Source organism: Leptodactylus fuscus, chromosome 5 (assembly GCF_031893055.1).
Source record: "Leptodactylus fuscus isolate aLepFus1 chromosome 5, aLepFus1.hap2, whole genome shotgun sequence".
NCBI lineage: Eukaryota > Metazoa > Chordata > Amphibia > Anura > Leptodactylidae > Leptodactylus > Leptodactylus fuscus.
The window spans coordinates 74,260,861-74,405,039 of NC_134269.1; the positions used below are offsets into that span (position 1 = coordinate 74,260,861).

The 144,179-nt window shown below is 42.9% G+C and overlaps 2 protein-coding genes across 2 annotated transcripts in view; one reads left to right on the plus strand and one right to left on the minus strand.

Annotated features, from left to right (window-relative positions):
- The window catches only part of MYEF2 (myelin expression factor 2), a 15,637-nt gene extending 2,283 nt beyond the window's left edge, over nt 1-13,354 (plus strand). Inside the window, exons 2-18 of the mRNA XM_075273428.1 lie at nt 2,729-2,928; nt 3,904-3,956; nt 4,790-4,797; nt 4,885-4,978; nt 5,780-5,971; nt 6,487-6,640; nt 7,343-7,392; nt 7,490-7,550; nt 8,400-8,501; nt 8,582-8,627; nt 8,728-8,792; nt 9,731-9,838; nt 9,915-10,013; nt 10,880-10,948; nt 12,529-12,725; nt 12,806-12,857; nt 12,964-13,354. Coding sequence (XP_075129529.1) covers nt 2,729-2,928; nt 3,904-3,956; nt 4,790-4,797; nt 4,885-4,978; nt 5,780-5,971; nt 6,487-6,640; nt 7,343-7,392; nt 7,490-7,550; nt 8,400-8,501; nt 8,582-8,627; nt 8,728-8,792; nt 9,731-9,838; nt 9,915-10,013; nt 10,880-10,948; nt 12,529-12,725; nt 12,806-12,857; nt 12,964-13,127 — 1,714 coding nt within the window. The 3' untranslated portion in view covers nt 13,128-13,354. The remainder of the gene's footprint in view (nt 1-2,728; nt 2,929-3,903; nt 3,957-4,789; nt 4,798-4,884; nt 4,979-5,779; nt 5,972-6,486; nt 6,641-7,342; nt 7,393-7,489; nt 7,551-8,399; nt 8,502-8,581; nt 8,628-8,727; nt 8,793-9,730; nt 9,839-9,914; nt 10,014-10,879; nt 10,949-12,528; nt 12,726-12,805; nt 12,858-12,963) is intronic.
- Nucleotides 13,355-20,496: 7,142 nt separating this feature from the next.
- SLC24A5 (solute carrier family 24 member 5) lies at nt 20,497-106,698 on the minus strand. The gene is made up of 12 exons (XM_075273334.1): nt 106,026-106,698; nt 105,151-105,213; nt 105,053-105,066; nt 48,075-48,270; nt 37,263-37,442; nt 35,299-35,382; nt 32,319-32,422; nt 29,740-29,840; nt 28,864-29,141; nt 27,520-27,726; nt 25,191-25,292; nt 20,497-20,819 (listed from the first exon to the last, which is right to left on the minus strand). Exons 1-12 carry the CDS (start codon nt 106,696-106,698, stop codon nt 20,497-20,499), a joined length of 2,325 nt encoding a protein of 774 aa, XP_075129435.1.
- Between the last annotated feature and the right edge of the window lie 37,481 nt (nt 106,699-144,179).

Genomic DNA, 144,179 nt, shown 5'->3' on the forward strand with positions numbered 1-144,179 from the left:
ACTATGTACTTGGATGCTGCATCCAGTCCCTGGCCGCCAGTACCTTCACTTTTCTGTAAGCAAACCACTGACTAATTTCGCCCACATTTAATTCCTGGTGGTGCGGTAACAGCAAAACCACAGCCAGGAATTAATGGTTGTCACACTTACCTCCAAAGTGACAGACTAGCGACTAGATTTGGCTGTAGCCGCATCTCTGTACACAGTGTGTCACCACCCAAAAAGAAACACCCTAAAGTTGGGGCCACATGTTGTGGAAATATAGCTTTTGTTGCATTTTTCTGAGCCAAAGCTAGGAGTGGATTGAGGAGAAGAGAGAGACTAACTTCCTTTATCTTTTCCATTCCTTTAGTAGCAATTCTTGACTTTGGCTCAAAAAACCGCAACAAAATGTGCAACAAAATCGCTGCGTTTCTGCAGTGTTGGACCTCAGAGTTAGCCCTCTAGCACACAAATGGCATGGATATAGATTTCACTGACCTATACATTAATGGGGCTCTATCAGCAAAAGTATGCTGATAGAGCCACATATATGCGTGAATAGCCTTTAAAAAGGGTATTCAGGCACGGCTAATCTAACTTTAAACCCCCCGCCCGTTTTAAAATAAAACTTTAAAAACATATATGTAAATGATACCTGAACGTGCACGCTGGGCGGTCGTGCATGATCCAACGTCATCTACGGTCCCTCCTTCCTCTCCTTTCTTCTTCCAGCGACGTCCTCCTGTCTTGGCTCCTCTCCGCCTTCATCTTCTTTTCTTCCGGATATGAAGACGTTCGCGAGCATTCTGCGCATGCTTGCGTAGTTCTAAGGATACTTAGAACTACAACAAAAATGGTGGCGGCACTCACAGCCGGACACTTTTCAAACCCATTCAAATGAATGGGTTTGAAAGATGCCGGCTGGTTTCAGTCTCCTGTCCAGTTTTGTGCAGGAAACGGAAACCTGCAGAACGGAGTACGGGCGCAGATGTGAATGAGCCCTGAGACGTATAGGTCCGTACTTTTATCCACAATTGCAGCTAAAAAGCACAGCCATATGTCTCATATTAATAGCCGTTAACCCTATCATTTCCCTCATATTAACACCTTTGTTGTGAGGGGCATGAAGGTAATAATTAAGTAAATATCTTCATTATTGAGGTCCTTTATTACCTCCCTATATATGTTTCACATAACCCCTGTGTGAAGCATACAGGGGTTAATGTGAGGGACACGATGGGGTGAAATTCTATTAATGTGAGGCACATGGAGTTACTAAAACGAAATTAATAACTCCAAATACCTAACATTAAAAGGAATAGTAACCTCAGTATGTACTTTGCTGGCAGGAGCTCTCCTCCTCAGGGAGCCTTTACAGAGATGCAGAGGGCAGGATCTCATCACTGTAGCAGGCAGGGTCCTTGTCCTGTGCAGTGATGAGCTCCGCCTCCTGTACTTTCCTCACCACTCTCAATGGTGTGCAGATGCAGGCAAGTACTTACTCCATTCTAGCATGTAGGAAAAGGGCAATCTGAGCACAGACAGAAAAGCTGCTTGCTGCCTGTGATTAATATTTCATTTGAAATAATACACGCAACCAGAAATAGTGTACAAATAATAGAAGTACATGGGAAAACTTTTCTTAGAATGTGAGTTGTGTAAATCTTCAGTCCTTTGCAATGGGTAAAAGTTTGCAGAGGTGTGAGGAAAATCAACCCATCCCATGTGCATTCATTGTGTGAAGGTACCAGTCCCCTCCCCCCTTCTTTTAATTGTGTTCCATCTTGTATCTATGGAAATGAAGGTAGTTACTAACCGGGAGTGAACTGTAAACTGGGTAGGAGGGAGACAACTAGTGGCAGGAACTTTAGGCTAAGGTCCCACATTGCAGAACGCAGTGGAAACGCACTATGTTTTTTTCCTGCAGTGGTGTCCTTTGCATTTTTGTTGCATTTTTTTTGTCCCTTATTAAATCTATAGGGAAAACAATAGTTTCCACAGGTAAAATTAACAACCTACGTTTTTGAAAGTGCTTCATTTCCACAGGGTGGTGTTGTTGTGTTTTTTTTTTTTTTTTTTTTTTTTGCAATGTGTGTATGGGATTAACCAGAAACTCATTCACTTTGCTGGTACTGTAAAATGCAGCATTTCACAGCAGGAAAAATTTTCCACAATGTTGGGTCTTAGAGGTTTTCAGGTAGGATTTTGTCGGATTTAGATTTGCATGCTAGCAGCATTCCTGAGCCAGACATGTAGAAGTAAAAATATTTTAAAAAAAAAAATTTATGGTATAAAAACCAAGAAAACTCCTTTCATTTAGGGGACGTTCACACTAGCGTCTGTGTCCGACAGCTAGTGTCCGATGCTAATGTCCACGGAAGATTTTAGCATTGGACACTAGCTGTGTCCGTTACAATTTGCATGATTTTAAATGGGACATCATGTAGTGTCCTTAAGTGTCCGTTTACAAAGATGTCTGATTTTTTCAAGCGGATTCCTAAATCCTACATGTACGGGTTTACATAGGACTGTATGGTGAGGTGTTTTTAGGAGGAGAAATTTGAGTCAGTTTCCTGACCAAAAAAACTGTGTGAATGCAGCCTAAGGCTTAGTTCACACAGCGTTTTTTGGTCATGGTTTTGAGGCCGTAAACGCCTCAAAACCCTGACCAAATATGACAGCTCCCTTTGAAATCAATAGTTGTTTAAGTTGACAATTTGTTACTGTGCTTGTCTTTCATAACTAGGGAAAATGAGGATTCCAATAAAGAAGATAAACCACTAAAGGAAAAATCTGGTAACCGAAAGGGGAACAGATTCCATCCATATGGGAAAGATAAATCGAGCTCTGGTGACAAGAAGGGTCAGAGTCGGAATAGGGTGTTCATCAGCAATATTCCTTATGACATGAAGTGGCAAGCCATCAAGGACCTCATGAGGGAGAAAGGTAAAAGTTGGCGCTGTAGTAAATGCGCATTCCCAGGCATAAATGTATTTTTCTTAACTGTTCCCAAAATCTTGATTCAGCAGGTAACCAGGTAACGTACTTTAATTTTATACAGTAATCCAAATGCCGGCTACCTGAAAAGTATTGGCTTAATCTGTGGCATTTACGTGAGAGAACAGGCCAATAATGTAACTGTAAAAGCAGAGATTGCTTGTTTGTCATGTAGTGACATATTGTAAGGGGCAATTTTGGTGATATTGTTTCTAACGCAAAAGACTGTCGTTGTGCAGTTCTTGTTTAGTGCCTGTTGCAGTTGTGAAATTGGCTTAATTCTTACCAAATTTGGGTTGGGTGGGATTTATTTGCCATACAAGATTTCTAGTGGAAATGGCTAAACACCCAAATGTAAAGCTCGGTGTCCTGGTAGCTTGTTCAACATTGTAATATTTGTAATTGTCTTTGGTGTCTCTGTTGTAAGGTGACATGACTATTTGATTGGTTTTATTCACTGTATCTCTTTGCTTGTAGCTTGCTGTGAAACGCATTGATTTTGTTAATTTGGATCTTAAGACAATCTTTACCATTTGAAGACATTCAGGTAGAAAGTCACCTTAAAACAGTTGTTGTGAGTTGGAAGAAAAACCTTACTTTAACGTTCTAATGTTTATCTTTAACAAGTTGCTTAGGGCCTATTTTCACATCTGAATTTGTTCACCAACTATATCATACCAAATAACTACATCTAGTAATGAGGTGTAAAATCTGGTAGATTGTATTGCTCTCGACAATGTGGCTGCTTTGCAATCTTGACAAGTAGCTAAATGAAAATAGCCATTGGTATGTTGGTTCTGTGTCTGAGTGTTGGTGAATATTAGGTCATCTGTTCTGTAGAGCTGTGCACAGGGCGCAGTTACGAAAGTTACTGGTGTTAAATGCTTTGTTTCTTGGTATTTTCCCTTTGTATGTCTTATGTAGTTGGTGAGGTTACATACGTGGAGCTCTTTAAGGATGCTGAAGGAAAATCAAGGGTAAGTGCCGTGGGCAACAAGCTGTTTGAGGTGTAAAGTCCCTCATCAGTTTTCACTGTACAAGTTTTTATTTGGAAAGTAAGTTTCATTTTCCTATACTGTATTGCAGTCTGAATGTTCCAAGGCTTTACAGCCTGTTTCTCTCCATCCAAATTACACGAGGTTGCATTTCCATTGTTTCCAAGCCTTTTCTTGAACAATTCTTGTTTGCTGCTAAAAGCTCAATGCAGACGTATGTAAAGTTCTGTGTGCTGGTCCTTTTAACTTGTTCTTTGCTAAAATTCACTGGCAAATCTGACAGTTCTTGGGATTGGACTGAATTTGTCTAGAATCTATTTTTGACATGCCTGTTGTGGCTTTGCGAGGCTGCGCAACTGTCAGTGCTGGAAACGTTGCTCGAGTCATTGAGCTAGACTCTCAAACTGAAACTGAATAAACTGGTTAAGGCTTCCATTTTTCTGATGAGACAAGTGAGTCATTGGGTATGGTTTAGGAGACTAATCTGTATCCTCGGATCATTTTTATTTTTGGAACTTAAAAAATTTCATACACTTATTAATGTTAAGTTGTACTTTTTCTATTCTGGAATTTGAATTTTGATGCTACAGTTGTATACAGCCGAAATAAATCTAGGATCCAATGTCTAATATATTGCAAATGGCAAAAAGCCCATTTTAAATATTTACACCCCATATATGCAGCAAGTTCATCCCTAGTGAAATGTAACTGTTCATTATTTGATATATATCAGTGTAACAGGGACTATTGATGTACTAATTCATCTTCTTTTGCTTTTTTTATTTTGATTCTTTCATGTGACGGTTTGGATTTAGGGTTGTGGGTAAGTCTTCATTTATTCATGTTACTTTGTACAGATAGCTTGTGTGTGTTGTGTATATATCTAACCTTTCTTTTTTAATTTTTGCAGTGTGGTGGAGTTTAAAGATATGGAATTTGTGACAAAGGCCATTGATGTAATGAATAAACATGATTTAAATGGACGACCCCTTAACATCAAAGCAGTAAGGATCTTTTTCGTCATTAGAGTGCGAACGTTAAGTAAATAATGATTATTATATATGTGATGATGTACTGCATACAGTAATGTATTATTGGAATTTGGTTCCCATGCCATAATTTTTTTGTTGAAAGACAGTTACATTGCAGGTCCGTTATGGACCTAGTGTCCTGTTTAACACTGAATGGCATGGAACTTTCCCCACTTCCCTTAACTCCAGGTCCTTTAATAGGCTGTGTTCCACTGCAGTTGTGCACTTTTTTTTTTAGCTCCCACCTTTCCTGAGCAATCAATGCAGTTAAATTTGGTGCCTGATATGCTAATTAGGCTCTGCACTGTCAAGTGGGTAACCTCGGGCAGTAGAAGACAAGGGGAGTATTGTTTTATGATCTGATTTAAAGCTTTCTGACACTGATCAGTCAGAGACAGACATAGTTTAGTCTTTCCTCTGGCACCATAAACTCCACTTGGACAATGCATAGCCTAATTAATATATTAAATGCCAAGGGCCTGTAGTTGAGGAAAACTGTGTATGCTCCTCTTTAAAGTGAAGGTCAGCTATCCTGTTTTAGAGCAGGATTTGATGGAGGGAGAGAAGCTGAGCTCCATGATGCATAGGCTTATATAATTTGAGGCAGAATTTCTGCATAAATCTTGGTAGGATTACCGTGATTGCTAGCCTTCTGTATACAGTCTGGTACAGGAAAGGCTGCTAGTCTGTGAGGGTAAAATTGGCGGCAATTATGCTTCTTATTTGGACATAAAGTATTTGTGTATTAATCATTGGTAAACCTTCTTTTTGTAGGATCCAGATGGAGAACATGCACGCAGAGTTCTGCAGCGTGGTGGAGGGCCGTTTCCTGGGGGTCATAATGCAGACATGGGTCCTGGCCTAATGAACCTCCCTCCTTCAATTGTTAACAATCCAAACATCCCGCCAGAAATAATCAGTGCATTAAGAGCTGGAAGACTTGGGACAACTGTTTTTGTTGCAAATGTATGTGGTGAATGGCTGGTTTTCTTCATCTTTGGCGCAAGTGTTGTGTTAGAAGTAGAACATAGATACTGAGGCATATTTTCCATCCATATTAAAAAGTATTGATGCAATCTATTTATATAGGTGCATTTAGTAATCTGGAAAATGGCTGCCCATGTTGCTACATACAAAGCAATAAAAAGTAGAAACCTTGCACTCGCTGTTACTGATGGCATTTTCATTATGCAATTTTTGCATTCATATGTCTAGGTATTCTGTTTTTTCAGATTAAACTGAAGAGGAAAATATAGTCTGAAAACAGCCTAACATATGCCTGTAAATATCTTTGCAGATGTTAAAATAGGTGTGGTATACAATTTAGCTTGTGGCTGCATTTAATAGTGTAGCCCTTTGGGCAGTTTCATGCACCACAAAGTCTGTGCCTAAAGGATGCCACGTGAATGGAGGCTTTTTTTCTATTTTTTTTTTTTTTTTTTTTTTTTTATTAATTTTTCTTTTCTCTTGCCCCTCTTCAGCTTGATTTTAAAGTTGGTTGGAAGAAACTGAAAGAAGTATTCAGTATTGCTGGAAATGTGAAGAGGGCAGATATAAAGGAGGACAAAGATGGGAAAAGCAGAGGAATGGGAACAGTCACCTTTGAACAAGCAATAGAAGCAGTGCAAGCTATCTGTATCCTTTGTTTAAATATTTGGAAAATTGAGAGTGATGTGTGAGATCTCATTATTTTTGGCAAGCAGTGTTTTAGAATATTAACTGACTTTGAAATACGTTGGTGTTATCTATATCCATTATATTTAAGATTTTCTAGAGGACATGAGACCTTTTTTGCATTCTTCAGTAGGTGCTGCTTTGTTGATTCTGGTGCAGTTGAATTTTTCTTCTGTAGACTCTCCTTTTCTGAGCAATGATTTGTTAGTTTCTGCACATTTATGCTTTTCGGGTGGGTGGTCCCTGTCATTGCATATTGCATTAATTGCATATTGAAGGATGCAATTAATTACTAGAGGTGATAAAAGCTCCTGTAAGTATTTCATGGTTATATTTGTTTGTTGGGTCATGTACAGGTTTACAACTAGAATAATTTCATAAATGTCCCAGTGGGTGCTAGGCAAGTATGTGAATACATTATCATTACTCTTAAGTGATTTAATAAAAGTGTGTTTTACCTGATTTAGGAGTGAATCAATTTGTGGAACAATCACTTTGTTAACTTATTAAAGGGGTTTAATCTGGGATCTGCTTCTTAATGTGCAAAACAGCAAATTTCTTTGCTATGCACATGGACTTTGTAAATCAGCTAGCTTTTAGAAGGGAAAATGGACCACCAGTCTCTTTAGATCTTCTTTTTTTTCCTTAACTGACTTTTCACAGCTATGTTCAATGGACAGTTTTTGTTTGATCGTCCCATGCACGTAAAAATGGTATGTTTTTTTTTTTAAGCCAAAAACAATATAAACATTTCTCTGCTTTAACCTAAACAAGTGGCTTAAGTTTTCAAAATGCTTTGTTTTTGATTAGGACGACAAATCTCTCCCTCCGGATGACTTTCATGCTATGGAAAAGGCACCTCAGTTACCACGTATGTGAAGTCTTTAAAAAAAAAAAAAAAAAAAAAAAAAACTGTTCAAGCTTAAGGCTAGATTCACACTTGCGCTGTGTGGCTGATCCGGGGTGCCGTCCCCATTTCACCTGAAAAATGCATATGGGAAGAATATGCAAATCTGTCTTGTATGATGTAATTAGGAAGTCAGTGCCTCAGTCATGCAGCCCAATAGAGGGCGCTCCCTGAGGATTTGCAAATGTGTCTTCCATGATGTAATTAGGAAGACAGAGCCTAAGAGATGCAGTAACATCGAAACAGCTGTCCTCGGCTGAGTCTGTACTTGGTAAAACCCCACATTGTTGCAACAAAGGCCTCTGGGAAGGTTTGGCATGATGTTAAAGGGAGCGCACTCTATTGGACAGCATGACTGAGGGACTGACTTCCTAATTACATCATGGAAGACAGATTTGCATATTCTTCCCATGTTCCTTTGCACAGTGGAGCACAAAATGGCTTAACAAGACTCCACACCTAAATGGTGATCTCTCCCTTTGGAGTGACAATATCCCCCTAACCCTGAAAAATGCAGAGAGAAAAGTCCTGCAAGCATATTTTATGGGCAGAAACCTGTCCAACCCCATTATAAGTCCATGGGGACTGTGGGTAATCAATTTTTAATAGGATTTTTGCTATTTTCTGGGTCCCTAAGTGAACCCGAGGAATGGGAACCTGAGCGCACGTGTGAACCTAGCGGTAATGATTATGAAATGTGACTGGAAGGTCCTTCTCCAGTCACTTGAACTTGTTTTACAGTTTTTGCCATTTTATTAGGCTAATAGTTTTATTGTCCATATTTATATTGTATGTATTTTTTCTTCCCTTCAGGTGGCCTAGGAGGTATAGGTATGGGACTTGGACCCGGTGGACAGCCAATTAGTGCAACACAGATTGGAATGGGTGGTGGAATGGGCAGCATGGGGCCATCAGGCAAGTATATAGCATTATTACTACAGACCCTAAAGTTACAATTGAGGGAAAAAATATTCACACTGTTATTTTCCTATAAGGTATGGACGGCCCTGGCTTTGGTGGAATGAGTAGAATGGGAGGTATGTGTTCCCATCTGTTACTTGAAATTGTTCAGTCTCTTCCAACATCAGTAACAATGTATAGTTACACACTTTCTCTTTTACTTTCTACTTCCAGCTGCTAGTGGATTTGGTGGCATGGATGGAATAAGTAACATGTCAGGATTTAGTGGCATGAGCCGAATGACAGGTATGTTGTCTACTATATAACTTTTTCCCTCCAGTTAACTGAAAATATAAAGTAACAGAAATATATTTATGTACTCCCTCACCACACCCCTTTTTGGGTAAAGTGGTAAGGATGCCCTGAATTGAGATGACTAAGGTTGAGTCACCAAATTATAAACTTCAGAGAAAGACCCTCAGATTGCAAGCTGTAGCCGAAAAAACATGGAGGAAACGCAACACATATATTTCCATAGGGTGGGCAGACCTTACAACCTAGTGTCATCGCTGCGCTGTAAGGAACGCTGACCCCGCCCCCTCCCCTGATTGTATTCTGACATAGCTTCATACTGTCACAGGGGTTAGCGGTCTGTTCTTGATTCTGCAGTGGGTGTGATTTTTGATCTCCAATCAGGCAGCCAGTTTCAAAGATCAGAATCGCACCCCTTGTCTGCTGCTTCTTGATATCGCCTGACAGTACAGAGCCTAAATATCATATCACACCCCCAAACTAACAGGGGTAGAGGCTAGAGAAAATTTCATGTGTGCCAGAATAGCCAGAGCCTATATATTGATTTTAAGAGCTAGACATAACGAAGGTGGTGAAACGTCCTCTTTAAGTTTTTTACATGGATTAAGGCTGGTTTAACATGTTGGAAAGAGAAGTGGAATCTGGCCTATGGTTTTTGTGGCTTTACTTGCTAATTAGCCCCAACCACAATGTAGCTAATAGCTGCCTCTCCTGGCGGGGTCTCTAGTTGGTTTAGCCATTTCTTGAAGAAAAAATGCCCAGCACTACCTCTCTTTGAAAACAATAAGAGGCAAGGGTCTTCCTGAAATTTGAAGCTTATTTATGAGACTGAATCCATTCGTGTTTGTCCACACTTTATAAATATTTGTATAATATAAATACACCTTCACTAACTACCTCATGTTTGCACATTGTTTTTTGTGTTTATATAGGAATGGGTGGTGTTGATGACTTCAGAGGCAGTATAGGGTCTGGAATGAGTGGAAGCATGTCAAGCAGCATGGCAGGCATGGGAAGCATGGCAAGCACCATGGGAGGCGGTAAGGTGCTAAGATATATAGAGAACTATTTGGATGTGCAAACAATGTTCCATCTAATGCATATTGTTTAATCTAGACATGTATAGAGGAGGCATGGGAAGCAGCATGGACAGAGACTTCAGTCGGAGTGACATTGGTTTAAGCCGTGGTTTTGGAGATTCATTTGGTGGAATGAGTAAGTGGACTCTAAACCTACCTTTTCTCTTATTTGTAGCATATGTAGGATTCATTTCTACCCTCTTATTACTTGTACTCTTATTACTTAGTACCCTGTTACTCTAAAAATAAGAAACATAAACTTCAGCTGTGCAGGAACCATTGGAGAAACACCTTTCAAATGATTGACAGCTGGACTTAGCGGATGTTTTGAAAGGTCCCCTTCATAAATCATTGGGCCCCCCACAGATTCTGAGCGCTCCTATCCCCTGCTAAAACTGCATCTGGGCTCATTTAATTAAATGGATTTATGCCACTACTGCCAGCAGCCCTGCCCACCTGACATTAGTAGCATATTGGATATGAAAGCTACCTGCACTGATCACTGTGGAATGGTAGAGGCTAACAGAAAATTTCATTAGACTTGCCCTAGGTTCACAGTTGTGCTCAGGTTTTAATTCTTCAGTTCTACTTTTGGTTTTCCAGTTTTTGTGTCCCCATCTGCTTATAATGGGGTCCGTTTGGTTTTTGCCTGAAAAAGCAGGACTTTTCTCTGCATTTTTTTCAAGCAGATTTGTGGTTGGAATCCATGAACGTAGAGCGAGCGCTGGTGTCTAGCCTTATTCTGAGGAAGAGAATCAGAAACACACACATAACTTTCTAGAGTTGACACTGTAAGAGCTTTCTAGAGGTTTATTCACATCATTATCGCTCAGTCCCTTTTAACTAAGGCTTTTTCCAGTTTAAGTTGCAGCCAACTGTCATATGGTATCTTTGCCCTGTAGTCCTATATGTGCATCCTGCTATTTGATGCAGCAAGACTGTTAGTCTGAAGCATTGTAAGTAAAGAAAATATAACCTATATATTTTTTTTTTTTTGTATAGGTAGTGCTATGGTTGGAAGCTTTGGTGGGATGGGCTCTTCTTCGCTTGGTCCTCTAGGATCTGGCATGAGTAAGTTCTTTGTCTCACATTTGTATTTTTGTCTTGCTGCAGCATAATGTGTTCTGGCTTCCAAGTAATTTGATATTTAGGACTTTGAATACTGATATCAGTATTATGTAATATAATTTATGTGTGTTTCCACCCATGTCCAAGAGAATAGTGTAGGATCGTTCCAGCGCACTAATTGGGAGTGGTTACGGAGTTCATGCACTATCTTGTGAACGCCGTAGGGACACTTACATCTGATAAGTAGCCTCAGAAGCCGTGGGATTCCCCGACTCTTTACCATGCAATCGGTGGGGTCTAGATATACTGCTATGGGCGAGCTATCCTATCACCTATTTACAATAGGACTGTAGGGATTATTAGTAGGTTTATCTAAGGGCTCGTTCACATCAGCGTTGTGAACTCCGTTATGCAGGTTTCCGTTTCCTGCCTAAAACAGAGGCAGGAGACGGAAACCTGCAGGAGTCTCTCTCACCCATTCATTTGAATGGGTGAGAGAGATGTCCGGCCGTGAGTGGCGGTGAGCGTTTTATGCTCTCCGCCGCGAAACCGGGTTTTTTTTAAATCTGGACACAGAGTCGGACATGCAGTACTCTGTGTCCGGATAAAAAAAATCCGTTTTTCGCCGTTCACGGCCGGACCCGCTCTGTGCTTTCCGTCTTCTGGCATGCAGAAGACTGAAAGCGCAGAACGGAAAGAAGGCAGGTGTGGACCTAGCGTAAGCCAGAAAGCAGGCTGACAATTGTGGAAGTAGTGAGGAGATCTAGCTCGAAGTAGTTTGAGCATATGAGACAATATATATCCATCCAATAAAATATAGTGACCTCCCCCGAATTCTCACCATGTCTGGTGATTATCAACGAAATTGGTGGGGTACATATATACGGTTACCGGCTGGTTGTCTCACCCACTCCCCACCACCTACTACGCTGACTGTCCCACCCGCTCCCTATTACCTACTAACATCCAAGAATATATGGATGACTAGTAGTATTGTCCAAACCAAAACATAGGTGGACAAACTTTGGGAACTTATACTGTGGGTAACTGCATCAGAAGGGACCTTTTTGGTCATCAATTTAAGCCCTTTACCAGTGAGGTTTTCCCCCAGTTTTTTTTTTTTTTTTTTTAACATTTTTGAGTTTTCATAGGGGTATTTTAAGAAAGCAAAATAAAAGTTTTATGTTTTATAAATAAATATCTTTACTCCTGCAGTGACATGTCCAAGACATGATTGAAATGCTGCGTGAAGGATTTATTAAGACTGGCATTAAGTACACTGGTCTTGATGACCCCTGTTCCTCTAGAGGAGGGGCCTTGTTTGTGTAAATTGCAAGCAACCTCTGGTATGGCGTTCCACTGAACCAATATCTGCTCTGGCTCATAGAAAACTATGTGCTTAATATGTGCTCACTTATCAAACCCGACTTCAAGGGTTGTGCCTTTTAAAGACTTATCTCTTAGCCACAGAATAGGTGATAAGTGTGAGATCGCTGGGGATATGGGAAAAGTGTCCTTAATGACACAATTCCTTTTAACAGGCACAGTTTAGATATCAATGTAACCAGTTACTTTCATTTTAGGCTCAGGAATGAGTGCTGTAAATAGCATGAGCATGGGGCTCGGCATGGACAGAATGAGCACGAGCTTCGATCGTATTGGAGGAGGCTTGGACAGACCCATGGACATGGACCGAGGATTTGGAGGATTCGGCTCCACTCCAATAGGAAGTGGCTTAAGAGAGCGAGGAAACAAAGGCTGTCAGATATTTGTTAGAAACGTAAGGAGTTTCAGATAGTTTTGTTTAAATTGTTAGTTCTCTTAATCCTACGATTCTTACTCATCTGCTTCTAATTTTAGCTCCCCTTTGACTTGACCTGGCAAAAACTGAAAGAGAAGTTCAGCCAGTGTGGTAAGTTAAAACTGTGGTTGATTTCTATCTATCTATCTATAATTTTATTAAATATATATATATGTTCATTTTATTTTTACACTTTTTTTTTTTTTTATTTCTTTAGGTCGGGTTATGTTTGCAGAGATAAAAATGGAAAATGGCAAATCTAAAGGCTGTGGAACTGTAAGATATGATTCTCCAGAAACTGCAGAGAAAGCATGCAGACTAATGAATGGAATAAAAATCAATGGTAGAGAAATTGATGTCCGCATAGACCGCAATGCATAATTCCTTTTCTTGTTCAGTGGCATTCCCACATTTGTTCGTCCTTTTTGGTAAATACATTTTAGTAAACGTTGTTAGAGCAGGTAAAGCTAGCCATAAGATGCAAGCCTATGCTAGTGTGGTGTTTAATGTCTTTTTTTGTTATATATTTTGATTTTAAAACACCATGTCTCTGGTCATTCAGTTTGTATGAATTGACTGTTTTTAATAAAGCCAATTTCTCACAGCTAGTTTGAAAAGTCTACATTGCGGGGTTTTAATGCTGTATCTTGTTTTTGACCTCTGACAGTCCAAATCCCCCATAATGACAAAATAAAATGTTTCAGTGGTTGAGTGAAATGGTAAATGTTGGTCTACTTAGTGTGGTTTTTTTCAACCTCTTATAAAAGTTAATTTGTGGCTATATGTGATTTGAATGTGGTGCATGTGTTTTTTTTCTTTTTTTTTTTGAAATATAAACTGAGTAATCCTAAGTTTATCAATCTATTATTGTATTCCAATCCACTCATTCCCCTAATTTGGTCACTCTTTCATGTACGCTCTAGTTCGATTATGTTCTTGTATACTGGGATACAAAATTACGCATCAGAGAAAGAGCTGAGTTGCGTTATATTGCATGTAATCCTGTAGTTCATCATCTCCTTTTTTGAGCTCCTGACTGGAGTCACTAATTCACCCCCCCCCCCTCCAATAGGCAAGTTAATATGTGAAAATTGTTTTTACTGGTAGGTCTCATAAGACAATAGAAGCGCATGTCTGGATTTGTACTAAAACATTTCTTATGAAGGAAATTCAGATCTGTAATATGAGTCTTGGCAGCTGAGGCAAATGCTTAGATTCATTTTATTACCCACGATACTTGATAAATGCCAAACCAATAAAACTAATGGCAACAAGAATTTTCCTTTCATGTCACTGTTGGCAAATAACTGCATGGTGTGGGAGAGACCAAACACTCTAGGGGAAAAGAAAAAAACTTTGGTCACCTTTCCATTAAAGGAATTTAACCAGAAGTTGTTTAGGTTACTTTTCTCCTCTCCTGCCACTTTGTTAGTTTAAAAAAAAAAAAAATGGCTGATCTTATTTAATACTTTTTTTTTCTGTTTTATAAAAGCCATGAATTTTCTGATCAGAACTGTATGAGGCCTTATTTTTTTTCAGGATAATGTACTTAATTGTACCACTTAATAGTTGTAGTAGGAGACTATACCTACCATATTTTCCGGACTATAAGGCGCACATAAAATACTAGAATTTTCTCAGAAATTGCAAGTGCGCCTTATAGTCCGGTGCGCCTTATATATGGATCTGTCCTACCTCTAATGGAAGTTGCAGAAACTCAATTTGAAGCTGTCTCTTCCCCAATACAACTGGTGGGGTCCCGGTTGTGCTGTCGCTGGTCTCTCTGCCGCGCCGAAGTGACCGCTCAGTGACTGCTGCACTCTGTGGTGCGATGTTAGGACAGCGTCCGGCCATGCCCCCTCACTGCCTTACGTGTTCTTCACAGCAGTCTGTTGTGTGGGCAGGGCCTGGGCCGCAGCCTCGCCTAGTTTCTGTGTCACGCTGGGAGCGCATCATCCCCCGGAGCTGCTGCTGCTGCTTCTGTCCCCTGTGTCTCACACAGAACAGAAGCAGCAGCAGCTCTGGGGATGATGCCCTCCCCGCTCTCCAGGTAGCCGTGGGCAGTCCGTTGTGTGGGTGGGGCCTTGGCCGCAGCCCCGCCTAGTTTGTGTCACACTGGAGAGCTGGGAGCGCATCATCCCCCCGGAGCTGTTGATGCTTCTGTCCCCCTGTGCCTTATAGTCCGGTGCGCCTTATATATGAACCAGATGCCTTAGCAGGCATTTTTTGCAGGTGCGCCTTATAGTCCGAAAAATACGGTATATTGTACTGATCATTTACATAGTTACGTAATAGATGAGGTTGGATGAAGACTCCAGTCCATAATGTCTAACCTTTAACCCTATGTAGTACCCTACAGTGATCCAGAGGAAGGCAAAAAAATATCCCATGAGGCTTATGCTAGTTAACCCATTTGAAGGGCAGTCATTAGTTTCCAATCCCAGTCTGGCAATCTGTATAAAACCCTGGCTCAACTTATCCTTACCAAGTCTAAAACCCACAATAATTTTCTGTGTAAGGCCCCATGGGTCGTATCGTTGTGTGAACGTCAATCTAGGATGTCCACATTCATTTTAACCAAATAGCATAACTTATTTAAAATGTTTGGTCCAATTGTGTAAATCTTCAAGGGGGTGGTTCAGCCATAGCAGGTTACTCCCTGACCAAGGGGGAAAAAAAACCGATTCTCTTGACTGATTTGTCTAACCAGTTCTATCAAGACAAAAAAGAAAAATATTCACCACTAATATCCATTCTCAGAAATGTGAGCAAAGATCAAGGTATGCCTTGGTCCAACAAATATACTAAATCTAGTGTGAGTTATATCTGTTATGTATATAGACTTCAGTTCTGGGACACGGTAATTAAGGAGGAGAAACTGTCAGGAAATATTTCATTTAAAAGAGAAGTTGGAACAAACTTCCAGCAAATGTGGGTGAAAAGTTTTTTGAGAATAAAAGAGCATTTCTCTAAATAAATAGTGCATAGGGGTAGAGTAAATGGGCTGTGTGGTCTTTTTCTACCATCAAATCTTATGTTTCTTAGGCTGCATTCACACCTGCACTTGCATTATGTTCAGGGAGTCCAGGACTTTTCTCTGTGTTTTTTGAGCGGAAACCCATTGGACCCTATTATATAGTCTATGGGTCTGTGCGTAACCTTTCTTTCTCAAATGCACTCCATGACAGTATATCTTCACCCACTATTACAGGGACAGGAAAAAGTACACAAGAGGTTAAATAGCCCCACCCTATTCGGTGGTTTTTCCTGTCCCTATTAGTGGCAGCCAATGAGGTTCTTCTTACTTACCTGGGATGGGGTCCAGTGCACCGCAGTTCCTGCAGTTCTGTGCGATTTTCTCTCTGGCGTGTCGGCTGGTTTCTGTCTCTTCCTGCCGAATCTTGGGAACAGTGGAGACCAGTATATGAGCCTTGGGTCCTCTGTAGAGGCTCCCTAGCCTGTAGTGTCTGCTTGCCTACGCTACAGCCGGCTCAGCATCCTGTGTTCCACGGTGGAACGCATACCAGTAATGTCACTTCCAGTCCTGGGAGGACATGCTAATGAAGGGAGAATTTGAAATCTTTGGCGTCCTGAGCAGTGCAGGTTGACCACAAGAATTCCTACTTGTGAAAATGGAGTACGCAGGTCAACGGTGGCTAGTTAAAATCTCAGACCAAGAGGCTGTTTTCTCAGGTAGGACCTTCTGTGTCTGTGTGTTACAATGCCTGGAGAAGTCTTCTAGAGTGGTGTATGAGCCTGGTGTACCCCCAGCTCCAGTAAATAGTCTGATAACAGGCTTTATATTGTATGTTTTTGGGAGTTCTCATATCCCTTTTATTACATGTATTAACCTAGAAAAACGTTGTCTTCTAAACCTAAGAAAACTGCTGTATTTAAAAAGTGTGCCATCTGTGAGAAAAAAAAAACAAACTTTATTCCCTATGTCAGTCTTCACTGAGAATATAATTAAAGAAGAACAGCCGTCATTAATGGAGGAAATTAAAGGGATGGTTCGGCATGAGATCAGTCCTCCCTAACTTTTTCCTCATACGTTTGCCTCTGCTGAGCCACAACCTAGGGGCCAAAAAGAGGAAGTTAATGATAGAGCCAGATTCGGATAGTAGTGACACCTATTTTTCCATCTCTGTCTGAAGATTTCATGGAAGGGGAATTACCTGGTCATGGATATGCAGGATAGAAGAGATTACTTCTCATCCGCATTTACTCAGGAACTTCTTTCTGCAGTTAGAAGCACCATGAACATAGATGATGATCAGAAATAGCAAAGTGTTCATGGTGAGATTTTGCAGGGCTTAGACCAAAGAAAGTTTTTCCCATTCATGAAAATTTCAAGTGTCTTATTCACGATGAATTGGTACATCCAGAAAAGAGGCTTTGTGTATCTCAGGAAATTAAAGATGGATTTCCTTTTGTTGAAACTAAAATCAAAAGGTTGGGCAGAAGTGCCGAAAATTGATATTCAGGTGGGGAATAAAAATCCTCCATTTTCAGTTTTGAGCCCTCCCCATTGGAATATCATCAGCCCAAAGGCTATTTATGAAGGTGATGGTGGAAGTAGTAGCTTTCCTAAGGAAACCAAATTTGATAGTGGTCCTCTACGTAGATGACTTCTTGGTAGCAGCTCAGTCTTTTTCTCTTCTTCAACATCAGGTTCAAATAGTGTTTCAGACTTTACAAAAAATAGGATGGGTCATAAATTTGGGAGAAGTCCAAACTAGTCCCCAGGTATTGCAAGGTTTTTCTGGGTATACTGCTCGATTCCCATCTGCAGATGTCATTTTTTTTCCCTTAGACAAGATCACTGTCTTTCAAAGGAAAACAAGAATATCTTTGAGAGGCAATGTCTGTACTGGGCTTAGGCTCATTCAAAAACTCTTCAGTCCCTGATCTTATCAAATTGGGATAAGAGTCAGTTGTCATTAGCTAAGATAATCTGTGTTCCCCACAGTGTGAAAGCCTCCCTTCAATGACAGAGGAAGCAATCTCCGGTGATTCAGATCACTATGAATGTAAGCATATTGGATTGGGGAGCGGTCCTTTCTCGGAGGTCATTCCGGGGGGTATGGCCTGCAGCTCTCCACAGCCATTCCTCGAACTTTCTGCAGCTAAAGGCAGTTTGGGAAGCCCTGAAAGCAGCCAGACCATTGATAAACTTGTATGCCAGAATATTGTCAGACAACATGATGACAGTAGCATTTCTTTGCTATCAGGGAGGTACTCATTGGCAGACCTGCAGGCTCTCTCAGCTCAGATATTCGCCTGGGGAGAAACACATCTAAACTCCATTTCTGCTCTCCATCTCAAAGGTTGTTTAAACTGTCAAGTGGATTTTCTGAAAAGGAAACCTCTAAATCCAGGAAATTGGAGTCTAGAGCTCTTCTAGCCAGTTCTGGAGAACTTCATAGGTGGACTTGTTTTCCGACCATCAAAACAAAAGTTCTTCACTTCTTCTCACTCATCCCAAGAGAACCTTGTCTAGAGGTAGATGCCCTTTCCCACAACTGGGAGTTCATCCTGGCATATGCTTTTCCTCCGCTTCCCTTACTTCCAAGGATTCTGCAAAAGATCACCAAGGAGAATCTGAACTTAATTCTGATAGCTCCAGTATGGCCTTAAAGAGCGTGGTTTAACCTTCTAACCAATCTCAAGATTGCGGACCCTCTGGTACTTTTGTTAGTTCCAGACCTTCTACATTAGGGTCCAGTATTCCATCCAGACCCTCAGAAACTCCGGTTGGCAGCCTAGCTTCTGAAATCTCCATCTTGAAGGCAAGAGGACAGTCTGAATCAGTTATTCAAACCATCCAGACAGGAAGAGTTACCCATGCTATTTACAATAAGGTGTGGAAGAAATTCCTTTCCTGGTGTGGCAGTAGGGTTTCTGATATTAACCGCTGAAATATAGCAAAAACCTTAAATTTTTTGCAGGCGGGGCTGGATACGAAAAACTAAATTTAGGTAGGAAACTATCTAGGGACGTCTAAAACGATAAATCTTTATTAATAAACAAAAGCGTATTACAACAAACAAAACACACATGGACGCTCCTCTAGCCTTAATCAGTGAGAATTTTGTTATGCACAATATCCTGTTTTGTTTGGGAGACACTGATAGCAGTAGGAGACCAGTAAATACAGGGGCATACTACCTGCCTATAATATCCACAAGGGCAGTGAGCCACTAAACAATTCCCCCAAGTCCACAAAATTAAAGCTAAAAGTCCATATCTTGGCTTGATAGCCCTAGAAAGCAGAAACCAGCAGCACACCAGCAGCCTGTTATAAGGGTGTTGGTGGATCACTGGTCAAAACCCCGCATCTCTCAGGCTAAAATGACCTAGTCGTTGCCTGATTACGCTATCTGCTCTCAGGCTAAAACTAAGAGGGTATATTGCCTATTTAAACTGGCTGACGCGTGTTGTTCGGGCACTTTATTCGTCCTCTTGCAAGGGTATGCCTGATTCCTATGTTTCCATTTCCCAATGGACCCGGTCTGCGATCTGGAGGTGTATTGGCTTAAGGGAAAGGCTCTACCCTTCCAGTTGGAGCCTCCTGGCCTGTTTGGCTTCTGCTGCCCAGCTATGCAGCCACACTTTCTCTAAGTTTACCAGATCCATTCTGTGGCTTCTGCCAATGCCAGTTTGGGTCATAAGCTTCTGCAAGTGGCTGTGATCTTCCCCTTAAGTTTGTGTTCTTTTTTGTTTTTGTTTTGTTTTTACAACTTTTATGATGTAGGCTAAAACAACAAATTTGTATAGTACACACTTAATATTTTAAAACATTTGTCCCATTTTGGGACTTCACTGTACAATCAAACATTTCACTTGGAAGGGTTGAGGGCTGAGGCGTTATTCTGTCACAGAATCTGCTCCACTTGCCTTGTGTATCCCACGATGGAAAGCCAAAGCAGATCTTTGGCTTTCCATGTGGGTTTAGTTTCTGATTAGCTTTAAAAAACAATGGGGGTAACGACCTGTATTCTCATGCTGTGGGTCCTGCAGCTGAATTGGGGACAAGATGGAGCAGAACTCCTCTTTTTTCAGGTTCTAGGGGAAAAAAAAAAAGTGTTCATCACTAACCTTGTATGGAAAACAATGGAAGGCTGGGGCCCAACGTAGCATAAGCGATGGGGTTTTTACAGGCAGTGCAAAGTGGATAGGATTCTAGCACATCCTATCCACACATCGTGGAAAAATATGTGCAGCAGACAGGCTGTGATTTAGGGCTAGTTCACACAGTGGAAAAATGTTCCGTCATGTTTTTTTTTTTGTGCGGCTAGCCGTGACGGGATGGCGGTGCAGTGCATCGGCATTCCGTGGTGGCACTCCTGATTAGGTCTAAACAAGAGTGTGTCTCGAGCTGCGGCGGACTCAGCTGCAGAACCCACGGCAAGATAGGGTATGTCGCTTCTTTTTTCCGCTACTAGCTAGCGGAAAAAACAAAAAAAAAGCGAGCACTCGCATTGAAGTCAATGGGAGCCTTTTTTGCAGGTGGATTTTGAGGCAAATTCCACATGAAAATCTGCCTGCAAAAAACTCCGTGTGAACATACCCTTACAAAACCATGAAGGTTTTGGCTATCGCAGCATGTAAATCATACCTACGGAAACAGGTATAGGTTTTTATAAGCTGCGCTTTTTTGCTGCGTGGGGCCTTACCCTAAAATACCTCCTTAAAAGTTGATCAGTTTTTATTCCCTAAATTGAGGAAATAAGGATCAAACTGACATTTATTAGTCTCCACAGGTATGTACAGTCATAGTTCCTAGAATTCCTAGTTCATACAAAATGGAGAATGTGACAAAGACAAGGTACATAATTATACAGATGACACCCAACTTGATATCGAGTTTCCATCCATTTACATGTACTGCCACAAATACAAAGATGATTGAGAACAGTAGAGAGATAGAAGTATAAGTTAGTCCAGTGCTGGTCACTTCCACTGGTGCTGACCGGTCTATGAAAACAGTCTTAATAAACCAAGGAACTCCCAAGCAAAGCAAGTCAAATACATTTGATCCCACAATGTTTGACATTGCCATGTCACCTTTTCCTGTAAAAACAAAACGTCATACTTAACTACATTTCAAGTTGCCATGAATTTTAGGTGACTTTTTTTTTTTTTTTTTTTTTTTTTATAGTATTGAATTAAAATGTATTAATCCCCAAAGAAAAAAAATAAAGTGTTGTCATTGCACAATGCAAAAATGCAAAAACAAATACATTGTCACAACTTTAAAGTTTGCGGGGGGATTTTAGTGTATTTTTAACACACATCCCTTCATTCTCTCCGACATTAATAGTAACAACGGATCTAATGTGCAAAGGATGTACAAACATTTTCTAGACAGCTCAGGCGTAGTACAAAATGACCACTAAACATACTTACCAGGGTTACACACAATGGACACAAATTTGCCCAAAATTCCTCTCAACAGTTATCGCAAAGCTATCCAATAGAGAGCAAGTTACTGAACCAGTTTTAATTTTTTTCAATTTATGACAGTTACACTAATCCTATTCTTCCATACAACTGCAAAAACATAATATTGGCTATGATTTTAAAAAAATAAATAAAACCCCACAATTTAAAATGTGTTACTATCCACTTGCCTCCATCAAATTTATAATCCTTTTTAATACCCAAATATCTAAAGTGCTCTACCATCTCTAAGACTGGATCTTCTACAGTCAACAACTCAATTTCTATTCTCTTAAAATTCACAATAATTTATTTTGTTTTACCATACATATAAATAAGACTAATTACTAAAGACAAATCAATTCATACTGTGAAGGAGTCCACGTGACTACACCGCAGATGGGAACTTAGTCTTTTTTTTTTTTTATAGGAAAATTACACTGCTCAAAAAAATAAAGGAACAAATAAAACATCCTAGATCTAAATGAATGAAATATTCTGTGCTTGAGTACTTTGTTCAGTACAAAGTTGAGTGTGATGACAACAAAATCATCATTGGAAATCCAATTTGTTAACCAATGGAGGCCTGGATTTGGAGTCACCCCCAAAATTAAAGTGCAAAAACACACTACAGGCTGATCCAACTTTGATGTAATGTCCTTAAAACATTTCAAAATGAGGCTCAGTAGTGTGTGTGGCCTCCATGTGCCTGTATGAACTCCTTACAATGCCTGGGCATGCTCCTGATGAGGTTGCGGATGGTCTCCTGAGGGATCTCCTCCCAGACCTGGAATAATCATCTGCCAACTCCTGGACAGTCTGTGGTGCAAAATGACGTTGGTGGATGGAACGAGACAAGATGTCCCAGATGTGCTCAATCGGATTCAGGTCTGGGGAAAGGGCGGGCCAGTCCATAGCTTCAATGCCTTCATCTTGCAGGAACTTCTGACACAGTCCAGTCACATGAGGTCTGGCATTGTCCTGCATTAGGAGGAATCCAGGGCCAACAGCACCAGCATATGGTCTCACAAGGGGTCTGAGGTTTTCATCTCGGTACCTAATGGCAGTTGGGCTACCTCTGGCAAGCACATGGAGGGCTGTGCAGTCCTCTACAGAAATACTACCCCACACCATTACTGATCTACTGCCAAACTGGTCAAACTGAAGGATGTTGCAGGCAGCAGATCGCTCTCCACAGCGTCTCAAGACTCTGTCACATCTGTCACGTACTCAGTGTGAACCTGCTTTTATCTGTGAAGAGCACAGGGAGACAGTGGCGAAGTTGCCAATCCTGGAGTCCTGTGGCAAATGGCAATGTGCTGCATGGTGTTGGGCTGTGAAAACAACCCCCATCTGTGGACTTCGGAGCCTCATACCATCCTCATGGAGTCGGTTTCTGTTTGTGCAGATATGCACATTTGTGGCCTGCTGGAGGTCATTTTGCAGGGCTCTGGCAGTGCTCCTCCTGTTCCTCCTTGCACAAAGGCGGAGGTAGAGGTCCTGCTGCTGGGTTGTTGCCCTCCTACGGCCCCCTCCACGTCTCCTGGTGTCCTGGCCTGTCTCCTGGTAGCACCTCCAGCCTCTGGACACTACACTGACAGACACAGCAAACCTTCTTGCCACAACTTTCATTGATGTTCCATCCTGGATGAGCTGCACTACCTGAGCCACTTGTGTGGGTTGTAGAGTCCATCTCATACTACCACGAGAGTGAAAGCACAACCAACATTCAAAAGTGACCAAACCATCAGCCAGAAAGCATTGGTACTGAGATGTGGTCTGTGGTCCCCACCTGCAGAGCCACTCCTTTATTGAGTGTGTCTAGATAGTTGCCAAGAATTTCCATCTGTTGTCTATTCCATTTGCACAACAGCATGTCAAATTGATTGTCAATCAGTGTTGCTTGGAGTTACATTGTGTTGCTTAAGTGTTCCCTTTATTTTTTTGGGCAGTGTATATAAAAGTTACAGTGTAAGTAAAGCTACATAAACTGTAGTGTTTGAGAAAATGTTGAGAATGCATGGCATAAAAAAAAAAAAAAAAAAAAAAAAAAAAAAAAAAGGAAGAAGAATATGCGCCCCACAATTTCATATACACAACCTGTGGAAAACTGCTGTTTGGGCACACAGCAGAGCACAGAAGGTGAAGACCGTATTAAGCAGAATCATGCATCATGACACATGAAAATTTGCAGAGCCCCTAAGGTGCCCGTGCCCGTGAAGAGTATCAAGGGGTATAGTTATTGAGTAGTGTAGTTTCCAAAATGAGGTAATTTCTTTGTAATGTTTTGTTTTGATCCCAGAATTTATTTCCAAAAACAAATGCACAGTGGATGCAGCAAAGTGAAAATTTAAATTTCGACAGACATGTTCTGTCATGGCCAGTTTTATGGCACTATGAAAAGTCAGCTCTCCACTTATTAAGTTCAGTTTCCTGATTTTTCAAACACCCTGCATGTGGCCCTAATTTTTTTTGTCAAAAAATAAGACAGAGCTCAGAACTGAAAGTGCACCATTCACCTTTGAGGTCTAATTTGGTCATTTACATGACGATGGCAAGCAATTGTAGAGGTTTCACAAACACTCTTTAAAATTTGACATGTTACAAACTGCACCCCCCCCCCCAAGTTTTATTTATAGATGTAAGCTGCCGTTAGGGCTCACAAAGGAAGAAGGTGTTAGTGAAAGCGCTAGAATCCCATCCACTTTGCAGTGACTGTAAAATACTACAGTTTTTGCCGCCTTGTTTGAACTGCAGCCAGACCGCGATATTTACGCCACATGGGGCACTGGCCAAAAGTGAAATTCCTCAAGACATCATTCCAATTTGTAAACTAGACCCCTTGAAGGCATTTAATCCAGGAGCGTATCAAGCATTTTTAACCTTTGATTGCTGAATTAACTTTGTTTCAAGAAGTGAATGTACAACTAATAGTTAAAAGTTAATATTGCTATTTTTCCCAGAGATACATTTCAGTCTCCAAAATGTTGTACCCAACTTGTGTCAGCAGAGACACCCACTCCAAAAACTGCTGAGCCGGATATTCTGGACCCAACAGCTTTTTTGAGTATTTGTCTCTGCCACAAGCTGTGCACAACATATTGTACACTGAAATTATGTAATTCTGCAAAAATTTTAATTTTCACCATCAGCTGCGCATTCATTTCTTGAAAATAAATCAATCCAACACTTGGGAAAGAGGAGACTGGTAAAAAAAAATACTCACTAAATCCATTCCTTGAGGACAAATGTCAGGGAATTCCACTGTATTGACATTTCAGGAGCTCTGCCAAAGTGACATAGAGTCCAAAAATAAGGGTTTGGGGAAAGGGGGGGGGGTAGTCAGTCCTTCTCTTGTAAACTCTAAAATGGTGATGTACCCTTAAATACACTTGCACAGTTTATACATTTCCCTTCATACCACAGCCAGTGTCACTATAAAGAAGTTTGTTTGTTTTTCCAATAACAATGCTCAGTCTATAAATTTTTCTTGCAAAATGTAGCAGAATTCTGATGCCATTTGTGCCCAAAACTGTCTAACATGCCTTGCACCACATATGTAGAGTGTTTAGACACTTTTAGGACTTCAACAGAAAAGGGGGCATGGCTCTATCAGAAGAAGATAACATAGCCAAGACATGGGTGTAAAGTTATACTAGACAGTCTAATAATGTGACACTTATCAACCAGCATCAGATACTGGAAAAGTTCAAGACTGTCCAGTCTAAGTTTGCACAGTCTAACTTATGGATAGTCTTAGTAAATTGTTTTCAATTGCTGCTATTTAGTGTGTGAGAGAAAGGAAAGAAGAATCTGCAGTCAGAGGTCGGCAAGTTGTCAGCTAAGCTGCAGTATATAACGTGCACAATGTTAAAGGACATGAAGGTCCTTTTGTAAGTAAATTTTATTGATCTAAAATTGGTTGAGAGGAATCATTAAACCATTATCTTCTTATATACTTTACGTTTACTTAGGGTGGCCGTATATAACGGGGATACGTACCTTCTCTTGCCACAAGCACACTTGCAACAGTGTTTGGTATACTTGTTCCTGCAGCAAGTAGAGTAAGGCCCATAACAGTGTCTGGAATACTCAGCGTTTCACCTGCAAGTAGTAATGTTATGAGAGGATTGTATAAGTATAACAAGCGCCCAGGGCAAGATAGTATCTGTACAGATTATAGGGATAAGATAATGGGTGTCATTGGTACATCCACAGGTCTTGTGTAAGTTTAATGATAATACACAGTCCAGTCACATTAATGTGACCACCTGGCAAATCCAGAATAACCACCTTTCGCAGAGCAGACTGCTGAGAGACGTGCAGGAAGAGAGGGGATGTTGTGATGATGTTCACTGGGATGTTGAGCCATGCCGACTCCATTGCCATGCCCAGCTGCGCTAGGTTACGTGGTTGAGCATCCATTGTGCGAAAAATCCAATCGAGGTGGTCCCACAGATTCTTGATAGGGTTCAAGTCTGGGGAATTTGCTGGCCAAGGGAGTACGGTAAACTCATCCTGTTGCTCCGCGAACCACGCACATACACTGCGATCCTTATGACATGTCTCATTGTCCTGCTGGTAGATGCCATCATCCTGAAGAAAAACAATTCGCATGTAGGGGTGAACATGGTCTGCAAGGATAGATGCGTACTTGTGTTGAATCAACGTGCCTTCCACAATGATGAGTGCACCCAGATGGCTGATGACACGTGTCTTCTACGATTGGTTATTTAACGTTGACGTCAAAAGTAGGCGCTGGTCACATTAATATGACTGGACTGTGTAGTATGATGGATAGGAGAGCGTCTGTTTTCTGTAGCAGCCAATGCTGTATAATATAGCTTTGGAGAACACTGCATTTGAATACCCTCTGAGAGCAAGATCCTCAAGTAAAATATTCAGCGCTATAAAACTTCAACCTTTTAGATGCTTTTGAGAAATAGTTTAAGACTATGTGTTCCCAGTTCCTTGATCTAAACCTGCTTACAGTCTTGGTCCTTCAGTATCTCCCCTAGCCTACTTCCTTCCAATCATTAAAAATAGAATGCAATTTCCTGTATATCTTTCAGTGCCGGGGGAAAATATTATTCCTAAAAACAAACATAAACCTTCCTTGTATGTACCTTATCTCAAAGCAGAATAAAAATCTTGTTATAACCTTACACAGTCTATCCATACAAACATCAAGTCATGTGACTTTTTTTCTCTTTAAAAATTGTGTTGTTTTTTTTTAAATTAAGGGTTGTGACAGTAATCCTTGGGCTACAAATAAGCACAGGGGCCTCTCGAAGAATTTCAACTATGCGTTTTTTGGCAAATCATTAGTTTAATTGTGATATTTGTCCACACAAAAGCCGGAGGAAACATAACCAGACTTAAGCCGTCAGCAGTGAAAGGATGGAACACAAGTTTAAATTAAGACTTCTATGTTTCAAATGTTCCCTGAACCATTGATATGCCTCATGTGTCTTACCGGGACCCTCAAACAGACTGCGCTATACTCTGATGTATGTCTACTGTGATATCAGTCTTAAATAAGAATCACGATCTAGTCTGACAGAATATGCTCTGCTGCTTCTCAGTCCTCTATTCCACTGGGAAGGTAGAGGTCATATTTGTCACCTGTACATGCCACAGGCATGCTGATTTTCACAGAAACCGTAGTCATGCTGTACATCAAGGAGAAAGAAATAAAGACTCAGCTTCTCGTAGCCATGTAGCAAAATGATAACAGAGCAGTTTGCTGCTAGAATATGGCCACATAACTGCCCATAGCTACTAAAAGGTTACGGAGCAGAGAACACAACTGAAAACTGAACATCAGGTCACATAAATCTTCAATAGCTATCAGCTAAACAGTCATTCCTCTTGACCTGACCATGCACAAGCTTGCTCCGTTCAGTGAAGAGTGCAAGTTCTATCAAATGAGAGAGGGAGGGAAATGCAGGTATCTACCCTCAAAACAAAAGGGATCAGCATTAAGATCAAACAGGTCCACTTCTTCTCTCCCTTGAAAACTGCCATTGATGGAGAGTCTTGAGACATAGTTGACCAATCCAATCAAAATCAGAGGTTTTGTCTAAATCTTCTTTCGAGTATATGGAATTCTCTAGATATTTTTCAGCTAAATATTTCTGCATATCAGTGAAGTCGCCAACACTAGGTGGACTTCTGAGGCCAGATGTTGATTTTCTTGTTTTTTAGTACCCTTAGCATAAAAATAAAGGAGAATGGAAAATTATTTCTCTACCTGACCTAGGTTGGAGATTTGAAGCATGATCCCAAAATTTATATATCTCACAAATAATTGTATGGTGAAATAACTTACCTATTATTACTACCATCCAAAGCAAAATATAGGTTACTCCAGAAATCCAAACTACTGACATAAGAAAGGTCAAAATGAACCAATTCTTCCACGCCCTTCTTCTGCAGTCAGGTACAGTCAGGTAGATCAGTGCATTGATGGGCAGTGATAAAACCCAGAGAATTCTTTTGTAGTCGTCCTCTGGCATTATGAACACACGTGAAGGGTCTGATATAAAAGAAATCGGGTAGAAAAAAAAGGCAAAGAACGCATATAAACTGATAGTACAAAGCATAGTAACAAGTGTCAAAAGAAATTCTACTAGGATAGTATGTTTTTCTATATCTTAATAGACCTCTACTCCTAATCTGGGAACACTGCCTTGTCATAGGACTATTTCCATAGTTCTCTTGCTGTCTCATGTAGGACAAATGTTGAAGTACTTCTGACACAGCTCAGAGACATCCCTGAGTATGACAATATGCTAAACAAGGGACCGTTCAACTCTTTGTCTCTTGTCAAATTTCTACTGACTACAACAGCAATTGGTTGTGGCCCTTCGCGTCAATTTAGTCTTCTGACTGGCATCTATGACAGGAAATAGATTTTGGATTACCGTATATACTCGAGTATAAGCCGACCCGAATATAAGCCAAGGCCCCTAATTTTACCACAAAAAACTGGGAAAACTTATTGACTCGAGTATAAGCCGAGGGGGGAAATGCAGCAGCTACTGGAAAATGTAAAAAATTAAAATGGTTGGAGTTTTTGGGTGCAGTAGTTGCTGGGTGCTGGGGAAGGGGAGGGGGTGTTTTGTCTGTCTGCCCCTTCCCTGAGCTTGAGGACTGAGTTTTTTTCCCCCACTTGGAATTCAGTCTGGCTGAATGTAGGGTATCTGCAGTGCTCCTATTAACCCCTTCCCGACGGAACAGGAGCACTGCAGAGCCTATATTCAGTAGACCGGACACTTTCAGACACAGGGATACTTAATGTGTGTGTGTTTCACAGTCCTTTTCTACTTCTATATGTATTCTAGGGAAAGGAGGGATTTAGAACTTTTATTTACTTTTTTTTATTATATATTTTTTTTAAAGCTTCTTCTTTTTTTTTTCACTATTTTATGGGAGATTCTATACATTACTATTGCGGCTGGTCATAGACCCCCCCATCCCTCCCCAAAAAAATAAATACTTTTTTTTTTTGTCTTGACTCGAGTATAAGCCGAGGGGGGCTTTTTCAACACAAAAACTGTGCTGAAAAATTCGGCTTATACTCTAGTATATACGGTAATTTCCATTTTAAGTGTCCCCACTGTCACTTATAGGGAACAAGGTAACATGTGATATACTTTAAGTCATTACTCACCATCTGGAATTTCATTCTGCTCTTGGAAGCTTATTGATAGTTGGGAAAACTCTTCCTGAAAGATGCCAAGATCAGATCTGGAGCGCTGCTGGACAATCCGGCGGTTCTCTTCATTACATCCTATTAAGGGCTGTTGTTCACTGTTTTCATCCAGAATGTCAGCAAAACATGTACAGCAAGGACTACATTTCCTAACCATGTACTTATTAATTCTAATGTCAAAGCATAGAATTACAATGTACAGCCCATATATCAAGAGCAGTGATGCAGATTCATACCTGCAATGAAAGAGGAGTGTTGAAAAGAAAACTATTAGATACATTATAATGTGTCAGATCTATCACTGTGGCTGATGCCAGATGATAAATCTGGCGTATCTTTAGACTTTCTAGCTCAGGTTTAGATGGCTATTTTAAGCCATAATTTCTGTACTTTTTTGCTATATTTTCCCTTTTTTTTTTTTGAACAGCCACCATGACATCTAAAAAGTTGAAAAACTTTTATCCCAAACTAGATGCACCAAAGATGCCGGTGTTTAGTCGTAACCACAGCAATAAATATGGGCCATTATTACCAAGATCGAAAGCAAATCTGTATGAACAAATAGCTCTGAAATTATAATACATTAAACAGTTTTTAAAAGAGATAAAAGAAATAAAGTCAAAACAAGACTGCAAAATATATATATATATATATATATATATATATATATATATATATATATATATATATATATATATTAACAGGATTTAACCTGATCTTCTCCTGATGATGCATCATAAAACCAATATCTATAGGTATAAGAAATTGCCTTTTAATTGCTAGTAAAATGTAGATTACAGGGCAGGACACAATGCACACAGTGAAGTTACTTACCAGTAAATGTTATTGTCAGATGTTATATCAATTACTACAGCTACACTGACAGCATATGCAACACAGTCACGAAATAAGGGCCAACAAGTCAACCTGCATTTCTGTACAGGAAAAAAGTGTAAGTAGGTCTTTCAGGTAAGAATGGAGCCCAATTCACAAACCACAGCTTGTCCTTGCCACTTCGTGCATATGCCACTGCCTAAATTACTTATCAAGAAAGCTATGTCTATAGGCCTTCCAAGCCAATAATATGGATTATCCAAAAAATCTAAAGTAACATCTCTAATACATATTTAATAAATGCATATTTAAATAAATTAAAATTTATTAAATATGCATTAGAAACTGGTGGTACCACCAATGTAAATCCCATACACAAGAGTCAATTTATATCTCCACGGCAAAAATAAATTTCTCCGGCAACTCTCCGATGATAAAATATAACTTTTAATCAGAAAACATCATAAAATGACAAAACATTTGATGTCGATCACAAAATAAAGAAAAAAAATGTATATATATAAACCCCCTAAAAAACGCAGATGCGTTGCGGAACCATCGTTCCTTCCTCAGTGAGCTGAACCTTTTTGTACCTTTTTTTTCTCAATTTATATCTGGTTAGGAATTGTTAGTCTTATTTATCTTATACACCTCCAATGGGACACATATCTCAGTAACCATTGTAGACATCTGATACCATCATGAACAAAGATAGCTTCAGAACATATGCATCATGTAAAAATGCTGCTGGGACAATGCCCACAAAAATGTAACCTGAGCTAGTGAACATGTAATAAATACAGTTCTTACCACTTCCATGTCGGGTGTGCACTCTGAGGATAGCAGGAGCATCAGTAGCCACTTGCCCTAAATGTCCTATAGCCTGTCCTCTACGCCCCAATCAGCTCCTACAGGGGCAATCCCAAGCTAACCCTAGAACACAGCTTCACAAGTCTCTATACGTAGTTCATCCTTCAGGCTAACAAAATTCTTCAGGGCACCAAATGGCTAACTATACTTCTATGCAGCTGGAGGGGCCCTGTAAGTTACTCTTTCAAAGTCACATGAAGTATCTAGAGACTGTTGTGTCCTGTTGGGTGTATATATGTGTATAAGATAAAACAAGACTAACATTTCCTAATCTGATATAAATTTACTCTTGTGCATGGGATTTACATTGGTAGTGGTACCACCAGTTTTTAATGCATATTCAATAAAGGTTAATTTGTAATATGGTTTATCCTTGCTGAATTGTTATGTCAATATCTATAAAGAGCAGATGTGCTGATATAACCCAATTTCAGGGTATGGTTGTAGGCACTAGACAGACTAGACTGAAGAGGAATACCAAGTTCTCATACATTGCTATGGGAGTTAGTGGTTGCTAAACCACCAAACATACCAAACATACCACCAAAAATACCAAACACCGATTTAACCATTTGGTATTTAAAAAAAAAAATAAAAATTATTCCACAACAGTTTTTCCCTGGTACTTAAAAAAAAGTTTTAGCAGGACTGCAGTGGATAACAAAATATTGTAATATGTGTATAAGAATTTAATAATCTACCAAATTAACCATTTCTAACCTAGCTAAAGGCTGAAAAAGTTTTTGATGCAGTTTCAGCTAAGGGTTCGTTCACATCTGCGTTCTCCTCTCCGTACTGCAGGTTTCCGTTTCCTGCACAAAACAGAGCAGGAGACGGAAACCTGCAGGAGTGAGAAAGCTGTCCGGCCGTGAGCGTTTTATGCTCTCCGCCGCAAAACCGGGTTTTATAATCCGGACACAGAGTCGGACATGCAGTACTCTGTGTCCGGATTAAAAAAAAACGGTTTCGCGGCGGAGAGCATAAAACGCTCACCGCCGCTCACGGCCGGACCCGGTCTGTGGTTTCCGTCTTCTGGCATGCAGAAGACGGAAACCACAGAACAGAAACCCTGAACGCAGGTGTGAACCTAGCGTAAGAGTAGATCCCGGAAAATGGAAAAATATAACTCCTTTCTTTATATTTCTCATTACTTTATGAATACATCCCTGGTTTAGGCTAAAAAAAAATTAACTAAATTAAAAACTAGATGTACCATTCCAGCTGAAATGATCTAAGGGCTTGTTCACATCTGCGTTGTGCACTCCGTAGTTCAGGTTTCCGCTTCCTGCCTAAAACAGAGGCAGGAGACGGAAACCTGCAGGAGGCTTTCTCACCCATTCATTTGAATGGGTGAGAGAGATGTCCGGCCGTGCGCGGCGGTGAGCGTTTTAGGCTCTCCACCGCGAAACCGGGTTTTATAATCCGGACACAGAGTCATGGCATGCAGAAGACGGAAAGCACAGAACGGACAGATGAACGCAGGTGTGAACCTAGCGTAAGTGAATCCCAGAACTGCAGATTTATTCTAAAACCAGACTTTGCTCATCCACACAATTGAATAACCGAGAGCAATTCGGATATCACTAAGTAATTAGATTTGTTATGTTTCTATTTGTCCTGATAGACAATTTTTATGTACTTTTCTATGCATTAAATATTCTATAAAATATCCAAGAAGCTGAAGTGTAAGGCTGTGGAGAGTATCATACCGCAGAGGAGAACAGGCAACAAGCAGAACATATCCCAAGGAGATTATATACAGCAGAGCCAACAACAGCGCTCACTCCAATATTCCCCTTGGTGACAAACACACCTGCCAAGGAAAAGAAAGAAAAAGAGATTACAAAGTAACTGACCATATGTATAGAAAGTACATATAGAATTTACAATTCTCATGGCTGCAGATCTGAAATCAGTATAGGTGACACTCAATTGTCTCAGATGTCTTAAAAGAGTTGCCCAATTTCTAAAATCAGTTTTCCTATTGTCCTATTAAGGCATTATGATTTTTGTAAATAGGGCAGACTGTTTAGTATACTCATGTCTTGGCTACAGTTGGCAGAAGAAAAAAAAAAAAAAAAGAAAAAAAGAGCTTCTTTGGGTGACTAATAGAGATGAGCGAACACCGTTCGATAGAATAGGTATTCAATCGAATATCAGGCCGTTCGAGGTATTCGTTCCCAATCGAATACCACGCGGCATACTCATTAAAAATTTGTATCCCCTCCCACCTTCCCTGGCGCGTTTTTTGCACCAATAACTGTGCAGGGGAGGTGGGACAGGAACTATGACAACGGAGGCATCGAAAAAAAAAAATTGAAAAAAACCATTGGCTGCCGAAAACATGTGACCTTCCATTCTTAAGAACGGCCAGCCGACATATTCATGTCATTTCGCGGTGAGAGATAGGGAGAGAAACATATCTGCTGAGGGCTAGATAGGCAATCCACAGCAGTTACTTCTTGCTATATACGTGAAAAACAGCTTTTCTTAGGGGTGTCCCCACCATAAAATAGCAGGAATACAGAGCAGTTAGTTCTTGCTATATATACACACACGTGCAAACCAGCTTTTCAGGCAGTGTGTAACCCCAAAACAGGGATACAGAGCAATTAGGTCCGGCTATGTACGCTCAATCCAGATATCCAGAGTGTGCATCCCCAAAACCTAGGTGGGAGACACAGAAATTCAGTCAGGCTATGTACGCTCAATCCAGATATCCAGGGTGTGTACCCCCAAAACCTAGGTGGGAGACACCGAAATTCAGTCAGGCTATGTATGCTCAATCCAGATATCCAGGGTGTGTACCCCCAAAACCTAGGAGGGAGACACTGAAATTCATTTAGGCTACATTGTTGGCCAAAAGTATTGGCACCCCTGCAATTCTGTCAGATAATACTTATTTTCTTCCAGAAAATGATTGCAATCACAAACTCTTTGGTATTATTATCTTCATTTAATTTGTCTTCAATGGAAAAACCACAAAAAGAATTGTCAAAAAGGCAATTGGATATAATTCCACACCAAACATAAAAACAGCACCTGTTACTTACCTGAGGCACCTAACAGGTGGTGGCAATAACTAAATCAGACTTGCAGCCAGTTGAAATGGATTAAAGGGATTATACCATTAAGAACTAATTTGCATACCAGTAAAAACCGGTATTTTTAAGGAACGGCGCGGCGGCGATCACATCTAAAGATAAGAGACGAATAGCCTTTCTAAAGGCTATTCCGACATCTTATCCACACACAAAAAAAAGAGGTTTTAATGGTAGAATCCCTTTAAAGTTGACTCAACCTCTGTCCTGTGTCCTTGTGTGTACCACATTGAGCATGGAGAAAAGAAAGAAGACCAAAGAACTGTCTGAGGACTTGAGAAGCAAAATTGTTAGGAAGCATTTTGAGGAAGCTACAAGTCCATCTCCAAAGACCTGAATGTTCCTGTGTCTACCGTGCACAGTGTCATCAAGAAGTTTAAAGCCCATGGCACTGTGGCTAACCTCCCTAGATGTGGATGGAAAAGAAAAATTGACGAGAGATTTCAACGCAAGATTGTGCAGATGGTGGATAAAGAACCTCGACTAACATCCAAACAAGTTCAAGCTGCCCTGCAGTCTGAGGGTACAACAGTGTCAACCCGTACTATCCGTTGGCGTCTGAATGAAAAGGGACTGTATGGTAGGATACCCAGGAAGACCCCACTTCTTACCCAGAGACATAAAAAAGCCAGGCTGGAGTTTGCCAAAACTTACCTGAGAAAGCCAAAAACGTTTTGGAAGAATGTTCTCTGGTCAGATGAGACAAAAGTAGAGCTTTTTGGGAAAAGGCATCAACATAGAGTTTACAGGGAAAAAAAGAGGCCTTCAAAGAAAAGAACACAGTCCCTACAGTCAAACATGGCGGAGGTTCCCTGATGTTTTGGGGTTGCTTTGCTGCCTCTGGCACTGGACTGCTTGACCGTGTGCATGGCATTATGAAGTCTGAAGACTACCAACAAATTTTGCAGCATAATGTAGGGCCCAGTGTGAGAAAGCTGGGTCTCCCTCAGAGGTCATGGGTCTTCCAGCAGGACAATGACCCAAAACACACTTCAAAAAGCAGTAGAAAATGGTTTAAGAGAAAGCACTGGAGACTTCTAAAGTGGCAGCAATGAGTCCAGACCTGAATCCCATAGAACACCTGTGGAGAGATCTCAAAATGGCAGTTTGGAGAAGGCCCCCTTCACATCTCAGGGACCTGGAGCAGTTTGCCAAAGAAGAATGGTCTAAAATTCCAGCAGAGCATTGTAAGAAACTCATTGATGGTTACCGTAAGCGGTTGTTCGCAGATATTTTGTCTAAAGGTTGTGCTACCAAGTATTAGGCTGAGGGTGCCAATACTTTTGTCCGGCCCATTTTTGGAGTTGTGTGTAAAATGATCAATGATTTGACTTTTTTTTTCATTCTCTTTTGTGTTTTTTCATTGCAAGCAAAATAAATGAAGATATTAATACCAAAGAGTTTGTGCTTGCAATCATTTTCTGGAAGAAAGAGTATTATCTGACAGAATTGCAGGGGTGCCAATACTTTTGGCCAACACTGTACTTCTGTATGGTTTACCAACATATTGCAGGAGGACTATCATCAAGTGACCAAATTGGAAAATCCCATTTAATTAAAAAGTTGGTAATGTATATACACCACGTACCTAAAAATGCTGTGACAAGTTCTGGTGCAGAAATCCCTACGGACATGAAGGTAGCTCCTGCGACATCCTGGGATAGGCCAAGACCTTGTAATTACACAGAAACAAGACAGAAAACAGTGAAATTCTGGTCACAAACCCATAGGAGATATACTATCTACTGTATCAATTATTTCTGGAGATGCCTCGAAGGAAAGCGTGCAGTCTAGCAAGAAGAAATATGTCACATTGGGGATTGATCCAGGGATTAATTCAGATTTCTATACATAGACTCAGGAGGATCAGCATAGAATGAAAAGATATTGATGACTTTGATATGTAATCCTGCGATATAGTTGTATTAAATTATATGGCTCAACTACATTGTATCATAGTTATAAAACAGGTTACTAGTGGAAAAGCGGAATCCCTCCTCAAAGATATGCACGGTTTAGTTAAAAAGTGCATTAAATAGTTTTTCCCATCTCCCTGTTTCAGCAGCTTTGCCTGCTGTCTCTTCTTCTTAATTCCTGTATTCCTTGTCAAACAGTCAGAGCCACCTCTCCACCGCAGCTGCTGAACAGGACACTATGAAGTATCACAATACTTATTATGGTTTCTAGATTTCTAATATAAATGTTGATCAAATAATATGCACATTCTTGTAGAGAACAGACTCCGGCTAAGTTCACATCTGCATTCAAGTTTCTGTTTGGGACCCACAAGAACTTAATCCGCATAAAAAAGCAGTAACCTTAGGAAACCTGCGAACCCCATAAACTATAATGTGGTCCATTTGGTTTCCGCCCGAAAAGGACGAAAAATGCGGAGAGAGGAACGGAACCCTCGAATGTTGAACAAGTGCTGGTGTGAACCCAGGGTCGGTGTTATCTGTGTGTTTACATAGATATAACAGCAAAGGTTTTATCAGCAAACTGCAATAAGCTGAAGGACAGAGCTGTACATAACAGTGAGTGACGTCACTTGTCCTGTCTTATCACACAGGTCCAGTTCTATGGAAACGCTGCGTAAACAATGGGAGGAATAATATGACATAGCAGGAAATCAAAGCAGCATTGCTAAAGCAATATATTTAGGAAAACTCTTCAATTTACATATGCTAACAGTATAGATAGGATCCATGACATGAAAATAGATCTTTAGGTGTAATCAGATTTTATTGAATTTTTATAACAGAACAAAATAAGCGCACAACACAGAATGTAAACAGTGATGGAAACAACGTAATAAATAATACAAATGGACGCACAGGTCAAAAATGGATAAGGAATGAGCAGAACAGAAGCAAGAGAAAGAGAAGAGAGAGAAGGGGGGCGGCAACAGAAGGAAACCAAGGAACACACAGACACCAAAGGGAAAAACAAGAGGGTGGGGGGGGGGGGGGGAGGGGTAGGTAAGCAGGGAGAGTCATGAAAACAGGTTTGAAAATCCAGATGACTCCCAAAACACCATAACACCATGGCAGCCAGAAGGTTTCAAACTTGGAGAAGGAATTAGGGGAATCCTCTGAAAATAGCTCTTTAGGCTAAGGCCCCATGTTGCAGAAACTCAGCTTATGTTGTTGCAGATTTTGCTGTGGTTATTTGAGCCAAAGCCAGGAATGGATTAAGCAGAAAGTAAACGTATAGGAGCTTCCTATATATTCCCCGTTCCTTTTTTTTAGCTACTTTTGACTTTGGTTCAAAAAACCGCAGCAAAACCTGTAACAAAAATTTCTGCAACGTGGGGCCTAAGCCTCAAAGTGTGCGTCTATATGTTACAAAGCCCAAGTTAGGACTTTCCATTGTATATCTTACATCTACTGGGTGCCTTTACCTCAATTTTTGCTTGTTTTTTGCTTGTTATGAAAAAGTTCAATAACCTAAGAATTGAAATCTATAAAACCACACTAAGTCCATTGTTCACTGCAGTTATGAAATGCTACAGTCCATCTAGATGCTTCCATGACTTAGTCACTTAGTACTTACCCTCACTGATGACTTCTAGGGAAGGGATGAAATACTCTTCACAGATAGTGGCCACAGCTAGGAACATGTACAGAACGACTAGGAAATGAATGAGGATTCCTCCATCTTTTCTTTCTTGTTCTGCGAACAGTCCTTTAGGAAACTCAGACGATGGTGAAAAGACACACAGGGTTGCATTCTCTGAAACAGACAAGCAGGACTTATTGAGGAACCCAGTGCAGTGGTTGTATGGCAGATAGATCACGTTATAAGTTTACCCTTAGGCAGAGCCAGTTCCAGGTTTTGGCAGGCCCTTGGTTGGCAGTCACATTGGGCCTCTTGTCAGCCATGGAAAGAGGCAGAGTCAATTAACCCTTTAAGTACGCAGGATAGTTAATGCTTGGCAACTTTTTTTCCATATTTTCCTTCCCTGCCTTCTAAAATTCATAACTTTTATTTTTCTATCAACATCAGTATGTGAGGGCTTATTCTTTGCGTGACAAGTTGTACTTTTATTTTGCACCCACGTAATTCTTAGCATTTTGTTTTTCCAGTGTTCACTCTACATTAAAAATAACATAGCAACGTTGGGCAGTGGCTTTTTACAATTAGGACAATAACATATTCCATATTGCTTTTATCATGTTTTACCGCTTATGCAAATAAAACGTCGATTTTTGGAACTGAATAATTTTCCTGAGCTCACCCTGTTCTCACTCCTAGAACGTTTTTACTGTTTTGTTGATAGAGATATGTAAGGGCTTTTTATTTGCAAGATGTCGTTTTTTTTGTTGTTTTTTTTATTGGGAGCTATTTTTCTATGACTTGTTATTTTTATGGGAAAGTGATGTGATAATACGTTAACATGTGCATTTTTTAAATTTATACAGCGTTGACTGTACGGGTCAAATATTACTATTACTATTTGACCCTTTACCCAACACATTCCATTACAATGTAGTTTGTTCAGTTTAATAATTTCATCCTTTTACATTGGACATTTGTTGTAAAGATTTTCATTACACGTACAGATATATACACTGATGGCTATATATCAAGACTAGGTGTCCCAGGGTAGGAAAAGTGCACAATGGATCCATGTATAAACGTTTGCAAATTAGATTAAAACTTTCAAAGGTCAGTTACAGAAGTACTATATATCACTTGGAGAAGACAGGGCTGACAAGGGGTTGTGGACAGAAGTTTTTTTTTTTAATCATGTAAAATATGCTTGCAGATTGTTAAAGTAATCAGTCTGCTAAAGTAAAAAGGGATTCCTTAAATCCTTGAACTAGAGTCCTTATCACAAAACCGAAGGCAACATGTGCATGACTGAGTGTGCATGCCAAGAAGGGACCGATTTCATAGTGGAGTACACTTGGATGACATCGGTGCGTCATCCCAGGGACTTCCTTCCTCCATTAACTTCAATTTCAGGGAACAGAATAGGACCTGCTCTTTAATCATAGGAATGGAACATCAGACCCCCCCCTTCCCCACACACACACACACACACACACACACACTGGAAAGGGCCTTGACCTGCACATTCAGTCATGTACATGAGGTCTAAAAGTTAGTAATTTAATCACCTATTGCAAATATAGACTACACTGTAAATTTTGGAAGTGGCAATTATGACACAGAAAGAAGTCTTTTTTTAACTGGTACCAAAGGAAAAAAAATAGAATTGCCAAGTCCAAATTGTTCCAAACTGTAGGGTTGGATATTAATGGATAACAACATCTGTTTCACTTACATGAAGAGTCTTAGTTTTGTGGTTGAATATAGATGATAGTAAATGATTTGTAATGTTATAGTAGGCTGAAAACAATAAAATAGAATAAGCATCTGTATGAATTTTTGTACTCAAAGTCATTTTACGCTGCCAGTTCTGATATATAACCCTCTGTGAGAACATTTCTTAACCAAATACTGTCTTCTGAGGAAGAATTAATAAATCTGCTTTGCTTGTTAGAAGGAAAAAGTCTCCAAGAAATTGTAGAGCCTGCAAGGCCGAATATTATAAGATGCTGTTGTGTTTTTTAACCAATAATGATAGACTAGTCTAGAAGGATTGGATCATTCACCGGTAAGCCAAGTCCTAAAACAATCATGGCCAGCACAGAAGGTATGACATAGCACTTATGGTCTGGGGACGGCAAAGGTTTAAAGCTGATCTATTAGGGGTTGGGGTGGCTGTTGGCAAAAGAAACCTATATCCTGGACAATCCCTTTAATGATGTGGAGAGAGAGAGAAGAGAGAGGAGAGAGATCCCAACAGGCATCAATTCTCTCCAAGATCAAACAGGAATTCTGTCATCATTATTAGTTGGCCATTAAAAAGGTACCAAATACTGAAGATGATCAAGTTGTTGTTTTTTTTATATTTCCTACCCACTGGCTAACACGGTACGAGAATAAACATTTTCCTTATGCAGTCTGATGTTGTAATAGTGAAAAGTAACACACTTTGATATATGTATAGTCTATGCAATATAAAAACCTTAGGTTCACGTTTTGCAACATAAAGAATAGCTCTGGCAAGTTTTAAGGGGAATGCATTGTACTGAAGATGAATAAATAATTGCTTCAAAGTAATAAATATGAAATATTCATAAATTCTCATAGACATATTTCTTCTTAGTAATTTAGAGCAGAGGAAGTATTTCTTTGTGCCCAAATACTGGGGGTCCATATTCCTAAAATCTGGTCCCCTACAAACAATGCTTTCTGCAAATTTCCATAAAAGATCAAACGGTTTATATACCCAGCCTATAATCTGCAGAACCTTTCCTAACAAGTATAGACAATACATCACAAGGCAGTCCTCTGCTCTTTTATATCTGGGAGTAATGGCATTATAATAGTGGAATTTGTAATATAATCAAGTGTAACAGGAGCTCAATGTACAATTTCCAGTGCGGTTATTCTTCTTTACAGTTTAAGTATTAGCTAGTAGATAAATGATCATAAAATGCAATTGTGCATTAATAAGACCTCAATAAAACGCTGCACTAATTCCTATGACATGTGTGCAGATAATCTGCTGTTATCTGAATGTTACTGCTGATAAATAGAAGAATACCAATATGGAGTCATTGATGTGGAGTACAGAATGTACCAGAATATTACACCGACAATTTAACATGCAAAATATTGCAACAGGACCAGGTAGCACCACTTGGCACAATCTGAGGGGCGCCATTTTTTTTTGTTTGTTTATTCCAACAGGTAGCCCCTGATGTTATACTCACTAATCCCTGATCCTCTCCAGTCTGGCCTGCACTTCTTCCTCCAGAGGGTGCTGCGGCATTCTTCAGTGTCCACACCCTAGAGTCCGAAGTGGAGTCCAGATATGAGAGGAGAGAGGAACGGCGAGTAAAAGAACGACTGATATCTGTTGGAATAATCAAATAGGTAGCAGCCAAACTTGTGTAACAGCAGGGTAGACGAATAAAAATGTCTGACGTCATGTGCCCCAGGGTCACCACTGGGCACTGGCCCCTAAGCAAGTGATGTGGGGTCCACGTAACTGTGCAGAGGCCTAACCACCGGCCTTAGCGGTGACTCCTGCTGCATGCAATGTCAGACAGAGACCTGAAGAGGTCAAAGTATTTTTCCCCTCCCCTAAGCCTTGACTTGACTCTAGGGTTTGAGAAGACCCCAAAATATAATGGTGATGCATTTTTGGCACACATTGGCACGTTTAAGCTTCTATCCCACTCGCTGTTTTTTTTTTCTTTTTTCGTTGACAATGGGTGAAGCAGGGCAGGGGTACTCCTGTTTACCAAGAAATAGCATGAATTACATTGTAAATCTACACCAGTCAGGAACTAGTGTAGATTTCTAATGAGAGTTACTAAGAGTCTTGAGCCCTCTGGGCAGTCGTGCACCTGTCATGGAAGCCATTAGGACTGGCATAAGAATCACTATTCTTAATAAATCCCACCCAGAGATTTTCCTCTCTGTTTATTGTGCTAGAATAGGAGCCTGGAGCATTGTACTCAACTATCTTTGCCAGTTCCATAGACATTGAATAAAGCAGCAGAGAGCTTGTGTGACCACCACTTGATTCCAATGACTCGTTGTAATTATTGGTGGGGACCAGTGGTCATACGCCCATCGGTTATACATATGTTAACTATGCTGATACCAGGTAATAAACGGTTGTTGTTGGATAATCTCTTTAAGAAAAATTCTGCATGCAACAGGCAGTCTGTTTTCCAAAAGCAAATCTATGATCACCAAACCTCTCCTGCCATGACTTCACTCATCATGTAGTTACTTTGCCAAATAGATTGTCCCGTCTAACACTGTAGTGATGGAGGAGAGGTTGGTAGATTGTGACACTTTAATGGAGAATGTACATGCTGCAGATTTTCCTCATGGATTTCTATGTGAAAACTTCACAGTGTAATTCAGTATTCAGGAATGGCCATATGTGTATATGTTAAAAACTAGAGATGAGTGAACAGTAAAATATTCAATATGTGTTATTCGTTTCGAATAGCCGCTCAATATTCGACTATTCGATCAAATATCGAACCCCATTATAGTCTATGAGGAAAAATGCTTTGTTTCAGGGGAACCCACCATTCGACTCAGGAGGGTCACCAAGTCCACTATGACACCTCAGCAAATGATGACAACACCTCTGGAATGCAACGGGGATAGCAAGGGAAGCATGCCTGGGGGCATCTAACAAACCTAAGTCACAGTTTTACCCCACCATCACAGCCTATCAACTACACACTTTCCACACTCAAATAAAACCTCCATCAAAGTGGGAAAATACCTGGAAACCTTCTTTCTTCCCCAAACGGATGGACAGAAACCCAAATTTAAGCTCAAGAAACATTAACAAGCACCCCTTTAAATCACGTTGACCATGACCACCACAGATAGAATAGGCAATGGGAAATCCAAAAGCCCCCACCCTTAACTGTCATTGTTTATGTGTTCGGGGGATATTGTCACTCCTTAGGGAGAGACCACCATATAGGTGTGTGGAGACTTGTTAAGCCTTCAGCACTCCACTTTGCAAGGAACTATGGGAAGAATATGCAAATCTGCCTTCCATGATGTAATTAGAAAGACAGTTGCTGCCTCATTGTCCAATAGAGGGCGCTCACTGGAATGTGCAAGCCTGTCTTAAGACAGGATTCCAGTGAAATAACCCAATAATGGCTGCTCCCTTTAGCCTCATGCCCGACCTTCCAAGAGGCCTTTGTTTAGCAATGATGCTGGGATTAATACCAGGTATAGTCTCTCAATCGAGGACAGCTGTTTCGATCTGGTTGGATCTCTTCAGCCCGATGTAGAGAGGACTATAACCTGGTAGAGGTGAGAGGCTTAGGCAGGGTTCGGGGGATATTGTCACTCCTTAGGGAGAGACCACCATATAGGTGTGTGGAGACTTGTTAAGCCTTGCAACAATGAGGCAGCAACTGTCTTCCTAATTACATCATGGAAGGCAGATTTGCATATTCTTCCCATAGTTCCTTGCAAAGTGGAGTGCTAAAGGCTTAACAAGTCTCCACACACCTATATGGTGGTCTCTCCCTAAGGAGTGACAATATTCACCGAACCCTGTCTAAGCCTCTCACCTCTACCAAGTTATAGTCCTCTCTACATCGGGCTGAAGAGATCCAACCAGATCGAAAGAGCTGTCCTCGATTGAGAGACTATACCTTGTATTAATCCCAGCATCATTGCTAAACAAAGGCCTCTTGGAAGGTCGGGCATGAGGCTAAAGGGAGCAGCCATTATTGGGTTATTTCACTGGAATCCTGTCTTAAGACAGGCTTGCACATTCCAGTGAGCGCCCTCTATTGGTTTGCAACAATGAGGCAGCAACTGTCTTTCTAATTACATCATGGAAGGCAGATTTGCATATTCTTCCCATTGTTTATGTGTGTGTGATTTGGTGAGATCTTCAAAAATTCACTTTTCTGGCCCTTAACGTGAGCCCTTCCAAATTAAGTTAGAGACTCTTAAGCTGAGCTACCAGCAGAGATTGAGGCCCTTTAGGTGACTTCAGCCTCTTACCAGCAGAGTTTTTTGCCCATTGGGTGAGTTGAGCCTTGCACCTGCAGAGTTTTTTGCCCATTGGGTGAGTTGAGCCTTGTACCATCAGAGTGTTAGCCCCTTTAAAATTGTTAGCCCCTAAAACAGTGGTTCCAGAACCATCACTCTCATTATGTTGGATTGATGCGGTGGATTGGACTGAGGACCCAGACATTGACCTTGATTTTGATTGGGAAATTGATAACATTTTGGCATCAAGTCCTGGGGGTAACTATTATTTAGAGGACTACAAAGGTGGAGAATTGGCTGCAACCACTACTAGTGGTAATGGTCCTTTAATATCAGACTCTACATTACCTCTATAGGGTTCTGATCAGATGTTAATACCGTGTTTCCCCAAAAATAAGACAGTGTCTTATATTAAATTGTCACTCTAAATATAGGACCTGTCTTATTTTCGGGGGGGGGGGACGTCTTATTACAACCGGCAGTCATGCCGGCACTTCCTTAGTGGAGCGTCAGTATGACTGCCGGTTGTAGGTAGTGTAGTGTAGGGGAGGGGGGAAGGTATCATACTTACCTTTCCCTTCTTCCTAGCAGCGCTGGTGCTGCTGTTCGTCCCGGAAGTGGTGGGTGTGGCTTAGCGAGGCTTGAGGGGGGCTTAGCGGAGGTTTCGTGGGCGGGGCTTAACGAGCTCCACTTCACTGACACAGCAGCCGTGCTCTGTGCTCTGTGTGTACAGGAAAGCTGGCTGCTGTCTCTTCTGTATGGCAGCTGCTGTCTGTGCCTCTGGGATGAGCTGGGAGAGCTCATCCTACAATAGCAGAGGCAGCAGCCAGCTTTGCTGTGCACACAGAGCACGGCTGCTGTGTCAGTGAAGTGGAGCTCGCTAAGCCCCGCCCCCTGAAACCCCGCACACCACTGCCAGGCATGCCTTATTTTGGGGGGATGCCTTATATTAGGCAATTTAACAGAAACCCCCCGCATGCCTTACTTTCAGGGGGTGTCCTACTTTCGGGGAAACACGGTAGTCCAAACAACACGCTCCAGTACTTTAGATGTAGATCAGAAACCACTTTCCCTTCCGACACCAGATTTAACCAAGCTTCGCCATCATTATCCTGCTGAGATGGAGCCACTAAAGGAAACCTTGCCTTCAAAGGCATGTTATGGAGCTGCGACTGAGCCAAATCTAAACACAGAATCCTTTGGGACGGAACAAAATTCACCAGCAGTGTTTTTTGGCCCTTAGGGTGAGTTGAGCCTTGCACCAGCACGTGTCTCCTAACATCAGGCGGGCCCTAAGTTCTGCGCTAAGTTGCACAAAGTTCCACTGGACCACTGACACGTGGACAAGTGCATGCGGCCAGGGACGCTGCAACTCAATCGCGGCACACTGGCTGAATGTAGTTGAGGCTGGGACTGGGTCGCAAACTGTGGCGGTCTGCCTTGTCTCCCCACCCAATATTCCTGGCAGGAGTGCTGAAACACCACCCTCCTCCTCCTCCTCCGCCGTTAAATTGACCCCAGCTATGAGCTGGAAATGCTGCAACACTGGCGTGGGGAGACGTCAGCAGGCCGTGCTGAAGCTCATCAGCTTGGGGGACAGCACACTGCCCTGGTCAGGGATACCATCCTGGATGAGATGGCAATGTTTTTTGCCCCGCTACACCTGGGCTCAAGTGCAGGTTGGCATATGTGATAATGTCCGGAACCTGGTAGCAGATCTGGAGCTTGCCAGACTCAAACACGGCCCACGTTTTCAACTTGTTGGGGCAAAGGTTCTTTGAAACCTACACCATTGTGCCTGATATACTGGTCAAATTGCGGCCATTTTCATAAGTGAGAAGTAGCCTCTGCTAGGCTGAAAACATTCAGAGCACACTCCTGTCATCTTCGCACCATTGGCTGGCGGAGGAAGACGAGGGGGATGAAGTGGCATTTCATGTCACTGTCCCACACGAGGCTTGAGGGTGAAGTTCAGTGCATCCCATTGCTTCAGCACGGATGGTGTGAAGGGGAGTGGAAAATGGAGGAAATGGAGAGTGATCCTTACAGTTGGGGGCAGCAAAGTCATGCCAAATAACACACTGGCACACATGGCTGACTTCATGTTGGGTTGCTTTTCAAGAGACAAAAGGCATAGTTCACATCATGGAGAGCAAACAATACTGGATTGAACAAAAAATTGGATTGAGCTGATATAGCGTGACTGAATTGCTGTGTCTCCCACTTAGCTTTGGGGGGTACAGCATTATAAACAGGTTTGACCATACATGGCCTGACTGAATGAACGGCTGTTTCCCACTTAGCTTTGGGGGTAGACCCTTAAAAATTGGATTCAGCGTACATAACCTGAATGAATTTCTGTGTCTCCCAGGTAGGTTTTGGGGTTACACACCGTGAAAACTGGATTGAGCATACATAGCCGGACTGAATTTCGGTGTCTCCCACCTAGGTTTTGGGGGTACACACCCTGGAGATCTGGATTGAGCGTACATAGCCGGACCTAATTGCTCTGTATCCCTGTTTTTGGGTTACACACTGCCTGAAAAGCTGGTTTGCACATGTATATATAGCAAGAACTAACTGCTCTGTATTCCTCCTATTTTGTGGTGGGGACACCCCTAAGAAAAGCTGGTTTTCACGTATACAGCAAGTAGTAACTGCTGTGGATTCCTGCTATTTTGTGGAGGGACACATTTAATAAAAGCTGGTTTGCACATATATAGCAAGAAGTAACTGCTGTGGATTCCTGCTATTTTATGTGGGGACACCACCAAAAAAAGGCGGTTTTCATGTATATAGCAATAAGTAATTGTTCTGTATCCCTGTTTTCCACCGTCCGTGGAAAGCTGGACTCAAGTCCCTGCAGTGTATAGCTCTGAGAAGAGCTGTTGTTGTTCTTCGGTTTTTCCCTGCGTATCTGAAGTTAATGCCTATCTAGCCCTCAGCAGATATGTTTCTCTCCCTATCTCTGACCGCAAATCTGGCGAATATGGCGGCCGTTCTTATAAATGGGAGGTCATATGTTTTCGGCAGCCAATGGGTTTTTCAATGTCTCTGTTGTCGTAGTTCCTGTACCACCTCCCCTGCACAGTTATTGGTGCAAAAAATGCGCCAGGGAAGATGGGAGGGGATACAAATTTTTACTTCGTTTGCTGCGTGGTATTGGATTGGGAACGAATACCCCGAACAGCCTGAGAGACATTTTTCTCGATAATATGGGAACAGCACTGTGAAAATGACCTTGTGTGCAGAAGGCAATGCATGCACGGGATCAGTTTAGGTTTCCTATCATGGGTGATCCTGCTGGAGCACGTGAATGTCCTGTTTCTATTTCTGAACGACAGATGGCGTTTGTAGGCGGGTTAAAGTACCTGATCCTCAGTTGGGGATCATGGCAGTTAATGGGTTAACATTAAAAATTAAATTAAAATTTTCTCCAAATTGATATTGATATTTTTGACCCACTGCCATCTGAAAATATCCAGCATGACTGATCTGTTTTTGACAAACTTGAGTTTACTGTTGGTTTTGAGCAAACAATGGCAGCATTGACAGACAACAGTAATCTAATATGTTAGCTTAACTCATTAGTGATAGGCGTATAGACTTTCAGTCAGTAATGGGCCTTATTCCAATACAATTGTGCTGGAATAGCGTAGGGTCTCCTGCAGTGTCTGAAGCAGGTGCTCAGCTGTGTGATCTCAGCCGGGCACCTGTTCTTAACCCCCAGGTTGTTGAACGGACAATCCTGAGTGTTTAATCATTTGAATGCACAGTCAATAGCATCCATGGTATTTAAAAGGTATTGGAGCGAGGGAGCTTCCTGAAATGTTTAATGAATAAGAAGATAAAACAGAACACACATATTGGGGCAGATTTATTAAGACTTGTATAGGGAAACCTTTCAGTCATTACATCCCTTGCAATTATTTTGCAATTATATTTTATATAATATTACAATCATTGATACTTTTAGTGTCATCCAAGCTGTACATAGTCTGAAAAATCTGCAGGTGAACCACAGCAACAGCCACACGGCTCTAGTTGTGTTTGCAGTACCAATTTCATGAAGAGGTTATGCAGGTAAAATCACCTGCCAGATTTGTAATCTGACATTGCCGAGACCTCTGTCTGACATCCTTCGCGTATTAAACAAAGGTCTTAATAATTAAAAAATAACCTGCCCACGATATTTGCTTGTAGTGTCAGCAAATGTGACCACATGAATACGCTGTAAAATATCAGGGGGCGTTATTGCAAACTCACATTGAAAAGAATGCCATGTAGATTCCCAAACAGAAAATTACACAGTAAAGTAGTGGTGAACCAGTTAATAAATATAGCACGCACTACAATACATTGGAAAGTGTAGGAGAGACATCAATGTCATTGTTTAGATGCACTGAAAATAACCTATAGATTATGTAGACACCATATCTACTAATACATTCTCTTCGCCATCAGAAGCAAGATAAAGGACACGTGACTAGTTTACTAGAGTTTTGCAATGTACATTTTGCTGCCAGCAGTGAAATGGTGTTTATTTTTGCTGAAGAATCACAGTATAAAAGGAGAATGGACTGCGCCATGTGAACACAGCACAAGCTGCACTACTACTCTGCAATAATGGAAAAGACTCACATTAGTAGATAGAAGACAATTAGTTAGCAGGGTGGGGCGCTACTATATGCCCAATATATCCATAGTTATAGGTGAGCACACTTCACATATGCACAGTTTACACTACATAGCAGTATACAGTAGTTATGTGTGTGCAGCTAGCCCAGTACTTACCAGTGGCTCTCCTCACACGTCGCTGTGCACCCATTTTCTGCTCTGATGCCACCTGGTACAGCAGATGTATAACTGCCCACAAAACTAACAAGAAGGTGAATGTGGCCATCACTGTCCTGCCAGTCTGTCTGCTCCTCCATCTTTCTTTACACTCAGCTGTGTCCATGCTCTCGTAGCTGAATAACTTCACTGAGTGCTATGTATCATGAGGGAGGCCATGTTAATCCCTATCATATGAGGCAGGGTGTCCCTTCCACATGCAGGGAATTTATCCCTCCCTGAGGTTTTACATCAAGAGTCCAACTGAAGTGAACATGAAGAAATCCCAAAGAGAGAGCCAAGTCACGATGAGTTGTATTCAGATGATGCAGGATCAAGGGTGTGGAGACCTCACATGAAGTATTTTCCAGGGGTTTTATGAATGTTGTATATAACTCCCACCAGCTTCTCAGTGCTGGAGTTACTCCGGTCACAAATAAATAGCCATTATTGAGGGTGTAGTTGAAAAAAAAAAAAGTTTTTCTAAGACAGTTTTAACTGCTGCCTGTGAATGTACCCTTAAGTGTTCAGCTGCATTTAGATGGTGGAGAAGAGGTGCAGTATAGAAACAGTTTTCCCGATGCAACTTTTCCATGCAGGTAGAACCCCAGAGAAACATTTAGGCTGAGGCCCCACGGTGCAGAAAGGTTCTTTTGTTGCAGATTTTTTTGTGGTTTTTTGAGTCAAACCCAGGAGTGGTTTGAGAAGTATAGGAATTTCCTATATATCCTCCATTCCCTCTATAGCCATTTTTGACTTTGGCTCAAAAAACAGCAATAAAAATAAAAATCTGCAACAAAAGCTGCGTTTCCACACCGTGGGGCGTCAGCCTCAGACAGTTTTGATGTGGTTTTTGGTGCAGTTTCTTAAGTTTACAGGTGAAGCACATTTACATAACTTAATTTACTTTACTTAATAGGTCTCATCTGTAAAACCAAAAACCGGATTAAACGCGCAAGTTATTTTTTTCCAATGCAGCTTTATCAAACACAATCAGTAGCTGTTGTGGGAATCCTCATTGGGCCAACGGTTATTTCTTCTGACCACCCATACACTTACTCCCTAAGGCTACATGCTCATGAAAAAAAGTGGAAATGAACCCCTTAATGATCAGCGCCATACATTACATCACGCTAAAGGTATTGTTAATGCTCAGCGGGGTAATAGTACAGTGATGTGATGCCACAGGCATATCATAAGATCACGAGTTGTGCTGGAATAGGTGGAGCGGCGCCTACTAACAAATGCTAAGAACTGAAAATGTTGATGGTAGTGAAGAAATAAATAATGGCTTACCCTATTGTAAGTAATAATCTCATTAACAGCCCCTGGCGAGGGGCCAGCACTAATATCTAAGGGAATTGCTAGTCTAGAAAAACTATACGCAGATATGCTAAGTATTTTTGGCCTCACACCCAAGATTTTTTTTTATTTCCACAGTTTCCAAATGGCACTATACAGCTTCAATAGTGTATGGGCAAACACTCATTTAGCTGATAGACAGGGGCGGATCCAGGGCCGGGCAACCGCGGCAGGGCCCGTACCTAACAAAACTCGGGTCGGTTGGCAGGGCAATTGCCGAGGGCCCCAGCACTTGCAGGGGCCCCCTGTCGGTCCTCTATCAGTAGCTGCAGCTCCCTGCACACAGTGTGCTTCACACATATACTTTCCCTATTAGGAAGTATATGTCGGAAGCACACTGTGTACCTACAGCATCGGCTGATAGACAGCAGCCAGCCAGGCAGCTGCAGCTATGGATAGAGGACGCTCCCTCCTCACCCCCCCCCCTTCTCTGGCTGCCCTCTGTCAACCAATGAGAGGGTGAGGAGGCGGAGCTTATCGCTCTACAGAAGATCCCTGCCGTCCTGCATCTTACACATGAGAGGGAGAAGTTCAGCAAAGTGAAAGTAAAGACAGAACACCCAGGTACAGGCTGGAGGGGGGACGGGGGTTACTATGCCTATTAATGTCAGGCATTTGGAGTTATTCATTTAGTTTTGGTAACTCCATGTGCCTCATATTAATAGCAACTAACCCTATCATGTCCCTCACATTAACCCCCTGTGTACTTCACCATAAGGGTTACTGATGTGTGAGATATATGGGGGTAATAATAATGAAGATACTTCATTATTACCTCCATGTCTCTCACATATCAGTAACTCTTATGTGAGGCACACAGGGGGTTAATGTGAGGGACATGATAGGGTTAATTGCTATTAATACGAGGCACATGGAATATCTTAGGGGGTGTTCACACTACCATCAGTGCTAATGTCGTTCAAAATCTTGCTGTGTCTGTGACATTCTGCATTCATTTAAAGGGGCTCTATCAGCAAAATTATGCTAATAGAGCCCCTTTAAAAAGACCATTCAGGCCCTGTAAATGTTATATTAAACCCCGGTTCCATTTTTAAATAAAAGCATTAAAACATATATGCTAATCGTACCTGAATGTGCACCATGGGCGGGGATGCACAATGCTACGTCATCTTCGGGCACGCCTGCCTCTTCTGTCTTCTTGTAGTGACGCCCTCTGGTTCCGTGTCTTCTTCCGTCTTCTTGTCTTCAAATCCCACGCCTGTGTAGTAGCGCTTCCCTCTGGAGCACTACTGCGCAGGCTCACTTGCCAGTCCCTGTAGAACTACACAAGCGTACTGCACGCTTGCGAATTGCCATTAAGTGGCGAGTGAGCCTGCGCAGTAGCGATCCGGAGGGAAGCGCTACTACGCAGGCACGAGATTTGAAGACCTCAAGCCGGAAAAAGACCAATAGGAAGCCGGCAGGAGAGACGGGACCAGAGGGCGTCACTCCAAGAAGACAGAAGAGGCAGGCGTGCCCGAAGATGACGTGGCATCGTGCATCACCGCCCTCGGTGCACGTTCAGTAAGATTTGCATATATGTTTTTATGCTTTTATTTAAAAACGGGACCGGGGGTTAATATAACATTTACAGTTCCTGAATAGCCTTTTTAAAGGCTATTCACGCATATGTAGGGCTCTATTAGCATAATTTTGCTGATAGAGCCCCTTTAAATGGACATCGGGTGCATTGTTTTACACTCCGTGACTGTCCTAAAGATGTCTGACTTTTCAAGCGGACAGAAAAAACCTACATGTCGGGTTTTTGTAAGTAGGGCCCCGCCACAGTCAATTGCCCAGGGCCCCGCAAAGCCTGGATCCGCCACTGCTGATAGATGTTCCTTCTGACTGCAATAGACATGCTCACTTGCTGAGCTGAACATACATCTGTCCTGAATGAGGAGAAGGGATAAGTGGCTGCCTGGTTGCAACTTATCTTCCCTAAGAACAAAAGCAGGTAAACTTCAGCTTGTGTGATCCTTCTTTCCCTTGACACTCATCTCTTTAAAGAGACTCACATCACACACATCACATAGTACTCCTGCCCGTTTGAACTTGATGGGTTCAGCTGACATTAATCGATTGTGTATGGCCATCTTAAGGCCTCGTTCACATCTGTGTTGGTATTCCGTCCGGGGGAGATCGCATGAAGACCCCCTGAATGGAATACAGACGCAACTGCAAGTGGTGTGCAGTAAAAGCACACGGACCCCATAGTCTATAATGGGGTCCGTGTGCATGCCGCCAGATCTCTGCAGGGATCATGTGGGCAGGAAAGTAGTTCACAATCTACTTTCCTGTCCACATGATTCGTGCGGGCAGCACACGGACCCCATTATAGTCTATGGGGTCTGTGTGCTTTTACTGCACACCGCTTGCAGTTGCGTCCGGTATTACGTTCAGGGGGTCCTCATGTGGAATCCCAGAATGAAATACTGAATGCAGATGTGAACAAAGGGTAAAGAATCCACAAGGAAGAAATTATGACATGCCTCATTGTAAGAAGTAACTCCTCACACAAATAAAATACCCATTACCAGCTGTCTGGGGAGAAGCCAGCACTCAGGCCCTATTCACATCTGCATTTGGGTTTCTGTTCGGGGAGTCCACTTGGGGACCCCCTGAATGGAAACCTATACGCATAAAAAAACAGTTACCTAAGGAAACCCATAGATCCCATAGACTATAATGAGGTACATGTGGCTTCCGCATGAAACATGCGGAGAGAAAAGTGCTGCTTGCAGGATTGCAGAACTATGGGGTCTGCGGGTTTCCTTAGGTAACCGCTTGTTTATGCGTATAGGTTTCCATTCGGTGGGGTCTGTCCCCAAGCGGACTCCCTGAACACAGATGTGAATAGGGCCTAATATCTTAGGGAGTTACTAGTTTAGGTAAAGTATATGCAGATATACACTTCATGCACAAGGACACTTTATGGATCTGTCTTGTATAAATCGGTATACACTGACTCTGACTTAGGCTGCTTTCACATGGTCAGTGATTGTGAGCCGATATCAGGAATGGAGACTACACAGAGATCAGGTATAATAGAAATATTTGTACTTGTTCTGTGTTTATAACCCACTCCTAGTTTTCGCACATAATCACGGAGGAAAATCACTGACCAAACACTGACCATGTGAAAGCAGTCTTAATCCAGAAGTGTCACCTGCAGTAGCTTTTGGTCGAACACTCTGCTATTCCTTCTGATCCTGGAGTGTAGATGTGGATTCTCTACTGTGATAGGTTTAGTTAAAGAGGACCTTTCACCACTTTTGGGCACATGCAGTGTTATATACTGCTGGAAAGCTGACAGTGCGCTGAATTCAGCGCACTGTCGGCTTTCCCGATCTGTGCCCGGTGTAAAGAGCTTACGGTGCCGGTACCGTAGTGCTCTATGGTCAGAAGGGCGTTTCTGACCATTAGCCAGAGACGTCCTTCTGCCTCGCGGCGCCTATCGCGCTGTGCTGTGGAGCCGGGAGGAACGCCCCCCTCCCTCTGCTCATACAGCTCGTCCATAGACTAGCATTATCAGGAGCGGGAGGGGGGAGTTCCTCCCCGCTCCACAGCACAGCGCGATAGGCGCCGCGAGGCAGAAGGACGTCTCTGGCTAATGGTCAGAAACGCCCTTCTGACCATAGAGCACTACGGTACCGGCACCGTAAGCTCTTTACACCGGGCACAGATCGGGAAAGCCGACAGTGCGCTGAATTCAGCGCACTGTCAGCTTTCCAGCAGTATATAACACTGCATGTGCCCAAAAGTGGTGAAAGGTCCTCTTTAAACTGGGGTGTGGAGTAAGCAGAAGAGTTATGGACTTTGCTGTCCCAGACAGTGTAGCTGGTGAATAAAACCAATAGTTGTAGCTGGGAGAGCGGTCAGGATGAGAACAGAGGGCAGTCTATGTGAGGAGCAGTGTGCTGGCACTGGTTATAGGGGGCGCTATGGTATGAATGGGAGCACACAATAAACAGATTGACTTCATGAAAGTACCTTTTAGGATTTGTCGTTTTTCAGATAGAATAAGCACATTTTCATTATTTTAAAATAAGGACTGGGTGCGGAGTAATGTTTAAAGGTTAATGTGTTTATGTTCTCAAAAAGGTTTCTAAAGAAACTCTTTAGAGACATGAAAATACATGGTTTTATATGGGGGTGGAAATGCAAACAAAAAAAAAAATCACCAGATTTAGGAACTGACAAGTGACAAGTAAAATATAGAACATTTATTATTTTCCCTGCCTACAAATGATATATGAACTTGAAATACTTTAGTAAGTAAAGCCAAAGATTTTTTTTTTTCATGTATGTGTTAGCATAACCCGCGCACTGCTAGAGATTCAATGCTAATGTCAGTACTAAGCAATATAAGGAAATAGATTTTTATACTGTATTATTATATATCATGTATATATAGTCAGTATAGGGGCACAGTATCTGGCTGCATACAGTAAAATCAATTAATTTAATGGAAGGGTTCTTGATTGTTCGGCATTCATTAAAAATTACATGTACGGTACACAGAAAAGCTTAAAGGGGCTCTATCAGCAAAATCATGCTAATAGAGCCCCACATATGCGTGAATAGCCTTTAAAAAGGCTATTCAGGCACCGTAAATGTTATATTAAACTACCTCCGAGACTTGATGATGTTGAGATCAGGGTTCTGGGGGGCTATATCCTCACTTCTAGGATTCCTCCTCCAAAGTGTGGTCACTCCAAATATTGATATGATTTAGATTTCTCTTTTGTTCATTCACTTAATTTTGTTAATTGACAAAAATAAACTGTTAATACTTCTATTTATTAAAGCATTCTTACTTATGGCATAGAGCCGGTTCAGTAAAACAACAGTTCTGCAGACACTGGTGGACCCCATAGACCATATTTACGCCATTTTTATACTGAAACCAGCGTAGAGAAAAGTCCTCCATGCAGGACTTTTCTATCTGTCAATTTTTGGCGGATTCGGCGGCACACTCTCCATAGGATGCAGATTAGAGATGAGCGAGTAGTACTCGATCGAGTAGGTATTCGATCGAATACTACGGTATTCGAAATACTCGTATTCGATCGAGTACCACTCGCTGTTCGAATGGAAAAGTTCGATGCAGAACCAGCATTGATTGGCCGAATGCTATACAGTCGGCCAATCAACGCTGGTTCTTCTCCTACCTTTAGAAGTCTTCTCTGTGCAGCTTCCCCGCGGTGTCTTCCACCTCTTCATTCACTTTGCCAGGCATCGGGCCTGGGTAGAGCCGACTGCGCATGCCCGCTTGTAGTGCGGGCCTGATGCCTGGAAGAGTGAATGAAGAGCCGGAAGATGCCACGGGGACGCTGCACGGAGAGGACTTCTCGGAGGATCCAGCCCGACCCTCAATCGTGGACTTGGTAAGTATAATTTGATCGAACGTTGCCTACCCCTGAAACGAGAATTTTCCCCCCATAGACTATAATAGGGTAGTAGGGTAGAGTAGTCGAATATTGAGGGGCTACTTGAAACGAATATCAAACCTCGAACATTTTACTGTTCGCTCATCTCTAATGCAGATGTATACCTAGCCTGATACTGTATTTTTTCGAATTCTATATTTATTTTTAGTTTCAGTATATTGAGGTGCAAGTAATCCAGAACATTTTCAGCACCGTCAACATTCTGTTTCAAGTAAGGTAAACACAAGTTAACATTTGTTCCCTCAATATCACAGATTTTTGTTATTTAGTATGATATTTGTATGTGCAATGCTCATTTTATGATACCTACATGGTTAATAAGATGCCTTCAGGACCCACAGAAGAATTATGAGACAGATGGAAAACTCAGTAAACACTTTGCTGACCATATTAGAGATGAGCGAACACTAAAATGTTCGAGGTTCGAAATTCGATTCGAACAGCCGCTCAATGTTCGTGTGTTCGAACGGGTTTCGAACCCCATTATAGTCTATGGGGAACAGATACTCGTTAAGGGGGAAACCCAAATCCGTGTCTGGAGGGTCACCAAGTCCACTATGACACCCCAGGAAATGATGCCAACACCTCTGGAATGACACTGGGACAGCAGGGGAAGCATGTCTGGGGGCATCTAACACACCAAAGACCCTCTATTACCCCAACATCACAGCCTAACAACTACACACTTTACACATTCAAAAAAACCTCTATCAAAGTGGGAAAATACCTGGAAACCTTCTTTACTCCCCAAATGGATGGACACAAACCCCAATTTAAGCTCAACAAACAGTAACAACCACCCCTTTAAATCACGTTCCCCATGACAACCACAAATGGAATAGGCAATGGGAATTCCAAAAGCCCTCACCCTTAACTGTCATTTTGAGTGTGTGTGTGTGTGTGTGATGTGGTAAGACCTTCCAAAATTCACTTTTCTAGCCCTTAACATGAGCCCTTCCAAACAAAGTTACATGACCTTAAGCTGAGCTACCAGCAGAGATTGAGGCCCTTGGCATGAGTAAAGCCTTGCACCAGCAGTGTTTTTGGCACTTAGGGTGAGTTGAGCCTTGTACCAGCGTGTGTCCCTTAACATCAGGCGGGCCCTAAGTTCTGCGCTTTGCACAAAAGTTCCACATTAACTAGGCTGAATGGTACAAAGATTAGTAGGCCCGAGAACCAGGAACAGGTCTTGCAATGGCTGTCGGATAACGCTTAAAGCACATTGTCCACCAGCCAGTCAGCCTCTACCTCCTCTTACCCAACAGTCTTGTCCTCCTTCCACCCAAAATTCCCAATCTTCCCAGAACAATAACCCCAACTGTCCCTGCTCCCCAGATCTGTTCTCCCTTCCTTTGACTGTACCGCAACCTGCCCCTCCATTTCGCAATTCCACGGACCTAACAGACGAGTATCTGTGTCCAGATGCTCAAACACTAGAGTCTCCTCCATTCCATCTCCGGTCGATTTGGTGGCGGATGACCAGCAACCCACCCTCATCGACGACGATGAGACGCAGTTGCTGTCAGGGCAGCCAGTTGACATGCGCATTGTGCAGGAGGAGGAGGCGAGACAGGAGTTGGAAGAGGAGGTGGTGGACGACGAGGACACCGACCCCACCTGGACAAGGCAGATGTCAAGCTGGGAAAGTAGTGTGGATGTTGAGGCAGGTGCAGCACCAAAAAGGGTAGCTAGAGGCAGAGACATGTCCAGAGGCAGAGGTCAGCTGCTTTGCCGAAGCCAGGCCAGACCCGGAATGTCCGAAGATGTTCCCTTTTGTACCCAGCCCAGAAAAACTCCCCCATCGAGGGCACGTTTCTTGAAGGTGTAGAGTTTTTTCAAGGAATGCGCCGAGGACAGATATAGTGTCGTCTACACAATTTGCCTCTCGAAATCGAGTAGGGGCCCTGAGAAGAGCAACCTGTCCACCACTTCAATGCACCGTCATTTGGAATCCAAGCAATGGAATCAGTGGCAGGCAGCAACGGCAGGACAAACGTCGCCCGCCGTTCATGCCACTGCCTCTGCTCACAGTGCTGGCGATGCACTCCAGAGGACGAGCCAGGACATCACTTCATCTGCCTCCGCCACTTTGTTGACTTCTCCCTCATCCTCCCCTGTTTCTGTCTTATCTCCTTCTCCTGCACCATCAAAGGCACCATCAGGCGCTTCTTTACAACAACCCACCATCTCTCAGACATTGGAGCGCCGGCAGAAATACACCGCTAACCACCCACCCACGCAAGCCTAGAACGCCAACATCGCTAAACTGCTGGCCCAGGAGAGGTTGGCGTTCCGGCTTGTTGAAACTCCCGCCTTCCCGGACCTGATGGCAACTGTGGCACCTCACTATGCCGTCCCTAGCCGTCTCAACTTCTCCCGGTGTAGCGTCCCCGCCTTGCACCAGCACGTGTCACTCAACATCAGGTGGGCCCTTAGTTCCGCGCTTTGCTGCAAGGTCCACTTGACCACCGACACTTGGACAAGCGCCTGTGGTCAGGGATGCTGCAGTGCTTATCTTTAATGACAGGCAGGGTGAATGTGGTGGAGTCTGTTCCCCGGGTGCAAACTGGGGTGGCCTATCTCCTCTCCCAGGCCAAAATTCATGGCAGGAGTAGACTGAAACCCTACGACGCTGCAACCTCCACCACAGCTACTAGCGGCAAACGCTAAAACACTGGTGTGGGGAGACGTCAGCAGGCGGTGCTGAAGCTCATCAGCTTGGGGGACAGACAGCACAGTGCCTCCGAGGTCAGGGATGCCATCCTGGCTGAGATGGCATTTTTTTTTCCCTGCTACACCTGGGGCCTGGCATTTTTACGCCTGTGATAATGGCTGGAACCTGGTAGCGGCTCTGGAGCTTGCCAGCCTCCAACACGTTCCATGTTTGGCCCACGTCTAACCTAGTGGTGCAAAGTTTTTTAAAAACATACCCAAATATACCGAAGATACTGTTGAAAATGCGGCGCTTGTGCGCCCACTTTTGCAAGTGCACAGGAGTCGCTGCTAGCCTAAAAACACTCTAGCAAGGCCTACATCTGTCCAAACACAGGCTGTTGTCCGTCATTCACACACGCTGAAACCCTACAATACCATATCTTGAGCAGGGTGTGTGAGCTGCACAGACCTTTGATGGAGTTCCATCTACAAAACCCAAGGGTTCCTCAAAGTCAGCTCCCAAAGTTTCTGCACCATGAGTTTCCAGGGGTGGCAGAGTTATGGCTAGGGGCAGAGGCATGGATAGGGATGATGTCTAGGGGCAAAAGCAGTGTGGATGTGGAGGCAAGCTAAGCAGGAAAAACTGGGGGTACAAGCTAAGGTATGGACTGGGGTGATGTCTAGGGGCAAAAGCAGTGTGGATGTGGAGGCAAGCTAAGCAGGAAAAACTGGGGGTACAAGCTAAGGCATGGACTGGGGTGATGTCTAGGGGCAAAAGCAGTGTGGATGTGGAGGCAAGCTAAGCAGGAAAAACTGGGGGTACAAGCTAAGGCATGGACTGGGGTGATGTCTAGGGGCAAAAGCAGTGTGGATGTGGAGGCAAGCAAAGCAGGGAAAATGGTGGCTAGAGGCAAAGGGATGTCCATAGGCAGCAAGGGCAAAGATGCAAAACTCTCCCGTTTCAAGAATTTTCCTGACTTGTCTCCCCACAAAACATTCCTGGGAGGAGGGCTGAAACACCATGTCACGGAGCAAAGGTATACGTCTTCCTCCGAATGGTCTTTTGAATCAACACGGACGCAAGAGGTCGGGAGACAACAGCAATTTATTGTAATCCACAACGTTAGTAGCCGGCGGCGGTCACATCAACCGTAATAACAATAAGTCCACAGAAGTCACAATCCAATGATAACTTTGGTTCCTTGGTCCTGTAACTAAATCCTGGCTCTCTGCAGAGCTGTGCACAGGCCGGCTAACACATACTAACTCCAGCTACAACTATATACTAAGACTGTTACACCTATATCTGTGGGTGGGAAGGGCTGAGTCACAGATCCTTCCCCCCTCACCTATACCAAGGAGAGCAGACTCCCTGTCTACTATGGACAATGCACCATCCAACATCTTCTTGGAGACACTGATCAGATTATCTCCACCCATTGTCCTCACTGGTCCTCACTAGTTAGAGGTATTTGCATACAATGTGCTAACACACTAGACCCTAATCAGCCAACTACACATTGATGTATATAACAGGTTAGAGAATACATTCCACATGAAATATATATTACACATTGCCTATAGTATAGACTCTAACCATCCCGTGACAACCCCTCCCCCTCTCAAAACATGTGCATGACACAATTGGCCTACACAGGTAAATTGGGGAATGCACATCAGTCTCTATAGCTCATATGTCCTCCTGCTGGGATAACCCATCTGCGTTCTGGTGTTGGTTCCCTCGGCGGTACTGAATGGTAAAGTTGTAGAGTTGAAGGGCTGGCATCTGGCAGAAAATCCGGTCGATCCATGTTGGCGTCTCTCTGAGCTTGGCTTCGGGTCACTGCTCCCACAAAGTGGCACTGTAGATTTCCAACATTGTTGCCTAACAGAACATCGGCCGGCAGCCCGCTCATTACACCAATTGTGCATCGTTTTGGTCCATAACCATAGTCGAGTTCCACGGTAGCTTTAGGAATACGTTTCCGAGTACCTCCTGCCAACTCGATAGAAAGGCCAGGGCCCTCCTCTAGGGCCTCGGGTCGAACTACTCGGGGGTCCGCTACCGTTAGGAAAGCTCCCGAGTCCCGGAATCCAACAACTGTTCGGCCATCCAGTAGGACCTCCTGCAAGTGCTTCCGCTGAAGGTTTGCGGGATGTGTGGCGGAAGGCTGAATCCCATAGACCCCTGGAGGTGGAACAGATGGGTCATTCATGGAGTCATCTGGAAATGGGGCCAAACTTTCAGTCCTAGGGGTGGTTCCCAGGTAGTGAATAGGCCGGGATGCCACGGTGGCCCGTGCCCCCATGTTAACAGGGCAACTAGCTTGCAAATGTCCAGGCCGCCCGCACCCAAAACATCTGCGCTCTAGCATTCTTCCAGTAGGTCGTTGTCTAGGGACAGGGTTGTTCATAGCTGGAGGCCGATGGGCTGGGGCAGGGGTAGAGGGGGAATTGTAATCCTGAGGCCGGGCACGAAAGGTGGGTGGCTGGATGAAGGGTGTCTGGCGGACTGTGGTAGTTTTCCGCTCCTCTGCAAACAACCTCTTCCACTGCGGCTTGATGGTCAGGCCCTCATCTGCAAGGGAAGCAGCTTGCTCCACTGTGGCTGGGTTCCGTTCCAGCACCCACTCACGGATCTCAGCGGGGCACTGGGAAAAGAACTGTTCCTTAAGTATGACTTGGAGGATCTTATCGACTGTGACAGCCCCCTCTCCTTCTAGCCAGCGCTTGCATGCTTGCTTCAACTTGTGGGCGAACATGTGGAAGGAGCTTCCTCCATTGTAAGACAAAGAGCGGAACTGAACTCGGTAGGTCTCTGGAGTGACTGCATAATACTTCTGCACCGCTCTTTTAATGGCCTCATAGTCCCGCTGATCACTAGGGTCCATGGCTCTGAGAGCTTCCGCAGCCCCATCTCGTAGGTGCCCCACCAGATACCGGACCCAATCCTTCTCTGGGACTTCCATCAGGTGGCACTGGTGTTCGAAGTCCTGAAAATATCCATCAACATCCCCAGCCGCTTCATCAAAGGTCTTGAAGTGTTTATGGGAGACATATGGTGGTTCTCTCACTGTTGGGCTGGGGGTCGACGTTTGATTATAATTCCGCGTAGTTATCTCAGCCATTCGCATTTCATGCGCCATTCTTTCCTTTTCATGCGCCATTCTCTGTTCCTCCTTCTCCGTTTCCTGAGCCCTCTGTAATGCTCTACTCCTTTGCTCTGCAGTTGCTCCTAGCCCCAGCACTGCCAACTCCTCCTCATACAAAACAACCCATCTGCTCTTTTGGGTCTGTACCTGCCACTCCCGTATCTCTACTGTCTCCTGGGGGCAGCCCTCCTCATGGTCGCTTTGCAGGGTCATCTCCTCCAGTGCCTCGATCAGTTGCTCTTTCGTTCTTCCCTGATAACTCAGGTTTAGTTCCCGGGCCCTTACTTGTAGACTTGCCATAGTCCAGTTCCTGTATTCTGAGGTTGTGGCTCCATTAATCGCTGGGTTGCTGTAGTCCATCTCGCTGTCCGCTGTTGATCCCACTGCTGCCACCAGTTGTCACGGAGCAAAGGTATACGTCTTCCTCCGGATGGTCTTTTGAATCAACACGGACGCAAGAGGTCGGGAGACAACAGCAATTTATTGTAATCCACAACGTTAGTAGCCGGCGGCGGTCACATCAACCGTAATAACAATAAGTCCACAGAAGTCACAATCCAATGATAACTTTGGTTCCTTGGTCCTGTAACTAAATCCTGGCTCTCTGCAGAGCTGTGCACAGGCCGGCTAACACATACTAACTCCAGCTACAACTATATACTAAGACTGTTACACCTATATCTGTGGGTGGGAAGGGCTGAGTCACAGATCCTTCCCCCCTCACCTATACCAAGGAGAGCAGACTCCCTGTCTACTATGGACAATGCACCATCCAACATCTTCTTGGAGACACTGATCAGATTATCTCCACCCATTGTCCTCACTGGTCCTCACTAGTTAGAGGTATTTGCATACAATGTGCTAACACACTAGACCCTAATCAGCCAACTACACATTGATGTATATAACAGGTTAGAGAATACATTCCACATGAAATATATATTACACATTGCCTATAGTATAGACTCTAACCATCCCGTGACACACCACCCTCCTCCTCCTCCGCTGTTAGATTGACCCCAGCTACGAGCTGAAAACGCTGCAACACTGGTGTGGGGAGACGTCAGCAGGCTGGGCTGAAGCTCATCAGCTTGGGAGACGGACAGCACACTGCCTCTGAGGTCAGGGATGCCATCCTGGATGAGATGGCAATTTGTTTATCCCCGCTGCCCCTGGGGCCAGGCTTTTTTGTCTTGTTGGAGGGCTCTGGAGCTTGCCAGCCTCCAACACGTTCCATGCCTGGCCCACGTGTTCAATGTAGTGGTGCAATGATTTTTAAAAACATACCCCAAATTAGCTGAGCTAAGGGTGAAAGTGCGGCACTTGGACACCCACTTTCCCAAGTCTACAGTACCTGGAGCTAGCCGCAATACACTCCAGCAAGGCCTACATCTGCCTGAAGCACCTACTGTTGTGCGAGGTCACCACACGCTCTAACCCTAGATACCGTATGTTCAGCAGGGTGTGTGAGCAGCAGAGACCTTTGATGGAGTACCAGCTACAAAACCCAAGGGTTCCTCAGAGTCAGCTCCCTCACGTTCTGCACCATGAGTTTCCATGGGTGGCAGACTTATGGCTAGAGGCACAGGCATGGATAGGGGTGATGTGTAGGGGCAAAAGCAGTGTGGATGTGGAGGCAAGCTAAGCAGCAAAAACTGGGGGTACAAGCAGCCGGTGGCATCATCACTGACAAGCACAGCTGTCTGTCAGCTGACAGGCTGACTTTCACCAAAATGAACAGACAATGGATAGACTCATCATATACATGTCAGTTACATGACAAATTTAGTGCAATTTGCAAGTCCAAGATGGTTTGGAGATCTGCGGAGAGGAATCTCACCACCTCTTGTGGGTGCCATCATTTGGAAGGCAAGCCCTGGGCTCAGTGGGTGAGAGCAAGCGCAGGATAATCGTCGTTTGGCCTGGCGGCCACTGCCTCTCCCACTGTTGACAGGGCTGGCGCTGCAGTCCAGACCAGCAGCCAGGACACCTCCACATCTGCCTCTGACACTTTGGGGAGTTCACCCTTATCCTCACCTTTTCCTGCCATTTCTCCTTTTGCCCGCGCCATCATGCACCTCTTCCCAGCAACTCCCCATCTCCCAAGCCTTTCATTTCATGCTAAAGTACAGCGCAACCCACCCACATGCCCAAGGCTTCAACGGCCTCATCTCAAGAAATCTGGCCCAGGAGATGTTGGAATCCCGGCTGGGGGACACTCTGCCCTTTTTGGGCAGAGTGTCTACTGCGCCACCGCACTGTGCCGTCCAAACCAGCACTTTCCCCCAAACATGAGGCGGTCCCTAAATTCAGCGCTTAGCCCTAAAGTTCCATGTGACCAGTTACGAATGGACAAGTGCATGCGGCCAGGGACGCTACCTTTCAATTTGGGCACAGTGGTTGAATGTAGTTGAGGAGTGGACCGGGTCGCAAAATGTGGTGGCCTGACTTGTCTCCCCACACAACATTCCTGGGAGGAGGGCTGAAACACCACCCTCCTCCGCTGTTAAATTGACCCCAGCTACGAGCTGGAAACGCTGCAACACTGGTGTGGGGAGACGTCAGCGGGCCGTGCTGAAGCTCATCAGCTTGGGGGCCAGACAGCACACTGCCTACAAAGTGAGTCATGCCATCCTCGATGAGACGGCAATGTGGTTTTTGCCACTGCACCTGGCCCAGGCATGTTGTCATGTGTGATAATGGCCGTAACCTGGGATTGGCTCTGTAGCTTGGCAGCCTGCAACATATTCCATGCCTGGGCCACGTTTTTAACTCATTGCTGCTAATCTTTTGAAAAAGGTACCCCAATGTTCCTGAGCTACTGGTGAAAGTGTGGCGCTTGTGCGGATAGTTTTTAAAGTCTATAGTTGCCGCTGCTAGCCTCTATGCACTCCTACAACGCCTGTACCTGCTGGAACAACGGCTGTTGTGCGTCGTCTCCACACTGCTGGCACTAAACATATCATGTGTTGAGCAGAGTGTGTGAGCAGCACAGACCTTTGATGTAGTTCCAACTCCAAAACCCTCGGGTTCGTCAAAGTCAACTCCCTCAGTTGCTCAACCATGAGTGGCAGACTTATGTGAAATCCCATCCCATCCATTGCACTGGACACGAAACATTAGCATGCGCTCAGCACAACTTCGGATATGGCAGCTGCGTTAAGCAGGGTGCAGGGTACAACACAGACCAGGCCCGAGCACCAGGAACAGGTGTTAGAAATACTGCAGCATCTGCCATTTCCTTCCAATTTTGGGGTTTTGGACCCGCCACCGACTTGTCTGGACCTAAGTGGGGATCATGAGACACAGTTGCCATCAAGGCAAGCTGTGGTCATGTGCGGTTTGCAGTAAGGGGGCAGTGCGCAATTAGAAGAGGAGTTGGTGGATGACGAGGCCACCGACCCCACATGGACAGGGGTGATGTCTAGGGGCTAAAGCAGTGTAGATGTAGAGGGAAGCTAAATCAACAAAAAACCTGGGTAGAAGCAAAGGCATAAACTGGGGTGATGTTTAGGGGCTAAAGCAGTGTAGATGTGGAGGGAAGCTAATTCAACAAAAAAAAAAACAGGGTAGAAGCAAAGGCATAAACTGGGGTGATGTTTAGGGGCTAAAGCAGTGTAGATGTGGAGGGAAGCTAATTCAACAAAAAAAACAGGGTAGAAACAAAGGCATAAACTGGGGTGATGTTTAGGGGTGAAAGCAGTGTAGATGTGGAGGGAAGCTAAGCAGCAAAAACAGTGGGTAGAAGCAAAGGCATGCAAAACTCTACCCTGTTGGAAGACTTATTCCTAGGTCTGGAACACGTTAATGGCCCCCCTGGACAAATTACTGCCACTCAGGGGCCTAGTGTCACCAGGAGGGACTAGTATAGGCGCATGTTGTGGGAATACCTGGCCGACACCAGCTCTGTCCTCTCCGATCCCCCTGTGCTCTACAGCCTACACTTATTTTCTCATCTTTTTTTCTGAACTGTACATCTCTTGCCTGCTTCCTTTGGGATCTTAGAAATGGTGGTCCACTTCCACAGATGTTAACTTCAATAGACAGTGTAACGGGAGTAGCTGAGGGATCGCTGTCTTAACCACTTTTTGGCACAAAATTAACTTCCAAAGCCAAATATGGTGCAAGTATATGATGCAAGGACACCTACACACCTATCTCTGACACATTGGGGAGTTCACCCTCATGCGCCCTTTTGGCCTGCACCATCATGCGCCTCTTCCCAGCCACTCCACATTTCCCAAGCTTTTCATTGCAGGCAGAAGTACAACACAACCCACCCCCATGCCCAAGCCTTTAACAGCCTCATCGATAAACTGCTGGCCCTGGAGATGTTGGTGTTTGTTTATGCTTCTGGAGACCCAGGCCTTCCGTCAGCAGATGGCAGCTGGGGCACCTCCCTATGCTGGGCCTAGCCGTTACTACTTCTCTTGGTGTGCTGTCCCTGCCTTGCGCCTGCATGTGTCCCATAACATCAGTCGGGCCCAGAGCTCTGCGCTTTGCTGCAAGGTCCACTTGACCACCAACACTTGGACAAGCGCCTGTGGTCAGGGATGCTGCAGTGCTTATCTTTAATGACAGGCAGGGTGAATGTGGTGCAGTCTGTTCCCCGGGTGCAAACTGGGGTGGCCTATCTCCTCTCCCAGGCCATGGCAGGAGTAGACTGAAACCCTACGACGCTGCAACCTCCACCACAGCTACTAGCGGCAAACGCTAAAACACTGGTGTGGGGAGACGTCAGCAGGCGGTGCTGAAGCTCATCAGCTTGGGGGACAGACAGCACAGTGCCTCCGAGGTCAGGGATGCCATCCTGGCTGAGATGGCATTTTTTTTTCCCTGCTACACCTGGGGCCTGGCATTTTTGCGCCTGTGATAATGGCTGGAACCTGGTAGCAGATCTGGAGCTTGCCAGACTCAAACACGGTCCACGCATGGCCCACGTTTTCCAACTTGTTGGTGCCATGTTTCTTTGAAACCTACACCATTGTGCCTGATATACAGGTCAAAGTGGGGCCATTTTCGTAAGTGAGAACTAGCCTCTGCTAGGCAGAAAACATTCAGAGCACACTCCTCTCATCTTCGCACCGTTGGCTGGCGGAGGAAGACGAGGGGGTTGGAGTGGCATCTGATGTCCCTATCCCACACGAGGCTAGAGGGTGCACTTCAGTGCATCCCATTGCTTCACCACAAATGGTGTGAAGGGGAGTGGAAAATGGAGGAAATGGAGAGTGACCCTTACAGTTGGGGCCAGCAAAGGCATGCCAAGTAACACACTGGCACACATGGCTGACTTCATCTTGGGTTGCTTTTCAACACATATTTCACATCATGAAGAACAAATAATACTGGATTTTTACAAGCCTCGAACCCCGGTCTAGGTCTAATGTCTGTTCCTTTCTTATATTAGGGGAGAGGGAAAAAAAATTACTTCAGTGATACGTTTAGCGTACATAGACTGACTATTAATGTGTATCCCACTTAGTGTTGTTAGGGTTACACACCATCACAACCTGGCTAAAGCTTCTATAGCTGTTAATAAAGTCAACATAACTTTACGGTATCCAAAAAGACAGCTGGTACCGACAGAGAGCAAGACAAATGTCAACCAAAGCTGTGAGCTCTGAACACCCACAGTGACTTTGGCGTCATCATCATTATAAGGGAGCGGGTGGTAATAAATAACTTGGCAGTGCCTAAAACCCAAAAAGCTTATACAACTATATTTACATTAAGATACACAAATGACACTTTTCAGTAGCATGTCATGAGACAAGCTGATAAGCTCTTCCTTTGTGCAGTGCTATTTGAAAGTTAAACGCTGCCTTTATTTTAATTCTGGAGAAGGTGCAGACATTAGATTTAGAACATGTTGTCTTCATTGTCCAAATCCTCTATATAGGTAACGTGTTTTTCGGGCCGAGCTGTCTGGGAACGAGCTGGTGCAGCACTGACAACCTGGGTGAATATGGCAAGAGCCTGAGATGTAGGGTGAATGAATCCCCAAATTATTTGTGGAATTCCCAGTGAGACAATGGCACTATCTACCAGTAGCAAAAATTGTGGGTGCACGTAACCCCCATATATTCTTTGAATTCCCAGTGAGACAATGGCACTGTATAGCAGTAGCAAAAATTGTGGGTGCACGTAACCCCCATATATTCTTTGAATTCCCAGTCAGACAATGGCACTGTATACCAGTAGTAAAAATTGTGTGTGCACATAACCCCAATATATTCTTTGAATTCCCAGTGAGACAATGGCACTGTATAGCAGTAGCAAAAATTGTGGGTGCACGTAACCCCCATATATTCTTTGAATTCCCAGTCAGACAATGGCACTATATACCAGTAGTAAAAATTGTGGGTGCACATAACCCCAATATATTCTTTGAATTACCAGTGAGACAATGGCACTGTATAGCAGTAGCAAAAATTGTGGGTGCACATAACCCCCATATATTCTTTGAATTCCCAGTCAGACAATGGCACTATATACCAGTAGTAAAAATTGTGGGTGCACATAACCCCAATATATTCTTTGAATTCCCAGTGAGACAATGGCACTGTATAGCAGTAGCAAAAATTGTGGGTGCACGTAACCCCCATATATTCTTTGAATTCCCAGTCAGACAATGGCACTGTATACCAGTAGTAAAAATTGTGGGCGCACATAACCCCAATATATTCTTTGAATTCCCAGTGAGACAATGGCACTGTATAGCAGTAGCAAAAATTGTGGGTGCACGTAACCCCCATATATTCTTTGAATTCCCAGTCAGACAATGGCACTATATACCAGTAGTAAAAATTGTGGGTGCACATAACCCCAATATATTCTTTGAATTCCCAGTGAGACAATGGCACTGTATAGCAGTAGCAAAAATTGTGGGTGCACGTAACCCCCATATATTCTTTGAATTCCCAGTCAGACAATGGCACTATATACCAGTAGTAAAAATTGTGGGTGCACATAACCCCAATATATTCTTTGAATTCCCAGTGAGACAATGGCACTGTATAGCAGTAGCAAAAATTGTGGGTGCACGTAACCCCCATATATTCTTTGAATTCCCAGTCAGACAATGGCACTATATACCAGTAGTAAAAATTGTGGGTGCACATAACCCCAATATATTCTTTGAATTCCCAGTGAGACAATGGCACTGTATAGCAGTAGCAAAAATTGTGGGTGCACGTAACCCCCATATATTCTTTGAATTCCCAGTCAGACAATGGCACTATATACCAGTAGTAAAAATTGTGGGTGCACATAACCCCAATATATTCTTTGAATTCCCAGTGAGACAATGGCACTGTATAGCAGTAGCAAAAATTGTGGGTGCACGTAACCCCCATATATTCTTTGAATTCCCAGTCAGACAATGGCACTATATACCAGTAGTAAAAATTGTGGGTGCACATAACCCCAATATATTCTTTGAATTCCCAGTGAGACAATGGCACTGTATAGCAGTAGCAAAAATTGTGGGTGCACGTAACCCCCATATATTCTTTGAATTCCCAGTCAGACAATGGCACTATATACCAGTAGTAAAAATTGTGGGTGCACGTAACCCCCATATATTCTTTGAATTCCCAGTCAGACAATGGCACTATATACCAGTAGTAAAAATTGTGGGTGCACATAACCCCAATATATTCTTTGAATTCCCAGTGAGACAATGGCACTGTATAGCAGTAGCAAAAATTGTGGGTGCACGTAACCCCCATATATTCTTTGAATTCCCAGTCAGACAATGGCACTGTATACCAGTAGTAAAAATTGTGGGTGCACGTAACCCCCATATATTCTTTGAATTCCCAGTCAGACAATGGCACTATATACCAGTAGTAAAAATTGTGGGTGCACATAACCCCAATATATTCTTTGAATTCCCAGTGAGACAATGGCACTGTATAGCAGTAGCAAAAATTGTGGGTGCACGTAACCCCATATATTCTTTGAATTCCCAGTCAGACAATGGCACTGTATACCAGTAGTAAAAATTGTGGGTGCACATAACCCCAATATATTCTTTGAATTCCCAGTGAGACAATGGCACTGTATAGCAGTAGCAAAAATTGTGGGTGCACGTAACCCCCATATATTCTTTGAATTCCCAGTCAGACAATGGCACTGTATACCAGTAGTAAAAATTGTGGGTGCACATAACCCCAATATATTCTTTGAATTCCCAGTCAGACAATGGCACTGTATACCAGTAGCAAAAATTGTGGGTGTATATAGCCCCAATTCTATTGCTAGGGGACTTGCAGGGTATTTCTGAGGTGAAGGTGGGGGGACACACCGTTGGAACGGGGATTTGGGGTGTATATATGGGGTATACGGGAATACACTGTCAGTGTGTTCCATTCAGGATCCTGGGAAAGCTGGGTTGCGGCGATTGAGCCTGTCAGTGCCACGTTACACTGACAAGCTTCTCCCTGGAATTGAAGTTATATGTAAGCCCAATATATTCTTTGAATTCCCAGTGAGACAATGGCACTATATGGCAGTAGCAAAAATAGTGGGTGTATATAGCCCCAATTCTATTGCTAGGGGACTTGCAGGGTATTTCTGGGGTGAAGGTGGGGGGGCACACCGTTGGAACGGGTATCGGGGGTATATATTGGGTATACGGGAATACACTGACAGTGTATTCCATTCAGGATCCTGGGAAAGCTGGGTTGCGGCGATTGAGCCCGTCAGTGCCACGTTACACTGACAAGCTTCTCCCTGGAATTTAGCTCTTATAAGAGCTGTTGGTTGTCTTCTCCTTCCTATCCTAGCCTGTCCCTGCCTACCCAGAATCTAACCCCTAGCTAACTGGACGGAAACCTCCGTCCCCGGTGAATTGCAAGCTCAGAATGATGCGAAGCTGGGCGTCGCTGTTCTTTTAAATTAGAGGTCACATGTTTTTGCCTACTTTTTTCAACGTCACCGGTGTCGTAGTTCCTGTCCCACCTACCCTGCGCTGTTATTGGAGCAAAAAAGGCGCCAGGGAAGGTGGGAGGGGAATCGAGTAATGGCGCACTTTACCACGCGGTGTTCGATTCGATTCGAACATGCCGAACAGCCTAATATCCGATCGAACATGAGTTCGATAGAACACTGTTCGCTCATCTCTAGACCATATGTGTTGTGCGATTGCTCTAAAAACTTGTTAATATGTAATTATGCGTGAATTTATCAGATAATATTGTTCCGTTCCATAGAAACTAATTAGTATTGTTTTTATTTTTTTTATTTGTACTTGGAATTTTCTTTTTTGTCCCAGAAGGGAATTTATAGTCATGGCTTTATTTAGATCAGCTTTTATCCTAAATATACTTTTCACAGTGGCTACGGCACGGCATAGGAATGACTACTTACCTTTCATGTATTCACTTTCATTGACATTGTAGTGACTTGCATCCTTTCACACTACGACACATGGAGTTTGTCGCCCATTTGTTTTAACTAAATTATCAATAAAAGTTATATTTTAGTATTTTTTGAGGGCACCCGCGTCTTTGCTTAACTATGTATAAAGTACAAATAAAAATTATTTGTATCCAATATGGCCAACCCCAAGAACATTTTTATCATTAAAAAATATAACGACTAAACACTTTATTTATGATCAAATCCAATGTCCAACCAGCACTCCTGTTATTATTCTATTCTGTTATATTATATTCTATCCTATTCTTTTTTTTTCAGTTGCCGCTAAAATCCATAGTACAAACATGGGTATTCAGCATGAGAGTCAATCAACTAGTGTCAGAGCCCCTGGGTCCTTCCTCATGAGAATTGAAGAAAGGCCTAGAAGGTCTGAAACTTGTCTTCTGAGAGTCATACTGAATGGCCATATAATAATAAAATTTACTTACCGACACAGATGCCTTAGCAGTGAGATAACGGATTAAATGAGAATAGACCAAGCAGTCCAAGATTTTGGAGATGAATATCCTTGGATCATGCATTTGTTCATATTTACTTCAGACATTGGTGAGTGGATACTTCCATGCATCAGGGGTTGGGAGTGTAGACTAGCAGTTGTGGTGTTAAGAGGGGTAGGAACCATGTTCACCTTTGCTACAGATTGTGGGAGTCTCAGCGGTTTGTCCCCCATGAACTAACATTCTTTAAGTCTAGCCAAGCATTAATGGATATTTTGGGCTTTTATATTTATAGCACAATTTTAACATTTGAAATGCTAAATTTCTGACTTATTTCAGTGAAGGTACAAGAAATGATAAGATTGGAGTGGCAGTGACTAAAACTCAACGGCCAGGGAATTTTTTTTGGTATGATGCTGTTGTTATTTGGTATGATTCTCACACCTATACAGTGCCGCACCTCCCATGAGGTGACCTGAAGCGACCGCTTAAGGCGGCGCTATGCCAGGGCCTCGGGAGGGCGGCATTTTTGCTGACCTAAGCCAGTCCAGGACAAGCTGTCCTGGACTGGCTTAGCATTACCATGTCTGCAGCCCGACACGGGAAGCGAGCGGTGTATTGGGGCGGCCCTGCTGGACGCAGCGCAGCTCCAGCGGCTGCCCCTCACACTCAGGCAGAGAGCAGCTCCTCTCCCTGCCTGCTCTCTGCCTGCAAATGCCGCTCGCTCCGCTCGGTCATGCCCCCTTTTCGCTTGACCCTGCCCCTTCTGCTTGGCCCTGCCCCTTTCTTGCGACCCCGCCCCCTCAGCTCCACTCCTCCTCCAGGGGGGGGGGGGAGGGTGGCTTTCTGACGCCGCTTCAGGCGGCAGAAAGCCCAGGTTCACCCCTGCGCCTATACAGTACTGTATAAAAATGTTTGGCATTATTAAAAATGCTGCAAAGTCAGAATACTTTCAGAAAGAGATAATAAAACTCAATGATTTTGAGATCAGCGATCACTTCCATGATGCTCCAAAGGGCGGTCACACCAAATATTGATTTAATTTAGATTTCTCTTTTGTTCATTCACTTAATGTAGTTAATTAACCACAATAAAATATTAACACTTCTAATAGTTTATTTTGTTAATAGAGTCCTGATCGCAACATCATTGAGTCTATCTATTATTGAAAGCATTCTTACTTTGAAGCATTTAGTACTGCACATACCATGAAAAGAACAAGTAATTCATCTATAGGAAAGGTTGTATCTACCCCATTTATGTGATAAAGTTGAATGCTTTGAGAAAAAATAGAAAAGAACACCGCGCGGCACCTTGCGCATTATCCTTGTGATGATTTTCACAAAACAGTGCACTAATTATAGTCACCTTGATTTGCTGTGATATTGATCACAGCACTCAAGCCAAATATTTCAATAACTGATAGCAAGCAGATCTAAACCGTGTTATACACGTATAAAGCAATGCAAATAAAGACCAATCCAAAGAAATCCTTCTGTAGAAGTTACCAATGGACAATAAGATCCGCGCTTACCAGCTGTATTCTTTGTTGTATTAGTTTATTAATAGCCTTTCACACAACGCGTTTCGAAACCATACAAGTTTCTTCTTCAAGTGAACAAAGGACAATGTTACAAACACTGCTAAAACAGAGTATAAATTGACTTTTTGGGGACCGCCCCCCTCATGACCTCATCATCTCCATCATAAGGAGTTGTCTCCTATAAAACACAACATATATTCCAACTCAAGATAAAAGATAAAATAAATATAGTAGGCAAACCTGTTTTCTGTCTAGCCGCACCTTCGGCGTGTTACTCGCACAGCTAGTGTTTTTCCTCCAGACCGGACCGCATGGAAATTTCCGGGTATGTCACTTCCGGTTGTCCTGGAACGCATATGCGCTCCAGGTCTCACATTGGAGTATAAACGCCGTGATAGTTATTCATAGTGGTGATACATGTATAAAAAACCACTACAGATCGCCTGTGGTGAAAGCTGCCTATATTTGAATGCAGACGGCTCCCACATGCACACTCCAGAAAAGGAGAGAGAGCCGCCCTGAAGCAACCAACCCCACACCTCCGGTGCTTACTGGAACGCACATGCGCTCCAAGGGACGCACATGCGGTCCAAAGGCCGGAAGTGTACGCGATCAAATATAACTTAATTGCCGCTACATATTATTGTCTCTATATCAAGTATAATATCAATAGCTACAATATAAAAAATGTAAATGTAAATGGAATCACAATATACATCTGTGCTTGCATATAAAAATATTAATAATGATAACCTTAAACCCCAACGTCCTCATTGGTTATCCTAGAAATATATATGTCCAATAACAAGAAATAAAAAATAAAAAAGAATAAAAATAAAGATAAAATTGAAATTACACTTGTGTACATTTTCATCCACATATATACAACTAACATAGACATATGTAGCACATGTACAGAAAAATAAATTTGAGACTCACCATCCTTCCCAATTTTCTTTCAAGATGTGATATCTTCCAAGGTCTCATTTAACCCAGCTGGACTTAATGTGTCAAGCTGGTAAATCCAGTAAGTTTCACGTCGTTTCAATGTCGTAAATCTATTAGGGGTATCTGGTGGAATGTGATCTATCGGGATAACATTAAAACCAATAAAATTACTATTGTGTTTGGCTAGGAAGTGGCGTGAAACACTGTGTTTTAAATAACCATTTACTATGTTGGACCTATGTTTATTCATTCTAACATGTAGATTCATAATTGTCCTTCCTACATATTGGAGGCCACATGGGCATTCCACCAAATAGACGACATAAGAACTAGAACAGTCCATTTTAAAATCTAATTTGAAGGTTCTCCCAGTGGATCTACTGGTAACTGTTTGAACCCCATGGCCTATACATTGGCAGCATTTGCACCTACTGTTGCCGCACCTATAACTCCCTTTTTCAGTATCTTTTAACAAACGAGTGTTAGGTTTGGCAGCAGTAGTTTTTAATTTACTGGGAGCTATGATGTTCTTTATACTTTTGGCCCGTCTATATGTGAGTTTAGGTTCAGCTGGGAGAATATTCTTCAAATATTCATCATTAAGAAGAATATACCAATATTTCTGTAAAATGCCACTAATGTTCATATGGGCTTCACTATAAGTAGTGAGAAAATTACATTTAAATTTGTCTGTATTACAGCGCATGTGCGTTCCAGTAAGCACCGGAGGTGTGGGGTTGGTTGCTTCAGGGCGGCTCTCTCTCCTTTTCTGGAGTGTGCATGTGGGAGCCGTCTGCATTCAGATATAGGCAGCTTTCACCACAGGCGATCTGTAGTGGTTTTTTATATATGTATCACCACTATGAATAACTATCACGGCGTTTATACTCCAATGTGAGACCTGGAGCGCATATGCGTTCCAGGACAACCGGAAGTGACATACCCGGAAATTTTCATGCGGTCCGGTCTGGAGGAAAAACACTAGCTGTGCGAGTAACACGCCGAAGGTGCGGCTAGACAGAAAACAGGTTTGCCTACTATATTTATTTTATCTTTTATCTTGAGTTGGAATATATGTTGTGTTTTATAGGAGACAACTCCTTATGATGGAGATGATGAGGTCATGAGGGGGGCGGTCCCCAAAAAGTCAATTTATACTCTGTTTTAGCAGTGTTTGTAACATTGTCCTTTGTTCACTTGAAGAAGAAACTTGTATGGTTTCGAAACGCGTTGTGTGAAAGGCTATTAATAAACTAATACAACAAAGAATACAGCTGGTAAGCGCGGATCTTATTGTCCATTGGTAACTTCTACAGAAGGATTTCTTTGGATTGGTCTTTATTTGCAAAGTTGAATGCTTATCCTTTTAGTGCACTGAACCAGAATGCTTTTAATGGAATTACATGTTCACCAGTATGGCTGGATATCCCTGTTTTCTGTCTTTTGCCTAAATATTTGTATGCTATAGATCGAGAAACACATGATTTATGTATTTTCTGTATGTTCCTGTATGCAGAGCAGTGCCCATCATATCGCTAAGAAAAACAACTCCAATATCAGTATTCAGATGAGCTTTTCTATTCAGGCAAACCTATTACAGCATACTGTTTGCTTGAATAAAGACTATCATCTGTAAGCTAACATTCATGTACTTTTCCCTGGCTATATGGATGCAAACTGTGTAATTGGCTCAAGACTGTTGCATTTGCCCATACAGAGACCGCTGCGCTGCTGCAATATATTATTTTGCACTACACTATTATGTAGGTTGTTGTTGTTATTGGGATCATGCAGGAAATTGTGGTTATATATCAATCCTGGTAAACAGTGTGAAACACTTTTTCTCACGTTTTCTTGACATTTGATGGTCCTATTCTCTTCTGTTGCATTCCGCCATCTTAATGACATCATTAAATCTCCACATTGGGCAATTTGCTATATTTGTGTGAACACTCATATTGGATTTCTTAGAATATGAAAGCTTTGCGAAATTTGTACTGAACTGAGTTTATTATAAACATGTTCTCTTATTTGTAACTACAGCACAGGACCTCTAGAAGGGGCAAGACACTAAGCACTGTTTACCTGAAGACCAGTCTAGGCTTTGAAACCTGTTTAAAGAGGACCTTTCACCTCCTGGGGCACATGTGGTGTAATACACCGCTAGAAAGCCGACAGTGCACTGAATTCAGCACACGATCGGCTTTCCCGTTCTGTGCTCCCACTGAAGAGCTATCGGTGCTGTTACCGTAGCTCTTCACTGTCAAAAGGGTGTTTCTGACAGTCCGATAGGAATGCCCTTCCTCACAGTAGCATCTATTGCACTGTACTGTGTGAGGGGGCATTCCTTACCACCTAGTGATGATGCTGAGCGGTGAGGAACGCCCCCCCCCCCCCCACTCCTGATAGTACTCGAGTAATGGCTATGGGGGGTATTCCTCACCACTCAGCATCATCATTGGGTGGTAGAACACCCCTCTCACAGTACAGCACAATAGAGGCTCTTCACCAGGGCACAGAATGGGAAAGCCGATAGTGTGCTGAATTCAGGACACTGGCAGCTTTCTAGTGGTGTATTACACTGCAGGTGCCCGAGGACGTGAAAGGTCCTCTTTAAGGTTAAGGCCCAATGTAGGAAGCTTCAGGAATAAAGTGCTGTGGGAAAAACTGCAGCAGCAACGCATCACTGTTTTTCTTGCAATGTTTTTCATAGAAAGTGCGCAGAGGTTTCCTTTATAGCTATAGGAAACTGCGGGCATTTCTGTAGGTATAATGCTGTGACTTCCAAAACCACAACAGTTCTGTGTCTACTGTGTGTATTTTCCCACAATGAGTGGATGGGACTCACTAGAAATTTTTTGCAGGAACTGTAAAATGCTGTTTGTACAACATGGGGCCCTGGCTTAAAACAATATAACTAAAGGTGACTTATGGGAACAATGGGTCACCTTTAGGGTTGAGCGATCAGGATCGGAAAAGATCGGATTCCGATCAGCGATTGAGTAAATTTCACGATCGCGATCGGAATTCCAATCCCGATCATTTGAGGCGGGATCGAGGTCGGAGGTTATTTCCCACAATGCTTTGCTACTGGCCAAGCATTGTGGGAAAAGCTAACAATGTTAGCTACTAGAGATGAGTGAGTACTATTCGAAACTGCTGTTTCGAATAGCACGCTCCCATAAGAATGAATGGATGCAGCCGGCACACCACCTGTGCTGGCGTCCGGCCGATTAACCCCCTGCGCGCCAGCTGCATCCATTCATTCCTACGGCATAGCAGGCAGGAAACAGAAGAGTAGATAGTATCTACGCTTCTGTTTCCTCTCTGCTGTGCCGTATACTGGACTCTGCTACATCTGCATTACTGTACATTGATTTGTCTATCTACTCTTCTGCTTCAGGGACAAAGCAGAAGAGTAGATAGACAAGTCAATGTACAGTAATGCAGATGTAGCAGAATCAAGTATACAGCACAGCAGAGAGAAAACAGAATAGTATAGTCCACTAGAAACAGAATAGTCCACTTACCTGCACAGATCTGCTGCCGCTGTCGCTCCCAGTTCTTCTCGGTCCGTGCGCGCCCCTAGCTCCCAGGTTAGTGTTACAGACCTAGGAAGAAGGCGGGACTTGTGGCTTAGGAGAGTGTGGGTGGTTACTTGGAGGGGAGATGTGAGTGATGCACGCACGTCTTCCTTCCCTGTACGCGCCCACACTCTCCTAAGCCAGAACAAGCCCCGCCTACTCCCAGCATCTCTAATACTAGCCTAGGGAGGCGGGGGCGTGCACGGCGCTCTGAAGGTCTGTAAATGAGAGAGAAAAGGAACGAGAACAACAGGGAGCGGCAGCGAAAGCGATCTGTGCAGGTAAGTGGACACCAAGAGGGACTAAGTAGCCAGAGGATTTTTTTTTCATCACTACACAGCATGGAGTCTAAAAATTAAAGCGTTCAATTTTTAGACTCCATGCTGTGTAGTGAATAGGATTGTTTTTAAAATCCGATCTTCAATTATTAAAAAAATCCCATTGACTTGCATTAGGATCGGAATTGGGATCGGGTTCGAATGGAAAATGATTGGCAATCGGATTTTAAAAACGATCCTGAAATCTCAAGATCGGCTCAGCCCGAGTCACCTTTGAAAATAGAATTGTGCAGTGTCTAAACCCCGCCTTTGAATATATTACCCCAAAACTGAAGTTGTTGTTTTTGGGAACAATTACAACAACACTGGAGTCATTGGTTTGAATCACAGAATCATATGAAGTATGCAAAGAAAATAATAAAACTAAAAAAATCTAAAGAAAAAGATGTTAGGTTTTATCGTGTGCCGTCTGTTCTGTGGAGCTGTCTGTCTGTGCAGTATGATGCAAGGTGTTTTTTTTACTGGTTACTAGACCTGTTCATGTCCAGGCATGTCCACCAAGACCCACAAGACTTCCAGATTCACAAGGGGCTCCATTCAGACTTGCAGAAGATTTAATCAGTATGTAAGCAATGAGCAGAGCCTTTGGTAAGTGAAAAACACGACTTCTATATTTGATACTGAATAATTTCAATTATAGATAGTCATATTAGCTTTTATATGTTACAGTTTTCATTCTAAATTTACACATTGCAGAAATTCCTATTTGCAACGTATAATGTATTTCTTACGTTTACTTTAAATTTATGGGTTTTTTTGTAAATTATTTTTTCATAAGATACAGTTTATATTCATGGATTTAACCTAAAAAAAAAAATAAAGAAAAAAATATAATGGCTCTGACGCTTTTCACCTTGGTACAGCTTTTTTGAATGAAGGAAAAGGTACTTAAGAAATGGCTTCTTTCTATATCAAAAATCTGATCAGTGATATAATACAGTACTATAGACATAAACAGAAGGAAGCAGTTTAAAAACCCCATTGAAATGAATGGGTGCTTAAATCGATCCATTTTTATGGCTAAGGCACCTAGTAGTGGGCCGCAGCGAAAAAGCACTTCAGAAAAGATTGCAGGGGGATGCATTGCGTTTTCTCTGCAGCGCTTTTTACAGAAAGTCGGCAGAGTTTTCCTCTGTGGACTTCTCTTCTATTATACAGTACCTATAACAAAAATGCCAGTGTTTCCATAGGTGTAGTTGACATGGTGCGATTTATTTTTACATTTTTTTTGTGTGTAGACCTTTCCTTTGATGTGATTTTAGGTGCAAACATTTTATAAACATTTGTGTTTGTCACAAAGTTACCTGAAGGTTGATATAGCAGTCAACAAACTGGCAAGACAACTGCCATAGTCAGGTTTTCTACTTTCAAGAAATGTATATACGGTAGTTTTTGTTTGGGTGTGATGTATATTATTTTTTGGTCGGGGCACACTTTCAGCCAGTCTGCATGTATACAGTGCTCAGTGACAATGTGCGAGGTGTCATCTTTGGGTATGATTGTTTAGTAATTAGTATGACTAATTTATATTATTCAGTTTTGTTTGATCATGTGAACATTGTCCTGGCTGCAAGAGTTGCAAAATGTCCCAAATCCCCTGACAGCAAAAAGGTTAAAGGGCTCAAACAAAAATGATTCCTGATCCACAGAAGTGGGGTAAGAGTCTGATGTGTGTCCCATTGATCACAGAATAAGCTCCTGTGTATTTCTGTTTGTTTGCACATGCACACTGCTGGGGAACGCCAGTCCCATAGAGATCAATGGAGCAGCAGCACGTATGCTAAGATGGAGGAATATAGGAATCCGTTTTCTGATCAGTCCTGTAGATTGGGGATAATCTTCATTCAGGATACAACCCCTTTAAGATATCCACCAAACCTTTATCAAGAAGGGAGATTTCCTGTATTGATTTTCAGCTCACAAATATTGGTTAGTATGACATACAGAACTCTTTTTCTTGTTGCAAAACAAAGCCATGCCATATTTTCTAGATTAGATCTGTACATTTTGTTGAATGAGCAGAGCTAGCAGACGATTAATGAAGTCACTTTAAAGGTGAATGTGAATTCTGACAGAACAAAATCTTGAAATGCCAGAGCCGAAGACAAACAATGTCAATATGTGTAATAATGACCTGGTGATATACTTTATCAAAATGCAATTTTATTTCTTTTTATGTTATGTTCTGCACCTTGAATCAAAGACTGAAACCGAGCTCTGTGGGGATGAAAAAAAATCTGTTTTTCCAGCAATGCATTTTACTTCTTCTAAATTCAGTACTTAAATCTTCATTTCTCCACAGCTGGAATAGTTAATCTCGATTTCTACAATATTTCAATCTACATGAAATATCATATAGATCTTCTGCCAGTATGCAGTTATTTGAAGAACTATATCATTCGGTAGAATATTATGGGTTGTGATTGTGATATTGGTCTTGGCATTGCAATCGAATAAGTACTTTATAAGCATATTGAGTTTGTATGATATACGTTTCTGTTTGTTTGCAGTAATTTAGTATTTATTTGCCTTTGCTTGTATACCATATTCATATCACTTCTCATCCCAATGGGGTTCGGCATCTAATTTGCCTGTTCAAAATAAATCTATTCTCATTTGATAATCCACATCGTAGGAAAGAAGTGTCTGATTATGGGGAAAATGTATTGCTAGGACCACCAGTAATTATGAGACCAGGGACCCCTAAGTGCCCTCTGAATTTTACTGGGGAGCAAATGCTTGGCCACCACTCTATTTACTTCTAAGGGTGAATGGGTTTGAAAACTGACTACTGGGTTTCCGTCCCCTGTACAGTTTCTCGGGGCAGAAGATGGAAACCCGCTGGATTGGATAGAGAAAAGACCGGACACAGATGTAAACCCGTCCTGAACTGAGAGTGAATTTTTGAGGGGGTAGGCAGGTGGGATAGCTGTCCTCAAAGGAGTGTTTGGTTTACAACTGTCTACACTGGATTACCAGCTTTATGCTTGGAGTTTTGATAAAGGAGACCATGGGCACTTTTTTTATATGAAGCCAATTAACTCCTGAATATATTTTTGCAGTGTGGTAGTATAACCACATTACTTGAAGGAAGCACGGGGAGGACAAACTAATGCAGAACTCCAAAGAGATGCTGTTAGGAACCTGATGCAACAAATTACTCAGTAAGTCCTGGGCAACTAGAATCCCCAAGCGCTGAGGTAAAACAGTCCTGGGTGTGCTACGATCTCCTAACCGAAGCAGAACCAGGACTCAGAGTTCTTCACCAGAGCTCCAGATGGTGGAGTTGGACTTGGTAATAGTCCAAGGCCCAGATCTGCAACTGCCCAGAGAGCACTGCACACCTAGCGAACCCCAAGTAGGAGGACCCAGAAGGAGCCAGACACTAACCTTAGTGTGAAGTCCAAGAGGGCAGGCAGGAATGGAGTAGCAGATGAGCAGGAGGGTAATCCAGGGAATACATGCAAATACCCAAGGAGCAAATCCGTGGTCAAGCAAGTCAGTAACTGGAAGTCACGTGGTAGCAGTAGGCAGAGACAGATGTGTAGTCAGGGAAGCCGGGTCATACACAGGAGGTCAACAGAGTAACCAAATGAGGTTCCAAAAGGAAGGTCAGGTGGAAGCCAAAGGTCATACACAGGAGGTCAGGAAGGTGCCAAATCAGGATCATGGAGGAGAGGTCTGTAAAGCAAGCCAGGTCAAAATATCCAGGGAATCCAAGAGCAGGGACAGGAGGCAGGAAACAAGTGACAGGGAAGCAGGAGAGGCTCGTCGCTAGGGAGCTGATACCGCAGGGAAAACGAATAACCAGCAATGGGCCCAAAACGAAATGAGGCCTAAATAGCCTGAGGCCTGCCGCTGACCCCCCTGACCCTGGAAGTGCTAGTCCTGGCGCTAGGGGAAAACTGGAACCTCCTCACACTCAAGCGGAGGCTTCTGGCCTACCCTAGCGCCGAAACAGGCCGACACTCCGACGCTGGACAGGGACTGGGTTGGGTGCCTCCATGCAGCACAGCGGAGGCCCCGGCTCGTCCTAACAGATGCCATTATTGGTTGGGTTTAAATCCAGGAACCCAGTGCTACAAGACAGAAGTGCTTACCAATGAGCCAGTAGTAATGGTTCTGACAAAATGTGCAGATATTTTTGATTAGAGGACATTGTAATGATATGTAGGGATTGGTACAAATACTGAATATTGAATCATACAATCCCATTCATTTACTGCACCCCATTAGAGCAATAGGTGACATTGAGGGAATATCTTTTGCTTGTGAAAGTAGCCAATAAAATGTTGCTTAGAAGTATAAAGGCACATTTACTTGACCAGATATTTGGTTGGATTTGAATGCAAACACGTGATCATATATGCTGTCCCAATGTACAAAAGTATTGAATTTAAAATAAGGTACAGAAGGTTATTGGTTACAGTACATGCTAGATGGCTCTGTTAAATGAATATTCTAGAACAGAACGTGAACTCTCTTTTGAATGCAATGGCTGCATTTCTCTCTTTTAGGTTATTGTTAACCTCGCAGGGGCCTCAGGTCAGTGACTTCTCATTGCTTGAACTTTACAACAGATTGCTATTTACACTGGGTTCACACCAGCACCTGAACTCCGTTTTCAGGTTTCCGTCTTCTGCATGCAGAAGACGGAAACCTGCCATGCCGAGTCCGGCTGTGAGCGCCGGTGAGCGTTTTATGCGCTCCGCGGCAAAACCGTTTTTTTTTTTTTTTAAACCGGACACAGAGTACTGCATATCCGACTGTGTTAGGTTAAAAATACAGTTTCGCCACGGAGAACATAAAATGCTCACCGCCGCACACGGCCGGAGACTTTTCAAGCCCATTCAAATGAATGGGCTTGAACTATGCCGGCAGGTTTCCGTCTCCTGCCCCTGTTTTGTGCAGGAAACGGAAACCTGCAGAACGGAGTACGGGCGCAGATGTGAATGAGCCCTTAGCAGGAAGAAGACCACTACTGTTTTTGGCTCTGAGAGCCCTTTCCCATACGGTCCTTCCTACAATATGCCTATTCAGACTGCCACACCTCAGAACAAAACTAGTCAGGGCATACTAAAGGCCTCGGGGCAGTCAACCTCTCACTACATGTTGTTCACCTTGACTTGAATGGGTTTTTAAAGCAAACTGCCGTATGCAGCCTCTCCGCAGCGAAACCGTTTTTTTTGCACGAACACAGTCGGACAATAATAGAGATGAGCGAGTACTATTCGAAACTACCATTTCGAATAGCACGCTTTCATAGGAATGAATGGACGCAGCCGGCACGCAGGGGATTAAGCAGCCGGACGTCGGCACAGGCTGTGTGACGGCTGCGTCCTTTCATTCCTATGGGAGCGTGCTATTTGAAATGGTAGTTTTGAATAGCACTCGCTCATCTCTAACAATAAATACACAAAGTATCTGAACCAATAAATTCTGGCTAATATAAGCAGATCACATGATGTTCCCAAGCTCTGATGGTCTCTATTTCAGTTATGTTACATGATGGCCTCCAATAGCGTGGCTATGCCTTGCTCCACTAAGCTGAAGCAGAAGGCTGTATTTTCTCTGGGATTAGTGAAGCTGCGTTTGACGCTATTAAGAAGTTGTACTTTTTTTTGTTGCAATCCCTGTCTTCTTTCTGGTTTCCAGCAGGTGGATACCCTGTATGTGGTAATTCACGGCTGTTATAATTTTGCCATTGTAGTTCTTTATGCCCAGGTGGTAAGGGAGGGTGTAAAGGTGTCACTCACATCTGGGCATGTTGGAATTCACTTCATTTATATCTATGTAACTACAGAAATCATCAAATGTGGTGACAAAAAGAAAGTCCAGCTTTACAGAAACTTACTGAAATCCTGCTGAGACTGGATGATAATTGAGCTAATGTAGATAAGAGCTGCCTGTCTACTTTATCTAATGGCTGCGCGTGCAGACTGGAGAATATGCCCAGCAGGAGTAGATGGCCAGAGTGCGCCAACCAGCAGGTGGTATATGTATAGTAAAAAACCACAAATAGCAGCTCACCCAAACTCCTCAGGGCATCTAAATATAATATGATGCACAGACGTCCAGCACAGTCTATATATTTGTGAAGAGACTACTTGCAAAAGTGCAGGTGAAACTATCTAAAATCCAGGGACCAAATAACAACTGTTGTAAAAGAGAAGAGTCTGTTTTACTGTCAGTACAATGTTAGGATTCGGACGCTGTATTACTCTCTATATTTTAATAGCGGAATTGCTTTAATTGCAAGTGGGAAGAATCCAAGCAAATAGTAAGGAAACCATGGGGAATAGAAAGGTACATCAATTGCCTATGGCCACTGTTTTGTGGTTTACATATAGCATTAATCTACATACCGTATATTTACTTCATTATAGGCCATCACTGCTCCATTGGCCCAGTTGTGCTCTTATCTTGGGCAATATGCTCGAATAATAAACCTGCCATGCACTAAAACAAGATGCGACCGGTTCTTTTTACTCTCTCATCCTATCCCACCTCCTGCTTCTTCTTATGACTGGAGCTGGCTACCTGGATCCTTGTTATGTCTTGTCTCTTGATTACATACAAGTGACTTCTCTTGTTTCTGACATTGCAGCTCTCAATAGTGGGATTCCTGTTGATAACACATTTATAACATACAAATGTATTCATAGTAAATGTATTGAGTTTGAAGTCTTATGGAAGAGCTGCTGCCCAAGTGCTGGACTTTGGAATTATTTATGTGGTGCCACCTGGTGGTGAGAATGTAGAATGTGGAGGGCACATTTTTGGAGGGCACTTTTTGTATGTTATCTGTTGCAGGTTCACAATGGGTACTTTACAGTGGTAAGTTAAGAAGTAAGTAGGTACATGCTGTGGGCAGTTAGCAAACATTTGGTCAGGTTTATATAGAAATATTAGGAAAAGATTATTAAAAGCGCAGACACTTTTCATTATGCCATTCACTTGGAGAATTTTACATGTTTATTTTGTACCAAAAAAACGCCCCATTGCAGGCGTATTCCCACAACAACATTTCATATAAAAGTACTTTGCAAAATTTCACTGTCGCCCATTGAAAACAATTAGTCAAATTGTACATGTCACTAGAAAAAGCCTATATAGGCGGTGGGTAACATCACAGGCACAGTGGAGATGGTTCATCCACATGGTTGTTCAAGTTTAAAAAAAAAACAAAAAAATTGTATGTTCCATGAATTTGGTGCATTTTACATCTTTATAGCCACACCACATTTTAAAACTATGGAGGGAGGTATAAAATGCTTCTAGGACACAATAAATGTGAATAATAGTAATGTGAGGAGTATTTGTTCAACTAAGGCTGGGTTCACATCAGGACTGAGTCCATCTCAGAAAATGCTGACAGTCAGCGGAGAGAAGAGCCCTGCTTTGAGGACTTTTTCCTTCAACCCTTTCAGTTTTGAAATGGTGGACAACCAGCAGACCGCAATATAGTCATTGGGGTCCATGGATGTCCGTATGTAACACTGTTTTTGCGGTCCAGCTCTATATTGCTCAGGTACCCTGGCGCTTGTAAGAACTTAGTGTAAACCTTAAAATGTTTCTCTGGGACTAGTATACTGATCACCAAGCACAGTGCTATACATTGTAATGCAGCTCAGCCTCATTCACTTGAATGGGACAGAGCTTAAGCACGACCAAGTGACCAATGAATGTGATGTCTGACATTAGAAGAGCAAGCAACACAAGTTCTTCAAACAGCTGATTGGTGGAATCAAAGGACGGACTTTACCATTTTATGGGCATTATTTTCATTGCCCCAGAAAACCTCTTTAGATTGGGGCCCCACATTGTGAATAGGTGGTACTTTGGCCACGGAAAAAAAACACGACGTTTTACAGTACCTGCAAAGTGTATGGGATTCTGGCTAATCCCATCCACACATTGCAGAAAAAAAATATGTAGCAGAAATGCTGCGATTTTAAAAACGCATGCGCTTTTGTAAATTCCTGGAATGTCAATTTTGCTTCCGGAAACACTGGCAGTTTCCTATAGGTATAATAGAAGCAGAAAGTTCGCAGAGGAAAACTCTGTGGACTTTCTGTGAAAAGTCCTGCGTTTCCACAGCGTTTTTTTCGGGATCACTTTTTGGCTGCGGCCCACTACGTGGAGGCTTAGCCTTCTATTGGAACTTCAACTTTAGGAGGAAAAGAGATAGAAGCAATATACTACAAAGTGTCTATGTTCAAAGTTTGTTGCTACAATACAAGATACTGAGATTAAATTCTGGAAGAAAGTTATTTTACAAAATGACTATATTTATTTGGTCACTAAAGTAGAGCTGGTTTTTGAGTTGGTCACTCAGTGTCCCTATATAAACTATTTCTTACTGATAAAGTACAGAATTTCCAGTTTACGTGACTGTGGCATAGTTGTGCGGTTGCAAGGACAGTATTTAATGTGGTACAGTACCCACAGAGTCAGCTAAAAGTCGCCGTACTGTCGAGATTCTCCAAGTCATACAAGTTGCCATCTAAACTCTAATTATTCCCTGCCGCGGCATCATGGCACATTAAGAATATGTTGGAACTCATTTGTGTTCCTTTGCTCTGGAACATTGTTTTAATAACGTTGCCCTAGTGTAGTAATTGTGTTCTTTCTTTCCCTCTACTTTTCTGACATATAAGATTAACTTCCAGCCTTAGGCCAATCTGTCAAAGAAATGGGGGAATGCTCCTGATGTGACAGATTTGCCAGAGGCGAAAGTTTGAAATGCGATGGATATTGCATCTTGCACAGAAACAATCTCTGCTCACTGAAGAGAGCTATTACAGAATCCGCTGAACAGAAGTCACTGACGTGCCAGGCATGGTTCACATCTGAAACTCTCCCACAGCCAGAGGTTTTTAATAATCTTCCTCTGTGGAGCATGGGGGAGTACTGTCATAACACCTAGGAGGATTCAGAAAGCTGAAGGTCAAATGAAGCAGCACTTTCTTATGTTATTTTTACTGCACATCAGTGTAGACTTTAGTGGTGTCAGATGGAGACCGGCAACAAAAACGTCTCATTTTCTCTTCAACTCTTCACTTTTTTTTTTTTTTATCTTATTTAAAACAGTTAAAGGGATTCTATCATTCAGAAAACTGATTTTGAGTTAAGCATATGCCTGAATAGCCTTTAAAAAGGCTATTCAGGTGCTGCCTCCAGTTCTTCCCAAGACCCCCCCCCCCATTTTTAGTAAAAATGAGTAAATACTATATGCTAATGAGGCTCACCGAGCACCCAGGGCGTTCGCCAGGGCCAGAGAGCAGCCCCCGTATTTATACCTGTAACGCCACTCCATTGCTTGTACTCCAAAAGACCTCCTCCTCCACACTTGCTGTACCGTATATATCTTCTGTTGTCTTGCTCCTGGTGGTTGAAATCCCGTGCATGCGCAGTAACACTCCAATCTGAACACTACTGCACATGCCCGAGTGCCATTTTCTTGTAGAACGTGCAGTTCTCTTCCTGCTGTCTTAGCCTACAACTACCATGATGCATTGATCTTCACTCAGATCTCCACTCTCACTCCCTCCCTCCCTCACAACATCCCCTTCCCATTTCCCTATTTAGCTCACTGAGTACAAGCCCTGTCTGCCTAACTAACTCAGTCCTCCATGCCGCTCCCTACCCCATCATACTTACCTATCTTCTCATCCTGGAGATGACTTTGAGGTGCCGTTATTCTCTCTTCTGCTCATATGTGGGATCGCATGCACAACATAACATTGCTTCTTTATGCTTCTGCAGACGTTCTTTCGCGCAGGTGCCACCTCTGGCTCACTTGTGAAGGAAGTGATGGCCAGTGAGGAAATGAACGGTGAGAGTGAGGGGGACGGTGGGAGAGGCGAGAGAGAGGAGTACTGTGGCCTCCCATCTCCAGAACATGCAAAATGGGATGTTACCAGAAAATCAGAAAATGTGCTTTGGGCGGTCATATGACTGCTCCAGGCAAATGGGTAAATATAATTTAGTATATATTTAAATATACTTTAGTAAATTAGAAGTTTGGCGGGGTTTAGATTAGGAATGAAGTTTTAATTTATCCCGGACAACCCCTTTAAGAAAACCTTGCAGCTGCATCATGTCCTGCAGAGGGAACAGAAAACACAGGAGACATTGCTGCTGACAACATATTCCAAAGTTGTGCGCTCTTATTAGTTTTTGTTGGTGTTCCAGGGTAGTTTGGGGTTTTTAGAGCAGTTAAGAAAATGGAAACTGATCTGTGATTGGTTGCTATGGACAACAAGGCCTGATGTAGAAATTAGGACCTTATGGTTATAAAACACATCTATTACTTGTATTAGACTGAGCTGCCAGCCCCTGTGATTCCTAGAATGATGGAGACCAGAGCCCTGCAGATATCCTCTGTTATATATCAGGGGTTTGGTCCTTCCACTGGCACAAACCAGAGTTGTCAGGTTTGAATATAATGATAAAGCAGGAAGCCTTTAGCATCCTGCTCCACCATTCAGGCTGTTGCTAGTAATGCCTGGCGCAGGAGACAAGTAGAGAAGAGTGAAGAACATGGCTTGGTAAGTAATACATTTAACACTGGGGAGCTTAATAATGTGTCTGGGGGTATTGGAGTGCATTATAATATGTTTTAAAGGGGTACTGGGGTGAATATAATGTGTGGGAGGCACTGGATGCATTATAATGTGTGTTGGGGCACTGAGGCAGATTATAATTTTTGGGGTGTGATTAGTAACATTTGTGAGGGGTGCTGGATGTATTATATTGTGTATATATAGTGTGTGTATATGTGTGTGCTCCTGCAGGAGAAATTAAGACAGTCAGAAATTGGAATGAAGGTTTCTGAAGGCGTGGAAAGAAAATCTCAATGCAGGAGACACTTAAGTGCAACTTTTTTAACTGTAGGAACTTAATATTTGTTTATTCATTTCTTATTGGCAAAGCCATAGCCTTTAGAAACTCTTCCTGCTGTCACAGTATGTCAGTTCAGTTCTAGTTTATAGAACATTTGGTTACCACAATTCTGGGCTTTAGTTTAGTTTGAACCAAAAACTCCTATTTTCTTCTTTTGTATTTTCTCCTTATTATAAAGATGCTGTTTGTTTAGTTGCGTTTAGCGGCAGGCTGACCTGAAGATACTTTGTAAGTAAAGGAACATTTCTGTGCTTATTTAGAGAAGCAGTATTTATATGAAGGATGCTTGATGCACAATTTCAAGGAACAAATATTTTCCTTTTTTGATCTCTCGCACTGGGTGTCCTACTTTTTTGTTTTCTTGCTGTGAATGGTGTAAGCTTATTTAATTATAGGGTAACATTTCTCATACTAGTGTATGTAAGTGCATCAAATTGAGCAATTATCTCAGAGAATAGCTGTGCCAGACGTGTCTTGTCTGTTCTGTGATCCTAATTTTACAAATTGGCACCTAGAACTAGTGCAGACATGTTTCCCAGCACAGCATAAAATGTCTTCATTGACACACTCTTAAAGGAATATTCCCATCTTACGTAATTATAGCCTGTCCCGAGCATATGCCATAAATACCAGATGGGTGTAGGTCCTAGAGGTGGGTCCTGTATCTATTTTGTGAATACTATCTCATCCACATAAAATGAAGAGGTGGTCGTGCATGTACAGCTCTCCCCATTCACTTGTGGATGTGCCAGATCTACCTGTGATGGCAGGGGCTGGGATCGGTAAGTGGCGGCGCAGGCCCCACAAGCACTATTATACTCGGGGGTCTTTTCGGACTACCGAGTATAACGATCGGAGGCCCGGGAGAGGTAAGATAACATAAAAAACTGTATTACTTACCTCTCCAGGCTCCGGACAGGCTTCGGCCTACTTCGGCCTACTTGCGTGATGTCATATGACCTGTGACGCAGGGCCCTGGTCACATGACGTCCCAACAGCGACGGAGAATGCAGGGGAGTCGGGAGATAGGTAAGTAACAGTAGTTTGGTATATTTATACCACTCTTGGTCTCCGATTATTATACTCTGGGGTCTGAAAAGACCCCAGAGTATAATAATTGTTCATGTGTGACCACAATGGGACATAATACTGTGTACTGGGGCCAGTATGGGGACATAATACTGTGTACTGGGGTCACTATGGGGACATAATACTGTGTGCAGGGGCCAATATGGGATATTATAGTGTGCTCAGAAATGCACGTGGGGAGGACAGTAGGGGTCAGTTGGTCGAGGTCTTCAGCATGGGGGGGGGGCCATGTTGAAAGTTCGCCACGGGGCCCGCCATTCCTAGTTACGCCACTGCTCATAGACTTAGATGCTCGAGATGAGCGGAGAGAGATAAAAGATTTTTTTTTTTCTCAGCGTCACTAAGTCCAGGAAAACAATTGGTTTATAGGTTTGTATGCTGTCCGTTTTTCACAGACAGCACTCAGACAGAAAAATCATTAGTGTGAAAAGGCTCTAAAGGTTCATTTATATCTTTAGATCGATTGGCGCTTGTTTGCATCAGTCTATTTACACAAGTTGATGAAAAGTGAATGGGGTCGTGTTTTGTAAGTGTTCTAATAAAAGCAACATCTACATGCCGTGACATATACAAAATGCTGTTTGTATACTGCAAATATGTCACTTCTGTTTCTTTGCATCGAATTCAGCATTCAGTAAAACATTTCAATTTCTACAAACATGTAGTTGTAAAACTTGTAAATTTATAAAAAAAATTCCACTAATTTGTCATCTACTGTATATTTTTGGGTTGATTTTGGAGGAACACAAATAATCACCAATATAATATATCAACTCCATTGTAGATATAGTGATGCAAATCACCAGGGCTAACCATTATGCCACCCCACCCACATGAACAAGGAGAAGAGATGCCAATAGGTAAATTCCAATCCAAAAACAATCATTACCAGTACGGAGCGGTTTCCAAATAAATTGTTGCCTTTATTCACATCATTAAAATGAGATCAGCAAGAAACTGAAGCTACTGCTTATGTGTTTCAGTGGACGTGCTCAGTCATACCATGCTGTACCAGTTCCTTGCTGGTGTCATTTTAATGGTGTGAATAAAGGCAAAGCTTTATATGGAAACCGCTCCAACCGCTGATTGTTTTTAGATTGACAGTCGCCTATGGGTGAGCACTCTAACTTCTTTTTCCATGCATGGAAGGAAATACAAGAATAATTGAGGGTAAGCTGGCCTCTACTATATTTAAGAGATGCCAATAGTTGCTAAATCATAAAGAGTACAGGTTGTATCCATAATGCGATTCATTCTAAAATGCCAAGCATTGCAATACTTAGTATCAATAGAGTTGCAAGATGCTTCAATTTGAAGAGTTTATTAAAATATCGCATAAAGCATCTTATATTTTGTTCAACTCACTAGGTATAGTGACACTATTCCCCTCTTTAGGTCATGTCATGCTGGTAAGCCAATGTGCCAACGCTCGCTTACAATACATTAGAGATGAGGGAGTAGTATTCAATCGAGTAGGTATTCGATCAAATACTACAGTATTCGAAATACACGTACTCGGTCGAATACCACGCGGTAAACGCAGTAAAAATTTGATTCCCCTTCCACCTTCCCTGGCGCTTTTTTTACACCAATAACTATGCAGGGAAGGTGGGACAGGAAGCTCATCTCTATAATACATCAATATATTGTGCAAAAAATTAGCACGTCTTAAGTCAACTTGCACATTTTACATCTTTTAGCCATTTCCCTCTTTAGGACTGTGCCATGAGTCCCACTATTGTGCTTAAAAGCTACGTACATTTTTATAAACAGTTCACAATGCTATAAAATAAGGTGTGTTGTAGTGATGAAATGTTGACACCGCTGCAGTCACCATTGGGGCCAGTGACTGGCTGGAGAAATCACATATTGTGTTGGCATGTCATGTCTGGATCCAGATGAACAAATGTCAGAGGGAAGTGTCCTCATGGATGTGATAGGGATTGGTAAAATGAGTTCTTCTTTCCTCACTTTATAGCACAGTAGGGGTCCAGGCACTACATCTTTAAACATCTCTTTCCGAAAGTGGCTTAATACTTGTATCTTGAATGTCTTGATAATTCATACAAGACGACAACAAAAATCCGTTTTATCTCCGTAATAATACATCAGACTGTGAAAAATATCACCAAATATTGTTATTAATTTGCATGATGATGGCTTTGTATATTTCAGTTTTCAGACATTTACATTCTGCATGTTGACAAGAGTCGCGTAGGACCATTACTTATTAAATTTTATCTTGTTTTCCAATGATTATTTTGTAGACTAAATTTTGAGAAATAGCCATTTTCCAAAGCAAGCATTTATATCTGGAAAATAGATTTAGTGATTCTGCAGGGGATACATTTAGCGAGCCAGTGTGAAAAATATGTTTCCTGTCTGCATCTGTATAAAAGCTTCCCTCCAAATGACATGATATTTTTAGATTTATCATTTCCTACTTCTCAACGTGAGACTTCCTTGTGGTTTTTAGAGATTTACTGATGCATTGAAAGCTCATAACTAGACTCATTCTTAGATCATTGTACCAGATGAACTTTGGAAATGCAAGATAACAACTAGGAATCTATAAAAATTAGGATGTCAGCTTTGAAGGATCTTATCGACTAACACCACCTACAGTGGAATAATAAGTGGTGGTTGATTTACTGGCAGAGATACAGGGACGTTCATAGCGAAGGTAACTTGGGCACAAGAGACTTTTAGCAAAGTTAATGACATGCCCTCTTATGCCCTTCTACTTTCTATGTAATTTCATTTACTGTTACAAATCTCATGGATGAGACAACATCTCTGTGGTCATTTTATACTATGGCCTTATATACAATTTTTACTGACATTTCAATACTTCATGGAAACAACCGTAGACAAGTACACTGGTACTTTTAAGAAATTTGCCTTGAACTAATCTCTGTTTTTAACTGGTGTGAATGAGATGCATAGTAAAAGGATGGGTTCTGTATAATTTATTTATAGGTAACGGGTTCAGTTCAGCAAATTAATACTATTATTCGTGTAATGACAAGTTATTCATTTTTCCAGTATGATTTCTGTGTCAATCATGTTTTTTTCTCAGCTTTTTGTCACTCATTGTTTGCTTGCAGTGCATGAAAATCAGTCCATGGTCATGTTATACAGTCCATGGTCATGTGATGGACACACAGGCGCACCTTACCAGACAGATGTCTGATCACTGTGCTGTCACTGTAATGAGCTGGGAAAATATGCAAATCTGTTTTCCAAGATGTAAATAGGAAAACAGTGCCTCTGCTTGCTGCCCTCTAGGGGCAGCCCCCTTAAACATCATGCACTACTTTTTCAACAACCCAGGAGAGGCACTGTTTTCTTATTTACATCTTGGAAAACAGATTTACATATTTTTCCCATAATCCCCCAGTAGAGCGAAAACAGCTTTGTAAGTCTCCATACGCCTGTGAAGGTGCTCACTCCTTAAGGAGTGATATTATCCCCAGACTCCGTAATGAGCTGTGCACCTTTGTCCATTACATGACCTTGGACTGGATTTTATCCACTGGAAGTACGCAGTGGATAACAGCAAGCAGATAACTAGAAAAACATGAGAAATTTTATACAGGAATTATATAGGAAAATTTGCTAAATCTGGACAACCCCTTTCAGTTATATACAGAAACAATATTGTCACTGAGTAATACAGCACAGTGGTGCTCCTACAGAATACTGTTCCTCTGTTGGCTTTGATATGAGGCAAAATGTAAAACGTATCATCTTGGAGCATGAAATCAGTGCGGTGCAGACTGATCTTAGCAAGGTGTGAACATTTCAATTGACCAAAGTGAAAGCAATAACTGTTAAATGATCCTAGTTCTCAAATTTAAAGAGGACCTTTCATGTCCTTATAGCTGTGCAGATTATTTACCACTAGAAAGCAGACAGTGCACTGAATTCCAGTTTCCCAGTAGGCACCTCATTAATTTTGGTACCGATATACCTCCACTGATGGAAGGGCAGGCCTTAGCAGCATCTCTGGGCTGTGAGGAATGCCCCTGACAATACTCTTTCATAGCCTTGTACTGTCAGGGGAGCATTCGTCACAGACCAGCGATGACGCCTAGCTGTTAACGTCGCCTTTCTGACAGTGAGGAGCCAATTTCAACACTAATATCTCCAGCCCCAGGGCACATACCAGTAAATTCGTTATTGCGCTGAATTCAGCGCACTGTCGGCTTTCTAGCATTATATATTACTGCACATCTATGTGAAAAGTCCTCTTTAATGGATTATAAAAATTTGTCTCTTGTTAAGGAATTTCCTTATACATAGAATGTCAACTGTGAAGATAGCCAGAAGAGCACACACTAATATCCATCTTTTGCTTCAACTGTTTATAATTAATTTTAACTTTTAACAAAAGCAATCCTAACCTTAAAGTAGGGAGGCCCCATTGATACTGTGTATAATTGACGTGGACCATTAATTGGCATAGACAGCGTCTCTACAGGAGGTAGATACTGTCTGTAATTGGTGTGGATACTGTCCTAGTGTCCCTGGTTAGCACAGATCTCCTCGTTAATTAGGGACAATGTCTATGGCAATTATGGACAGTATCTATGCCCGTTATAAATAGTATATACGACCAATTATGGACAACATTCACTGTGCCTCCCTACCTTAGGGTTAGGGATATATAAAGAGTTAAAATCTATTAAGTGCCATTAAAGTATACCGAACTGGTTTACAGTTTAAAGAGTTCCTCCGAGGTACAAATATTTCACCTTTATGCGATTGGAGGTAGTCTGACCCACATCAATTAACTGTTCTTATTAGCTGATGCACAGAGAATGGGACATAACTATAAGGACTGCCGCGGTAGTAGTTACTAAGTCCCAAAGGTCCCTCACAACATAAAATATACCACTATTCTAAATGTCACAAAGTAGTTAGGGGCACATTTACAGATTTTGGATTTGGGGTTTAGGAGCTTCAAATTACACCTCTGGTCGCGTTCACTACATAGGAAATGGAGCTTCCTACTCCTAGTCCATTCTCTTTGTATCAGATGCTGAAAGCAGCTGATCGTGGGTGTTGGACCCTTGCTGATCAGATGTTGATGACCTATTGGATAGGTCATCAATATTTTTATCGCAGAAAAACTCCTGCACAGATACAGAATATGTATAATGGGTTGGTTAAAGTAGCAATGATATTCACGTAATTATTCTCATTAGCTACATGGCACAATTACTTTGTCCAATACAAAAATTGTATACCTATCTCAATGTAAATTAGACACAGTGGAATTTTGCCAATTGTATTCAGTGAGATGAAAGCAGGAATCCATGGTGTGAGTCATTCCACTGATATGGCTAATTAATTTGAGATTAATCAGCAGGTGAAATCGGGATGTTGGAGAGGCAGAGATGGTCCCTAGCACTAACCATTTCCTAAGTGTGAACTTACGCTAAATGTTGCACAGACCGTATAACCAAAATAGTATAAAGCATTTTGGTAGTAAGGAATCTACAGGGACTTAGGGTATGTTCACACAGTGGAAACCTTTTCCAAGGCGTGTTTTTTTCGTGTGGCTAGCCGCGACGGGATGTTGATGCAATGTATCGGCATCTCACTCCTGATTAGGCCCGGATGAATGGGCCTAAACAGGAGGGTGTCTCGAGCCATGGATGCCGCAGCTGACTTCGCTGTTAAATCTGCATGAAGATAGGGCATGTCGCATTTTTTTTCCCGCTAGCTGAAAAAATCGCTGGTGGGAAAAACTGTGCGTGATGCCCATTGAAATGCATGATAGGTGTTTTTGCAGACAAATTTTGAGGCAGATTCTGTGTGAATATCCACATGCAAAAAACCTGGCCTGTTTATGGGCACATCTAGTATCTATGAAAAGAATTGTTGATAATTTTCTGTTATATTTTTGTATCTCAGAATGAATAACACAAATAACATAACCTTTAAATAAATTACTCATAAGAAGAAAGCAAGCACTAATCCTTCCTGGAATAAAGAACCTAGCAACATAGCAGCAGGAAATCTGTCTTCTAAATGAAGAAAATAAACTTTCATACTAGCTGAGTTCAGAGAAAACCAAATAATATACTACAATTAGCAAATCACAATCTCTATCGTAAACCATTATCAGACTCATTGGTTTCAAACATTTGCATTATCTGAGATAGTGATTCATGTATTATTTGTGTAGAGTTCCCATGATATAAGGCTAAAACACTTTTCCTTTTTTGGTTTGAGTCTAGTATATATTACTTACTCAACATGAAAGGTTAGGCCAGCATTGTATTGGACACCGGGGTCATATATCCTGGGCCAGACTGACCCACCAAAGGATTTAGTATTTCCTGTTGGACATATAACCCCAAACATAAACCATGCTGTACACAGATTGTCATAACTAACATCAAAGTATCAGTTTATACTCCAGTGAGCCAAATTTGGACTTGATTGTGATCCTTAAACACCCAAAAGCAGATAGCACCATTTAAAGATGTCTGGATGTCAGGATGTTCTCCTAATTACATCCTGGAGAATAGATTTGCATATTTTTTTACCCTGGAGCCATTTGATGAAGGCATACTAGGTTTTGCTATCTTATCGATTTCCTCTAAGATCTTTACCAAAGAATATTAACACGTATTCCCCACCTTCCTCAGAGGCTTTCAGGACTAATCAGGTCTTTCACTTCTTACGTTCTCTCACTCCACTTCATTCGTAAATTTCCCACAACAGCTTTGAGAAACTATATCTGTATAGAGTGGCAAATAGGGGTCTGTAACATCTCTGCCTGTTCAGGTCACTGCGCCACCCTCTGCTCATGTGCGGCGGTGCAGGAGGCGTGTGCAGTTTAGTTCCTTGCTTAAAGTTTTTGGTTGCACTGTGTAAACACGGCTCTAGTTCTTTCATTGAATTTTCAACACACCCGTCTTATGCCCTTGTCTGCCTCTGTCCATGAAGTAGTTAAATTTGGTCTTGCCCTGTGATCGACAGCTTACCTTCCTGTCAGGTCCAGGGCGGGTTCATCCTGACCTATTTAGTCTTGGCTCACATTCACACTGGTGCCTGTTATTGCCTTGTGCTTGCTGGCTTTCTCTTGCTGTTTTGTTACTTGTATTCTTAATCCTGACTTTGGCTTTTCCTATTGACTATTCTTTTGGACTTCAATTTGGCACTGCATTGCTCGACTGTTACTGAACCCTGGCTAGCTAATCTCCCTTTGTTGTTGTTTGTCTTGTCTGCGTTTTGTGTGTCACATATATAGGAAGGGATCGTCTCCAAGTTGGCGCCTATTACATAGGATAGGGCCTGGCAAGAGGAAGGGACAGTGGGGGGCTTCAGCGTAGGGCTCACTGTCTCTTGTGCCCCTTTCTTCAGGGTTCTCCAGCAGCTACTGGGGAATTGTCATCTAAGCAATTCCCTAACAGGGTCTCTCTCTTTTATATACAGTATACCAGGGCTGCCGATAGGTCAGTATTACTGCTACTGGCGTCAGGGGCCCGGCCCAGTTTTGGACTGCCACCGTGTGCCGGCCCCCTGGCGCCCGCAGCAGTCGTGTGTCTGATTTCAACTCAGATCTGCGTCCATACGCGGCTACAGCAAAGAGCTGACACAGGTCAGCTCCTCTCTTCGCCGCTGCGCGCATCTCTCGCTGACACATATGCGGCTGAAGCGAGGAGCTGACCTGTGTCAGCTCCTCGCTTCACCGCTGCTGCCGGCTACTGGCTTGTAGACGCGATGTGATGATCGCATCTACAAGCCAGTAGCCGGCGGCAGCGGTGAAGCGAGGAGCTGACATGGGTCAGCTCCTCACTTCAGCCGCATATGTGTCAGCGAGAGAGGCGCCAGAGAGCGGCGAGGGAGCGGAGGAGAAGGTAAGTGTAATGTGGAGGTGGAATGTGAAACTGAAGGCAGATGAAGGAGAGGACGGCATGACACTGGGAGCAGAGATGGAGAGGACGGCATGACACTGGGGGCAGAGATGGAGAGGACGGCATGACACTGGGGGCAGAGATGGAGAGGACGGCATGACACTGGGGGCAGAGATGGAGAGGACAGCATGACTGGGGGCAGAGATGGAAAGGACGGCATGACACTGGGGGCAGAGATGGAGAGGACGGCATGACACTGGGGGCAGAGATGGAGAGGACGGCATGACACTGGGGCAGAGATGGAGAGGACGGCATGACACTGGGGGCAGAGATGGAGAGGATGGCATGACACTGGGGGCAGATGAAGGAGGGGACGGCATGACACGGGGGCAGAGATGGAGAGGACGGCATGACACTGGGGGCAGAGATGTGGGGACATGAATCTAGGGGCAGAGATGGAGAGGACATTAATCTGGGGGCAGAGATGGAGAGGACATGAATCTGGGGGCAGAGATGGGGGACACGAATCTGGGGGCAGAGATGGAGGGACACGAATCTGGGGGCAGAGATGGAGGGGACATGAATCTGGGGGCAGAGATGGAGGGGGGACATGAATCTGGGGGCAGAGATGGAGGGGACATGAAACTGGGGGCAGAGATATGAGGACATGAATCTGAGGGCAGAGATGGGGGACATGAATCTGGGGGCAGAGATGGAGGGACATGAATCTGGGGGCAGAGATGGAGGGACATGAATCTGGGGGCAGAGATGGAGGGACATGAATCTGGGGGCAGAGATGGAGGGGACATGAATCTGAGGGCAGAGATGGGGGGGACATGAATCTGGGGGCAGATATGGGGGACATGAATCTGGGGGCAGAGATGGAGGTGGGACATGAATCTGGGGGCAGAGATGGGGGGACATGAATCTGGGGGCAGAGATGGAGGGACATGAATCTGGGGGCAGAGATGGAGGGGACATGAAACTGGGGGCAGATGAAGGGTGTATATGAAGCAGAGGGAGAGATAGAGGGGGGACATAATTTACGGGTGACTGTAGGGGGATTATACTGTGTGTGGGCACATGAAAAATTAATGAGAATGGGCGGAGTCAACATAAAAAAGGGTGGGGCTAAATTTGCCGCAACGCGCAGAGCGCGCCGCACATTTTGTCCCTCTTTCGGTTCTTCAAAAGTTGGGAGGTATGGGTACAGGGGGCAGTAGAAAGATATTAGAAGGTGGACGGGGGGGAAGGGGGATTGTTGGAGCATCGGGTGTGCGGCACTGCGGAGAGGGAACTGGGGCAATAATAAGTTTTTAGCTGGAGAACTACAAAGCACACAATACCTTTAAAGGTATGTGTGCTTTGTATTAATAATGATGTAGGCTGCTATGCTACTAACATAGCAGCCTGTTTGGGGGTGGGACTTTCACTTTAAAGGAGTGTTCACATTGCGTTTTTGGCCTCCCTTGCCGGGATACGTTGGTAACCAGTCACAATCAGCTCCCCACTTATCCCTGCACGGAGAACTGCAGGCCTCCCTTTTTTTTAATGGCCAGTTCTTCGTGCAGGGATAAGTTGACAGCTGATTCTGATTGGTTACCAACGTATCCCGGCAAGGGAGGCCAAAAACGCAATGTGAAAAAGCCCTGAGGATTTATTAGGAGGGCTCTTATAGATGGTGTTGGCTCTCTATAGGCGCTGTCACACGTAGCAGATTTTACCTGCAAATAGAATCTGATTAAGCCTTGTAATGCTGCTAAATAAAGGGAAATGTAATTCAGAATTGGTATGTTGCAAAATAAAGTAGTTTTAAAATGGCGGCGGGGCCCAGGCCCAGGCCCAGACACTTAGGCTGTACGGGGCCCCAAAATCCATGATGGCGGCCCTGCAGTATACTGAACAACATGCCCTCTGAAGCCATATTAGACTTTATAGCAGCCTGCAAATGGGACCTTGATACCACCCTAACTTCAACTCAATGGATTGACTGTTGTACATCCATCACCAAAAACAGTTGGCAGGTCACCCTTATGGAGCATTCTTTGAAAATCTTTCATAGGACCTATTTGGTCCTCCATACACTGCACAGCTTTTACCCTATGGTCTTTCCCCTTTGCTTTAGAAGTTGCGATACATTGGGCACTACTCGCTATATTTGGTGGAGCTCCCCTCTGGTCTGTCGCTTCTGGGTAGCTATTCATAGAATGGTGCAACAAATTTTTGGATGGTCCTTTCCATTGTCTGCACCAATTTTTCTTCTTAGCTTTAAGGGTTAGTTCACGCGGAGTTATTCAGCAGCGGATTTTGACGTGGGATCTGCTGCCAATACCGTGTCCCATTGACGTCAATGGGAGCCGCTCACTTGTTTTTTCCACTAGCTAAAAGTAGAAAAACAAAACAAGAAGACCCTTCTTGCAGTGGATTCTGTGGCTCCCAATAAGGACCATTCATTTGGGCAGTGCACCGGCATCCCGACGTGGCTAGCTGTGCGTAATGTTCACATGCGAAATGCAAATTCCGCCATGTGAACATACCCTAAGCCTACTACCCTCAAATATGCCCAGGATACATTGCTCCAGTACACTCTGATGGCTGCTTGAATTCATATAGCCTTCAACTGGAAACAGCCATGTCTCTCATTTACCAATGTTGTCCGACGAGTTGCCAAAATAATGCTCCATGTAAAGATCAATGCCACTAATGTTCTGTTGTGTTCCATTTTTGACTTCATTCAATAAATTCCTTTGAAACTAAAGATGTTTGGAACCCATCAATCGCTGCCAGGGGCAATTCTTATGGATCTGATTCACTCATAACCTAATAGGCTTTATTTACATAAGCATAAAACATATTCAGAGAGACCTATAGAACTTAACCTGTATAGCTTGAGGAAAGAAGGAAAAGCAAGAACATGATCAAAAACCTTTACATTTGTTCAAGATATAAATAAAGTTCAGGAGGAAAGTGTTTGGATAAGAAATGACTCAAGAATAAGTTGTGCGGAAGATAAGAAGATATGTAGTAGATGCCTGGAACAAATCTCTAGCAGATGTGGCTGGCAAATCAACAGTAAGTGATATTAAACAAGCCTGAGTGGGGCACATTAGATGGACCGTGTGGCCTTTTTCTGCTGTAAGTTTTCTTCTATGTTTCTATGGTAGAAATATCACTTAGAATGCAATTCAATGGGTTGTCCAGTTCAGCAAATAAATGTTATTAGTTATATAATAAAAAGTTTCCAGTATCCTTTCTACATCCATGTCTCACAGTACGTATCAAGCATTTATAGTATATCCTGTGAATCTCTCCATAAATGCAAAGTTGAGAATAACATAAGTGGAAAATTGTATACCATCAGAGTGTTTGTGAAGCAGTATCTGCTTTATTTTAGAAAAAGTGAGCGAGTTTTCCTCTGTTGTTTGTTTTTCCTAGAAGCAGATAGCCATAAGCAATGTGACACGCTCACAAAAGTATACACCATTTTTTTTTTTGACAAAACTTTGTTTCTAAGTGATCGCTTAGACCTAGCGGGGTTCATGTGTCAGTATTATCGTTCTCACAAATTGAAGCCTAGTCCAAAAATGTTGAGCTGCTTGTCAGTTTGTGCTCTGTGTCACTAATACTTATGATAAATGCAGTTCACAAGCAGAAAATTGGTGCAGTCTTCATCTATGCTTCACTTTGAAAGAACAACAATACTGAGACATTTACCACTGCCTGTAAGTCTTGTTAGTATATTACTCTGACCATTTTGTGGCGCTGTGACAGCAGAATTTGTCTCTTGTCCCTTGTCTCTTTAAGGCTACACTAATCCCTACACTTATGTCTCATTTCATTTTAAGCCAGGTTAAAAGGGTCAGCTATATACAACCCTATTGATTAAATGTTGGATATTTATCATACTGTAGATATGCATGCCAATAGCTAGCAACAGTATCATGAAGGGATGGTTACAATGTTGGAATGTTATCCTTATGTGTGTTATTTTCTTGTGTCAATATTTTATCTTTTGTTTGTCAATTTTTGTTAAAGAGTTTTTGTGTAACAAACAAGGACTGGTAGGCCACATATTAAGGAAAAATACCAGCCAACATGGACAATCATCTCGAGCGTGCATGGCGTAAAATACGGTACAGGAAAGATATGACACTATGTGGCTCATTTACAGTAGAGAAGTGAGCTACACTAGTAAATACATTGAGCAATTGTTGGAAACATTCATAATAGGAATAGATGTATTCCAGGGGCAGAGCAGCCAAGGAAATAGAAGAGGACAGATAGGAGAAGAGAGTATAGGGGCAAGGGAAGGGTGACAGGGGGAAAGAAAGGGGCCTCCAGCTCCACCAAGGGTAGCGGAGTGGATGTACCCATATTGAATTTTTCCCTGGTGTCAACCAACATATGCGACAGATGGCATTTGTCATGATCCATGAGATCTTTGTGGTCATCAATGTTTCCAACAGGGTGGGACAGTCCCATGTCCTTGGAATGGTAATTTTTTTTTTTAACTGCCAATAAAGTATATTCTCATTGTTGTATTTTTAAGTTTTGGCTTGAGATATCCTGGGATTAGTGACATGACATAACTATTGTTGAAAAAAACTCTTTTGTGTTACAAAGTTGTTTTGGGTAATTGAAACTTTTTTTTTTGGTCATCTTGTATCTTTGATTTGAGTGTGTTGAGAGAAGGGGAAAGGTAGTGGTGAACATATCTGAAGACAGCACAGAAATCTATCCTATCTATCTATCTATCTATCTATCTATCTATCTATCTATCTATCTATCTATCATCTATCGTAGATTACAATAAATGTGTGTTCTGTTTGACTTAGAACCTCTAGGTGGCAGCATATTCTTTTAGTGAACTGCCTAAGAAGTAACAGGTTTGTTTATGTTTTCATTTAGGAATTATAAACCACCGTCTTAAGTATTCCTGACATTTACTGTACTTGATTTATCTAATGATTTACTTGAAAAGAAGAGGAAGAAGGGCTAGCAATATAAAGATCACTTACCTTTCCGTTTAGCAACCCACAAATGCTGTGTTTTACAAGGGGAAATCTGCAAGGCTTGCATGTAAGAAACTCTTAAACTGTCGTCTTAAATTGTAGAAAAACAATACTAATGGTCAGCCATTGTGATAATAACACTTATTAGTTGTTCAGTAGCATGGCTTGTCCGTCAATTAAAATAATTATATTTCTTTTCGCAATTATAATTTTATCAAGCAAGGCAATTCCATTGTGAAAATGCAAAAATCTTATTTTGTTCTATTCCTGCACAAATTGATAGGTCAGAGTCCAACAACAAAACCCTGAACTAATCAGCTGATGTGGCTGATGAAAGTTATATACTCAGTATACAGTCAGAAACTGCCCTGTTCCTGTTCAAGTAAATGGGATTGGAGCTGCAGTTCCCCAGTGCCACCACTACATCTGATTGGTTTGGGGTTTGGGTGTTGGATCCTGACCGACCTGATGACCTATCCTGAGGTTAGGTGATCCATATATATTCAGACCCTTGACAACCCCTTTAAGGAAGCACAGAGAAAGTTTTTAAAGGTAGAATCTTGTAGCTAATAAGAAAGGAGCTTTTAGTTGTAGTGCTGCTCCTCTGATGTTCTGCAAACTACCACCTGAGGTCGGAGGCTCACCTGGCCTCATGGGAGATGCAGTCCTGGTTATGGTCACTAGTTATGATAAATATATATTGTTCAAACATTCGAGCAGCAACATTTGTATTGTGTCCATCTATCTCTACAACATAATGCCAGTAGATTGTTTTTTTTTCATGAGATCAGCAGTTTTTCTCAATATTTTGTCACAAAATGATATAATGTTTGTGTCTTTGTGGTGGTAACTATTGATGGTGATGTAGATGTAGAACAGGTGTATGTATGGAGTTTATGCAAGGGTTTTGGAATATGTAGGTAGAAAACAGAACTATGTGACAGGGCATTGTGACAACGCTCAGCAACCCAGCCACAGTAGCACAGATGAACAATGGGGTTGGTGGGGACACAAAGAGGGAAAATATGTAAATTTTTTGTAATATCTATGAATATTACATCAAAAGTATGAATAGCACACACACATGATAAAACTTACTACTGGAGTGTCTCTTTAACGTGAATTTGTCAGCAGAAAAATCGGCATCAAACTGATGACAGCACCTTTATAGGACTGCTTCTACACTTTTCAAAGATGCCTTTCTTGTTCTACATTGCTAAGTCTAATTGCCATTATTAATATGATTGGATTGACGTCAATATCTGTGAAAAAGAGGCCAAGTTTTAATATTTTTTTCCCCATTTTGTGCAACAAAAATAAATGAAATAAGCAGGAGCAAACTGTGGTTGATTTATGAGATTTATAACAATCCTCCAACCCACCTAACATAAGAGAGCATTCCACCAAAAGGTCTGCTTGCTTTCTTGCTTGATAGAAGGTAGTTATCTGTGCGGAGTGCACCTCTCCTCTTAGCATCCTCAGGTACCTACGCTAGTGAAGATAGATTAGACCTGTCTGCGCTTGCAGATGTTAATCTGTGAATAATAAGTCTTCAGACAGCTATGTATGATAACATCTTACTCTTTTACATAGCACTTGCTAACACTGATGTTCTTTGGAACTAGGCCTTTGTGTTCTAGTTAAGTTGTAAAGAACGCTCATAAATATAACCTCTCGACAAAGACACAGGGAGGAAGGAAAATGTTTGTGAGTTTGTCTTTGAAAATGTGCATTTTACATAAATATTCACATAATCAACCCTTCTTCTCTAGCATTACTCAAAAACACGTCTTCAAAAACCAAACAAGGTAAATATTGTTACAATATGCAATGTAAGAGCACGTTAAACCATTTGGGGCAGTTCATTAACCTAAAATGTTACAACAGTCCCTTGTTATTTTTACAATGCTGCTTATAAAGAGTAGTTGTATGTAAAGGTGTGTCAATGCCTCCCTGGGGCTCCCCATTGCCGCCCCCAACACATGATCGCCACAATCACCCCACAATATCTCCTGAACATGGCAATACCCCATAGGTGGTTTTAAACTGCTGTATGGTATGGATACATAGCAGGGCTTAAAATGGAAAGAGCACTATTTGACTTTTGGAGGGCAGATTTCCTGGATTCGTTTTCAGGTACCATTTCGTATTTGCAGAGTACCTATAAAGTGCAAACCCATAAAAAGGGACCCCATCTTGGAAACTGTTTGTCCACTTTGTGTCAACAGAGACACAAACTCCTAAAACTTTAAAGTAACAAAAAGTTGTATAGGTGGTCTTAAACCACTATTTGGACTCACAGTCAGGCTCAGAAGAGAAAGAGCCCTGATGTATATAAATTTAGAGGGACTGGTTTCTGGATGCTGTATACTTTTTATAGAGCCCCAGAGATGCCAATAAAGTGGAATTACCACGTAGTGACCCCATTTTGTAAGTGCCACTGTATCTTTCATGTAAATATAACGTCCAAAAACCAACAACCTAAATCTGTTCTGCAAAAGACACCTTGCACTTCTTCACATCTGCACCCTGTTGTGTTCCCAAACAGCAGTTTATGCCCTCATGTATGACACTGTTGTTCCCAGGATAACGTACTTAATGCCATAAGAGGGTATAAACAGCTGTTTGCAGCACATAGCTGGGCACAGAAGGGAGGGAGCTCTACTATGTGTTAGGCGCACAGTTTGGTTTTTGGATGTCATGCTAGTAAGTGCAACTTAGGGGTATTAGGAACCTCTCCCTATCCAGGAACAAAGATCCCCCCTACGATAGAATATCTATTCTGACACTAATGCGTTTCAAAGTTGCGGTAATTACAACTATTCATCAGAAGTGTAAATACATATTATCAGAAGAGCTAACATGTAACCCCGTCCCCCCTCGGCACTAATGTTTGGCTGCGAGTCAGCACACCCAGCCTAAAATAGGCTATGTACCACGCCTCCTTTCATTCGTAACCCAATAGGAGGATGCCTACGGCACCAAACCCTTCGTTTGAAACGCCCATCAAGATTGCAGAGCGTCTTTTGCATGCGTGAACTGACCTCCAATCACACCGCGCTTCGAGGTGACACACCAATAAGCCACACCCCCTCAATATAGTGCGCTGTTCTCAGCACTCCAAAGCGAGACATACTTACAGAATGAATGTCAACTACAAAAAAGGACACCAACAGATTAGGTAAGTATAACTCCTAATGGTAGTAACACTTCTATTAAAGGAGAATAACAAACTCACAGCAAGAAGATGAAACATCGTCGCTGTCAGTTACAATTCTAGAAGGAGGATAAAGATCACATTCTGAAAAGGGTAAAAAAGAAGAACTGCATGACACGTAACAAACTCCCAAAATCACGGGGAGAGGAGTATTTAATTGATACATTAATCTGGAACAAAAAATAACCAGAAAACCTGACTTTGGGTAATGATGTTAATAAGTTAAATGCACCAAATACTGAAAATGCATTAACTAGATGATAAACGCCTAACCGAACAACGATGATAATAAACTTCATAACTAGATGAAACATGGATAGCCAATTGTGTCATTTAACCCCCAGGGTTTTACAGTTTTTTATAAAAACGTCCATCTAGCTTCTCGCTGAAGGATCTTTTGGTCGAAGTCACCCCCTCTGGGTGAAGGAGCAACAATCTCAATTCCTTGAAATGATGCATATGATGCATCCCCTTCATGCTTTTCACATGTATGTTGGGCAATTGGCGTATCGTCCTGCCTCAGTATGTTATTAATATGATCTAATGTTCTCCTACAGAATTCTCGCACCGTTTTGCCTACATACTGGGCACTACATCTGCAAGTCATCAGATACACTATTCCTCTCGATTTACAGTTGATGAAGTCATAATTAAAAAATTGTCTACCCGTGACGGAGCTACAAAAGGTTTTGCCAACAGTGACGTACCCATCATTGTGCACATGCCACAATGATGGGTACCATTGACTTGATGGGTACCATTCAATGATGGGTACCATTCAATTGCCTCTTACAGCTCTGCAACCATGTGCCTTGATCCACTGATCTTAAATGACTATGTACCAATTTGTCTCTTAAATTGGGTCCCCCTCCGATGCGTGATAGATGGCACTTCACCAATCGATGGTCCAATGTGGGGATCAGTTCTCAAAATTCCCCAATGGCATTTCAGGATAGTTCTGATCTCTGCATAAGCCTTATCATAGGTTCCAATAATCCTCACCACCTCCGATTGATCCCTAGATCTAGGTTGTAGTAATGATGCCCTTTCCACAGAGGCTGCCTGTCGATGTGCCCCCCGTACAACCCTATCTGGGTAGCCTCTATTTTTAAATCTGTCACGTAGCTCCATGGCTGCATTATGGTATTCCAAAAAATGAGTACAGTTCTTCCGCAAACGGAGGAACTGTCCCTTTGGAATACCTTTGCGCAGCGATTGCGGATGCCAGCTCTCCCAAATTAACAAACAGTTGGTAGCTGTTTGTTTCCTGAAAATCCTTGTACTCAATCTACCTTCTAGGGATTTTGATATAGTCACATCCAGAAATGTGATAGTGGAATGATGAATCTCTGATGTGAAGAAAAGGCCCCAATCATTAATATTTAGCATCCAAACAAACTGGTTAAATTCATCCTCGCTGCCACCCCAGAGGATTAGCATGTCATCTATATAGCAAGTCCATAAAAGGATTGATGACGACCAGCGTTCCATTTCATCCATGAAGACCACCTCCTTTTCCCACCAGCCCAGGACCAAGTTTGCGTTAGTGGGGACACACGGGCTCCCCATGGCCACGCCCCTGAACTGGTGGAAAAAGTGGTGGTCAAACAGAAAAAAATTGTTTCGCAGAACGAACTGCAGCAGTTCTAAAACAAACCCATTGTGGGCAGAGTAGTAATTGCCCCTGGACCTAAGGAAGCCCTCTACAGTCCCACACCCCCTATAATGAGGTATGGAGCTATAGAGAGCCTCACCAAGAAAGCTGTAGGGGGGGGACAATAATGTCCTCCAATCATTTCAACACGTCAGTGGTATCCCTGACATATGACGGCAGGGAAACCACGAAAGGCCTAAATTGGCAATAATACGAAATCCACAGACAAGTGACCCCATTTTATAAACTACACCACTGAAGAAATTTATCAAATAGCATAGTAGACATATAAAACAAATGAGTGTTGCATTAATTTATTTTATCAGAAATGAATGCACAGCTAATGTGAAACGTGAAAATTGAAATTTTTACAGAGATTCATGTCATGTCACATTTCATTACATGTCATTTCAGTGCCCAATATGTTGCACCCAGCTTCTATCAGCAGAGACACAAACTCCATAAACTGTTAAGCAGTTTTCCCAGGCACAACAGCTTTGGAGTATTTGTCAGTCACACAAGCTGGCCACAACATATTGTGCACCGTATTTTTCGGACTATAAGACGCACTTTTTTCCCCCCAAATTTCGGAGGAAAATGAGGGTGCGTCTTATAGTCCGAATGTGGGGGGAGGAGCGGATTTACAGCATGGCCGCGCTACTGCCACCGCTGGTTTTCTGCAGCGGCAGGAGCGTGACAATACTGCAGGCCCTGGCAGCTAAAACACTTCCTGGCATCCGCCGGTCTATTACAGCAGATGCCGGGGACTGTCTTAGCTGTCTGCAGGTTGCCACGCTCCTGCCACTGAAGAAAACCAGCGGTGGCAGTAGCGCGGCCATGCTGCAAATCCGCTCCTCCTCCGCAGGTCCCGGCAGTTTAAAGTTATCCCCGGGGCCGGTCCCCACCGGCCCCAAACCTTTAGTGATGCAGGCCGGCTCCTGCACGGCGAGGCCGCAGGAGCCGACCTGTTCCGATGACAGCCGGGAGCCTAATGAAGGCTCCGATGCTTGTCATAGATATATATTACTATCGCGGCTGGTCTATGACACTTCGCGATAGTAATGTATAGAATCTCCCATAGACGGCAATACACTTGTATTGCCGTCTATGGGACTTGCAATCAAATGATTGCAGGTTCAAGCCCCCTAGGCGGGGGATAATAAAATAGTAAAAAAAAAAAAAAAAAACACTTAAAAAAAATATAATAAAAAATAAAATAAATAAAAGTTCACCTCCTTTCCCTAGAATACATATAAAAGTATAACATTACTGTGCTAAACCGCCGGGTTTTTCTCACCGTTTTGCCTCTGATTTAAATAAAAGGTGATCTAAGCAATAAACATTCCCCAAAATGGTATAACTAAAAAGTACACCTGGCCCCACAAAAAAAAAAAAAAAAAAACGCCCTATACATCCCCGTACAGCTGCAGGGTCACCTGTCAATGTGGCCTTGCAGCTGTTCCAAAACTACAACTCCCATACATTCAATATTTTACCATTTTGCCTGAAAAATTTTTTCCCCTATTTTTCTCCTCTAAAAACTGGGTGCGTCTTATAGTCCGAAAAATACGATATGTATTCCTGGAAAGATTTCCATTTTCACCTTTCCCCATCAGCCGTGCATTAATGTCTGGAAAATAAATTACAGCAACACTTGGGGGTTAGAAATGTTCACAGAACCCTGGATAAATTCCTTCAAGGGTGTGGTTTCCAAAATGGCATCAAATGTCAGGAAATTTCGCTTTACTGGTATTTTAGGGCTCTGCAAAAGTGTACAAAAAACAAACTAAGTCTGTGCTCCAAAACCAAATGGCTCTCCTTCCCTTCTATACCTGGCACTGTGCCCAAACAGCAGTTTATACCCACATATGACTTAGTTAAGCACATTATACAGGGTGCAACAGTGTCATAAATATGGGCATAAAGTGCAGTTTGTGTACACAACAGGGCGCAGATATAAAGGAGCACCATTTGACTTGTCAATGTCATATTTGCAGAGCCCCTAAAGTGCCAATAAAATGGAGTGACCCAATTTTGAAAACTGCATCTCAAAGAATTTATCAATAAGTTTAGTAAGCATTAGAGATGAGCGAACACTAAAATGTTCGAGGTTCGAAATTCGATTCGAACAGCCGCTCAATGTTCGTGTGTTCGAACGGGTTTCGAACCCCATTATAGTCTATGGGGAACAGATACTCGTTAAGGGGGAAACCCAAATCCGTGTCTGGAGGGTCACCAAGTCCACTATGACACCCCAGGAAATGATGCCAACACCTCTGGAATGACACTGGGACAGCAGGGGAAGCATGTCTGGGGGCATCTAACACACCAAAGACCCTCTATTACCCCAACATCACAGCCTAACAACTACACACTTTACACACTCAATACCACCTCTCTGACAGTAGGAAAACACCTTGAAACATGTGTATTTGGCACTTGCAGTGAGGCGAGCTTGTCACCAGCAGTGAATTTGGCCCTTGTAGTAAGTTGAGGTTGGCACCAACATTTGTTTTGAAAATCAGGGTGGATTGAGCCTCTAACCAGCAGAGTTTGGGCAAATTCATGGTGGAGGGAGCCTCTAAAAACCCCAGTTTGGACCAATTCATGGTGGAGGGAGCCTCTAAACAGCCCAGTTTGGACCAATTAATGGTGGAGGGAGCCTCTAAAACCCCCAGTTTGGACCAATTCATGATGGAGGGAGCCTCTAAACAGCCCAGTTTGGGCAAATTCATGGTGGAGGGAGCCTCTAAACAGCCCAGTTTGGGCAAATTCATGGTGGAGGGAGCCTCTAAAAACCCCAGTTTGGACCAATTCATGGTGGAGGGAGCCTCTAAAAACCCCAGTTTGGACCAATTCATGGTGGAGGGAGCCTCTAAACAGCTCAGTTTGGGCAAATTCATGGTGGAGGGAGCCTCTAAACAGCCCAGTTTGGGCAAATTCATGGTGGAGGGAGCCTCTAAAAACCCCAGTTTGGACCAATTCATGGTGGAGGGAGCCTCTAAAAACCCCAGTTTGGACCAATTCATGGTGGAGGGAGCCTCTAAACAGCCCAGTTTGGACCAATTCATGGTGGAGGGAACCTCTAAAAACCCCAGTTTGGACCAATTCATGGTGGAGGGAGCCTCTAAACAGCCCAGTTTGGACCAATTCATGGTGGAGGGAACCTCTAAAAACCCCAGTTTGGACCAATTCATGGTGGAGGGAGCCTCTAAACAGCCCAGTTTGGGCAAATTCATGGTGGAGGGAGCCTCTAAACAGCCCAGTTTGGGCAAATTCATGGTGGAGGGAGCCTCTAACCAGCCCAGTTTGGACCAATTCATGGTGGAGGGAGCCTCTAAAAACCCCAGTTTGGACCAATTCATGGTGGAGGGAGCCTCTAAAAACCCCAGTTTGGACCAATTCATGGTGGAGGGAGCCTCTAAACAGCCCAGTTTGGACCAATTCATGGTGGAGGGAGCCTCTAAACAGCCCAGTTTGGGCAAATTCATGGTGGAGGGAGCCTCTAAACAGCCCAGTTTGGGCAAATTCATGGTGGAGGGAGCCTCTAACCAGCCCAGTTTGGACCAATTCATGGTGGAGGGAGCCTCTAAAAACCCCAGTTTGGACCAATTCATGGTGGAGGGAGCCTATAAACAGCCCAGTTTGGACCAAATCATGGTGGAGGGAGCCTCTAAAAACCCCAGTTTGGACCAATTCATGGTGGAGGGAGCCTCTAAACAGCCCAGTTTGGGCAAATTCATGGTGGAGGGAGCCTCTAAACAGCCCAGTTTGGGCAAATTCATGGTGGAGGGAGCCTCTAACCAGCCCAGTTTGGACCAATTCATGGTGGAGGGAGCCTCTAAAAACCCCAGTTTGGACCAATTCATGGTGGAGGGAGCCTATAAACAGCCCAGTTTGGACCAATTCATGGTGGAGGGAGCCTCTAAAAACCCCAGTTTGGACCAATTCATGGTGGAGGGAGCCTCTAAACAGCCCAGTTTGGACCAATTCATGGTGGAGGGAGCCTCTAAACAGCCCAGTTTGGGCAAATTCATGGTGGAGGGAGCCTCTAACCAGCCCAGTTTGGACCAATTCATGGTGGAGGGAGCCTCTAAAAACCCCAGTTTGGACCAATTCATGGTGGAGGGAGCCTCTAAAAAGCTCAGTTTGGGCAAATTCATGGTGGAGGGAGCCTCTAAAAACCCCAGTTTGGACCAATTCATGGTGGAGGGAGCCTCTAAAAACCCCAGTTTGGACCAATTCATGGTGGAGGGAGCCTCTAAACAGCCCAGTTTGGACCAATTCATGGTGGAGGGAGCCTCTAAAAACCCCAGTTTGGACCAATTCATGGTGGAGGGAGCCTCTAAACAGCCCAGTTTGGACCAATTCATGGTGGAGGGAGCCTCTAAAAACCCCAGTTTGGACCAATTCATGGTGGAGGGAGCCTCTAAACAGCCCAGTTTGGGCAAATTCATGGTGGAGGGAGCCTCTAAACAGCCCAGTTTGGGCAAATTCATGGTGGAGGGAGCCTCTAACCAGCCCAGTTTGGACCAATTCATGGTGGAGGGAGCCTCTAAAAACCCCAGTTTGGACCAATTCATGGTGGAGGGAGCCTCTAAACAGCCCAGTTTGGACCAATTCATGGTGGAGGGAGCCTCTAAAAACCCCAGTTTGGACCAATTCATGGTGGAGGGAGCCTCTAAACAGCCCAGTTTGGACCAATTCATGGTGGAGGGAGCCTCTAACCAGCAGAGTTGTGGGAAAGCAGGGTGGAGGGAGCCTCTAACCAGCAGAGTTGGTGGAAATCAGGGTGGAGGGAGCCTCTAACCAGCAGAGTTGTGGGAAAGCAGGGTGGAGGGAGCCTCTAACCAGCAGAGTTGTGGGAAAGCAGGGTGGAGGGAGCCTCTAACCAGCAGAGTTGTGGGAAAGCAGGGTGGAGGGAGCCTCTAACCAGCAGAGTTGGTGGAAATCAGGGTGGAGGGAGCCTCTAACCAGCAGAGTTGGGGGAAATCAGGGTGGAGGGAGCCTAGTATTAGCAGAATTGTGCAACGCTTATGGTGGATGAGTATGAGGATGCGGAGGAATTGGAGAGGTTGAGTACAGACATGGAGTTTCATGTTGGGGTGCTTTACACAGGTGCGCACAAAAATGAAGGCTCTATCCAGTGGTGGTTCATTTTTATCAAAGTGAGCCGGTCGGCACTCTCAGCTGACAGACGGGTGCGCTTGTCAGTGATGATGCCACCGGCTGCACTGAACACCCTGTCAGATAGGACGCTGGCGGCAGGACAGGACAGCACCTCCAAGGCATATAGGGCAAGTTCAAGCCACAGGTCCAACTTCGACACCCAATACGTGTAGGGCGCAGAGGGGTCGGAGAGGACAGGGCTGTGGTCGGAAAGGTATTCCCGCAACATGCGCCTATACTTCTCACGCCTGGTGACACTAGGACCCTCCGTGGCGGCACTTTGGCGAGGGGGTGCCATCAAGGTGTCCCAGACCTTAGACAGTGTGCCCCTCGTTTGTGTGGACCGGTGAGAACTTGGTTGCCTACTGGAGGAACTGCCCTCCCTGCTGCCAACGTCACATGCTGGAAACATCTCCATCATATTCTGCACCAATTGCCTGTGGCAAGCATTGATGCGATTGGCCCTCCCCTCTACCGGAATAAAAGACGAGATGTTGTTTTTATACCGGGGGTCAAGGATAGCAAAGATCCAGTACTGGTTGTCCTCCATGATTTTGACAATACGCTTGTCGGTTGTAAAGCACCCCAACATGAACTCAGCCATGTCTGCCACAGTGTTAGTTGGCATGACTCCTCTGGCCCCACCGGAAAGTTCAATCTCCATTTCCTCCTCATCCTCCATGTCTACCCATCCGCGCTGCAACAATGGGACGATTCGAAGTTGCCCGGAAGCCTCCTGTATCACCATCACATCATCGGACAACTCTTCTTCCTCCTCCTCCTCCTCCTCCTCCATTAAACGCAGTGAAGCGGACAGATGTGTGGACCTACTCTCCAGCTGTGACGGATCGGATGCTATCCCTAACTCCTCTGTGTGATCTGAGTTATCCCTGATGTCAATCAGGGATTCTCTCAGAACACACAAGAGCGGGATTGTAAGGCTCACCATTGCATCCTCAGAGCTCACCCTCCTTGTGGACTCCTCAAAGACCCGTAGGATGTCACAAAGGTCTCTCATCCATGGCCACTCATGGATGTGAAACTGAGGCAGCTGACTTTGTGGCACCCTAGGGTTTTGTAGCTGGTATTCCATCAAAGGTCTCTGCTGCTCAACCACTCTATTCAACATCTGAAACGTTGAGTTCCAGCGTGTGGGGACGTCGCACAAAAGCCGGTGTTGTGGCACATGCAGGCGTTGCTGGAGAGATTTTAAGCTAGCAGCGGCTACTGTCGACTTGCGAAAGTGGGCGCACATGCGCCGCACTTTCACCAGTAGCTCTGGAACATTGGGGTAGCTCTTTAGGAAACGTTGCACCACTAGGTTGAAGACGTGGGCCAGGCATGGAACATGTTGGAGTCCGGCAAGCTCCAGAGCTGCTACCAGGTTCCGGCCGTTATCACAAACGACCATGCCTGGGCCCAGGTGCAGCGGCTCAAACCATATTGCCGTCTCATCGAGGAGGGCATCCCTCACCTCGGAGGCAGTGTGCTGTCTGTCCCCCAAGCTGATCAGCTTCAGCACAGCCTGCTGACGTCTACCAACGCCAGTGCTGCAACGTTTCCAACTCGTAGCTGGGGTCAATCTAACAGCGGAGGAGGAGGCGGTGGCGGAGGAGGAGGCGGTGGCGGAGGAGGAGGCGGTAGAGGAGGAGGAGGAGGGGGGTGTTCTTCTCGTGTCCCTGCCAGGAATGTTAGGCGGGGAGACGAGGTACACCGGGCCAGTTTGGGAAGCAGTCCCAGCCTCAACTACATTCACCCAGTGTGCCGTCAGTGAAATGTAGCGTCCCTGTCCGCATGCACTTGTCCACGCGTCGGTGGTCAAGTGGACCTTTGTGCAAAGCGCGGAACTAAGGGCCCGCCTGATGTTGAGTGACACGTGCTGGTGCAAGGCGGGGACGGCACACCGGGAGAAGTAGTGACGGCTAGGGACGGCATAGCGAGGTGCCGCAGTTGCCATCAGGTCCAGGAAGGCGGGAGTTTCAACAAGCCGGAACGCCAACATCTCCTGGGCCAGCAGTTTAGCGATGTTGGCGTTCAAGGCTTGCGCGTGTGGGTGGTTAGCAGTGTATTTCTGCCGCCGCTCCAATGTCTGAGAGATGGTGGGTTGTTGTAAAGAAGCGCCTGATGGTGCCTTTGATGGTGCAGGAGAAGGAGATAAGACAGGAACAGGGGAGGATGAGGGAGAAGTCAACAAAGTGGCGGAGGCAGATGAAGTGGTGTCCTGGCTCGTCCTCTGGAGTGCATAGCCAGCACAGTCAGCAGTGGCAGTGGCAGAGGCAGAGGCAGTGGCAGAGGCAGTGGCGTGAACGGCAGGCGGCCTTTGTCCTGCCGTTGCTGCCTGCCACTGATTCCAGTGCTTGGATTCCAAATGACGGCGCATTGAAGTGGTGGACAGGTTGCTCTTCTCAGAGCCCCTAATCAATTTCGAGAGGCAAATTGTGCAGACAACACTATATCTGTCCTCGGCGCATTCCTTGAAAAAACTCCACACCTTCGAGAAACGTGCCCTCGAGGTGGGAGTTTTTCGGGGCTGGGTACGAACTGGAACATCTTGGGAGATTCCGGGTGTGGCCTGGCTTCGCCTAAGCTGCTGACCTCTGCCTCTGCCTCTAGCTACCCTTTTTGGTGCTGCACCTGCCTCAACATCCACACTACTTTCCCCGCTTGACATCCCCACTGTCCAGGTCGGGTCAGTGTCCTCATCATCCACCACTTCCTCTTCCAACTCCTGTCTCATCTCCTCCTCCCGCACAATGCGCCGGTCAACTGGATGCCCTGACGGCAACTGCGTCACATCATCGTCGATGAGGGTGGGTTGCTGGTCATCCACCACCAAATCGAACGGAGATGGAGGAGACTCTAGTGTTTGAGCATCTGGACACAGATGCTCCTCTGTTAGGTTTGTGGAATCGTGACGTGGAGAGGCAGGTTGAGGGACAATGAAAGGAGCGGAGAACAGCTCTGGGGAGCAGGGACAGTTGGGGTTATTGTTCTGTGAAGCTTGGGAATTTTGGGAGGAAGGAGGACAAGACTGTTGGGTAATAGGAGGAGAGGAGGCAGAGTCTGACTGGCTGCTGGACAATGTGCTGTAAGCGTTCTCTGACAGCCATTGCAAGACCTGTTCCTGGTTCTCGGGCCTACTAAGGTTTGTACCCTGCAGTTTAGTTAATGTGGCAAGCAACCCTGGCACTGTGGAGTGGCGCAATGCTTGCTGCCCCACAGGAGTAGGCACGGGACGACCTGTGGCTTCACTGCTACCTTGCTCCCCAGAACCATTCCCCCGACCTCGCCCACGGCCTCGTCCACGTCCCTTTCCGGGAGCCTTGCGCATTTTGAATTCCCAGTTAGAAACTGGCACTATATACCAGTAGCAAAAATTGTGGGTGCACGTAACCCCAATATATTCTTTGAATTACCAGTCAGAAACTGGCACTATATGGCAGTAGCAAGAAATGAGGGTATTTGTAACCCCAATATATTCTTTGAATTCCCAGTCAGACAATGGCACTATATACCAGTAGCAAGAAATGAGGGTATTTGTAACCCCAATATATTCTTTGAATTACCAGTCAGAAACTGGCACTATATGGCAGTAGCAAGAAATGAGGGTATTTGTAACCCCAATATATTCTTTGAATTCCCAGTCAGACAATGGCACTATATACCAGTAGCAAGAAATGAGGGTATTTGTAACCCCAATATATTCTTTGAATTCCCAGTCAGACAATGGCACTATATACCAGTAGCAAAAATTGTGGGTGCACGTAACCCCAATATATTCTTTGAATTACCAGTCAGAAACTGGCACTATATGACAGTAGCAAGAAATGAGGGTATTTGTAACCCCAATATATTCTTTGAATTCCCAGTCAGACAATGGCACTATATACCAGTAGCAAGAAATGAGGGTATTTATAACCCCAATATATTCTTTGAATTCCCAGTCAGACAATGGCACTATATACCAGTAGCAAGAAATGAGGGTATTTGTAACCCCAATATATTCTTTGAATTCCCAGTCAGACAATGGCACTATATACCAGTAGCAAAAATTGTGGGTGCACGTAACCCCAATATATTCTTTGAATTACCAGTCAGAAACTGGCACTATATGGCAGTAGCAAGAAATGAGGGTATTTGTAACCCCAATATATTCTTTGAATTCCCAGTCAGACAATGGCACTATATACCAGTAGCAAGAAATGAGGGTATTTGTAACCCCAATATATTCTTTGAATTCCCAGTCAGACAATGGCACTATATACCAGTAGCAAGAAATGAGGGTATTTGTAACCCCAATATATTCTTTGAATTCCCAGTCAGACAATGGCACTATATACCAGTAGCAAGAAATGAGGGTATTTGTAACCCCAATATATTCTTTGAATTCCCAGTCAGACAATGGCACTATATACCAGTAGCAAAAATTGTGGGTGCACGTAACCCCAATATATTCTTTGAATTACCAGTCAGAAACTGGCACTATATGGCAGTAGCAAGAAATGAGGGTATTTGTAACCCAAATATATTCTTTGAATTCCCAGTCAGACAATGGCACTATATACCAGTAGCAAAAATTTTGGGTGCACGTAACCCCAATATATTCTTTGAATTACCAGTCAGAAACTGGCACTATATGGCAGTAGCAAGATATGAGGGTATTTATAACCCCAATATATTCTTTGAATTACCAGTCAGAAACTGGCACTACATACCAGTAGCAAGAAATGAGGGTATTTGTAACCCCAATATATTCTTTGAATTCCCAGTCAGACAATGGCACTATATACCAGTAGCAAGAAATGAGGGTATTTATAACCCCAATATATTCTTTGAATTACCAGTCAGAAACTGGCACTATATACCAGTAGCAAGAAATGAGGGTATTTGTAACCCCAATATATTCTTTGAATTCCCAGTCAGACAATGGCACTATATACCAGTAGCAAGAAATGAGGGTATTTGTAACCCCAATATATTCTTTGAATTACCAGTCAGAAACTGGCACTATATGGCAATAGCAAGAAATGAGGGTATTTGTAACCCCAATATATTCTTTGAATTCCCAGTCAGACAATGGCACTATATACCAGTAGCAAGAAATGAGGGTATTTATAACCCCAATATATTCTTTGAATTACCAGTCAGAAACTGGCACTATATACCAGTAGCAAGAAATGAGGGTATTTGTAACCCCAATATATTCTTTGAATTACCAGTCAGACAATGGCACTATATACCAGTAGCAAGAAATGAGGGTATTTATAACCCCAATATATTCTTTGAATTACCAGTCAGAAACTGGCACTATATGGCAGTAGCAAGAAATGAGGGTATTTGTAACCCCAATATATTCTTTGAATTCCCAGTCAGACAATGGCACTATATACCAGTAGCAAGAAATGAGGGTATTTATAACCCTAATATATTCTTTGAATTCCCAGTCAGACAATGGCACTATATACCAGTAGCAAAAATTGTGGGTGCACGTAACCCCAATATATTCTTTGAATTCCCAGTCAGACAATGGCACTATATGGCAGTAGCAAAAATAGTGGGTGTATATAGCCCCAATTCTATTGCTAGGGGACTTGCAGTGTATTTCTGGGGTGAAGGTGGGGGGGCACACCGTTGGAACAGGTATCGGGGGTATATATCGGGTATACGGGAATACACTGTCAGTGTATTCCATTCAGGATCCTGGGAAAGCTGGGTTGCGGCGATTGAGCCCGTCAGTGCCACGTTACACTGACAAGCTTCTCCCTGGAATTTAGCTCTTATAAGAGCTGTTGGTTGTCTTCTCCTTCCTATCCTAGCCTGTCCCTGCCTACCCAGAATCTAAGCCCTAGCTAACTGGACGGAAACCTCCGTCCCCGGTGAATTGCAAGCTCAGAATGACGCGAAGCTGGGCGTCGCTGTTCTTTTAAATTAGAGGTCACATGTTTTCGGCAGCCAATGGGTTTTGCCTACTTTTTTCAACATCACCGGTGTCGTAGTTCCTGTCCCACCTACCCTGCGCTGTTATTGGAGCAAAAAAGGCGCCAGGGAAGGTGGGAGGGGAATCGAGTAATGGCGCACTTTACCACGCGGTGTTCGATTCGATTCGAACATGCCGAACAGCCTAATATCCGATCGAACATGAGTTCGATAGAACACTGTTCGCTCATCTCTAGTAAGCATTAGTTTTCCCTGACGTGAATGTACAAAAGAAGGTGAAAAATGAAAATGTATGTTGTGCGTACATTGGGTACACCAAATTCCCTATTTTCCTTGTAGTTCCTATGATTGGGCAGTCATTCTGGGGTTCACTTCTAGTGTCTTTTTCCCCTCTAAATCTGGGGTGTAAGCTCTAATTCTGGGGTGTACCCTGATAAATGCTTGCACAGCTTTGCCGATTTTTTGGGGGGTTTTGTGTTTTAATGATAATATATTATATACAGTGCAGCCAATATACATTTTACATAGCAGTAGGTATGCGTTTGATAGCTGTCTTTTTTGTATTGCTATTCCCCATATAGTGACTTATTTTAAACTACAGCTTACTTACTATTTGATATATATCACTACTAGTGTTGGGTAACCCCATGAACATTTGCAAGGTTTACCTGGAAGTTTCTTTTTGGACTGAACTTATTCAGTGCAAACCGGAACTGTTATTATATCCCAAGGTCTCTTTTGACCTCTGAGTATTATAAGGTCCAGGGAAGGTGACGATACATAACAGTCTTAGTCTAAGGCCCCACATTGCATTGTAAAAAATGCTGCAAAAAAAAAAAAGTAGTATTTTTTGATCGTAGCATTTTTTATTAGATTTTCTGTAATGAGCAAGTAGTATTCGAGTAGGTATTCGAACCAATACTACGGTATTCGAAAAACTCGTATTCTATCGAATACTACTCCTTTTTGCAGTAATGATTCGATTCAGAACCAGCGTTGATTAGCCAAATACTATACAGTGTATATCATTCGGACAATCAACGCTGGTTCTGCAGCAGGCTCGTCTTTGCTAGTTGGGAGAGCTGGCAGCTTGCAGTTATGCGGGAGATGACTTTTTCTCATAGGAATGCATTGACCAGCATTGATTGTCCAAATGCTATACAGTGTACAGCATTCGGCCAATCAACGCTAGTTCTTCCGGAGGCTCGTCTGTGACGAGGCGGAGTCTAAGTTCGGACCACAGCAGTCTTCATTGTGGTCTGATCTTAGACTCCGCCTCATCACAGATGAGCCTCCGGCAGAACCAGCGTTGATTGGCTGAATGCTGTACACTGTATAGCATTCGGCCAATCAACGCTGGTCAATGCATTCCTATGAGAAAAAGTCAGCTCCCGCATAACCGCAAGCTGCCAGCTCTCCCGACTAGCAAAGACGAGCCTGCTGCAGAACCAGAGTTGATTGGCCGAATGCTATACAGTGTATAGCATTCAGCCAATCAATGTTGGTTCTGCAGGATGAGTAAAGGCCAGTTCACATTAGCGCTTGCCTCCTGTCCCGAAGGAGTCAGCAGGATGACCCGCCCGAACGGAATATCAGCACAACTGGAAGCGCTGGACAGGTAAGCACACGGACCCCATAGCATAATAATGGGCTCCGTGTCCTTGCCGCACACTGACCGCATGAATGATTCATGCACGCAGTGCGCGGCAAGCACACGGAGCCCATTATATGCTATGGGGTCCATGTGCTTAACTGTTCAGCGCTTGCAGTTGCGCTGATATTCTGTTTGGGGGGGTCCTGCTGCAGACTCCTTCGGACGGGAGGCAAGCGCTAATGTGAAAAGGCCATAGTCTATGAAGTCCGTGCGCTTTAACTGCACTTCGCTCCTCCTAAACACTCTCCTCCTGCCATTTTTTCCCATAGACTATAATGGGATTTGACATTCGAACGAGTAGTCGAATATTGAGGCTCTACTCGAAATGAATATCGAATCTCGAATATTTCACTACTTGCTCATCTCTAGTAATGATCATCTCTCCTAAGTTTCTCCTTTACTGTGTTAATAACATTTAGTGATATACTTTACAGTAAAAGCTAGACCATAGTCTATAGACCAGCAATAGTCTGGAGCCACTCACTGAGGTCTTGGGGAGAGTCTTGTAGAAATGCTCTGTGCTGGGAGTGGGGTTAGATAAGCTGTGACATCAACTGTTGTCAGTAATGGATGTAATGATGCGACACTGTGAGTGCTATATGTAGAGGTGTGAACGTCTATTAGACTTTAGGGTGCATTCACACTACGTAACGCCGGGCGTGTATGAGAGCCGTACACGCCGGCGTTACAGCAGACTGCCGAACACTTCCCATTCACTTCAATGGGAGCGCTCGTAAACGCCGCTGTTACGAGCGCTCCCATTGAAGTGAATGGGAGGTGTTCGGCAGTCTGCCGTAATGCCGGCGTGTACGGCTCTCATACACGCCCGGCGTTACGTAGTCTGAATGCACCCTTAGTGTACAGGGTGAAAATTGCAGGATATTGTACTTTTTTATATCAAAAACTAAAGATAAAATCATAAAAAATTATTTAAAAACGTGAAAATGTGTTTCTCATAAAAAATTGGTTTAAAACATAGACCATATTTAGTAATACATTCCCTTTAATAACAGGAAAAACCCTTCACTATATATATATATATATATATATATATATGTATATTTAGCCAAACCTATATTTAGGCGATATGACTAATACATCAGTAACGTTTTCTCATTGCAATGTCTGTCTATAAAAGCTCGTATGAGCCAACCCTAATATTAATTTATTTTCTGGTTTCTCATTTAAAGTAAGTATAATGGTCGAAATTACGTTTAGTCAATTTAGGTGGTAAGTTAAGAGTAAAGAGGATGAAAAATCAAAAGGTAACAAAGAAATGGACTCCATTAGTTCCAATCTGGTCTTCTCTTAGGCAGGGGTAGGGGATGGTTTAAAATCAGCTCTTCTGTTCTCCACTTTATGATGATAGTCAAGAGAGGGCTGAAAGTCGTTTTAATCAAATAACTTTGTGTAATCAAGGGTTCTTACTCCACACCGCCACACATAGCCATTAAGTACACTTTTATCTTCAAGTCTGATTTTTTTTTCCCATTACTTCTGAGTAGGAGCAAAGGTCTCTTAATCATGCTAGAAACGCATCTTTTTATTCTTTCTATTTCTTTATTACTTTGTACAATTAAGTTTTGGACAATCCAATATTTTTTTTAACTGAACAAGTATCTAATTTTCAATATGGGTTCACTTAGTTACATGAATACTGCTAAGATTAAAATAATAAATGAAGCAACTTTTAAAATATCATTAATGTAACCACTTCATGTCCAGAATATTTTTCCTAGTTCATGACCAGATACATTTTCATTTTTTTTTAAACATAATTTCTGTAGATTATTTTGGTGGTACATGGAGGTTTATTTTTGTCATTTTTGTTGTGGTACGCTTTCATTTTTTATCTGAGTAAATGTAGAAAATTTTTTAAAATTCTCCAGTTTTTTTTTTTATAGCACAAAGTACTATCTATCTATCTATCTATCTATCTATCTATCTATCTATCTATCTATCTATCTATCTATCTATCTATCTGTCTATCTACAGTATCTGTTTATATACCTATCTATCCACCTACCTGTCTGTCTATCTTCATAAAACTAGTTTTCCCTTATCTTCGTGTAGGTGACACAGTTTTGTGTGGCTGGGGCAGTACTAGAGACTGTCATGTTGGAGTGGTAGTGATTAGAGATGAGCGAACAGTGTTCTATCGAACACATGTTCGATCGGATATCAGGCTGTTCGATGTGTTCGATTCGAATCGAACATCACGTGGCAAACTCCAAAAAAATTCGATTCCCCTCCCACCTTCCCTGGCACTTTTTTTGCACCAATAACAGCGCAGGGGAGGTGGGACAGGAACTACGACACCGGAGGCATCGAAAAAAATCGGAAAAAGTCATTGGCTGCCGAAATCAGGTGACCTCCATTTTAGACGAATAGTGGATTTCAAATCCGGGTCATATGAGAATGTGAACTTTGTGACTAAGAGACAGGGATAGCTGTACAGGCAGGGATAGCTAGGGATAACCTTTATTTAGGTAGGAATGTTATTAAAAATAACTTTTTGGGGCTCTATCGGGTGTGTAATTGTGATTTTTGTGACATAAACTTTTTCCAATAGGAATGCATTGGACAGCGCTGATTGGCCAGAGTACGGAACTCGACCAATCAGCGCTGGCTCTGCTGGAGGAGGCGGAGTCTAAGATCGCTCCACACCAGTCTCCATTCAGGTCCGACCTTAGACTCCGCCTCCTCCGGCAGAGCCAGCGCTGATTGGCCGAAGGCTGGCCAATGCATTCCTATGCGAATGCAGACTTAGCAGTGCTGAGCCAGTTCTGCTCAACTACACATCTGATGTAGCAGAGCCGAGTGTGCATCAGATGTGTAGTTGAGCAGAACTGGCTCAGCACTGCTAAGTCTCTGCATTCATATAGGAATGCATTGGCCAGCCTTCGGCCAATCAGCGCTGGCTCTGCCGGAGGAGGCGGAGTCTAAGGTCGGACCTGAATGGAGACTGGTGTGGAGCGATCTTAGACTCCGCCTCCTCCAGCAGAGCCAGCGCTGATTGGTCGAGTTCCGTACTCTGGCCAATCAGCGCTGGCCAATGCATTCTATTAGCCGATGAAGTAGAGCTGAATGTGTGTGCTTAGCACACACATTCAGCTCTACTTCATCGGGCTAATAGAATGCATTGGCCAATCAGCGCTGGCCAATGCATTCTATTAGCGTGAGCTGAGTTTGCACAGGGGTTCTAGTGCACCCTCGGCTCTGCTACATCAGATGTACATCATATGATGTAGCAGTGCCGAGTGTGCATCAGATGTGTAGTTGAGCAGAACTGGCTCAGCACTGCTAAGTCTCTGCATTCGCATAGGAATGCATTGGCCAGCCTTCGGCCAATCAGCGCTGGCTCTGCCGGAGGAGGCGGAGTCTAATGTCGGACCTGAATGGAGACTGGTGTGGAGCGATCTTAGACTCTGCCTCCTCCAGCAGAGCCAGCGCTCGAATTCTGTACTCTGTCCAATCAGCACTGGCCAATGCATTTCTATGGGGAAAAGTTAGCTTGCGAAAATCGCAAACTGACAGGGATTTCCATGAAATAAAGTGACTTTTATGCCCCCAGACATGCTTCCCCTGCTGTCCCAGTGTCATTCCAGGGTGTTGGTATCATTTCCTGGGGTGTCGTAGTGGACTTGGTGACCCTCCAGACACGGATTTGGGTTTCCCCCTTAACGAGTATATGTTCCCCATAGACTATAATGGGGTTCGAAACCCATTCGAACACTCGAACAGTGAGCGGCTGTTCGAATCGAATTTCGAACCTCGAACATTTTAGTGTTCGCTCATCTCTAGTAGTGATGTTCTTTTCTTGCCGTACTATTTATTTTCGTTTCACATTGTTATAATAGACCATTGTGAATATTTTAACAATACTTTTTTTTTTGCTGATTATCCTGTAACTGGGGCTGATATATTAGCCCCAATTACAGGATGAATACAGCCTCAAAGTATACAGTACAAAGCTGTTCTTCATGGGTCCTGGTGGATTACATAACTGTAGGTTTGGGAAGAAGCTGCATCATGGCAACTTTTCTATCTGTGCACCTGGCACTCATTGGGAGCCCTGTGCATGCAGTGATTGGGAAGGCAGAGGCAGTAAAATGTTCCTGATTTTTCTGGGTTTTTTTTGGCTGTTAATAACAGCCCATTCCCTACTCCTGCAGCTGCACAATCTCATGCAGATTCTTTACCCTACAAGGACGTTTATAGGAGCATAACAAATGACCGTGGGGCATCATAGCAAATCTTTTAATGTGGCCGCACTCGTAAGCAGTAAGTTCAGAATTTGAAAATCGTACTGTCAGGATTTGAACCTGTGACCTGCTGTTTTGTCCGGTGTCTCCTTGCTTCCTGAGCTACTCAGCTTGTTGAATAACAGCCTGCTGGACTTCAGTGTGGAGCCTACTCCTGAGGCTCATCAGCTGATTCTCATGATTGGAACCCGCCCTGTATTATCCTGATTGGGTTGCCTATATATAGGTGACTCTGACACTTCCTGTTTGTGTTGGTATTGTGTTCTGTCTATCTGAATACAGCCTGGACACCTAGGAGACCTCCTTGCTGGAGCGCTTCTTCAGTTCCCTGGAACTTCAACTGCTGCCTGCAAGCTCACCATAGCTTTAATACAGCTCCCGAATTACTACAGACTTCTACCTGGTATTGGCTTATCTGCTCTTGGACTGTTATCTCAGCCCCTGGGGCTACCCACGTGCTGTCTCCAGCCTCCTGTGCATTACCTGACGACTGGACTCCTGATCTTGTTCCACTAGTATCGTGACACGTACAATTATTTTGGTCTTTTTTTTTACACCTCCTGCCACCTCCAACTCAAGAACATCTATTGAATCCACTTTCTCACCCATCAAACTACAAAGATGCTAGTCCTTGCCCTCATTATCTCCCGCTTAGATTACTGTAACACCGTTCTCCATGGCCTCCCAGCAAATACTCTCGTCCCCCTCCAGTCCACCTTAAACTGTGCTGCTCGCTTAATACACCTCCCCCCCATTCTTCTTTGGCTGCTCCCCTCTGTCACTTCCTTCACTGGCTATCCATTGCCCAGCGAATAGAGTTCAAAATACTAACGCTGACTTACAAAGCCATCCACAACCTGTCCCCTTCATATATCTTTGACCTAATCTCCCAATACCTGCCCACATGTAACCTCTGATCCTCCAAAGACCACCTTCTACGCTCTGCTTTTCACACAACCGTCTCCAAGATTTCTCCTGGGCATCCCCCATACTCCTTACCAAGACACATAAGACTGACCCCACAATCACAGGCTTCAAGAAGGCTCTGAAGACTCACCTATTCAGGAAGGCCATCTGAACAGTCTCTCCCCTCTTCTTCTGTCTCTATCCCTCTTTCCTCATAGACTGTAAGCCCTTATGGGCAGGACCCTCTATCCCACTGTGCCATTGGGTCATTGTTAGTATATTTAATATATTTGTATATTTTGTGTACTGTATGTAAAACCCCAAATGTAAAGCACCATGGTATGAATATAATCATGTACAGCACCATGGTATGAATATAATACTGTACAGCACCATGAAATGAATATAATACTGTACAGCACCATGGAAGTAATGGTGATAAATAAACAATAATAATAACAAGAGTTTTACAGTACTGAAAATGCACATAGTGATGTCATAATACAGTGATAATGTACACAGTGATTTCAGTATAGGAATAATGCACATAGGGATGTCATAGTACAAGGTTAATACACAAAGGGATATTACAGTATACAGATGTACATCGAGATAATGTCCATATACCACTGGGGTAATACACACACAAAAAATCATTATGTGCATTGTGGCATCACATGATATGAAGTAATTATAATTAGATGTCCCAGTAAAGTAGTGGAGGCAAATTCAGTTTTACACATCCCCTTTCATGATTCATAATTTTCACTAATTGCACCCTAAGTGGAAATGGGGCTCCTTATTTTTTGGGCCCCATAGCAGCTTGTATGTATCATAGACCGTTATGCCCAAGTGCCTCTGTTTGCAAGCTGACTGCACCATAACAAAAAAATTGTATTGACCTGATATAGCCTGAATGAATTGCTGTGTCTCCCACTTAGCTTCGGGGGGTACAGCATTAAAAACAGGTTTGAACCTACTTGGCCTGACTGAATGAACGGCTCTTTCCCACTTAGTATTGGAGGGGTTCAGTGGAGGAAAGCTGGATGTCGCAGATATGGAATGACTGAATGAACGGTTGTCTCCCACTTAGCTTCGGGGGGTACACCCTTAAAAATTGGATTATGCTGATATAGCCTGATTGAATTGCTGTGTGTCCCACTTAGCTTCGGGGGGTACAGCATTAAAAATTGTATTGAGCGTACACAGCCTGACTGAATTTCTGTGTCTCGCAGGTAGGTTTTGGGGTTACACACCGTGAAAAACTGGATTGAGCATACATAGCCTGACTGAATTTCTGTGTCTCCCACCTAGCTTTTGAGGGTAAACACCGTGGATATCTGGATTGAGTGTACATAGCCTGACTGAATTTCGGTGTCTCCAACCTAGGTTTTGGGGGTACACACCCTGGATATCTGGATTGAGCGTATATAGCCTGACTGAATTTCGTTGTCTCCCACCTAGGTTTTGCGGGTACACACCCTGGATATCTGGATTGAGCGTACATAGCTGGACCTAATTGCTCTGTATCCCTGTTTTGGGGTTACAGTCTGCCTGAAAATCTGGTTTGCACGTATATAGCTGGTTCTAACTGCTCTGTAATCCTGCTATTTTGTGGGGGGACACTCCCAATAAAAGCTGGTTTGCACGAATATAGCAAGAAGTAACTACTGTGTATTCCTGCTATTTTGTGGGGGGACACCTCTGTAAAAGCTGGTTTGAACCTATATATGCGGAACTAATAGCTCTGTATCCCTGTTTTCCACTGTCCGTGGAAAGCTGGACTCCTGTCCCTGCAATGTATAGCTCTGAAAAGAGCTGTTGTTTTTCTTCGGATTTTCCCTGCCTACTAGAAGCTAATCCCTATCTAGCGCTCAGCAGATATGTTTCTCTCCCTATCTCTCACCGCAAATCTGATGAATATGGCGGTGGCTGTTCTTATGAATGGGAGGTCACATGTTTTCGGCAGCCAGTGGGTTTTTTCAATTTTTTTTCAATGCCTCCGTTGTTGTAGTTCCTGTCCCACCTCCCCTGCGCAGTTATTTGTGCAAAAAACACGCCAGGGAAGGTGGGAGGGGATACAAATTTTTACTGCATAGGTGGTGTGGTATTCGATTGGAATCGAATACCTCGAACGGCCTGACATTCGATCGAATATCTATTCGATTGAACAGTGTTCACTCATCTCCAATTATAGGGAGCACATGATAAGTGGGGCCCCGTTCATAGATTTTACATTGGGTCCCAGGAGCTTCATGGTATGCCTCTGAATGCAATGTTAACACGAGAACCTGAAAAATATGGGATTTGGTCAAGGTATTTAGTGAATACATTTTTCTATTCAGTTAAACTTTATATTCGTTTCATTGTTATCAATGTTTCATTCACTGCTGTCATAAATACTATTTTGTATATTTTGGTTATAATCACAGGAAATTGATTCTTTCACATTAATGTTCACAGAATGGACATATCCTGTCTAAAAATGATGTTTCTTTTATTTATCAGCTACAGATCCAGTTTATGTCTCTTGTCATTGTAAGAGATATATTATTGTCTAATATCATTCTAGAAGGATATTTCTGCCATCATATGCTTTATATGAATATAAGGATCTAATGTGAATGATATGTATACAAGTGACCTACAGTATGTTGTTATATTACCATTACAGGGTGTGTTCAACTTCAAATCCCATAGAATCTACATAAAACTGTGTAACTGGAGAAATGTTGCACATTTTGGAGGATCTCATTGGCTCGGTTGTGTTATCTTTTGAACTTCCCATGTCATATACAAACTGCATTGGTACAATGTTTCATTAGTAAAGTTTCTGCATATACTAGTAGTGTAGAAATGTAGAAGACCCTCCAGTATTTCCAGATGTTGGCACATGGGACCATTTTGTTATACTAAGTTTAGAATCCAGATGGTACTGACTGTTCTTTTTGTTTTCATATTCAACTTTTACAATGAAAAAAGTTTGTGTAGTTTTTTTTTTCTCTTATAATACTATCCAATTTATATGGTAATTTAGGTTATGTACCAAGATGTAACTCTGATACAATTTGTATAGTATAATTCAATGAATGAATACATAAATACATTATATCTGTGGTGTTGTTTTTGGTTCCTGTAATGTCAAGCAAACTGCATTGGAGGGAGCAGAATATTTCTGCATTTCATTAACTTGCCATCCACTGTAGTCAGGAAAAAAAATGTTGCTCATCATATAGCATTTTTCTTTTGTAAAGATTTCTCCAGCCTCAATCTACAACATTGTTTTATTGGGCTAGATGTAAGAATGACTCAGATTTATTGACGTTATTTAATTTCAATTTCTCCAATTCTCAGGATGTGCATCTTGTGCCATTCCATGTATTAATAACTGAGCAGATGAGCTTATGATACTTTGCAACTTTAAATGGATGAGCACAGAACAGACTGATTATCCTGCTTATCTTTCATTAAAGGAATATTATTGCCTTACATTGGGAACAGAAATCAGCGGCTTATGCCTATGGAAGCTACCTTTCAGATGAGCACTTTAATGTTTGTGGTAAAATTGTTTTAGCATTTCAAATTTCAAGTAGTGTTTAGAGATGAGTGAGTAGTATTCGATCGAGTAGGTATTCGATTGAATACTACGGTATTCGAAATATTCTTACTTGATCGAATACTACTAGCTATTTGCAGTAAATATTTGATTCAGAACCAGCGTTGATTGGCCGAATGCTATACAGTGTATAGCATACAGGGTATAGCATTCGGCAAATCAACGCTGGTTCTGCAGCAGGCTTGTCCTTGCTAGGAGCAGGCAGCTTGCTGTTATGAGGGAGCTGAATTTTTCTCATAGGAATGAATTGATTAGCCAGTGTACAGCATTCGGCCAATTAACGCTGGTTCTGCCGGAGGCTCGTCTGTGATGAGGAGGAGTCTAAGATCGACCACAGCAGTCTCCATTGTGGAGTTACTCCAGCTGGCAACAGGCCCTATTTACTTAACGATCCTGGCAGTGGCTGGGATCGTTAAGTGACGCCGTGGGCCACAAACATCATTATTATACTTGGGGGTCTTTTCAGACCCCCGAGTATAATGATTGGAGGTCCGGGAGAGGTAAAGAAACATAAAAAACTGTGTTACTTACCTCTCCAGACCTACTTCTGTGACTCTCCCTGATGTCACATGACCAGGGCCTGCGTCCCGGGTCATGTGACTTCCCGGACATAATTGAAGATGGCTGACACCACCGAGGACTGCAGCAGAGCCGGGGATAGATAAGTAACATTGTTTTTTTATGTTGGTACCCCCCTTCAGTCTCCCATTTTTATACTCTGGGGTCTGAAAAGACCCCAGAGTATAATAATTGTTCATGGGTGTCCACAGTGGGGCATAATAGTGTGTGTAGGGGCCACTATGGGACATAATACTGTGCGTAGGGGTCACTATAGGACATAATACTGTGTGTAGGGGCCACTATGTGGCATAATACGGTGTACAGGGGCCACTGAATGCGGGGGGTGGGGATTGGTCAGGTCTTCGGCGGATGTCGGTCGGGGGTGGGTCTCTCATGTCAAAAGTTCCCCATGGGGCCCTGCCCTTCTTAGTTACGCCACTGGCTGCATTAGTATATCTAGTTAGATCCCTCTCCATCTCCAGTATATACTCATATCACCATCAAAAACAAGGACCCTTTATTCTGTATGCTGTAAAAAATGATCATATTTTTGGAAGCCCAGACCTGTGGCCCAAATCATATTGTCAGATTATAATTCGATTCTTCTGTTATTGCACCATTTCTAATTTTTAGTAGAACCTCATTTGTAGATCTTATAAATATTACATAACGTTGAGTTTCTGTTTCTTTCTTTAAAGCTTATTTAGTAGCTATAACTTAGAATAACTATTTTCCGATTATCATAGAAATGGGTCATAAGGAGTTGTTAAGGCAAACATAAAAATATCTTTAGTAAAATAGGATTCGGCTTCCAATAAAGATGCAGAATTAGAGGAATGTTTTATAGAAATTGAAAGCTTGAGGAGACATTTGATAGAATGTTAGATAAATGAAACTCCAATGTGCCAGGAAATGAGAAGTATCAAAATGCCTCATTGGGGCCTGAATTGGCAATTCTAGAGTCAGCCAGGAGTAGTGACATTCTCCGCTCCCTATGGGGTGAGCATTTGGAGAATTGCACAAAAAAGTCATTCTTGATTTAATTCTTGCATGAAAAAACCTGTGCAGTAAAATTAGCAGATAAACCAAATCTTATGTGTTTGCCTAATTTAATCTTCAGTCTCTTTGGTTGGTAAAAGGATAGGTGATAACCATCTGATCACTGGAGGCCATACAGATAGGATTCTCTCTATTACTATAATGGGGGGTTTGACAGTTTGCTCAACTTTGCTGCATGGCCATAGTGAGGGGAACTTTGAATAAAGGGGATAGTTGTCATTACCCTTTGGCACGCTACTGATTGTTAGCCATTGAGGCAATAGATTTATTATAATGATGAATGAAGAGCTAATGGGTATAAAAATAAATACATGGTAACCATTTCATAGCATGGAATACAGAATACGTTTATTTTTATGTACTAAAATAAATGTATGCAGAGGGCATTAAAAATAAGCATAAGGGAGGGTTCGCACGATGTCTTTTGGCTCGTAATCTGGCACGTCTACGCCGCGGGAGCTTTTGCGGGCCGTATATGCTCCCATTGATTTCAATGGGAGCCGGGATCGTATACGCGGCGCGCGGCACTGCGTATACAATCCACGCTCCCATTGAAATCAATGGGAGCATATACGGTCCGCAAAAGCTCACGCGGCATCTACGTGCCACATCACGCGGCACGTAACTCCGTATGAACCCTCCCTGAAATCAATGGGAGCGTATATGGCCCGCAAAAGCTCCCGTGGCGTAGACGTGCCAGATTACGAGCCAAAAGACATCGTGTGAACCCTCCCTTAGAGGCATCTCAGGAGCCTGAAAATTTAAAAGGAGCCTGAGATTTATTAGTATCATTAGTAATGTAGTGTATTATAACAACTATCATAATTTAAAGAGGACCTTTCACCATATCCGGGCACAGGCAGTGTTATATACTGTCAGAAAACTGACACTGCGCTGAATTCAGCGCATTGTCAGCTTTCCCGATCTGTGCCTGGTGTGAAGAGCTTACGGTCCGGTACCGTAGCTCTTCTATGGTCAGAAGGGCGTTTCTGACCATTAGCCAGAGACGTCCTTCTGCCTCGCGGCGCCAATCGCGCTGTACTGTGGAGCGGTGAGGAACGCCCCCTCCCTCTCCTGATAATGCTCGTCTATGGACGAGTACTGCGAGCAGAGGGAGGGGGCGTTCCTCCCCGCTCCACAGCACAGCGCGATTGGTGACGCGAGGCAGAAGGACGTCTCTGGCTAATGGTCAGAAACGCCCTTCTGACTATAGAAGAGCTACGGTACCGTACCGTAAGCTCTTCACACCGGGCACAGATCGGGAAAGCTGACAGTGCGCTGAATTCAGCGCAGTGTCAGCTTTCTGACAGTATATAACACTGCCTGTGCCAGGATATGGTGAAAGGTCCTCTTTAAAGGGAGATTGACCTCTATGGCTTATGGAAAATTTCTATGGGACCTCCAACTACTGTGAGAAGAGAAAAACTTCCTGCAGAGGCCTTAATATGAAGGAGGAATGGGAGAGAGCTGGGCTGGCTTTTTCCATAGCTCTTATACATCTGCACAAATATCTAGCAAACTCTTTTCCAGCTCCTTGTTACAGCTGGTATTACTGTAAAACATCCTACCTAATGTATACCACTAAGGAGGCTATATACAAACCTCTATGCACACTATTCTTAAGTAATGTCAATGGTATTATAAATTCTTTTTCCTTGTTACAATAATGTCAATAACTTCTCAATCACTTGATAAAATGGTGCAGAGCTTAGCATTATTCTGTAAGATCTTCAGATTTGGAAGCGTTGGATAGGGCAGGAGGCATAGAAGAAAACAGATTTTAATTGAAAGCTCAGTGACATATCTAAAAATGTCCATCTGCTTAAGTGTGACACAGATGCGAAAAGACTTGTTCAGTAAAGTTTGCTTTTGAAAAAAATAGTACAACGCAGTATGTAACATGTTGTGCAATGACACCCAAGATGTTTTAAAGTTTTATTGAGGTACAGGCTCTTATGTTATACACGTTTATGACATATGAATACAAAATGTAGTAGCACTTAGAATGAAAGGTATGTGGATATGATATTCCTATCACCTATTTTACTGCTGGCTGAAGCCTTAAGGCCTGCCCCTCCCCCTCATAGCTGGTAATCAGGTTCGTGCCTCATGCCTAGTTTAGGAACCCTCTGGGATAACATAAAGATTGAGGACTGGGCCCACACGTGGCGTAAACAAAGTAATTTGGCTGCGGTGGAAATGAGAAGGAAAAAAAGCCTGCGTAAAGTGAATCCCATCCACATTGCAGAAAAATATGTGTAGTGAACATGCTGCAATTTCCAAAACAATTGCGGTTTTGGAAATCGCAGCATGTAAATTATACCTATAGGGAAACTGCTGGCGTTTCCATAGGTATAAGTGGAAACCTCTGTGGACTTTCTGGGAAAAGCGCTGCTGCCGTGGTTTTTCCCTCAGCATTTTTTTTTACTGTGACCCGCTAAGTGGGGGTCTTAGCCTTAAAGGGGATTTCCATACTAAAAATATTGATGACCTATCAGATCAGTGGGGCTTGGTACCCCTTCTGATTATCTATTCTGCTGATACAGAGAATGGAGCAGGAAGCAGAGGGCCTTGTTCTCTTTGCAGTGGATGAACTAAAGCACTGCAGCTTAGCTCCAGCTCAAGTGAATGAAAGCTGACCTGCAGTAATTTGGACTGACCACTAAACAGAGAATGGAGCTGTCTGCTTCAAGCTCTATTCTCTGTATAAGCTGCTGAGAATAGCTGAACAGCCTAGGTGCCAGGTGTCAGATCCCCACCAATCTGATACTGATATCTGCTGTCATTTAAGCATACACTCACAACATCAGTTCTGTGTTCTTCCTGTCTGTGTCTCCCCTTCCCTGGTCCCATCATCACTATGGAGGGTGTCTTAGACTACATTATGATTAGGGTAGCCAGCACAATGTGATTTGGGTAGCCTGACCACCTAAGGTGAAAGAAGGTGGGCCTGACAATTAAGGGATCTACACCACAGGACTTGAAAAGGATGGCACCTGGTACGTTCACTGCTACTGATAATTCTTCTGTAAAATCATTAGATTGTCTTCTGGAGGACCTGCCAGCTGTCTGGATGTGCCTGTAAGTATCTGCACTCCCCAGGAAATATCAGTTCTGGAACATCTCCTAGTAATATATGAATAAATTGTAATAGTGTTACAAGTTGGGTGCATGTGTCTACATAGTTATATACTGTCAAACGTGGCTTTGACAATATGAATGGTAACTCCCAGTTGTCAATTTATTCATAAAAGTTTAGGAGAATGACTAAGTAATGGAAGAAAAAAAATACTCCAGCGCTGCTGTTTCGTGGGGAACACAAGTGACATTTCATAAAACAGACAAGTCAGAGCTGCCAGTTCTTCTTTAAGTGGCAATATTAATTCTAGCCCTATGATGGCTCAATAATGAAATCTGCTTTATTACTAGTGATCAGAGTGGTCTTATTCCTATTTATATTAGCTTGGTCCATGGTAGTTCTGTGGCTAGAAGAATGTCTTGACTATTATGTTCAGATGGTGGAACATTAGCTTTAGTTACCTTTAAAATCTCATTCAATTGAATGGGTTTTAAAGCTGACCGCCGGCAAGCCATCCCCTGTCCAGTTTCCCCCGGGTTTAGGACGGAAACACCTGGGCGGACAGCAACAGTAGTACGAACGCCCCTTTACTAAGCATTGAGACACCTATATGTATATACAGGGTTGGACTAACCAAAGGATCCTCTGGTGGGCCCCTAACAAAAAAAGAGCCTCAAGGGTTAATTTCTTATGGATTAATTAACAATTAATAATGTATTAGTCTTCATTGATTTTTATATCTTGTGTGTAATGAGAACAAATACTGTAATGCAAATAAGAATGGATGTTAAAATGTTCGGGATACCTGTAGGGTCGGCTCCAGAACCATTTCCTCTGATGGGCTCATGTAGTTCCAATTGAACACTATGTATATGTATTTATACTATGTATACAGTATTTAGATTTTTTTTCTATTCTCTTAAATTGATAACTTGTCCCCCTTAAAATGGCACTCTAGCCAGTCACCTACTTCACACATTCCTTATACTCACCCTGACCTTTGTAGTGTTCCAGCTTTAGTAGATAGTCAGCTCACACCGTAATGTCACCAGGCCTTTGCTACTCAATACCTGGCAGGAAAATGGGTTGCTATATTGTCATGGATATGGATGCTCTAAAAAGGTGACTGTCATGACATCTCTACATCTATGTGACACACAACATCACTAAAGCCCCTATTGCTGTGCCATTGAGATACTCATTTTCAGCAGTATGGATGCTCGGTATTGTGTGTGGTTATGTTCACCAATAACTCTGCCATTCACTGTGCCCCAATGACTATGCATTTTGGAATACATAAGTCCGTAAATGATACTTCCGCTGAACCGCAGTGCCGCAGCCAAGTGATTTATAAAGTTTCACAAACAATATAACAGCGTGGCACTTCCAGCCTAGGTAATGGTTTTAGAACTGCACTATAAAGAATACATATGTATGTTAGAGCCAAGTAAATGGATGGAAATGAAACGTGACAGCACAGAATTTTAACACCATCTCTTCTTGGCCAAATAGCCTCTGGCTTCTGTGCAAAACTCTGTTCTGAACATTGTTCATTTATTTTCTCACCATAGCGTAGAACAGATAGTAATGGAAGGAGAGATGGATTTCACTTTCGCTAAGGATAATGATACTCCTGTTACTGGTATTTAATTCCATGATGAAGTTTCTTAGTCTCTGCAAAATTGAAGGTCTGATTTTAATGCTCCAACAATTGCAAAATGATGCATGTATCGATGGCTTGATGGGAAATATTTAACATCCACTTTAGACCGTATCCACTGATTTTCCTTCCTCCTTTGTTTCAGAATCTTTGTAAATGCTCAGGAGCGGTGTGAGGGTTAGGAAAGTGATCAATGTTACCGAAACAAGCACTTTGGTTGGATTTCGAAGTCTCAGTACTTAAGAAGTGATTTAGCAATTAGAATGTGGCTTAGAGCTGTGTGTTCCTGTGGCTACAATTAGGAACTAAAAACGAGAATGCGGAAACAATAAATGACTTCCTAGTGAAATACTGCTCAGGAATGTACAAGAACATTATGCATGCGATGCATTTAATGTTCACTTAGAAATAGTGGAAACTGCAATGGCAACATTTGGACAATGAGCCGGAACTGTAAATGTAGAATTTGCATACGTGTGATTTGGAATGGTCTGCTCTCTGCTCTGAATCCCGCGCACGCCATGCTTTTTTTTAAAAAAAATAAGTACAATAATTAGTCAAGCACAACTGTTAATGACCGCTAAGGGGTAATGCGAGATCCCAAATTAGCTGTTATACTGAGGGTTTTATTCCTTGTTACACCCATGTGAAATATAAGATCTGAGCTGCTTTTTACATTCATTTCTGGTTACCTGTTCAGAGGGCCAATTCATTAGAATGACCTCTTTTTCAGGTCAGAAGAAAGCTCAAGCACAAAGTTTACGCGAAAGATCTCACACGTCCTCTCCTTTTACCCTTAACCAACAACATTTAATCTGTGCTCTGGAAGCAATTATATTGTGGCGGATACATGAGCTTACCTAGCTGGGTGCCCAGTGCTTACAATTCATAGGTAAGGTTTCATTTAAAGAGGACCTGTCTGTACTCCTGACATGTCTGTTCTAGTGACTACTCCCCATGAAATAAAAATACTGGTGTAATTTTTATGGGAAGTCGATGAATGTCACCGACAACCAATAAGCTAAGCAGTGTTTGGACATGTGAAATCTTCTAGTACTGCTTGCTGCCTAGTCTAAAGCAAATGCAGAGGAGCAGGAACTTTCGACAGTGGAAAAAAAGACAAAAGTTGGCAGCATGGTGGCTCAGTGGTTAGTACTTCAGCTTTGCAGTGCTGGAGTCCTGGGTAGGGTTGAGCCGATCTTGACTTTTCAGGATCGATTTTAAAATCCGATTTCCGATCATTTTTCATTCGAACCCGATCTCGATCCCAATTCCGATCCCAATGCAAGTCAATGGGATTTTTTTATTAATCGGAAATCGGATTTTAAAAGCAATCCTACCCCCTGGTGTCCGCTTACATCCAGAGATGGCTGGTCCTGTGCCCCGTGCCTTCATTCTTCACCTCGCTGCTCCTCCACGCTGCTTTTCTGCCTTTGCTGCCCCCTCCCTGCCAGGTTAGGAGAGTGTGGGCGGGTTATGAGAGTGTGGGCGGGTACTGGGAGGGAAAACGTCACGTCTGCCCGCCCTGTACCTGCCCACACTCTAAGCCACAAGCCCCGCCTACCTAGCGCTTTAAACACTAACCTGGGAGGCGGGGCAGCAAGGCAAGAAGAAGGAGGGCACTGGAGCAGCCATCTCTACAGGTAAGTAGCTGCTAGAGATTTAGTTTAGCCTTCTATTCGAATGAATGGAGGCAGCCGGCGTGCAGGGGGTTAAGGCTGTGTGTCAGCTGCTTCTATTCATTCCTATGGAACTGCAGCGGAGCCTTCACACTGAATATACAGCGTATACTCAGTGTGAAGGCTAAGCAATGCATTGTGGGAAAAATCAACGATCTCGATCCCACATAAAAAGATCGTGTTCGGAATTCCGATGGCGATCGTGAAATTTTCTCCATCGCCGATCGGAATCCGATCTTTTCCGAACACGATCGCTCAACCCTAGTCCTGGGTTTAAGTCCTGCCAAGGACAAAATCTGCAAGGAGTTTGTGTGTTTTCCTCGTGTTTGCTTGGGTTTCCTCCAGGTACTCTTGTTTCCTCCCATGATCCAAAAACATACTGATAGGGAATTTAGATTGTGACTGTAAAGCGCTGCGGAATATGATGGTGCTATACAAGTAAGCTAAATAAATAATAAATTAAAAGTGGATTAAGGCAAGCTCAATCAATCTGGTTCCATGCAGTTGAAAAGGGGCTTTTTGTCAGGACCTTGCATGTACTGCTACACTCAATGTCCTGATGTTGGTCAGTAGCAGAATCCTATGTTCAGGATACATCTAACCGTACAGTTTTAATATTTGCCAGAAGAGTAATCTAGTGGAACATGGTGCATCTTATCATATGGAAGGGCTTTGCATTGAAGATGTGCCACATTGTGACACATCTATGCCATAAAACTGCCGTAGATGTGTCAATAAATTCCCGATAGTGTGTCAGGAGAAGGCCTTTTTGGGCCAGGCACACTTTGGTTCAGTTAATTTATCTGTTTATCTCTTTAGCAGAAACATAATTGAATTATTTTAATGTTGTGACATATTTATTATAGAAAGGGAAATGTTTATTTGGAATTTTTTATGTATTTATACAATTATTCACGATTACTCAAAATGTAAGCAGAATAATATGTAGGAGGAACCCCAGCCAAAATATAAAAGGAAAAAAGCAATACACCTAGCGCAGGATATCTTGTGTAAATATCCATTAGTTGCTTGTCAGAGCTTCTGTCTAATTAGCACATCCACATCAGCCATCTGACAGATACTTCTATACCGGCTTTCAATAGCAAGTAAAAGAGGCAGTGAGGGAAAGCTTGAAGCATATCACTTCTCATTTTGTTATCTAAAATAAAACACTCACATGAATACAGATTTTATTGTTCGCACTTGCAATACACTTACCTATTTTCTAGATTTAAAGGGACAGTCTATTGCAGGGTATGTGCAGCACATGCTCAAGACCGAGTGTAGGAAGGAGGGGTTTGGGTTCCTGACTTTACCGTCGGCTACAGGTTCTATGGTAGGGATTGGTTGCACCTCAATGGGGAGGTCACAGCTATTCTGGAGGAGAAGATGGCTAGACGGTTGGAGGAGTTTTTAAATTGGGGACTGGCAAAGGGCAAAAACAGTTGTAGGCTGGGTTCACACGGGGTATTTTGGACCAGAATTTGACGCAAAGGCTGCCTCGGCTTCTGGTCCAAAAAATGGGTAGACGCGACTGGATGTCGGTGCAGTGAACCAACATCCAGTTGCAGCACTCCACTCCGGATTAGGCCCAAATGAATGGACCTAGTTGGGAGGAGGGAGTGTCTTCAGGCAGATGTCGCGAGGTGAATCTGTCTGAAGAATGTGCACGTCCCTTCGTTTTTCTGGGAGCCGGAACAAACCAGTACTGGAAAAAAGACTTGACCGGCTCCCATTAATTTAAATGGGAACTGTTGTTTTAGTCAGAATTTTGAGGCGGATTCTGCCTCAAAATCCTGACCAAAATACCCCTGTGAACCCGGCCGAAGAGGGCAAGATATTGTAGACAAGGAATAAGGGCTAAGTAACAGGTGGAACAGAGGTGGTGTAAGAATAGTCAGCAGAAGAGGAAAAGTAGGGATAAGGATAAACACATGAACTACATGTATACCAATCTCAGAAGGCTAGAAATATTGAGGAACTAGCAGTGATATTACTGAAAGAGAAATATGAGATAGTGGGGATAAGTGAGACATGGGGTGGAATACAGAATAATACAATACTAACAGGGGTTTGTTAATAGAAGCAGCTGAAAAGTCATTATTATGGGGATTTCAACTACCCAGATAGTAACTGGGTTTCAGAAACCTGCAGGTATAACAAAGGGAACAGGTTTTTGACAGTAGTAAAAGTCAATTAACTTTCACAATTATTGCAGGACCCAACAAGAGGCGAGCCATTCTGGACCTAATTTTTTACAAACTAATTTGACAGATGATCAAAAGTGGAGGTTGGGGGACATCTAGGTAATAGTGACCACAATGTAATAACTTTTCTTGTACATTTTAAAAAGATGTTTCATAGAGGGGTACAAAAATACTAAAACTTCAGGACCAGCTGAGAGAAGAGCTTAGCAGTATAAACTGGGACAATGTATTCAAAGTGAAGGGAACACAAAGTAAATAGCACATTTTCAATCACAAACTAAATGTTTAAAAGTGAAAAACATAACATATGGGAATAAGCAGGTTACAAATCATAAAAAAAATCTGTGTGACTTGTTAAAGAGGAATGCAACAAGAGATAAAAAGGAAGCATATTTCTACTAAAACAAGAAGGTAGAGACGTAATATTAAACATTCTAAAGAGAAAAATAAATTATGTACAAGACAAATTAAGTAGGCAAAAATCAAGGCTGAGAGAATCATTGCAAAGGAAAGTAAAAATAATGTAACATTATTCTTCAATTACTTACATAATAAGAAAGTCAAAACTGACAATGTGGGCACTCTCAAAAATAATCTGAGTATAATGGTGGAAGAGGATGAGGAAAAGGCAGATCTATTAAATGCCTTCTGTTTTTTGTATTGTCACAAGAAAAATCTATATCACAAAATACATGATTAAAGGGATTCTACCACTAAAACACATTTTTTTCTAGTTAACACGTCGGAATAGCCTTTAGAAAGGCTATTTGTCTCCTACCTTTGGATGGGCTCTCCGCCGCGCCGTTCGTTCAAAATACCAGTTTGTACCGGTATGCTAATGAGTTCTCTCGCAGCGATGGGGGCGTCCCCCATCGCAGGAGCAGCGATGGGGGCGTCCCCATTGCAGCTCGAAAATCGACCGCAGCGCCGCCTCTATGGTCTTCTGTATCCTCCCCTTGCTTCTTCAGCGTCCTGTCGGAGGCCTGCGCAGTACGCTCTGTTCGGCGAAGATTGCCGAATGTACTGCGCATGCGCGAAATTGCAGTGCCCGTACTATGGCTGGGACCGCAATTTCGCGCATCGCTGCGAGAGAACTCATTAGCATACCAGTACAAACTGGTATTTTGAACGAACGGCGCGGCGGAGAGCCCATCCAAAGGTAGGAGACGAATAGCCTTTCTAAAGGCTATTCCGACGTGTTAACTAGAAAAAAATGTGTTTTAGTGGTAGAATCCCTTTAAGGATAATGTAAGTTCTTCATTAAATGTCACCTGTTTAACCCAGGAGGAAGTCCAGCGCCACCTTCAAAATACTAAACTAGTAGTGGCAGATGGTATACACCCCTGAGTTCTGAGTCAATTATGCAAGGTGGTAGACAGACCCTTGTATCTAATATTTAAAGATTCAGTAATGACTGGGTATGTTCCACAGCATTGGCAAATAGCAAATGTGGTGCCAATATTCAAAAATGGATTTAAAAGTGAACCTGGAAACTATAGGTGTTAGGATTGGGTCCTGCAGGTTTCCATTCCGGCGCACAGCACCACCTGCGGTCCAATCCAATCCTCACCCTCGGCATCATGCAGCAGGGAGTCTGGAGTCTAAGTCCAGCTTTCGGCCCACTGAGCATGCTCACACATTTTGGAGCTGCTCAGGGGCTAAGTGCCATTCTTTCCCTACTGAACATGCTCAGACATTTTGGAGCCGCTCAGAGGCCAAGTCCCATTTTGCCCATACTGAGCATGATCGGTGACGTCATGGCCACCGCCCCTGTTGGGCGGGGACTAGCCTTTATATAGTGTGAGCCAATGCCTGCCCGGTGCTCACACTTTGACAAAGATACTTGAGACAGGAGGTTAAGGCTAGGTTCCAGTGAAAGGCAGGAGCAGCTTAGGGATCTAGTTAGGATTCCTTGGCTCTGCCAGTGAGAATCAGAATAGCCTATGTAAACTGTCTACTTGTGTTGTAGGTCCTGGTTGTTAAAGGAGTCTTTTTGTGTTGCTGACCAATGGTGATGGTTAACCCTTGGCAGTCTGAACCGCACTAACATTTCTGCCAGTGAACTTAACTGGTAGTTTGCATTCAGACATACAGCCGCCCTCCTGGGCCTATGGACCTCACTGCAGTGTCTAGCATTCTAGCGGTTCTGTCGTTAAAAATATTATTTTATATATATATATACAGAACCGTAACAATAGGCCAGTAAGTTTGACTTTTGTGGTGGGAAAGATATTTGAGGGCTTTCTAAGAGATGCTATCCTGGAGTATCTCAATGTAAATAATCTTATAACACCCAATCAGCATGGGTTTATGAGGAATCGGCCCTGTCAGACTAATCTGATCAGCTTCTATGAGGAGGTCAGTTTTAGGGTGCATTCACACGGTGTAACGTGCCGCGTGATGTGGCACGTGTACGCCGCGTGACCCTTTGCGTGCCGTACACGCTCCCATTCATTTCAATGGGAGCGGGGATCGTATGCGCCGCGCTAGTTTGCAGCCGTGCATTTATTCACCCTTAGACTGGACATGGGTAATGCAGTGGATGTGGTGTACCTGGACTTTTCAAAGGCTTTTGATACTGTTCCACATAAAAGGTTGGTATGCAAAATGAGAATGTTGGGACTGCGGGAAAACATATGCATTTGGGTTTACAACTGGCTCACTGATAGGAGACAGAGGGTACTTGTTAATGGTAAATATTCAGACTGGGTCACAGTCACCAGTGGGGTGCCACGAGGATCAGAATTAGGTCCTCTCTTGTTTAATATCTTTATTAATGACCTGGTAGAGGGTTTACAAAGCAGGGTGTCCATATTTGCAGATGATACTAAACTTTGTAAGGTAATCAAAAAGGAGGAGGATAGTAGAATATTACAAGGGGATCTAAGGAAACTGGAAGCATGGGCGGAGACTTGGCAAATGAAGTTTAATGTTGACAAATGTAAGGTAATGCACTTTGGTCAACGTAATAAAATGTATGACTATGTACTAAATAGTAAATTACTGGGTAAGACTGCCAATGAAAAAGAATTGGGGATTTTGGTGGACAGCAAGCTTACCTTTAGTGACCAGTGCCAGGCAGCTGCTGCCAAGGCAAATTAAATTATGGGATGCATCAAAAGAGGTCTAGATTCTCCTGACAAGAACTTAGTTATGTTATAAAAATCACTGGTACGGCCACACTTAGAACATTGCACGCTGTTATGGGGCCCAGTATACAAGAAGGAAGTCACTGAACTAGAGAGAATGCAGAGAAGTAAGAGCAAGACAATTAGAAGAATGGGTGGATTAGAGTACAGAGATAGGTGAGAAAACTTGGGGTTATTCATTTTAGAAAAAAAGATGTCTGCTGGGAGATCTACTAACAATGTACAAGTACATGAAGCAATAGCACAGAACTCTCTAATAATCTTTTTACTGCAAGTTCAAAATGGGCCTGGATGCCTTTTTTGAAAAAATATTTTGGGTTATGAGATTTTGTTAAAGTCAAGTTGATCCAGGCTTACGACACGGGACTCTGGAAGGATTTTTCTTCCCCTGACTTGGGGAAATAGGCATCAGCATCAAGAGATTTTTTACCTTCCTCTGGATCAATACTGTAGGGATATAGGTTGGATTTGATGGACCTGTGTTTTCATCCAACCTCATCTACTATGTTACTATGGCAGTTAACTATGTGGAAGTCATCTGATAGAGAAATGTCACAAATTTTTACCGCCTCGAGGACACACTATTGTACCTTCCACCGAGAATGATATGTGATGGGGGACATGTTTTCAGGGTCAGATTTTTAGCTTATGTTCTGATAACATGTAGACATCTGTTTAGTAGGTTATAAAAATGGATGGAAAAGGAAGGACATACATTTACATAGGATTCAATGATCTGTTGCTGTTCATTTCTTTTTATTGGACACAGAAGTGTGCTAGCTAGGCTACATTTTCCTGCCAGATAAAAAGAAAGTACCTGATCTGTTTTTCTCTTCGCTCTGCAGTCTATTTTACATTTTTTTTTCAGCTTCCAAAAGCAATAACTTTCTTATTTATTGGTTCACAGAAGAAGAGATATTATTTGGGAACAAATTAGCACCATTTAATATTCATCTTAAACTTTGGATAATAAAAAAAAATATTTTTAATTAACTTGACTTATTACAAGGGGTTGTCCAGGCAAAACTTTAAAATTTAATTCTGGTGGGGGCAGTGAAAAAAAAAAAAAAAAGCGTCCTCGCCTGTTGCTCCAGTATCATCTCTCGCCTCCCAATTCATCTGCTTTCCCAGGTATTTTTCAGTGTTGTGCTGAGGTCATTGAGGCCAGTCAGCAGCTGAGCACAACACAGGAAGACGCCGCTGGAGCAGATGAACCGGGAGGTGCGCGAGGACGCTGGAGCAACGGGGACAGGTGAGTATACTTTTGTTTTTTCACTGCCCCCAGCTTATTTAAACTTTAAAAGGGTTGTCCATTTTTGCCTGGACAACCCTTTAACTTAGTTTTTCTGTGTAAGCAGTTGTACTGTTTCTTTTTTCAGGGCCATTTTTACAGATTGTTTAGTCTTATGACTGCTTTTTCTTACAATTTTTTTTTTTTTTTTTTGGGGGGGGGGGTGAAAAAATGGCAATTAAGCAACAGTGTTGCCGTTTTGATTTTTTTCTTTGTCATTCACCATATGGAATACATTTTTTTTTTTATATAAGTAATATGATCCCGTACAGGTAATAGTTCACACTACAATGGCAACAGTGCCCTAATTGTCCCCCTCATATGGATAATAGCATACCCCATAATATAATAGTATCCCTGTAGGTAATGGTACCCAAATAGTGCCTCTCTCATAAATATAGTGACCCCCACAGGTAAAACTCTTCCCCCACATAAGTAATTGTATACCTATCTTTTTTGAGTGTCTCTTCGGTCCTCCTTCCAACTCCTCAGTCTCCTGCTCTGTGGCACCACTGGTTCTGAGATTAGGAAACAGGAGTGAAGAGAAAAACAGAAGAGACCGCAGCCTTCCATGTGCCAACATATAGGGAGGGAAGATAGGTATACACTTCAATAGGACAGGCAGTAGTGGTGAATAGGAACTGTGTGACTGCTGAAACCCCTATAGCTACATCACTGAATTTCTGCAGGTTTCTGACTACGACTACACTGCCACAATGCAGAACACTCTAGTTTATTACGGCTCTGTTCAGTCTCTATGTTGTGCATAAGTGTAATATGGCACCCAGCGCTATACTCAGAATTCATACTGAGACATATTGGACAGAGCTTCCTATTGTCAGATTCCATATGATAGAAAAAGAAATTATGCCATGCTTCGGCAGTTACCATATTGTGAACAATATGGTCCAGTACAATGCCACACAATTTAGTGGCACTAAGTCTTTTAGACATAATTTTAAGTACATACTGTATGCTATAACTGTCTAAAAGTTTATCCAGCCGGTCTGAAGATGTGCCAGATATTTACAGTAGTGTATTCTGCGATCTAGGTTTAGTGCATCTTGGTAAGATACACAATCCTAACTTAGGCACGTTCATTTTCATATTGAAAAAAAAAATATGGTGTTTGTCTTACAGTTATTCTCTAGTGATTAATCTTTA

Coding starts and splice junctions, on each gene's coding strand:
- SLC24A5 (XM_075273334.1), bottom strand. CDS start 106,698: ATGGGGAGCCCGTGTGTCCCCACTAACGCAAACTTGGTCCTGGGCTGG. Junction 27,727..28,863: donor GCAGAATGAAATTCCAGATG/GTGAGTAATGAC, acceptor CTTTTATATCAG/ACCCTTCACGTGTGTTCATA. Junction 25,293..27,519: donor TTGGATGGTAGTAATAATAG/GTAAGTTATTTC, acceptor TACTACTTGCAG/GTGAAACGCTGAGTATTCCA.